The 144,179-nt window shown below is 35.3% G+C and overlaps 2 protein-coding genes, 1 non-coding gene and 1 pseudogene across 3 annotated transcripts; 2 read left to right on the top strand and 2 right to left on the bottom strand.

Annotated features, from left to right (window-relative positions):
* Positions 1-25,996: 25,996 nt before the first annotated feature.
* PTEN (phosphatase and tensin homolog) lies at positions 25,997-114,138 on the bottom strand. The gene is made up of 8 exons (XM_063102686.1): positions 114,071-114,138; positions 62,877-62,921; positions 56,596-56,639; positions 54,559-54,797; positions 39,836-39,977; positions 34,768-34,934; positions 32,192-32,416; positions 25,997-29,482 (listed from the first exon to the last, which is right to left on the bottom strand). The coding sequence occupies exons 4-8, from the start codon at positions 54,649-54,651 to the stop codon at positions 29,297-29,299; spliced, it is 813 nt and encodes a 270-aa protein (XP_062958756.1). The 5' UTR covers positions 54,652-54,797; positions 56,596-56,639; positions 62,877-62,921; positions 114,071-114,138; the 3' UTR covers positions 25,997-29,296.
* Positions 71,195-75,650, top strand: LOC134381725 (tigger transposable element-derived protein 1-like; annotated as a pseudogene).
* Positions 78,239-78,312, bottom strand: TRNAI-GAU (transfer RNA isoleucine (anticodon GAU)). Its single transcript has one exon. It is a non-coding gene; the product is annotated as a tRNA-Ile (tRNA).
* Positions 114,139-117,213: 3,075 nt separating the features above from the next.
* On the top strand, positions 117,214-117,718 carry KLLN (killin, p53 regulated DNA replication inhibitor). The gene is given in 3 exon segments (XM_063101575.1): positions 117,214-117,502; positions 117,505-117,567; positions 117,570-117,718. Coding segments are annotated over 3 exon segments (501 nt in total).
* Positions 117,719-144,179: the final 26,461 nt, after the last annotated feature.

Here is a 144,179-nt window from a genome sequence, read left to right as displayed (position 1 = left end):
AATATGAATTTTAACTGGGAAAAGTTATTGAAGAAAAAGAAGGGAGTTGATATGGCTTAAATGTTTGCCCTTTCCAAAGTTCATGTTGAAGTTTAATCCCCAATATAGTATTTAAAAGGTGGGGCATTTAAAAGGTGATTGGACCATTCAGGAATTAATGGGCTAATGGGTTATCATGGGGGGGGCACTCGTGACTTTATAAGGAGAGCAAGTGGGCACATTGACACACTCTTGTTCAGATTCTTGCCATGAGATACCCTGTGTCACCACAAGATTCTGTGGAGAGTCTCCACCAAGAAGAAGACTCTCACCTGATGTGTCCCCTCATCCTTGGACTTTCCATTCTCCAAAACTGTAAGAAGTAAATTTCACTTTCTTATAAATTACCCAATTTTAGGTATTCTGTTTTCAGCAAGAGAAAATGTGCTAATAAAAGAGTCCTATGAAAGAGGATACGTTGGGGAATCTGTTTTCAACTGGGTGATTCACTAGACCTCTGAGAAGTGACATTTAAGGTGAGACTTGAAGGATAAAAATGAACAATCCATGGGAAGAAATTGTGTAAGAGTGAACTAGGCAAAAAATACCAGCACATGCAAAAGCCCTGAGTCCAGAAACATGCTTGTTCATCTCTGCCCTAATCATTCTGCAGGAGATAAAGTTAAAGAGGTTGGCAAAAACCAGGTCATTCCCAGTCTCGCATGAGCTTGTATGTTTTTGGAAATGCAATGAGAAGTTACTAGGATCTTTAGGGAAAAGGGCCAACGTGGTCATATTGGTGCTTTAAATTCACTAGGACTGCTCTCTGGAGGATGCATTGGAAAGGAAAAAAGTAGGAGCAGGGGACCAATTAAGAAGCTGTTAGTAATACCAATGAGAAATTATATTAGTTTGAATTAAGACAGAAAGATCAAGTTATATTTTGGAATTAGAATCTTAGATTAAATGGATTGGATTAAATGTGGTGGGGAGGGGGTTGTTAAACAAGTGGAAGGAATTACAGATGGCCCTTCCCTTAACAATTTGGCTTATGATTTTTCAACTTCATAATGGTGCGAAACTGTTGTAATTTCAATGTACTTTGAATTTTTAATTTTGATCTTTTACCAGGTTAGCAATATGAAATATATGAGATATTCAGCACTTAACTACAAAACAGACTTAGTGTTAGATGATTTTTCCCAACTGTAGGCTAATGTTAAGTGTTCTGAGCACGTTTAAGGTGGGCTAGGCTAAGCTATGATATTTGGTAGGTTAGGTGTATTAAATGAATTATTTTCAATTTGTAACAGCTTTATTAGGATATAACCCCACTCTAAGTCAAGGAGCGACCAGAGTAGACTTTTGGCTTGAGTAACTGGGTGGATAGTGCCACTATTTATAGTAAAAGACTAGAGGAAGAACCGGTTTAGGGCTGAAACTCGAGAGTTCGGTTTTGGACATATCAAGTTTGAGATGCATGTGAAAAACAGACAAGATTGAGACTCTAAGGAGAAATAGGGGCTAGAAATGTAAATTTGGGAGTCATCAGGATACAGAGGCATTTAACCTAATCTGCATGGATTTGGAGCACCTTGGGTAAAGGTATAGAGGGAGACAAGTAGGTAGCCAAACAGCACAGCCTGAGGGACTCCAAAACTTAGACTTGTTTTGAAGAGGAAAGAGGTGAGTGGAGAACCTGAAGACAGTGGAGTCACAGAAGCCAAGAAAAGAAAGTGTTTAAGAAGTAGTGGTTGACTTCCATTTCAGATGACAAAGTCAGTAGTTGGAGGAATTAAAAGTTATTTAAAAAATCAATAACTGAATTTTGTTTTTTAAATGACATAGTCAAGATACTTCAGCGCACTTTTCAGAAGTCACCTCCAAACAGAAACACAAATTCCAACGTGGATGAATGCTGGAGACCACAGAAATATAAAGATGGAAAGAGATGGAAAAATAGTAACTACCTATCAGAACCACAGAATGTAAAACTTAAGTGTTTGCAGTGAGAAATATGGATGAGAAGAAAGTCATTTTATTCTGTCAAACCCTGAAAAGATGCAGAAAGTAGAGTTGTTTGGTATTGCAGAATGGGAAGTAAAACTGAAAGCAGAGCTTGGTGATTTGGGATCTCTTGCTCCTCAATATGAAAAGAGAGTTCCAAACAAACAAGTTGTAAAAAAAGGAACTTGAAAGAAAAAAAGGTGGAAATGCAGAAGAAACTTTGGAACTTTAAAAACTGTAATTACTGTCCTCAGAATAAGAATATATTGTCTATAAAACAACAGGACGCCACATAAAAGAAAAATTCAAAGAACAAGAATGAGATCCTGGAAATCAAAATATAATGAAAAGTGCTTTCAAAACATCAATAGCAGGATTGGAAGAAAAAATCAAGAAAATACCCCCAGAAAGGAGAACAAGTAGAGAAAAGATTATTTATCATTAAAGTATCAATCCAGAAGAGGAGTTCCAGAAAGGGTGAACAGAGAAAATGGTGAAAGAAAATTTATTTTACACACTCACACATTCTTAATTCCCAAGATTAAAGGACATAAAACTATAAATTCAAAGGGTCTACTGTTACACAAAATGAATTGTAAAAGATCCCTAGGACTCACGATCATGAAATTTTAGAACATCAAAAAGAAAAAGAAAGCACTACAAGCTTCCAGAGAGAAAAAACAGCTTCCATAAAAGTAACAGAAGTCCGAATGGTATTTGACATTACAACAGTTACATCAGCGGTGACAGCGTGGTATAAAGGTCGGGGACCTGGGTGACTAGGTTTGAATCCTGACTCCACTTCCTCTTAGCAAGGTGACCTTGACAGAAAATTCCTCCTGGGAGAATGGCGTTAATTATGGTACCTACCTTATAGTGTGATTATGGGGGTTAAGTGAGTTCACATTTTTTAAATGCTCAAAACAGTGTTCCGCAACTAAAATTTCTATTTAGGTATTTGCTAAATAAACCTTAAAAAGACAAATTGAACAAGTCTTCCAAGTTCTGAGGGTAAATGAGTTGCCACCTAGAAGTCAATACCTAACACAAACTCTTAAACAGGTATGTAAATAGAAAAACAGCTTTTCAGACACATAAAATCTAAAAGAAAATTCACTTTCTCTGTACCTTTTCTCAGGAAGCTCCAGAATTATGAGCATCACTAAAATTGGGATTAAGCCAAGAAAGAGAAAGATAGAGTAGCCAGGAAATAGGGAATCTAACATAGGAGAAAAGCAAAAGAAAGTCCCAGAATGACAGCAGGACAACCCACCTAGAGGACAACCAACGAAGATCAAAGGAATGTCTTCAAAAAAATAAATGGAATGGATAGGTCCCTACCAGATTTGACTATGAGCAACATTATACTGAAAGGAGGGAGAAAAATTAGCAAAGAGCACAAGGTACAAGAAAATAAATAAGTAAAAATAAATCAGGCAATTACTAACTATAGGAAAAACAAGAAGTTGAATAAGAAAGGAAACCATCAGTACACTACTTGGCAAAGCAGAGAGCAGGATTTATTTAGCCTAGTGGTGCAAATAATAGTGACTTAACTAAAGCAGTGATATAACTATACCTGAAGACTGGAAAGGGATAAGAATTGGGGGCTGGGGGTGTGTGGGATAAATGGCATCTACCAAAATAGGAAGTCAATATAGTCTCTAAAATTAAAAAAGAATAACGTATTATTTAGAAATATGGAGATAAATACTAAACTGAGTATTTTCTCCAAATAGTGTGGATGGATTCTCCTTGAGTCTCCTTACTGGCCCTGGGCACCACTTAAAACCTGCTCTTAATCCGACTGAAGGACTGATAATGTGCAATCTCATCACCAATCCAGAAGAAGTCTAAGCTAGGCTTGAGAGAACTGAGATCAGACCTGCCTGGGATCCAGGGCGGGGTGAGGAAATTCATCTTTGTTATTTGACTCCCCTGTTTCATCCTCTGTCATAGGAAGGCAGTTTTCTATGTCTCATTTGCTGTTTGGCTTGATAAGCACTCTCGGTACACCCATCCATCGGGGATGTTTCCCGTCCACATGTTGGGAAAGTGGACCCTGATAGTGATCCTCTTTGGGAAAGTCCTTCCCTGCCTTGATGTGAAGGCCTACGTTACTGAGAATATCGATCAAAGAAAATTTCCAACTAGCTTTTTGTTGCTATAAGCTGTGTGTCACACTGTTACTGTAGCCACATCTCCCACCCACACTCTTAACTCTTATCTCTTTAAATTAAGAGGTGCCAGTAGGGTTTCCAGGATTTCCTTCCTTCTCTGTCACTTCAGTCCGGTCCCATTGCATCAGACCTAATAGATTCTCTGAATTTGGGGGAATGTTGGTTGACACCATATCTTGGTTTCAAAACAAATTAGTTGGGGCATATTGTTTTTGGTTTGTTTTTTTTTTAATGTTTCTTGGTCATTTCCAATTCTGAAAAAATCTTCAGAAACTTAAATTTAAGCTACCATCTTTCCCAGAAGTCTATAGCAACTGGCAAGGTTTCTTGATTCTCCTCAATGTGCTTAACTCGTGTCTAAATACTCCCGTAAAATGTATTAAAGTGCAGTATACTGAAAATAGACCTTTTCAAATTAACAACCTAAAAAGGGCTTATGTTTTAATGTAGATTAGATAGTGCCAACTGGTCCTTCATTGATTCAATTATATATTATTAAGAAGGATGTTTAAAATTCTAATAAAAACAAAATGTGGTATATCCAAAAATGAAATATTATTTAGTCACAAAAAGGAATAAAGTCATACAACATTGATAACACTCGAAAAAAAAGTAAACAAGAGAAGCCAGACACAAAAGACCATAAATTGTATAATTTTATTTATACGAAATGTCCAGAGTAGACAAATGTATAAAGATATAAAGTAGATTACTGGTTTCCAGGGAATAAAGGAAAGGAAAATGAGGAATGACTGCTAATGGATATAGATGACGAAAATGTTTTTGGTGGGTTTTTTGTTTGTTTTTTTTTTGGGGGGGGGGTTTCAGCGACTGGCCAGTACAAGTATAAAAACCCTTGACCTTGGTATTATAACACTGTGCTCTAACCAACTGAGCAAACTGGCCAGCCCAAAAAGGTTTTGGAATTAGAAAGCGGTGATGATTGCTCTACTTTCTGAGTATAGTAAAAAACAGTGAAGTGTACACTCTAAAAAACTGAATTTTATGGTACGTGAATTACATCTCAATAAAAAATTCTAATGCAGCCTCCCTGGGGGCTTCAGACTTGTTGAAAAATTTTAAGCCATAGCATGGCACAATCAAATACAAAAAAGAATCCACAGAATTACGCAGAAAGTTCCAAGCCCTCATGCTTACCTAAAGATGTACATACAAATAATGAAATGAAGATATTATTTAAGTGGTAAAATAAAAAGTAGTCCTGAAATAGGTACAGTTTGCTACCATTTGAATTAAAAACAGGAAAAAAAGAGAATAAATTTTTTACATATTCATAAAATATCTTTAGGCAATACATAAACATTGGTAACAGTGGTTGTCTCCAGTGAGAACTAAGTAATGTGTAAAAAGGTAGTAAGACTTTTCACTATATATCCTTCTGATTTTAAAACATGCAAATGAAATATACATTCAAAATAAATTGAAATTAAGCTTATTTTGCCTAATTATTGTTTATAGTTACAAATCCAATCTTCAACTATAATTGTGGATTTGTCTATTTCTCCTTTCAGTTCTTTAGCTTTTATTTCATATATTTGAAGCTCTGTTATCAGATGCATGCACAATTAAAATAGTTATGGTTTATGAGTTGACCTTTTTATCATTAGGAAATGTTCCTGCTTAACCCTTTTAATATTCCTTGTTCTTAAGTTTACATTGTCTGATGTTAATATAGCCACTCTAGCTTTCTTTTGATTAGTAGTTGCATGGTATATATTTTCCTATTCTTTCATTTTTAACCTACCTGTGCCTTTATATGAAAAATCAGTCGGAGACAGCAAATAGTTGAATATTTTTTTAACCCAACCTGACAATCTCTGGCTTTTAGTTGGATCATTTAGACCATTTACACTTACTGCATTGTTAATATGATTAATTTAAATCTACATTGTTGCTATTTATTTTCTATTTGTTTAATCTGTTCTTTGTTCCCTTTTCTTCTTTCCTTGCTTTCTTTTAGATTATTTATTTTTATGATAGCATTTATCTTTACTAATGGCTTAATAACGATACCTTTTTGTTTTGGTTTTGGTGTGGTTTCTCTAGGGTTTACAATATGCATCTTTAACAAATCACAATCTACCTACAAATAATATTATACCACTTCAAGTATAGTGTAAGAATCTTATAAAACTATACCTCATTTCCTCTCTCTCATTGTTTGTACTGTTGCCGGTCATACAGTTTAATCTGACACATGTTATAAATAATATTGTACATTGTTATTATTATTATTATTTTAAATAGTCAATTATTGTGATGGTTAATTTTACATGTCAACTTGCCTGGGCCACAGTGCCCATATATTTGGTCAAGCATTATTCCACATGATTCTATGAGGGTGCTTTTTGAATGAGATTAACATTTAAATTGGTGAACTTTGAGTAAGCAGATTACCCTCCATAATGTGGGTGTGCCTCATCCAATTAGTTGAAGGCTTTAATAGAACAGAGGCTGACTTCCTCTGAGCAAGAAGAAATTCTGCTAGCAGACTGTTTGTGATGGTTAATTTTATGTGTCAGCTTACGTGTCCAAATGTTTGATTAAACTCTGAATGTGTCTGTGAGGGTGTATCTGGATGAGATTAACATCTGAATCAATAAACTGAGCAAAGAAGATGACCTCTCCAATGTGGGTGTGCTCACCCAGTTTTTTGGAAGCCTGAACAGAATGAAAGGGAGAGGAAGTTAAGGAAGAATTCATTCTTTGCCTGTTTTCAAGCTGGGATAATGGTCTTCTGCCCTTGAACTTGAACTTATGCCATCAGCTCTCCTGGATCTCAAGCCTTCAGACTTGGACTGGAACTATACCACTGGCTCTCCTGGGACTCCAGCTTCTACCTTTAGACTCAAATTGCAACTCTCTGTGGTTCTCAAGCCTGCCAGCCTACCCTCCAGATTTTGGACTTACCAAACCTCCACAATTGTTTGAGCCAATTCCTTAAAATATATATGTCTGTCTGTCTGTCTGTCTGTCTGTCTATCTATCTATCTATCTATCCATCTATCTGTCATATGATATCTATCTATCTTGTGACAGAGAGATACATACACAAATAGACACACATCACATTGGGTTTGCTTCTCTCAAAACCTTGGCTAATACAATTATGTTTATAGAAGGCTAAAAAATGGGAGAAAACGTCTTTTATATTTACCTGTAGTCTTACTATTTCTGATGCTCTTTATTCCTTTGTGTAGATTCAAATATATCATTTTCTTTCTGCAGGTTTGCTGCAATAGATTCTTTCAATTTTCTTTGTTCTGAAATAGTCTTCATTCTTCTTCATTCTTGAAAGATATTTTCACTGGATTTAGATTGTTAGGTTGACCTTTTCTTTCTTTTTCATCTCTTTAATGATATCATACCATTGTCTTCCAACCTATATGGTTTATGACAAAAAACCTGCTGTCATTCTTTTCTTTGTTTCTCTCTAAGGTGTCTGCTATGGTTTGAATGTTTGTTCCCTCCAAAAATCATGTTGATATATAATTACCAATGTAATGGCATCAGGAAGTGGGGCCTTAAAGACGTGATAAGGCCATGAGAGCTCCACCCTCATGGGTGGGTTTAATGCCTAACAAAAGGGCTTCCAGGAGTGTATTCTCACTCTAAGTGCTTCTACTTCTCTGCCATGTGAGGAAAAGTGCTCCTCCCCAAGAGGACATGGCATTCAAAGCACCATCTTGGAAGTAAAGACTGGGCCTTTATCAGACACCAAAACTGCCAATGCCTTAATCTTCTATTTCCCAGCCTCTAGAACTGTAAAAAATAAATTTCTGTTCTTTATGAATTACCCAGTCTCAAGTATTCTGTTACAGCAGCATAAAACAGACTAAGGCATTTGTTTACCCCACTCCCCCACCTCTGGCTTCTTTCTAAGATTTTTCTGTTTGTTGCTTGTCTTCAGCAACTGAATTGTGATGTAAATAGATGTGGCTTTTTTTTTTTTTTAACATTCTGCTTGAGGTTTATGAGCTTCCTAGATCTGTGGGCTTTTTTTTTTTCTATCAAATTCAGAAGTTTTATATCGATTATTTATTTTAATATTTTTTCAACTCTCTTTTCTCTTTTTGTGTCACCAACCGTACATATTAGATTACTTGCTGTTGTCCCACAACTCACTGAAGCTCCAGTTAGTTTTGTGTTCAGTATTTTTCCACTGTGCTTTATTTTAGATAACATCTACTGCTATGCTCTCAAGTTACCTCTTTCATCTACAGTGTCTGATTTGCTGTTAATCTTATCCAGTACACTTTTATTTTAGATATTGTATTTTGGGGCTCTATAAATTCTATTTATTTCTTTTTTTATATATTTTCCATTTCTTTCTTCATAAATATTCATGTTTTCTTTTACATTCTTTATAAGATTTATAATAACTATTTAATATTCTTTATTAATAATCTGTTCTTAGCGGTTGATTGTTTAATAAACTTTATTTTATAGAATAGTTTTGGGTTCACAGCAATACCGAGTGGAAAGCAGTCATGTAGTCCTGCTACCACCAACACGTAGTCTCCACGACTATCAACATTTCACACCAGGGTCATAAATTTGTCACACCCAATAAACTAGGATTGACACATTGTTGTCACCCAAAAGTTCATGCTTTACATTAGGGTTTACTCTTGTTGTATATTCTATGGGTTTAGACAATTGTATAATGACATGTATCTACCATTGTAGTATGATACAGAATAGTTTTACTGCCCTAAACATTCTCTATGCTCCACATATTCATTCCTCTCCCCCTCTTCCTGGCAACCACTGATCTTGTAACTGTCTCCATAGTTTTGCCTTTTCCAGGATGTCATATAGTTGGAATCATACAGTATGTAGCCTTTTCAGATTGGCTTCTTTCAGTTAGTAATAGGCATTTAAAATTTTTCCATGTTTTCTCATGACTTGATCATTCTTTTTTAGCACTGAATACTATTTTACTTTCAGGATGCACCACAGTTTATTTATCCATTCACCTACTGAAGGATATTTTGGTTGCTTTTTTTTGGCAATTATAAATAAAACTTTATAAACACTAGTGTGTATGTATTTGTGTGGTAAAATACCAAGAAGCATAATTTCTGGATCATATGGTAAGAGTATGTTTAGTTTTCTAAGAAAATGCCAAACTGTCTTCCAAAGTGGCTGTACCATTTTGTATTTCCACCAGCAAATAATGAGAGTCCCTTTAGTTCCTTCTTAACCAGGATTTGGTGTTGTAAGTGTTTTGGATTTTCACCATTCTAATAGTTGTATAAAGTTATCTCACTCTTGTTTTAATTTGTGATTCCCTAATAATGTATGATATTCAGCATTTTTTCATATGCCTATTTGCTATCTGTATATATGTTTCAATGAGGTGTCTCCTTAGATCTTTTGCCCATTTTTAATTGGGTTGTTCATTTTCTTATTGTTGAGTTTCAGTAATTGTTTATATATTTTGGAAACAGTCCTTTATCAGGTATTACTTTTGCAAATATTTTCTCCCAGTCTGTAGCTTGTCTTCTTATTCTCTTGACAGTGTATTTCACATAGCAGAAGTTTTTAATTTTAATAAAGTACAGCTTATCAATTATTTCTTTCATGGACTGTCCTTTTGGCATTGTATCTAAAAACTCACTGCCATACCCAAGGTTATCTAGATTTTTTTTCTATGTTATCTTCTAGGAGTTTTATAGCTTTGCATTTTTAATTTAGGTCTATGGTTCATTCTGAGTTAATTTTTGTGAAATAAATAAGGTCTGTGTCTAGATTCATTTTTGATGTCCAGTAGTTCCAAGATCATTTGTTGAACAGACTGTCCTTTCTCCATTGTATTGCCTTTGCTCCTTTGTCAAAGTTCAGTTGACAATAGTTACATAGGTCTATTTCTGGGCTCTCTGTCCTGTCTCATTGTGTATTTGCTTATTCTTTCACCAATACCACACTGTCTTGATTACTGTACATTTACAGTAAGTCTGGAAGTCGGGTAGTGTCAGTACCTGACTTTGTTTTTTTCTTCAGTGTTGTGTTGTCTATTCTGGGTCTTTTGCCTCTCCATATAAACTGCAGAATTAGCTTGTTAGTATCCACAAAATAACTTGCTGGGATTTTTGTTGGGATTGCACTGAATCTATAGATCAAGTTGGGAAGAACTAACCTCTTAACATCAGCCTTCCTACCCATGACCATGGAATATCTCTCCATTTATGTAGTTTTTCTTTGATTTTTTTCATCAGAGTTTTGTAGTTTTTCCTCATATATATCTTGTTCCTATTTTGTTAGATTTATACCTAAGTATTTTATTGGGGGGGGGGAGGGTGCTAATATAAATGGTTTTGTGTTTTTAATTTCAAATTCCATTTTTTATTGGTGTTGTACAGGAAAGCAATTGACTTTATACATTAACTTTGTATCCTGCAACCTAACTATAATCACTTACCAGTTCCAGGAGGTTTTTGTTGTTGATTCTTTCAGATTTTCTACATAGACAATCAAGTCATCTGCAAAAAACGACAATTTTATTTCTTCCCAATCTATGTACTTTTTATTTTATTGTCTTTTCTTATTGCATTAGGTAGAACTTCCAGCATGATGTTAAAAAGGAGTTGTAAGAGGGTTCATCCATCCTTGCCTTGTTTCTGATCTTAATGAGAAAGCTTCTAGTTTCTCACCATTAAGCATGATGTTAGCTATCGGTTTTTGTAGATGCTTTTTATCAGGTTGAGGAAGTTGCTCTCAATCCCTACTATGCTGAGGGCTTATCATGAATGGGCTACTGGTTATTTTTCTCACAATGATGAATCATACTTATATTTTCCACATTTTGTGCACTGAATGTAAACAAAGGTTTAGACACATGTAACAGAAGAACCATTTGGCGAATAGCAAGTTGTCCAGGGGACTGGAAAGTAGGATAAAGGAAGATGAAGACAGAAAGATAAACAGCAGCCAAACACAAATTTTTGTATGCTATGCTAAGGATTTTGGGGGTTACTTGGTAGAGGTACCTGAGTTTGTTTTTATTGTAATGGAAATGATAGAGTATATAGAGAAGAATCACTAACGAAAGAAAGATAATTGCATAAAAAAGGTTTGAAACTACTAAAAGAGACAGAATTCAGGCAATATAAAGAGGTTGGTTTTTGAAATGAGGAAGATCTTTCATTTTATGGTAACAATAAGAAAGTCCCAGAGCATTGGCCCTGATTCTTGTACGTTAATAAATTCTGTAATAGAGGATATGGTTGTTTCCATGTGATTATTTCAATGCTGTTCATAAAATATACGTTTGAGTCACTCACCAAGATATTGGAAGTTTGATGAGTGAGAAGGCATGAAACAGTTATCTTTGAGAATGAGAAAGTAAACGTTTGAGGAAAAAATAGAAGAACTGCTGGATAGTGGTAATGTCTATTTTTGATTTGTGGGAACTAATGATGTCCAGGGAGACTAGCAAGCACAGCTGTGTATTTTACCCTAAAATGTTTAGCTGCCAAGGCGCAGGCACATAATATATGAATAACTTTGAATTTGCTGGGGAAATGACAGAGAAAGAGAGTGTCAAAGAAATTGAGAATGTGCTACAGAGAGTGATTGTAATGATGAATCAGTAAATGGGTATGAAGATATGTAAAGATATAAGGGGGGGTATGAATAATGAAAGAGAGCCATGGCCAATGGACTGGAAGTCTTAAGAGGGAGAAATATGCTGGAGCAGAAATAGTACAAGAATAAGTGAGTGAAAGTGTTGGAGGTGGTAGAGACTAGGATGCTCAAAAGAGAAGTTTGGGAGACATTTGATAACTGGAAATAGCAGTATCAAGCCTATGACAACGGGAGCTGGAGGTTGACGTGGGGAAAGAAAAGGATCAGTGGAAAGGATTGCACCAGGGAACTGTGAGTCCAAGGTGTTGAATAGATAAACTACCACGAATTGCAGCAGGATTAAGAGGTGGGTGGGGAAATAGTAAGATGGATACTAAAGTCATCTGTGAAGAAGAGCAGATGACTAAGAAATTGCAACATGAAGGAGTATTGTATTGTAAAGTTTAAAGGCATAAACTTCAAAGGAGATGTGGGTTTTTTTTTTTTTAGGACAAGAAAGTGTTGAATTATTTGGAAGAGACAATGTGGAGCAAAGTCAATGCCTTTCCTATCAACCCCACCTCAACCAAATCTTGAATTACGTGAAATGTAAAAGTAAAATCAGCTTCCACTTGAGAAGGAAAGCAGTGCCTTTTAGGGGCAGCCAGATATCAATTATAGAATGCTAGTAACAGTTAATACCATGAATCGAAGAAATCACCTAGGCAGACTGTTGGTGTGTAGGAAGAGATGGAGAATATGAGAATGCTGGAGAACACTGACATCAAAATCTCAGCTTAATTTTAAATTACCTTTTATTAAAATAACACAAGTATATAATTTTGAACCTCAAATAACACTAAAATGTCTGTAATGAAAAAAAACAGATCCTTACTTCCACCCTTCTTCGTTCTCTGGCCTTATTCTCCAAAGGCAATGTCTCAGTTCTTTCTCAGCTATTCTTGTTTTCTCTGGTATATACCTACATATTTTTAACTAAACATTATGCTTCTATCTCTTGATTCATCAAGTTTAGGTTTTAAGTATTAGCACTTGACTTTGCATTGTGGTGGATGAGGACTTAGCTCCCATACATCCAATCTAGTTTAACACTTCATTTTTTCTAGAGTTGATAATTACCCCCATATTTTCATTTCTTTGATTTCCAATGTATCTGTAACCTTTTTTTTTTTCTAAAATGTTTCAAAATTTCTGTCATCTACCAACAATAACTTTTGCATACACTCAAAGACGTTGGTTCCATGTTACTTCTCCGTGACCTTTCTCTTTGAAAAATCCACGTTCCTGCTTCTATCAGGACTGGCTTTTCTCTAGACCTGCTACACAGCTGAGGACTCCCTTTTACTCTTTTCCCTTCTTTCCCAGATCTCGTGTTTTCCTCTTTGGCACAACATATTCTGCCATATCTTTCCAAGAAAGGTTGCATGGGACATAAAATTTCTGAACCCCCAAATATTTGACAATTTGTATATTCTACCTTTACACTAGCTTGATAATTTGAGGAGCTATAGGATATTTCCAGATTGTTATATTATTTCACATATGTGATTTTGAATGTGCATTTGTAACTACATTAATATAGTAAATATTGCAGAGGAAAATGAGTAAGATGTGACGAAGTAGAGACAAGGACAGTCTACAAGGGTAGATTTTCCTTTATGAACTTGATTTTAAAAACAGAGAAGAGAATGATAACTAAATAGAATGCAAGATAAAGAAGGCTTTCTGTTTTTCTCCCTTTATTGAAAAAAGATGAAGGGATTTAAGAAGTTTTTTCACACCCAAGAAATAATCCAAAAGAGAGTAAAATGTTGAAAATAAGAAGAGAAATAGATAATCCAATAAAACATCTCCATTGTCTTGGAAAAAGGAGGAATAAGAGCACAGTAGAAAAGTTAGCCTCACACAAGAAGTTAAATATTTTTCCCTTTAAAATTAGAAGGAGGCAGGTTGAGGGAGGAAGAGGGTTAGTTGATGACAGAGACAGGAGGGACAAGAAGTTGAGGCAGTACACGCAGTATGGTGGCCTCAGTTTTCTCTCTTCAGAAGAAGGCAAGGGCAGATTCTGAGAGCGAGAATACAGGAGGTCGGAGGGATGGACCAAGAAGGGTGGGGGATGGACCAAGAAGGGTGGGGGATGGACCAAGGCGTGGGAATGGGAGAGAGCTGGCCCTGCAATAACAGAGTACAATAGGATGCCAAGCAGTGATGGGTTATGAAAGTAATCGCTACTGACCATCCAGCACCATTTTAGAATCCTGAGAGTCACATAGCAGGTGTATGGGATAAACACTTCCCTTTTTATGCTGCCAGATGGTCAGGGTCATGTTGGGTTGGGAAAGGCAGAAATAGAGAGAGAGCACCTTGGATCACTTTGCACCTAACAGGTCCTTATTGAATATGAAGTTTCCAGTTTTCCCCAAATGGCTCTTCTATCATAAGATCAAGTTGCTAAGGGTGTCCAGACAGCGTACAAATCTGCTTTAGTCACAAGCACTGTGAAATTGCTTCAATAACATGCCGCACAGGTGGTGACAGAAGGCAAGAAAGTGAGAAAATGTTTAGCAACCTGTTTACAGGCAAGATATCTTATAAAGGGTTTTTTGTTGTGTATAGTTTTGTCTTGCAAAACATGACTTATGCAATAGCATTGTCAAATACGTAATTTTAAATTTTCTGGTAGCCATATATTTTAAAAAGTAAAAGGAACCAGGAGAAATTAATCTAAAAAATATGTTAATTTAACCCAATATTTTCAAAATATTATCATTTCCACATGTAATCAATATAAAAAATTACTGATGAGATCTTTTGCCCTGTAATTTTCATACCAAGTCTTCAAAATCTGGTGTATAATTTATACTTACAGCAAATTTCACTTTGGACTGGTCACATTTCAAGCACTCCACAGCCACATGTAGCTAGTGGCTACAGTACCAGATGGCACAGAGCTAGGAAGTTACTCATTGTGAGTCAAACTTGGTCTCTCCAAAATTCTGTTCCTAAATTCTAGTTACGTTCCTCGGAGTGAGAGAGTACAACTGCAACTTTTTCTGGGGCCTTAGAGATTATCTTATCTCGCCTCTTTGACATTACAGATATAGAACATAGGTCTAGAAGTGAAGTAACTTGCTCAAGGTCATCCAGTAAGTTGGTGATAAAGCCGGGATGAGTACTCAGATGTCCTAAACTCCTATGCTCTTCCCATGATGCAATGCTACCTTCCCTCACAAGACAGAGTTCAAATATTTCACAACACTTCAAAATACCCTTGCGCTTCTGTTCTCAAGGCAAATTCTTTTAAGTTTTCCTCATATGTCGCTCTCAGCCCTGCCCTTTGCCTAACAGCATTTTGCATACAGCAGGTACTCTCTAAATGGTTTAATCAAATGAGATTTGTGCAGTTTGTGTAAGCAGAACACCATACAAATTATTATTCAACTGTCTTACATAGTTATTCAAACATTTTAGTATGCACGTCATGTAAAGCACTATGCCAGATGATCAAAGAGCAAGAATGAAATTCGAGATGACCTACCTAGTCCTCACTGACAACTGGTAATTGCTGAATTATTTTCTAGTGTTCATAAACTACTTGCAACTGAATATGTTAAAGTCTTTTTCTGGGAATCAGTGTTAAACATACTGTCCTTCATTTCCCAGAATCCATCCCTCTGGAGAGTTAAGGCAATCTTTTCTCATTTCTGTGTTTCTGAACTCTGTCCCATTTCCCTTAATTTATCAGAGATTACCACTAGTGATTCCTTTGGCACCCTGAAAATTAATTTGCTTCGGCCTTTTAGGTAAATGTTCTCTTACTTGTTTCTCCCCAAGCAAACCTCTTACACCAGTGACTCTGAAAGTATGGCCCACAGCCTCTGTGCAATACTGAGACACTTTCAGGAAATAAAATTTCAGTAATAAAATTGATGATGTTAAGCAAAAATTCGTATTTTTAAAATCTCATACCTGCCACCATGAACTTGACAGCTTCCTAATATTTCAAGACTTTTCTGGTAGGCTCAGGGGTGATGTTAACTTATGTGATTGTTTTTTTTTTTTTATTTTGTATAATGAAATATACATTGGAAAGATCTGCAAAACTCGATTTTCCAAGTAACCCTTGAATGATGTCACAAAATCACACACGGGTAAAAGAAGAAGATAAAAATGGGCTTGAATAAAAGACTACAGAAAGTTCACTGAGAGTTTCTGATTGTTCATTTCAACCTATAAGAAATTACAACTTGACCAGTTTGGTAGTACCAAATAAGAATATGTGCAGTTATCTGAAAAGGCTCTTAAAATTCCTCCATTTCTAACTACATAGCTGTGTCAGGCCATATTTTCTTCATATACTATAACCAAAACAACATATCAACAACACAAGTGCAGAAGCATGTATGAAAATCCAGCTGCTTTCTACTAAGGCAAGCATTAAAGAGATTCAAATAAAAAGGTAAAAAAAAAATTTTAAATCCACCTTTATCACTAAAATTTTTGTTTCGGAAAACATAGATATTTTCATTAAAATATGTTATTTATGTTAAAATGTAATGAGTTTATTGTTATTTTTTAATAAATATTTATCAGACAGTAAATGTCTGTTTTAATTTCTAATATGGTAAATATCAACAATTTATTGAGGTCCTCAATAAATTTTAAGAGCGTAAAGGAATCCTGAGACCAAAAAGCTTGCGATCTGCTGCTTACACTATTCTATTCATTCCAGTTTGGAGACTGTGCTCTTAAAAGAAAAAAAAAATGTCTCTAGGTTTTTATAGGAAGCAGCATATTTAATGTAGTAATTAATGGCCCAGGCTTGGCAATCAATTTAAATTCTGGCTCTGCCACTCCTATGCCTGCTATGCTCAACAAGTTATTGAACCTGCATTTCTCAACTCCTCATGTATAATATAGATATCATACTCTCTACCTGTTGAGAATTAAATAGCAGCTCTTGTTAAACTCTTGAGCCCAGAATTATCATTGTCATTCTAAGAATTGATACTACCTTTTAAGAGTAATCTGGTTGTAACACAACAATGGAAGGTATTCCAAAGTTTTGAAATTCTCTTCCTTCATCAATACGTCGTTTGTCCAAACACACTACCAGCTTAGCATTTGTCCAAACTCACCTTAATGTTTTCTTGTAACAGATTCCTAGGTACTAGTAGCATTAAACAATGCATTTTTTTCTGTTTTAACATTGAAATGCATGTATCGTTCCTACATGATAGGCCAATTTTTGTATGACATCTCTGTAATAAATCTCATTCGGAAAAAATGTCCTATTGTGAAGGCTGAATCAAAGAGTTAACATGAGCAGGTGAGCAGTGCATCCATCAGGCACTGACTTCGAGGATGAGCTTGGCGATTACCTAGTGATGACTGCTATGTTTCAAAATTGCTTTTACCACAGGTATACAACTTAAGGGACCCAACCAGAAGACTTTTCTTTGTCAATGCATATATCACCTTGGACATTGTAAGCATTTAAAACATGTTTTTATGCATTAAGCCTCTACAACACTAACAGAAAATTCTCATAATCAGAATGGTTGTACCTGTGATAATGCTAATTCCTTACTCAATGTATTAGACAAACAGCAGGAACTTCTTCATATATATCTGTGGGAACCACATAAATGCACTTGGATTAGTGTCTTAGTAAGGCTCCCTGTAGCTAATTACAATCAGATACATTTTGCCTTTCAAAGCTTCATCGACCTTTCAGACACTAAACCCATAGTTCAATATGGGTATTTATCAAGTTATCTTCACATTTGCTGACTCTTCTGTTATATCTATTTTTCTATTGCCTGCCCATCAAGTGTGATTTTATTTCAGATATTGTACTTTTTTGTTATAAAATTTCCATGAGGTCCTTTTTATAATTTGTTTCTTTGCTGAGAACTTCTATCTTTCCATTCATTTCAAGTGTGCTTATTTCACAGGGCATAATTATAATAGCTGTCTTTACATCTGATTATTCCAACATCTGGGTTGGCATCTCTTGGTTATCTTTTTTCTTGGGAATTGGTCACATTTTCCTGGTCCTTCCTAGCTAAGTAATGTTGGACACTGTGTTGTATAGACTCTGGGTCCTGTTAATATTTTCTGAAAATGTTTGATTGATTCATTGATTCAGGCAATCAACCCAGTTAGGCTGAGACTGCAAGTTCTGTCTCAGTGAGTGGTGATTCTAATTTCAGTTTCATTTTAGAAGACTTTGCTATGCTTCTGTGGGTCCATCCTGTGCATGCCAGCTCAGGGCTGAGCCCACGACTTGAGGAAGTTCAAACACAGAATTAGAGGGTCTCCTTTTCTATTTCTCTCCTCTTCAAGATTTTCCCAATCCCCCCACTCCCACTGATGCCCACTCTCTTCCTAGTTCCTCTGTCCAGAAAGCTGGATTTCTCTCAGTTTTAGCTGTTATGTCATTACCACTGTGCAGCTCCAAGGGTGGAACCCATCTTTGGGGCAAAGCTGATAGAAAAAAAAAAAAAAAAAATGGAAATATTCCTATTTGGTTGCCTTTCCAAGTTTTGACTCTCCTTCACAATCTGCCTGCTTTTGTATACTTTACAGAGAATTCCTAGGTAGTTACTTTTTGTATTTGTGCCAGAGATTTTTAGTTTTCATCAGTGGGAGAGAGAGGCTTTCGTGGCTTTATTCTGCCTTGGGAAAACAGAAGTTCCTCTGCCTACTTCTCCAGATGGTATCTTTCACCGCTCTCCCATCACCTACTCCTCTTTAGCCTTTCTCTTCTCATGGTTTCCTCAATGGCCAAGTTCGTGCCTACATCAAGCCATTGATTTGCTCCTTCCTCTGTAAAAATCTTTCTCATAGACACAAAATCTATGATCTTTTCTGACTTCTGCATGACTAATTCCAATTTGACACAATAGGCATGCAACACACTCTTGTTGGATGGCTGGTCTTTCTGCTGAGAACCAATCACTTTAAACAGTCTGTGCATTCTAGTTTAAGCAAAAATAAAGTACAAGTTTATTTAATGGATTTCACACCAAACTAGCAAATCAAAGAGCTCTCATTCTGAGTCTTAATATAAGAATGTGTCAACAGCTTACCATCTTCCTTGCCAAAAACTTTGCAAGATACGTAATGTTGTTTATTTCCTCTTTCATAGCTTTAACAATTGTTAAACATTTCTGTGTTCATTTTTGCAGGATTTATATCTTGTTTTAAAATTTGTTTTTCTTCTGTCAGTAATAAAGGACATTGGCATGACTCCATTACCCGTGAGTCATTTTACGCTTTTGACTTTTGCTTTGTAAATTTGATTCTGTTTAAGGGGTAGTATACATAGTATGATAAAAACAACAGACTGCCCTGGGTTCAAATCCAGTTTCCCACTACTGTGAGACTTGAATAATTTAAGCACCCTGCTTTCAGTTTTTGTGCATAAAATGAGATAAAATCACCTACCCTGATGGGTGGGTAAAGCATGTGACATGCCTCCTGCAGTGTTTGGCACAGACTGCAGGCTCAAAGTATTTATTATTTTCCTGTCCCTCTAACAGCCTCCAGTACTGAGAGTCAGTTTGAGTTCTCCCAGGCTTCTGTTCTTGCTTCTTTTCTTTTCAGCTCCCCTTCTCTCTGCGTTTTTTGTTGTTGTTGTTGTTTTTGGTTTTTTGTTTGTTTTTTGATGTCTAGGTATCTTTGGTGTCTATCACAGAATTCCTAAGAATTTTAAATATGTGTCCTCAGGTTTTCTGAGGTAGAACTATGTTTACATTTTTGGAGAAAAACTCAAGTTGCTTCAGGCTTTCAGGTGCTTCCTAGCCAAGATTTTACCTCAGTAAATCATGTTTGTAGTGAAATTTTTGTTTTAACTTTATTGAATTTTTATAGTAACAATGGCTTCAGACTTCTCCAAGGACAGCTAAACACGTTAAATAGTGTCTGCTGAGTCTGGCAAAGGGAAATTTACCTTATGTCTGCTCTTTTACCAAAGACTAAGAGATATTTTTCCTTTTGACCATTCATTTAATATACAGTATTAATAATCCTGAGAAGCCTATGTATTACTCATATGAAATATGATGGCTATACACAGTGAACAAAGAATTAATTAGTTACATAAAGAAACACTCATAGTTCCTCTGTAAAGATAACCATGTAAAATGTTCACCTTTCCTGCCAATCATATCTTCATGGAAATATTGGATAAAACTAGTGAGTTTGGTAATTTCCATATGCATTTGTGAAACTTAAATACTTTTTTTTTTTTTTTTTTAAAGATGATTGGTAAGGGGATCTCAACCCTTGACTTGGTGTTGTCAGCACCACGCTCTCCCAAGTGAGCCAACCAGCCATCCCTACATGGGGATCCGAACCCGTGGCCTTGGTGTTATCAGCACTGCACTCCCTCAAGTGAGCCAGGGCCGGCCCTTAAATATATTTCTTTTCCTCACATGTAATAAGGTTTGGAAATTTGGGAGATCTCATTTCAAAAACATGATTATAATCGAAAAGAGAGGTATAAACATAACTAATTTGCTAAGTGTTCTTCCACATGTCGTGATGTGCTCTGATGTCAGTTAATTGTACTAATTTAGCTAAGTTTTATTACTTAGAGAGTACTGACATACTTAAAGAGTGTTTTTACAGATTATATTTTTGCTAAGTTTCACACTTTCTACAAGTTACGTTTAACTGTGTATAATATTAAAGAGAAATACATAACTAAGTAAATTATTTCTACTCGGGTATTTCAAGAAGAGTAAACACTACAATAAAAGCATGGCTTATTTCCTTGGAAATTCGCTTGGCGGTCTACTTATCAATGTTTAAAGAAGCGACTCACAACACTATTGAAATGTACTTTCAAATTCCAATGAGGTAGTTTCACGAGATCTTCCAAGTAAACCCTTAAGCCTAGACCAAAGGATAAATACAATACTTTTTTCTAAATTTACATGGCAATTTTTCTCACACTGGGAAAACCTACTCCACTACCTAAGTCCTTTCTAAAGCAAAGTGAAATGTAAAAAAAAAAAAAAAAAAAGCACCCTAACAGTCAACATTTTCTTTCAAAATTTCATGCCCAAATTGTATATACCTCCCTGAAGGGAGGAAAAAACTAATTACTAGTAAAAAATTAATTATGTCCTGGTAAGTACTTGCAAATTTCTACTGTATCAAATTAGTTCAATCATACTATTTTCTCTTGATCATAAGGTTAAGCTTGTTGGACCTTGAAGTGGAATGAAACAGGAGGAGGTTCCCTCTTTGTGAAAAAATATTTCTTTTGCTATTTAGATATTGGTACTTTTCCAGAGATTTTTGCTTATGAGTTAAGGATTAAAACATATAGCACTTGGCCATAAATCTCACTCCTTTTGTTTCTCGTGTAACTCAGAATTTATAACTCATTTTCCATCAATAAATCACATGACATTTCCTTTCAGCTTCACAGAAATGTTTAAGGCCAAAACAGAAGTTTTAAGTTCTTCTGAAAAGTGATTTTAAGTATTTTCAAAATCCAAACACAGAGTATAAGAAAATTTTTTAAATGAACTCAACTCTGAGAACAAATAGGAATAGATTATACAGATTTTACCAAACCAACTTAGAAAACAAAATGATTTAGAACATTGTGACTACTTTGGGTAGTATTAACTCTCCCTAGATATACCAATAGCAATCTCACGAATTATTTAAAAACTCAGGAATTAATGTACAGAGTTGTATAAGGTGAGAATAAAATTTTATAGAGGATTCTGAGTCCATCTCACTGGTTGAAAGGGTGAAAGAAAATTCTAATGCCACTGTTCCAGGAATCTGTTCAACTCTCACCTTCCCACTAAGGCCTATTCCAAATACCCTATTCAACACTGCACTCTCTCCACACTGCAATCTTGATCCCCCTTACCTAACTGTTCCACATTTTCCTCCACAGCACTTAATCCCTTATATATAGTATGTTTATAGTTTATTGTCTACTTTCCCTTGCTAGAATGTAAAGTCCATGAGGGCAGGGATCTGCCATTCACCCACTTGTATCTCAACCATCTAGAGCAGTGCCTGACACATATCAAGTGTTCAATAATTACTGAATGACTTGCAGTTTAGAGCCTATTGCATCATGTTGTTTAAAGATGTCATCTTTTCATTTTACTTCATTCTCATTTCCCTCTTCCTTGCTCTAGAAACCCTTCCCTGATCTTTCTTTCCAAAGTGCTGTATTAGGATAAAATAAATTGGGCTGTGGTAACAAATTGACCCAAAATGTCAGTGTAAATTGTTTCTTGCTTGTGCTGACGTCTAACCAGTTCAGTGTGTGGAAGGGAGAATTTGAGGGAGTTCTGCTCATAGAGTTTGAACTCAACTCTGAGAACAAATAGGCCGACTGAGTTGCACCATCTAGAACATGTCAAATCTTTTGTCACTACAGTAGAGGAAGAGAGAAACCAGATGGTACAGGGTGTTTTCTTCATTGCCTTTACTCAGAAGTGTCACATCACTTTCACTGGTATTTCATTGGAATGGACTAGTTACATAGGCCCCATCTAACTCCAAGGAGGTGGAAATTTAGGAGAGCATATGGAATGTTTGGTGATCATCACTGTATCACAAGCATCTCACAGTTTACAGCATGTAGCATAGATTTTAATTATTTTAGTAAAGTCTGTTTCCTCTTCTGAAGAGTAAACTCTTCAAGGGCAAGTGTGTCCGTTTTGATCATTAATGTATTCCAAACACTTGTTATATATAGCAGGGACTTGATAAATATTTTGGATGAATAAAAAGTTTAAAACCAAATAAAAGTCAAAATAATTAACCTTTTTAATTTTTTAAAGGAAAAAAACTCTCCACAGGAAGGCATTTCTCTTTTTATGTCCATTGGTAGCCAAATGGAACTGGATATAAACATTTCCAATACGCCAACTTTGGTTTAATGCACAACTCTGAAAATACTCATTAATGCACACATCAAGATGCTAGTAACAAAGTCATTAATACCCAAGATTCATTATTGTATGTCAAAGATCAACCAGGATTAACATTTTCATTACAATTACCTAAAATTCCAGTGAGAAATGTCTGCCTGAATCAAACTATTTCATCTCTGAAGTTGGAGCCTAGCACTCTTCCAAATCTAATTCACCCCCACATGTACCACATATACACACACACAAATACACACATGCACACATTTATAAACTGCCCATTAGGGCATGAGGGCAACATAGTGAAAAAAGAAAATAGAAACTGAAAGGGCATTTGTAAACCTAGGATATCATTTGAACTATAGAGAGTAAGCAGAAAAATCTCAAAGGCAGACATACATAATAGCCAGTAAGTGATATGCTACAGAAAACCACACTTGAACATCTTAAGAATTTCAGTGTTCTAAACAGATTTGGCATGACTACAAAGCCTTGCTCCATTCTACACAAACAAAATCATAATGACAGATGAGAATCCACATACAACACAGATGTTATTTTTAATTTTAAAAAATGAAAAATATAAATCCTTATTAAATATTTCATTTGAAAATATGCAGCTTTATTTTAAAATGTGGTAACGCTTAAAGATGGCAGTTAACTTTACTCATATATGTAAAAATGTTTTTGAAATATCAACATATTGGTTTTAAGTTATACACTGCCCTCAGCTAAAATTTTGGTGAAATTCTTCACCAAAATTCTCAAGTAACTGTCAAAGAGTCGCATGTTCTAAGCCTACCATAATACTAGCCAAGGTAAGTCTCAGAGCGAAAGCTGAACCATTCACGAAATATTAAGTTTTTGACATGATGAAAGTCATATGACCCCCACACTGGCCAGGTGCAAAAAAAGGGAAAAAAAAGAGTAATGTGAGCACTTAAGATTTAAAGACAACTGAATGATAAACCAGCAGGAGCTTTTCTTTTTTTCTTTTTTTTTTTGCAGTTGTTAAACTGATTTACTCTAAATCGACCAACTGTTTGGGAACTACAGACACTGAAAAGCTCTTCTTTCTTTTCCAACCTATAAGGGAGATAGAAAAGTGATGAAGTTAACTTTTAATAGTGTTTCGCATATTCATTTTAACTATTTAACACATAATCCTATATGCAAATATTTAAAATGGCTTTTGAAGAGAAATATCTACGTTAAACTTGTCTATGCTAAATAAATGTAACTATTTTATTTACTTGAACATATATCATCCTAAGGCCAACAATATTTAAACATTCATGACTAACCCAGTGAATTGGAAAGGACTCAATAACTGCACGTAATCTGCATTTGTAGCATTAGAAAGTAATCAAATTACTGCCCAATGATGCAGTGAAACATTCTACAGATCCATGATGGAAATACTATGCTAAAAGGCTGTGAGAGTATCCACAGTATAAATTTCCACTTTTTAAAGAAAATATACACATGAATATAGAGAAAAAATATGATTGTATAGTTACTAAAGTATTACTAATGGCTATGTCTCCAGGTGGTGGGATTGTGTCATTATTTTATTGTCGTTGGGATGAAAAGGTATTCTCAAAATAGCTAACTTAAGAACCAAAGAGTACTACCACCAACTATCTTGTTGTTTCCTGTCTTCACATTACAAATTTTAAAGCTGTCAACCACCATAAATTTGTCACAGTGGCTACCCACATGCTGATAACTTATAGGAAGAAAAGTCTCTTGAAAGATGGAAAAATTGGGCCGAGCCCGTGGCGCACTTGGGAGAGTGCAGCGCTGGGAGCGCGGCGACGCTCCCGCCGCGGGTTCGGATCCTATATAGGAATGGCCGGTGCACTCACTGGCTGAGTGCCAGTCACAAAAAAGGCAAAAAAAAAAAAAAAAAAAGAAAGATGGAAAAATAGCAAGATTATGGTCATAAAAGAATGATTTACTCTAAAATTAAAAACTGACAAGCAACATACTTAGGCTTTCTGTAGCTATGTAATTCTATATAAAAACCAGTCTCTAACATCTCATCTTTAAAAGTTGTTCTCCATTATCTCATTTGCTAATTTTTAGGTACTGTCCTTAAATATGGACTGAATATTTTTGTTTCCATTCACGAACATTTTTCCCTGCACTGGCAATAGCACTCCTATTTAAAAGTTATACCTAAGCCATTTAAGGCTAAGCTTTTAGATGTATGGCTAACTATCTGGCATAAATAAAAGAACAAAGAATTTCATGTTAGCAGCAAATTAACTAGATTTAAGGGTCTTGATTTTTCGAGCCTTTGGAAGCCTGCATGTTAAACACTGGTGATTTTTAAATTCTCAATGGAAATGGTGATGGCATTCACTGAACCAAGGCAAGCCAGCTCAAATTACAGTATGGTGAGGACATGATAAAAAAACAAAATTGCCAGTAAATTCCTGTTTTTCAAACATCACCGAAATATCTTCTTATAAATCAGAATAACTTTAGATTACAGTAGTTTTTAACTGTACTTATATCTGATACCTAGAAATGTGTGAACACACACACACAGTTCATACTTATTTTATCACACATTATTCACATTTACTTTTTAAAAGTCACATGGAGAAAATGTAAACTTGAAATAACATTAAATTCCACTGTTACATTAATGGTCTGCTTTATTTTCAAAACATTTGTACAACCTACACTTTCACTTACTAACTTCCTGTGCTTTGGGAAGAATATGTCTCAGTCTTTAAACTTTTAAGAATATTAGAAATAAGATTAAATTCAAGTACATAAAGTCCTCTAGACTATTCTGAAATAATTTTTATATAGCACAAGTTAGGATGAGTAGATGAAGCTTCTCATATGTTGATGGCAGAGTATAGAATTATAAAAAAAGGAAAAGCCACAAAATTGAAATCTGAAGTATCAAATCCATTCTGGGAATTCTTCAGACATATGGCTAGGTAAAACAAAAATATGCACAATTTTCCAAGAACCTTGAACTTTTTCAGGATTAGAATGCTATTTAATGTGCTTGGAACAATTTATTAAGTGGTGACTAAGACCCTAAAATAAGTTCTCCTCTTAAATACGAATAGACAGATACTCTACTCTCAAGCTGACAAAGGCCATGCTTTTATAATAGCAGGCTTTGAAGGACAGCAGGAAAAACAATAAAAAACCCTCACAGAAAACTTCTTAATCACATTTGCCTGCCCATTATTCAAATTTTCAATGGATTTCAGCAATTTAAATTATAAACTCTCATTTAATAAAACACCCACACAATGACAAGAATGAGACTTTAATCAGTTTTAAGTGGAGTTTATAACACTAAAGAGATAAAGGGTTGTTAACAAACACAATAACAAATGGATATCTGATTGGTATGAGGCATTATCCTGTACACATATTGGTTTTTTTGTGTATCCTCAGTGCATAGCATTTACACACAGAGCCACTGCTGCACAGCACAAGAGTATCTGAAGAGGCTGAATCAGAGTAAGGCTGTTTTAACAGACTGAAATTTTTTAGTATATATATGCTATATGAAAACAGATTGAACTTTTGAACTGGCAGGTAGGAGGCAACTCTGCCAAACACTACAGATAAAGTCCCCACTTTAGTGCACAGTTCCACCCCTTCCATCTGCATGCATGACACATTAACAGTATTTAAAGGTAAACGAGGCACTTTGTGGCAACCACAGCCATCGTTATGAACATATTGCACAAATTTTCTAGAACTAAACATGTAACTTGTACCCTAGTTTTATTTTTTAAAGCTGAAACATTTGTTGCTGCCGGTAAACTCCACTTAAGTTTTTAACCTGTGCCACAGCAAAGAATGGTGATGCTATTTATTCAACTACCTTTTTATAATAATGGCAAAAATGTTCAAGAGGAGCTACAGAAGACTTGGGATGGTACAGGGCCCAATTGTAAGCTTTCTTAAAAGTGATGCCTTAAAGTAATTGCAGACATGTAAGCTGCTGCACATCCAAAAAGTCTAAGAAAACATTCCAGAAACTCAGAGAGATTACCTACAGAATGAATGCATTTCAGGCTAATTATGAATACTGTCATAAATAAAGTTTTAATTAGGACTTGAAACCTTTCAGTCATAGCAATTCTTGTCAAATTCTAGGGGGATGGTAACTGAAATAAAGTAAGGAGAGTATGTATAATATATATTTATATATATAATATATATATATAATGCCATTTTTCCATTTCCAATGACTACACCATAAAATGTAAGCAAGGCTTCTCAAAAACACTGAAACATTCAAAATCAAAACCCTCATTCAGACCTTCACATTCCAAAGGAAAAATAATAACAGTGCAAAAGCCCATTATAATGTCATTATTTATGACCTGGCCCTCCCATGTTACATATTGGAACAATACAAGTTATGCTTTAATATACTGTGCCCAAAACTGTAACAAAGAACAGTATTAATAACTATCTTCAAAACATGAATAGTTGATTTTCATTTTAGTCAACAATTTTCAGCTTTTATGAAAGACAAGGTGGCATATAAATTTCAATGATGAGATCTTAGGAATAGTTGTCTCTAACTTTACCAATTTAACTTATGAGCAGTCAATCAATACTTTATATATCAATGTTTAAATATAAATGTGTAAATCCTAAGAGCTTTGTTAAAAGTTTAAAAATTTTATCTGAATGAAACTGACGAGGTATGGAAAACATGTCAACATTATTTACTAAGAATATTTTAGATGAAGTTCTGCCTAATCTATTTACCATCAAACTCTATAAATGCTGTTGTAATAGGTCCTATGCAATCTGTATTTGTAAATTAAGTAGGTCAGACCACAGCTAGTGAACAATTTCAGCACCAGTAAGTTATTGAAAATGAGATTTTACACCATTAAGAAATATAATGGCTGGATATTCAAATGTCAAGGTCAAGATATAATTTGAAAGATACCAAATTTCTGGGAAAAAAATCGTTTTAATATTATCTTCACATTAGCTTGACAATAGTAGTTGTACTCTGCTTAAAATTGTATGCAGTCTGGGCATATCAAATATAAGATGATACTTAAGAAGTAAAATTGAAGCCCTACTCCCAACTCTAGCACTATGAAGAAATAATTCAACACTGCACATTAAAAAAAAAAAATCACTCTTTCAGTAGCAAACTGGTAAAGCATATATAGGACAATTTCTACTGAAAAATTAAATGCCTTATTATTTGTGCAGTGTTGAAAATTTACTGCAACTCTAATTTCCTTTTTAACACAAATAATGTTCTTTTTAATATAAACATTATATGTATTCAGTATTCAAGTAAAATTCCCTAACAGTTAATGACATTTAAAAATGTGCAAAACTGCAAAACTCATTGTAATAGAATGTGTAAGGTCAAAAGGGTGGAACGGCTGACAGCTATTGGACTGAATAAGTGCATCATAAATCTTTAAAGAAAAAAAAAACCTCTTACTGTAGAATCTCAAATTGAAATTTCCTGTGCAGCATTACAAAATATTTTATATTTAATGAGAAAAAAGAAGCTTGCAGGCAGCACATGAAGCATCCACAGCAGGTATATGATTGAAAACTAATAAAATAAATTGTTGACTGATGTAGTTACTAATAGCATCTGACATTTAGCACTGGCCTTGATTACACAGGAGATGGAGCAGTCATTACAATTGAGAAAACATATTTAATAAATCATTGTCAATTTTTATAATGTTTCAAGCCCATTTTTTGTTGATAGCCTCCACATTTATATGGTTAAGTCATTGTTGCTGTGTTTCTTATCTATGACCACATTATTTTTACATCCCTTCATGTACGGGTTCTTAAGATGTTGCAGAAGGTTCATTCCTGTACCCCAATACAGATTCACTCCCTCTAGCTGCCTTTTCTAGCACCAATATGCTTTTTTAAAAAATGCACAAACAACAAGCAGTGACAGCGGCCAATTCCTCAAATGTCCAGATTGATAACTGTAGCATGCTAAAGAAAGGTGCATGTAAGTAGCTGGAGATGGTATATGGTCCAGAGTCCAGCATAAAATATATTCCTTTCTGAGCATTACCTCCATTCCCCTAATCCAAATACATGCATTAGAATGTAGCAAAACTCTTTAGAAACTTCCCTTAGCCAACTGCAAACTTATCTGTTGCCACAAGTGCAAAGGGGTCGGATGTGAACCTGTATATCACAAAGCTCTTTAGCCACTTCAGATGGTGACAGAACACAAAAGGAAAAATTCCTACATATACACATCAGTCTGTCTCCACTTTTTATAAAACTGGAATAAAATGGGAAAGTGCCATCTTTATTTATCCTAATTGAATTTTAAATGTCCTTTTGACACAAAAAGGTATATACATGACACAGCTACACAATCTTTTTTCAACTGGACAACAAGTGTCAAAATCCTGTGGATGTATAGGGTAAAACAAGATTGGTCAGGAAAAGTGAATTGTTCCTATAACTGGTAATCTGACACAATGTCCTATTGCCATTTAAAAAAAAAAAAAAAAAAAAAAAAAAGGTCCATTTTCAGTTTATTCAAGTTTGTATTCATGGTGTTTTATCCCTCTTCATAAAAAAAAAAATTCAGACTTTTGTAATTTGTGTATGCTGATCTTCATCAAAAGGTTCATTCTCTGGATCAGAGTCAGTGGTGTCAGAATATCTATAATGATCAGGTTCATTGTCACTAACATCTGGTGTTACAGAAGTTGAACTACTAGCCTCTGGATTGGATGGCTCCTCTACTGTTTTTGTGAAGTACAGCTTCACCTAAAGAAAGAAGAGAAAATTTTATGACTCATCACAAATATGACTAATCTTAAATTACTTAATGAAGATATATATTTTTAACAGATTCACTTTTAAGTCCTATAACAAATAAGATCTTTAATAGGCACTGCCTTCTAAAAGGGCCTCTTATTATTAAGATTTCTTACATTTTCTTTCTTGTTGCATATGAAAAAGATAAACAAGGATGTTATACTGTTTTTCCTAAACGTAATTTGCAAGCATTAATTAAATAATTCTACAAAAGAAATGCAGATTGAAGGTCATCAACAGTTCACATAATAGTTTTTCAACCATAAATTTCAATTCACAAATGGTTGAGTTCCACAAGAATGTTTCTCTTACTACCTGTGTGAAACTCAATGTATTTTCTGATACAAACAATAGTATACAAACGTACAAAATACTGATTAACAATAATGTTTAGGATCCATTAGCCCTAAAAATTTCACCTAAAGGGAGGAAAGAGAGGGAATTTATTATCATACAGCGGTCTGAACAGTGGGCCAAAGGTCTTTACATACATAGTCAAAATAATTGTCAAAGCAAACCTACACACTAGGTATTTCCATTTTAAAAGGGAGAAAGCTAGACCCAAAAAGGTTAGGGAACTCTTGCTACAGGCCACATACCTAGTAGGCAGTGGATGTGGGATTTAAATCAGATCTGACTTCAAATCCCTTGCTCTATTATATCTACAGTCCTTCCCGTTATCCAAGAGTCATTAATAATTCTTCTTCTCTTACAACCAACATCCATTTCATCAGTACATCTTTTAAGTTCTACCTTCAAAATACCATATACACCTATTCTGACAGCTGCTCATTACCCCTCAGTGCCACTATTCTAGTCCAAGCAACTACCATCTATCTCTCACCTTAATTACACCACTGCAACAGCCTCTTAACTCATCTCCCAGTTTCTATTTTACCCCCTCTTCCTACTTTCCTTGCCAGTCTGTATTTTAAAGGAATGAACACAGTGAACATTAAAAGATTAAATTCAGATTACATCTTTCTTGTGCTGAAAACACTCTGGTATCTTCACACTTGGACGGTTTTCTTGTCCACTCTGTTTTAGTCAAAATGACTTATCACTCCTCAAATACACCAAGCTCATTCTTGCCTCAAGGGCTTTGCATCTACTCTTCCCTCTCTTCCCAGGTATTAGTATAGCTCACTCATCTCATTTAGGCCTCTGCTTAAATGTCATCTGCTTGATTTTTCATATCATACCACTAACATGATATGACTTATCATGATATGACACTAAATTTTTTTACTGATAACTAAAAAAGTCTCTATTTGTAAACACAAATATAAAACCTCTTGCAATATTAAAACAGAAAACAGTAAAAGTAGAGGAAAACAGATGTTTTAAAAGCTAATGGTTGGGGAAAATGTAGATAAAAAAGAAAGAAAATGTTTCTAAAGAAAGTTTCTTTTAGAATCCATAGGTTTCTGTGGATTTCCAACCTGTGGATTCTAAAGGAAACTTTTAAACATTTAAAAGAAATTTAAGACCTAAGGCATTTAATATTAGATCTATTTTCACTTAAAACATGTCAAAGCCCCTTCCCCCTTTTTCAATATTACTAGCAATATTCTTATGTTTATAAGCTGTGGTTAGGTCTGTTACATGTTATAAAAATGGAGTGAAAAAAAAAAGAGAATATAAAAGAGAAAGTAGAAGGGTATGGTGAAAGGAAGGGGGGAAAATCAAGCAGAATAAAAAATAGGAAAGGGAAAGAAAACACTTACAGATAACCATTTGGGAAAGCTTATAAGTCAGAGTTTTTAATTGAAGAATTATCGTCTATAAATAGAAACACACACACACATTATATCACATATAGACAAAAATGAAACAAATCAAATAATTCCAAGACATAATTTGAGAAAACAGAAAGAATTTTAAAAAGGGAGTAACAGGGGAGGACAATTAGAGAAAGCCTTTCAGAGCAGATGAGATTGAAGCTAAGGCTGGAAATATATGAGAAAGACAGTCATGTGAAAGTCAGGGAAAAGGCTGGGGTGGAGAGGTACTGGGAGAAGGAAAAGAATTTGAAAGACCTGAGGCAGAAGCCTAGTATTTTGAAGAACTAAAGAGAGACCCACATGGCTATATCTCAGGGAGCAAGAAGATAATGTGACTACACTCGATGTAGGAGATAGGCCTACGCTAAATTACGTAGGTCCTTGTAGTTCATGGTTAAAAAAAAAAAACAAAAAACAAAAAACCCACAAGATCTTTAAAAAGTGTAAACAAGAGTGATACAATCAAATCTATTTTTAAGATTACTCTGAGAGGTTGAGAATACAGAATAAATTGGAGGGCAGAGAAGAGTGAAAGCAGTGAAAATATTCTCTATGAAGCACTCCCAAATGACTGAGTTCCTATCCATTTTCTTCCTACATTCCTACCTTATATCCCACTCAATTAATTCCCCTCCAGTACCTCTACCTCAAATTTCACAAAACAACAACAAAGAATAGGGTAAGGAAAAACACAGTTTTATGACTCTTGTGCATCCTGGTATTTCATTAGAAACTGTCAGGTTACATAAACGTTGCTTCTAAATAATACATAATTTAAAAATCAGTCAAGCAAGTTCTTTACCAGCTATATACCTAGAATAATGTGCACATACACACAAGTCACCGCTAACTCCCCAAAACGGTTTTAACTGACCTTAAAATTTGGAGAAAAGTATCGGTTGGCCTTGTCTTTATTTGCTTTGTCAAGATCATTTTTTGTTAAAGTAAGTACTAGATATTCCTTGTCATTATCAGCACGCTCTATACTGCAAATACTATCAATTTCTTGATCACATAGACTTCCATTTTCTACTTTTTCTGAGGTTTCCTCTGGTCCTGGTATGAAGAACGTATTTACCCAAAAGTGAAACATTTTGTCCTAAAAGAAAAAAAAAAGAAAAAGAAAACTTACATTTTAGTTTTTATAAAAAAGAAAACATATCACCTATATTCAACATTTTCCCCAAGAAGCCAAAAAAATAAACTATGAATCATTTGATATTCTGAATAAAGGTAAATAAAAAAAACTCTTACTTGCAACCTGTGGGTTAGCTGTTGCATTCTCATTTACACATGATTTTTATTCAAATTTTAGACTAAAATATAATCTCATAAGATCTAAGATAACTTATTTTTGTCTTAAAATTTTAAGTAAATATCCCCTTTCTAGTCTAATACTAGCTTTAAAAAATGCTTTGACCTTATGTGTAAATTCCTTTATGGGATTTTAATTCAGATATGGATTTCATTACCTCTATATTTCAACAAGCTATTATTCTGAGATTTGCTTTAACAAAAGTTCTTAGAAGGTTAGTGCAACTTCCCTGATGAAATGAAATCTTCTTAATCTCAAAAACCACAACAGAAGTCCAGTGCTTCAAATCTTTCTTGACCAACAAAGAAAGGCCTGTGTGGATCATTTGACAATTAAAAAGGTACAGCCTTGTGACATTTTTTCTGGTGCCTTTAAATTGCTTTAAATCTTTTATTCTAATTTTTCTCCAAGTTTTCTTTCTTTTCCAAGAAGTTAAGACCCTTAAGGAGCTCATGTCCAAAATTTCATTGTATCTTTTAACAGCACCTAGCTTATATATGACAAGTCTTAAAAAAAAAAAAAGTTTGTTAATTTCAATTATTTAGCAAAGTCATTGAGTTAGTAATTAGTCAGAAGAAAATAAGCTACATAATTTCCAAATATGTGGATTCCTTATGTAGACTGATTACACGAAAACTGTTTTTGTTTGTTTAAATCACAAGAGACATTTAATTAAGGCAGGGAAAATCACATGAAATGAAAACTTATGTAATCCAAGATACACAAATATATTATAAATATTTAATCTTCAATTTTACGTGTGTTTATATAAAGTACAAATGATAAGAACTGAAATAAGAATTAGTACACTCCAAAAGGTATAGGGAAATGGTGATGCAGGTGCCTATTTTTAAAAACAAATATAAAATTTCATGTCCACCAGAGTATTATAACAAAATAAAAAACAAAAAAACCCCCCAAAACTTACTAATTACCTTAATTTTAGAACATTTGCTAACACTTCCTGAATTATCACAAAATAATTTTTCAAAGTTATTGAAATATATTTAACTTTTATTTATACAGAAGAGGTAGGAAATGGGTTTCTGGTTAAAAAAAATAAAAAAATATCAGTTTAACATTTTGTGATTTTTTTCCAGCTACTTGGATTCTGGATAAAGGAAATTATATTTCCTCTGATAAGACAAAGTAACATTTAAAATTTCTGTAGTAAACAAAACTTTCTCTTATTTTCTTTCGAGAGAAAAAGCTAAAAGAAAAAGCTGAAAAAAATCAAGAAAACTAAATCAATCCTATTACTGAGAATGTCTAAAGATTGGCAACATATATGCTAACTATCCAGTATGTTTAACAAGGCAGCTATACTGCACAAAGCTAGTGCTTTCCTTCATTACTAAATATCTTCATTACTTAAACATTTTGCACCTTGGTCTTACTTTAAATATTTATACTTAATATTTTACAGCACAATAGTTTGTTTTAAAATGAGCTCATGCCTTCTCCAAATATAGGTCAGTAAGATGCAAACTTAACTAATATTCTAAACCTGCATTTTTAAATAATACCACATTTTCCATTCTTTATTACTTCCTCTTCATCTCTGTTTCTCTCCTAGCTAAAAAATTAAGTACTCAGGAAATCTGGAAAAGCTAAATATGAAATAACTCAGTCTCAAAAAACATAAACCAAAATGGGAAAAAACTGATTTGTGTCAACATACAAGACCACAGAACATTTTTCTTCTACCTATAGACCAAAAATGTTTTAAACTTATGGTCCAATGCTAATTTCTCAGTTAATTAAGCATCCCTTCTTTAATAGGATCATAAATGATTGAGTAGGGTATGTATGCAATCTTCAATATTTTTACAAAATTTCTTTGCATAATCCAAGTTAAGGAAAATTCACCTCATGTTAAAATGCCACATGGCCTTTCCCTTCTAACAGGATTATTTACCATTATAATGTCTCATCAATGCCACAGTAAGCAAAACATTTGTGGATCAAATAGAAAACTAATTAGTTCATTATAATGGCAGTCATAAAATATTTCTTTTAATCTCTCCTTACAGAATGATTTCTACCCAACCAAAGGCTTTAAGCAAAAGATCTGATATTACTCTTCAACATATGGGTATTTTGAATATTTTTCCCAATAAAAGTAAACTTCAAACCTTTTTTAGCATCTTGTTCTGTTTGTGGAAGAACTCTACTTTGATGTCACCACACACAGGCAACGGCTGAGGGAACTCAAAGTACATAAACTTGTCTTCCCGTCGCGTGGGTCCTGAATTGGAGGAATATATCTTCACCTTTAGCTGGCAGACCACAAACTGAGGATCTGCATGGTTAAATACATACTAGTATCATTTCACAGGAAATGTCTTTAACAGTCAAATTGTCAAAAACTATTTTAATATTAGTAATATACACAAAATGGCAATCCTGATCTAAAACAAATCAATGAAAATAAACCAAGTCAAAAATATAATCAATTCAAGACTTTCTCAAATTTGAACCTTTAAAACAAGGTTTGATTACTGGCATGAAAGTCAATTCCTATTTCATGAATAGTAAGTCCCAGGATTAGACTTCTAGCAATACAGTAACATCAAAACTTTAACATTAAAATTATGCTAAAAATCCTAATATAAATTATTTTAAGAATTAAAATGATAAAATAACTTTCTGGCATATTTGTGAACTGCATAAAAGGTAACTTTGAAAACAGACATACATTTGCTATAGTATTTTGAAGTCTCTAACACTGACAAAAATCATAAAGTAAAAACCATTACATGTTCATAAGAAGAAAATATAACCTATACCAAAGTTATAATAAACTCCATAAACACAAGCCTCAATATTTATAAAAATGTTAACCATCATTCATTTTATCTATAGCCCACATTTTACTTTTAAAGGTATATAAAGCCACCATCATGAGAAACAGGATGAGACTTGAAATGTCTGCAAAGAAATGCAACAGACCTCAAGTAGAAACTGCAGCACAACCTCTCTTCTCTCCAAAACACCCCGTTTTCATTAAGAACTATTTTGGCTTTGGCCCATGTGTCTGTTTTAAAGTAACTGGTAAAATATAGCTTTTGAAAATTCATCATGCTTTTATATTAGCAATTCAACTAAAATGTGGTAAAGGGTAGAAAGGAATGGACTAGGTTTTATTTTTTAAAATATACTCAGAAATTCATTTATAGCTAATGACATTAATGGTAGACATTAAAGACTAATGATTGTTAACATCCTGGTACTTTAAAAACTTAAAATTACCTAAATAATTTGACGAAGTATAATTAATTTGTAGTACACTGGGAGTTCAAAAGCAAAAGTCCATCACAAAGAAATTGATTAACTTTAGCATGTTAAAAGCAGGTCTCGAGGAAAACATGCCAAGACAATCAAGAAATAGGAACACAGCTTGCATAAAGTGTATGAGAAAAATATATACACACACACACAGATATATAATTATCAGCAGTGAAAGGCACCACTAAGAAAAAAGTTTCACATTTTTATCAATGTGAGCAATGACTGACAACAAGGCAAAAGCTAAACCAACCTAAGCGACATTTCCATTTTAATGAATACCTACTGGCTCTTCTATGTAATATCTAAAGCTGTATCAGCAATCACATAATAAATAGCGTGCTCGATAAAAGCAGGGTTATTCTAATATGTATTCTTAAGATATTTATCATGAGAAAAAGCCACCCCAAAAGGGGGAAATATTACACCAACAATCTGTCAATAAATTCCTCTTCCTTGACTAATAGATTCAAAGTACAATAAGGCATCTTACAAGATTTTATGTGATATTGAAAATTTCACTGGAAGTCTTAGCTTGAGGAAGCAAACTAACAAGATATGATTTCAAAGCTGTAAAAAAATTAACCAGGATGAAAACACCTTGTAAATCATATTAAACTCCACTAATTCAGAAGCTGATAATCCTGATTTTAGGATTTTAAAAAAACAAATTAACAATATAAGCCAGATTTCAATTAAACTATATCTAAAATGTATACCTTCAAGAATTTTAGAACTGCATAAACAATTCATAAGCTAATTACAAATCAGTGTGACTTAGAATTTCCCCTAAAGACTAAGCTAAAAATATTTTAATAAAAATTAGTAAAGGTTTCCTCAAATCACTAAAGAAAATAATCTTCTTTACAATATAAATTTCGCATTTTAAATAAATAAGGCCTAATTTATCAGAAGTCCAACATTAGTATGGTTCTGTTGACTTCTAAGACACAATTCTAATATACATATCCTGTGATATGATTGACTTGTGTTATAAAGAAATAAGATCCACACCTAGCTAATAAAAATCAGAACTAATTTTCTTGGTTATATATATGTTGATATAGTCTTGAGAGAAAACCATATTGATCATCTTTTACTAACATTATTAGCCCTTTTATTATATGTATAGAATATAGCAACTTTTCCTTCATTTAGAAATATTAACAATCAAATAAGGAAAAGGTTGCTAACCCCTAACAACTTTGCAGAAGATACTTTATTTTTCAATAGTTTTGTTGTCTTCACTAATTCCTCTTCTTCCTGAACCCATTCCTTTTGTCTCAGTCCTCACTCTCTACCTTCCTCCAAGCCCTCTCATCCCCAAACTTCACATATTTGCACGAAAGCCTTAATTATTGCCTCTTTCCAAATGCTTCCCAAAATACCAGATATCTCTTTCATCTAGATTCAAATTTGTATTTCCAACCACCTGCTGAGTTTCATTATGTGAACAGCTCACTTTCACCTGATTTAAAACATGTTTAAATCCAAAATATCAACATTCATGTCTCCAAGTCTCAGATTCACTTTTCTTTCTTCTTCTTTCTGTGAGTCATTCACCTGACCAGGATCAAAACTTTGACAAAATCCTTGGATATTAATGGCAAAAGAAAAACGAATCGAATCCCATTTGACTGCCCTAGCACATCTGGCTTAAGACAAGTCACATTATCGGTTTCCTTTCCACTATTATTTTCCTCTTGCAATCACAACTTTCTATAGAACTATCCTTAAAAAATGGTTTAAGCCTCTAGTATTACCATGACACCGGGGTATTTATCAACTCAAGTCTGATCCAGTTCAGGATCCTCTAATAGTCACACATTCCATTTCTAGTCTATTCTCTGTCACTACAGTTCTTGTCCTGCTCATTTCCTTCTGCTGTGCTTCGATTCAAGCTATTTCCTATTGCCTGTAATACTTCCTTCAGTCTTAATGCCAATCTAAACTGCATGCTTTCTTCAGTAAAGAGCTGGTGGACTTCCTTCATGAAACTGTTTGACGACCCCAAAACTGTCTTTTTCTGAATACAGCATTTACAATATATACATACAACCTCCCACTTAACTACATATTACGTGTATTTTAATACACCTTTACCACATAATATCAAACCACAGTGCATAAACTGCAAACTAAAGAATTAGGAAAGATTTCAATAGTCAATAATTTTAAAACTATAATGTAATACTTTGAGATCAAAAGAAAACAAAACAAAGCAACAGGGTTTAAATGTAGGCAGGCAGAGCAGACTGACAAGAGATTTTTGCTCAACATGCCAAAGTGAAAATTATACTAGATAAGATTACTAAACTGAATGTTCTCTCTCCTTTATTATCTCTGTAATACTTTGTACCTTTCTTTTGACTCTTATACTGATACTTTACAAAGATCATGTTTTTCCTTCTTTTTCCCGTTCTCTATGAATCTATTAAGTTTCTATGTCAATCACCTCCAACAGCCCCAGTGCCTTACACCTAACAGTTTTTAAAATTTTACTAAGGTGAAAAAAGTATCAGTGAGGCTCTGTAGAAGCCTTTAACATGTATGTTAATAAATCTGTGGTCTTTGATAAAGTTGCCTTGCTCTAAGAGTACAGAAAAGATCTGATGACGGTGATCACACCTATCTGACAAAGATAAACAATATCAAAAACTTAATTTTCTAGGTATAAGTTAAGGATAAAAATTTTAATTACATGAATATTTTCAAGAAGCAAAACTTGGGGCTGGCCAGTTAGCTAATGTGGTTAGAGCATGGCTCTGTAATACCAAGGTCAAGGGTTCAGTTCCTCGTACTGGCCAGCCACCAAAAAAAAGGCAGCAAAACTTAAAGCTAAAAACTAAAACCACTAACAAATTGCAAAATAATACCGAAACATTATTAGAAGTATTAAAAGAAATAGTGAATGAAGTGTTATCTTATCTAGAAACTACAAAATTGTACTCTAAATGCTAATAAAATGCATTTCTTAAAAATAAAAACATGACTGATCACTTCTAAGATGGTATTTAAGTTCCAGTATTATAAAATTCTGTAATAGAAAAAGAAGCAAGAGTCTGGTCTTTAATAGTGCTAGATAATACTTCTTTCCATGTATTTTCCCTTGATTAACTGCTTTGGGTCCAGGTATTGAGCTTCCTATCAATTTAGGTAAGAACTCTGGCCAAGAATAGCCGTGAAGTAGAATAGGATCAGGATGACTGAGGTAGGCTTATAAAGTTTAGAGTAACAGAAAGAAATAAATTAGAAGCAGACATCAGTGACATAATCTGTACTTAGTATTTATCCAGGAAGTTTCAGATTTCAAAATCTCTTCATTATATTGATGAGTAAACTCAAAGAAAGGTAGATGATGTGCACAGTACACTAGTGACAGATGAACTCAGATCTAAATCTAGGTTTTCTCTAACACTCCACACACTCTGACTCAATCCTATTCTTCATTCATTATATACTTCAGCTTGGCGCCATGTCATCATTTCTGCCCTTCCTTCTGTTTCTATTAGTTTCAGTATCTAGTGTTCCTAACATATTAAGGAATTGGTCTATGCCTCAAGATCAGTAAATTGATGAATCCCATTGCAATTTTCATGCTAACTTTTGATGGGACAGATTTTTTAGTCATCTGGTCAGAATTTAGGATGTATTAGGTTGCTGCAGCACAGACTATCTCTTTCATAAATATAATATGGCTTCAACAACATTAAGACCCATTGCTCTTGGCTTCCTTAGACCAATGAGTTCAACGACAGCTAATTAATTAGTTCGAATACTTCAGAAATGTACTCTCCTGCATAAATTTTAAATGTGGTAAATTTCTTTCCAGATTTTTATGTAAACATCTAGATATGTTAAGGAAAAAAAAAAGTATTCCAAATACATGGAAGGATGAGAATTTGGAGCACTTACTGCAAGTTCCGCCACTGAACATTGGAATAGTTTCAAACATCATCTTGTGAAACAACAGTGCCACTGGTCTATAATCCAGATGATTCTTTAACAGGTAGCTATAATAATACACATAGCGCCTCTGACTGGGAATAGTTACTCCCTGGTGGACAGAAAAAAAGAGAAGCCAAATTCAAAAGAAAAGTTCCATTATAGTTATTTCACTAAATTGATAGCATAACTGGGTTGTACCCATAGAAGGACACATACACATTAGAAATTTGACCTTAAATGATTAATACTTAAATCCAGCTTAATAACAGAGCAAGTCAGAGCAACATCAATATAAAGTATAATATCAGAATAACTTTTCTCCTTTAAAATACAATTATCATAATACCTCATTTATTCAAAGGTCACAGCAATGCTCTGACCTATGAACCTAATAAGCAAAGGTCACTGCATATCCAAAATAACTGTCAAAGGCCTCTGCACTATACCTAGGGTTCCCCACAAGGATTCATGCACTCTTATTAAACACACAATTCCTTACAAACTTAAACTTGGCTACCTACTTTCCAGGCAAAAGCATATCAGAATCAGCAAACTAGACAGAGGCATACTGCCTTTCAGAGGCAGTAACAGCAGTAGCAAAAAGTGATGCTGGCCTTAGAGCCCAACCCAGGCAACCTAAATGTATGCAACAATCTGCTAACAAAGGTACTTAAAGATGTCCCTGTGCTACATCTTTTTGTTGAAGAAACCAGGGTATTTCATGTGAATTCATGTGGTATTTAAAAGGGGAACCTGAATTACTTAGAAAATAAATATGTTTCCAAAAATGCATTCACTAATGATGCTGAATAAATGAGGTATTAGGGTGCTTGTCTAAGGTTTCTTTTCTATCACACAATATGACATAGAAAATTCAACTTAAAAATATAAGGCAAAAATAATAAACAACATTAAGAAGTTTAACAGTTAAAAGGGACCTGCAGAGAGCTGTACTTTAAATAAAAGTCTACTCAAGAAGGAAAAGGAATTTGCAATATTTCTCTTTAAGTTACTATTGGTACACAAATCTCCCTAATGTGTTAAAAACTCTGGACACAAATATTTTTCTTCCCCCTAATGAAAAGGATAAAGCAAATTTATGTGAATTTAAAAACAGATATGTTGAATAGCAGGTATGTAAGTAACTACTGTAGTATTCTCAGCCTTTTTCAAAAGGTTATCATGACTTTATTATAGACAGTAAAATATATATATAAAAATGTCAAAAATGTGTATAAGCCATTCAAGATATTGGCCATAGTGCAAAGACTATACATTTTGTAGTCAGAAGACTGAGATTTAAATGCTAACATGAAAACAGAAACTCCAATTTGCTTCCTCAGGAAAATGAGGATAATAATACATAGCCCTCCTTCTTAACAGAATTCTCATGAGGATCAAACACTACATGCAGTTACACAAAAGCTTGCTAAAACTGCAAAATGGTACACAAATACTAATTAACATTTTTAGAAATTCTATCTGTATTTAAGGTACAATTTTGGAATACCTGGAATTTTATTTCTATGTATGTTTCTTAAAGTAAAGTAGTACCACTTTGAAGAACTGTTGGAAAAATTAACATAAAATTATTATTAAAGTTTAAAAAATGTTTAAACCTAAGTTAAAATGGTATTACACCACATTATTTAATGCAACTTCAGCAAACAACTTGGCATTCATGTTTATCAGCTTAAAATATAGAAATGTTAAGCAGATTGGGGGAAACAGCAGGTGAAAGATAGGTGGAAGGGGCACTTTTTTCAACCATGTGAATTTTTGAACCATATGAATTTTTCATCTAGTCAAAAAAAATAATTTAATTAAAAGAATCTAAAAGTCAATGCAAGTCTATAAGAAGACCAGGTTGTCAAATTATTATTTATGGGGTTTACTGGAGGATAGATGATATTTTTTTATCTCTATTTTCAGTGTAAGTTTGTGTATAATAAAATGATTTTCAAAGCTTTACTTTTCTCAAGCAGTCAGTGACTGGTAATATACCTATAATATAGGTGTTTATACACTCAGTTAATCCTTAACCAAAACAGGCTAGGCAAACATGTAAAAAAAATATATGAATTTACTAGTTGTCAACACTGGGTAACTAACTTATGTGTAAATACCAGCTGAACTAAAATTACTGACACAATTCAATGAAAAACACTTTATAAAATTTAATTATTTTACTATCAAAATTAGGCATAATTAGATTTCCACTGCATAACTTTGTAATTCTTATCTACCTATTAGTTTGCCAGTAGCTCAAACTCAACATATCCAGACTAATAAAGTTAGAAGGCCTACATGTATACTTATGTGCTACAGGCTTGAATGTATTCTACTCACTCTAGTCTCATCTCTCAGAGCCATGGTGTACACTTCACAAAATTTAATTAACAATACAATCAATGACCCTATAATCTAGGATTTTAAATGAGTAAAAAATCCACACTAAATTAACAATGCAACTACAATACTTCATAATTCCTTAATGCATACACTGAAAACAATGATTTATGTGAATGGTTTACCTGTAGCATTTTGAATATAAAGATTTAATTTAAAATGTTATCTTTTTAAAAAGCCAAGAAATTAAAACTTTATTGATCTTCAAAAATTTATTTTTTACGTATGAAAAGAATTTAAAGCTCTTAGAGATTAAAAAATACTCCATATTTTTAAATTTTCCATTTTTCATTTAAATTAAGACTGAAAAGTTTTATTTTCTAACCAAGAACTTTTAAGTTAAACTAGTCTATAACTATATCCCAAAGGTAAAAGTTCTACTCTCTATCATTAGTAATTCTCCTTTCCACTCTAATTCTCAAGAAAATTATATTCTTAACACTTTTTCCTCAAAAATAACTTTCAACACATTCAAATTTTAGTTAAACTTAGCATTCTTCGGGTGAATTTAGCACCACATTCCTGGCCATCATCTCAAAAGGCAGCCACTGCTTCTTCAACTCCCTTCTGTTCACAGACCAGGAGGTGGAACTCAGGCGTCTATCTGGTATTCCTCCCACTACTCCTTCCAGCCCATTTTCCACAGCTTCACCTATTTCAAATCCTTATTACTCAATAACTCTTTCTTTTGATATGCACTTAAACTCTTGACCACAATGATTCCAGCACTTTGTTCACCCGTCCTCTCTCTCTACCCTGACCTAGACATCATCCTCAATGAGTTCAGCTCCTCCTTCCCTGGGAACCCTGAGATCATCTAACATGAACACTCTCAAAATGCCCTTCTCCCATCTTAAAACCTCTTTTTCCTGTTCAACAGAGTTCTATTTTGGGCAGGTGTTCTTTAATTATCTACTCTCTAGCATTTGCCTTTATTCTCTCTCCACCTGTCTCCTCCTAATAATAAGTTCAAGTAACTCTTACTCTTTATACAAACCTAGCAAACAATTCAAAGACCAAAACCCCACACTTTCCAGACCTTGTTTCTCTTTCAAACTATCATCCTCTATATATAACAGCAAAATCTTGAGAAGCTTGTACTCCTCAACCCAGAGAAATTGGTTATTTTTACTCATTATAATGCTTTCTTAACAATCAAATTTCCTACTGTTTTCCTAGTACTGTCCTGGCTGTTCTTTCTGCAGCCATCCTGAAACTTCCCTGCTTCTGTCATAGGACTCACTCTCTGAAGGTTTCTTCCTACCTTAATTGGTTGTCTCTTCCCTTCTTATCCCTTAACGTAGGCATACCTCAAAAATTTTTCCCCTCTCTATGTCAGTGCCATCTATTCCCAGTACTTTAATTATCAGTCTTACGCAATAACTCCAAAACCTCTCTCTTAAAGCAACTTTATTCTCAACTCCTAGTGCAGAATTTCCTACATGTGGCTGAACATTTCTACCTGGAAATCTCAGAAATATTTAATACACACATATTCAAAACTTGAAGCTTGCATGGACCAACCTCTCTTATTTCTTCTGTCAATGACATTCACTATTTTCTCTAGCACCTAAGCCCAAAACCTCTTCTAATAACTACCACCACTACTGCTTATTGAGCCCTTATCATTCTTTGCATTGTTCTAAATGCCTTTAATACTCATAATCCACATAAGGGTATTATTGGTAACACCATTTTATAGATGAGGCAAGGTCATTTATCTCATAGATGACAGAACTAGATTTCATCTTAGCACTCAAACTACACAGCTTCCACTCAACCTCTACACTATCCTGCCATCTTCCTGCTAAAGAAAGAAACCACAGCTGAGAAACATCAGTGATATATGTAGAGTTAAGGAAAAGAGAAGTGAGGGAACCCCAGTACTATGGCAAAGGTCCAGGGAGCAGAGTGGAGGCAAGAGATTGGTATACCAGTAAGCATATTAACTACCTGACACACACACACACGCACACGCGCACACACACACGGAAACAAACCAGAGATTAAGTTCATTTAGAATACTCATCTTCTTGCACATCTATTCATTTGCCAAAATCCAAATTTTAACTCTGAAATACCACTTAAAATATCAATTCTATTTTTCCATGGCCTATTTCAGTTTCTTCCTGTGATTCTGCAATAGCAAACTGATTGTCAGTCTTTTTATCTATTCTCCAATCTATCTTTTATACCACTCGAATTAACTTTATGAAATTATAAGATTAATCACATTACCAATTGATTTAAAATGTTAAATGGCATCCTGGTATCTACACAAATAACAATTTATCACACACTATAACTGAATCACAACATAAAAACATAACCTCAACCTCATCTTCCATTCTTACCTCTCTCAATTCCCTTGCATGTATTCTCACTTTTGGCCAAACTGAAGTATTTATTTTCCCCTAAATTGTACTTTCTGGTTTTCTCTCTCTTGTTTAAAACATGCTATCTTTAACAGATTAAGGTATAAAGGTTATGCAAGCAGCCACCTGTGAAGTTCTGCATATTTTCTAACACCTGGACCAATTTAGATAACCTATTTATTTGATGCTTAAGGTTTGATAAGCAGCCAACTGAAATGTAATTCAGACCAGGTACTTCTTGAGGAATCCCAGACTTTTCTTATTTTTGGAGGGTCTATTCAGATTTTGTACCTCCTCTTAAATCATTTATGGTGACATTTTCACTGAAAATTGCCCATTTCCCATTGGAATTTTTAATTAGCACAGACCTGAATATAACTTTTAATGTTGTCTTTCACTGACTTAAAGTCTCATTTTTGTTTTCCCTATCTTTTTTTCCCTTGATTGGCTTTAAAAGAGATGCATTAATTTTTCTTGTATTTTCATACAATCAGTATTTGGATTTATTAGTTTAAATAGTTTACTGTTTCCTAATTCATTAATTTATATTTTTGTCTATTAATCCCTAATTATTAATCACTCTTTTCATTTAACAACCTCTAATATAAATTTGTATTGCCTCATTAACTCAAATATTACTTAAGAAAGTGGTTTTAAATTTCCATATGGATTTGGATTAAACTTTTTTAAAAATCTCTAGTTCTACTGAATTGTAATCATGGAATGGGGCTTATATATTTCTACTTGCAAGTGTTTTTTTTTTTTGTAGTTGGCCAAATGAGTTATTAATCTTGGTAACTGTTTTATGGATGACAGAAAAAAAGAAATACATTTTATGGGCTAATTTTATTCCATTACTCAAGCCACCTATATATCTTATTTTGTACCTTCTCAAAGTATCTGAAAAACTCCTATTATCATTGCTTCTCTATCAATTTTTCCTTCATTTCTTGTGGCCTTTGCTTAACATATTTTGTATGTTTAGCACATATGAGTTCATAATTGCCAAGTTTTCATGTGGAGTGTGCCCTATGTTAATATAAAATGAGAGTTTTTATCCAGTTTTATGCTTTTTGTTTTAAATGCTACTCCTATCTGAAATCCTGTCATCTGTTATCGAAATTTAAATTTGCCTAATCTATCTTTAATCAACTATCTATTTTTATACCTGAGTTGTAAATCTATTGTGTAAGATTAAACTCTTTAAAACAGACTTAAAAGTATAGGTTAGGGCCGGCCCTGTGGCCCGCTCGGGAAAGTGCAGCACTGGGAGTGCTGAGGCCGTGGGTTCGGATCCTATATAGGAATGGCCGGTGCGCTCACTGGCTAAGCATGGTGAGGACCACACCGTGCCGAGGGTTGCAATCCCCTTACCGGTCAAAAAAAAAAAAAGTATAGGTTATACACATCTTTCACACCTAGAACACTGCCAAAATACTGCCAGATCAGAATACCACCTTAATACCACAATACAAGATAGGTAATGTTTTGTTCATATGCTGTGATCTTCTCTCAGATAAATTCACAATTTAGATTCCTCAGTTAAAAAATCAATTCTCTACTTCAGTAATCTTTTCACTAGCACTCTAAACTCAGAAATAATGTAGACATTTCAACATAATAATGTTTGCTTGAAGCTTGTAAATCTACATCTCATAATGATCACAATAAGACTATAACAGGAACATAATTCAACAAAAGAGGAAATATGGCCTTAGGAACGATTATTACAATGACAACATGTAAAAATAGTTACTGTATATTAAGCTATTTGCTAACATGTTATATATATGCCCAACACCACCACAACTTTACAAGACAGATATTATCAACTTTACTTTAAAAATAAGAAAACAATCCCACTGCAAATAATTATCTGGACCAAATGTGAATCTGAGGCTAAAACTTTTAATCAGGTGTCCTGAGTTTTACTGACAGTATGCATACTAACTATGTGATTTGAAGTCAAACCTCTTTGAGCTCTTTGTTTCTCCTCTCTTCAAAGAATCTCCAAAGTTTAAAGTAGTACAGGGATTCTGTTCTGTGAAACTAATTTTAAGTTATATATTAAATAGTGGTGCATAATTCACAGAATCCTTCAGAATAAATGTGAAGTTGACAACTGATATTTTTCTCTCTGCCCAGCTTCCTTTCTCCTACTTGATTTTTCTTTGGGACACTATTGTTCCACCTGTAGTTTGGGGGGCTTGGGCCCTATTCTTCAGCATCAAGATATATGTCCCAATCAGAGAATTCCATTCCTTGGCCAGAAGATTTGATTCAGGAATGGGCACATGCCCCAATCTAGGAAAATCAGAACCCAACCTAAGAATTTTTTACTCAAGTTGTAGCTCTCTTCCCATTGTAGTTGCTAAAGTAAGTAGAACATAAACCTGAAGCTACTAGAAACCGTACCTTGCCATTACTTGTGAAGAGCCTGTCTGAAAATTAACATACATACAAAAGCAAGAAAAGAACAGAAGAGGAGGGAAAGGAGGGAAGGGAGGGAAGGGAGAGAGGGAGAGAGAGAGATTCCTGACAACTGCTGAGCATCTAGATCCAGGCCAGAGGTTTTAGGTTATAAGTTGGTTTTCTCTAACTTGAAATTGAAAAAGTCCTCATACACTATAAAGTAACTTTTATTTGTCTTTTTTCTTTTTTTCTTTTTAAAGTTTCTATTTCTATGTTGGGGATCAAAATAACAAAGAAAAATAATTTGGACAGCAGAACATAGTATAGTACAAAGAACACTAGATTTGAGGTTAGGAGAGACTTGAATTATTACACAAAGAGATTATATGACTTAGGACAGGCTGACCTTTGCAGATCTGTTTTAACATTTATATTATGATGGGTTTGAATTAAATAATTCCTAAGGTCTTTCCAAGTATAAAAATTCTACAATTCTATGAATCTATGGAATGAGTAACAGGCTTAAATAATGTGCAGAGGAACATAGTTAAGCCCAGGAGAATTAATGTGTTAGAAAAAATAAGAACGTTACATCAAGAGGTTTTTTTAAAAAGACAGTAATTATAGCTTGTTTTGTTTTAAATGAAGAAATTTTCATTAGTTTACAATGAGAAAATTCAGTAAATAGACTAGAAAAAAATAATCTGATTACAAAAATTCATTCCCCAGATAAACAAAAAAATTTCCATTTCTTGAGATCACTTAAAGTTAACATTTATTATTTCTAAAAGATTTAAGTCTTCATTAAAGATAAGTTCAATAAGGGGCTGGCCTGTGGCTGACTTGGGAGAGTGTGGTGCTGATAACACCAAGGACACAGGTTCAGATCCCAATATAGGGATGGCCGGTTAGCTCACTTGGAAGAGCGTGGTGCTGACAGCACCAAGTCAAGGGTTAAGATCCCCTTACCAGTCATCTTTAAAAAAAAAAAAAAAAAAAAAGATAAGCTCAATAAACTCATGTATAGAGTTCATAATACATAGGAACTTTAATAACTGATTGGAAAGCATAGAAAAATAAAATTAAAAGCTACTCAAATTTTTTTTCATCATGTTTAATCAGAGAAAATAAATATTAATTCTTATTTTATCTGCCAACATTCTGGAAGTAGGAGAGGCAAGGGAAAGAGAGGGGATCAGCAGTGATTCTAGGTAATTTGTTATATAATAGAAGTTTATCTCTTTAAACTCAAAAATTGGGGAATCATTCAAAATACATACTTACCAATATTCTTAGGATGTTTTAACTGTTTCTTCACAGTTTACAAAAAATGTGTGAGTTATCTACTATAATGCTGTAACATAAATGTAGATGTAGACTGTGGGGCACAGAACTACACAGGAAGCAACTCTAGTAGTTGTCCTACAGCATGCTTTCTTAGATGGGGGAAAAAAAACCCACCCACTGACAACTTGCTTTTGAATAATTTGCCACTGTTAATAAAGCAAAAGTATCAAAGAATGACTCCTAGGGAAGTATAACATAGTTGCCTTCTTGTAAATTACTGAATAAAAAGATAAAAGGAGTCTTCCTTCCTTCCAATAGTTATTCAACCTCAGAACATTTTTCCTTATAGGAGGTATGAGTTTGATTTCTCTGCAACATTCAAAACCTAAAGTATTATTTGGGCATTACTAACACAATGCCACATTTTATAGTCAGCTTGTACCCACAACTCTGTCATCTAATTTGCACCACATCTGCTGAGGATATGTGTCAAGACTCTGAGGACAGCCCCTGCAAAGTCTACAAATTCTTCACCAAAACATGATGACGGCCTCCTCTCTCCTCAAAATAAGAAAAGAAAGATTCTGCTCCTACATAAATGTCACCACAACACAATTTTCTTCAGCCTCTTAATATTTCCCTATAATTAAAATTAAGGATACAGGCAAAATAATATTAAAGGACAGTTCTAATAAAGTTAATCCTATATACATTACAAAATGGATAAAATGTGTGTATCTACTGTAATTGTGGTTCACAACTATGAAAATGCAAATCCACAGGCTCAACATAAAAGGAAATATTGGCAAGAAGAGAATAAACCTATTACCAGATATTCAAGAATAAAACTACTTTGGATTATCAATTATATTTATTGTAAGATACTTCACAGGAAGAATTCCGCAGGTGTATAACAACAGCTTTATTAGGCTCAGCTAAGTTTTCTTATGATAAACTTGGTTATTCATAAAAGGTTAAGCACTCCATTCATTAGTAAACAGGTGATATCTTTAAAAGTTTTAAGACCATTAAATTTTAAAGATTTTAAGTGAGCCTGCAGCATTATATTTACAAGATCAACAGCTTCAATCTGTCCTCATTCTCCCTAAATCTATGGTCATTAAATGCTCCAGCATCTGTAAACAAGGGTATAAACTGAGGAGCCTTTCAAAATGGACCAATTTCACCAGCATTACATAACCTTTCAGGAGAGCTTGACCCTGTACAGAAATTAATTATCCTGAACAGTCTCAAAATTCGTTTACAGTTCCAGGATTTGTGGACTCAACGATTGTGTAGAAAGGACCTTAACAGTTTATCAGGGGACTCAAATTTTACTCTGAATGCTGTCAGTAACTGTTTGGATAATCTTGATCACAACAATTCATCTTTCTAGGCCTGTTTTATCATCTATAAAATAAGAATCATTCCTTTAAAAAAATAGCCCTCCATAATCTTATGACTTTTATACACTATATCTAGCTTTCTAAAGCTGTTTCAACCTAAAATACCATCATTCAGTAAAACGTAGCTTAGTCAACAGCATCTGCTCATAAATTTCTTTTTGTCTTTTTAAACAAACACAGAGATAAAGGTAGGAGCACATTAGGATATTGCTTTAGATACTGTGAATAATTAATCCAAAACATGGTCTAGGTAGTATAGTATGTTTAATTAAACATAAGCTAAGTACAGTAGATCTCAGTGGTTTATTTTGACTCCAAGGTGCCAAAAGTGATCCATTTCAGTTAAATTACTTAAGTCTGAGTCTTAATATTATGTAAAACTAAACATAACAATTTTACCAAGTACATCCTTAAAAGTAGGTACACATTTCTATTTTCTATCTACTATTAGCCCATCACCTCTTGGTTTGGGGAGATTCCAACCTATGCAGAAGATGGAATACATAGTGCCTAGAGAAGTTCTACTGATGATATAGGTACTACTACATTTTACCACATGACACTATAGGTTTTATATTTTATTTTCATATATACTTCTCTTGCTATCTTTTCACTCTGGCCTGACTTCACAATAACATCCCACGGGGCTTGCCATTTCATCAAATACTCCTCTCCCCACTCTTAGAGAAAAATAGAATTGACAATATTACCAGACTGTGATGACTAGAATATCTTCCCAATGACAAACTAAAATATGTCCTGACTTTTTGATTATGGAGACTTTTCTCAGCTCTAACTTGAACTGGAAACAGATAAAATAAAATACAGTAAAAGCTTAGGTATCTTGGGTTTTACTTTTATCCCTGAACATGATGAGATGGAATATCCCAAGTGCTTCTTATATGGTAAGTTCTCACCATCAGCAGCACATAGCCAACTATTCTGATGTACCTACATCAGACAGGGTATGTATGCATATGTGTGTGGGTAAGTGTGTATAAGAGGGAGAGAAAAGGGGGGAAAAGGGAGCACATGTGAGAGCACAGTTTAATTAGAAAAGCCTGGACCATTACAAAAACCTTTATTTGCCCCAATTCAAAATCCTTGATTAAAGCACTCTGCCAAGCTATTGATTGTCATGCAAAACAAACAAGTCACACAACTGAACATGCTGAAAGCAAGAATCTTAGAAACAGTCAAACATATTTGTAGCTTGGAGCAGAAAAGCAAGACTGTTGCATTATCTCTATCAAATAATTTTATTCATCCCAAAGAAACTGACATTTTTTCTAAAACTTTGAACCTGGTCATGAAAGGATTGGAACTATCATTTCCCTTCAGCATATGACTTCTCAGTATAGCCAGCTACTAGTTTTCATCAAATGCATGCATGATGACACAATCAAATAATTCCCATTTTGGAGTCCCCTATGGAAATTTCAAGAAATATTAACATTTTCAAAATGGCAAAGTTTCTTTGCCAAAAACATCCCTGAAGAAATCTCAGTATTCCATAGACGTATAATACACCTTGGTGGCTGGCACATCACTAGTGCAGCAACACATCTGGTAAAGACAGAGGCTCTCCACATCATCGTCACCCAATCATCAGTATGCACTAGAGTGCAACACTCTTTAAATCCTGAAAGAAATTTTACCTATTGTTGTGAAAGTATTCTACTGTTTCATGAGTCCCAAGCCTTGAATCATAGCCCGTGCAAGAGAATTTGTCAAGGAAAATCTACTGTTATGAAAGTTGCCAAATTCATGAAAGCCAAGACTTTCAATCAAGAGCTTCTCGAGGTTTTGTCAAGAAATGGGAGCAACTATGAAGTTCTTTGCTACCTGTAAGTTTACTGGCCATCAGAAGACAAATTCTACAGCCAGACACTGCTGTTCACTGGATAAAATAAAAACTCTTTCAAAGAGTTTAATTCTTTAGACTGGCCAGTTAACTCACTTGGGAGAATGTGGTGGTGACAACACCAAGGTCAAGGGTTCAGATCCCTGTACTAAAAAAAGAGTTTAACTCTTCAACCTTAAAACTGAAGTGTGGAGTCATAATCCTTTTCTTCCTAACAGCATTACTGATACAGACCTTGCCAAAAATGATCTCACTAACTTGAAGAAAATGATTCAACATGAATTTATCTGAAGAGTCTTACAGAATTCTTATTTCCTAACACAAGCCTACTTTCATAGGGCAAAAGAATCTACAGAATTCATTTACTCTTTTATTCTTTTGTGAGATAAAGTTTTTGGCACTTGTTTTTACCAAAGACAAAGTCAAGACTGAATACCAAAGATCATATAAAAGTTGCAAAGTCAAAGAAAGTGGCTTAATTTCTAATTGTTTTATTTGTTTTTATGTAAAAGGCTTTTTTATAGAAGTTTGTGGTTTACAGAAAAATTGAGCAGAAAGTTATCAACCTGTTGTTTTACAAGTTAAATAATAGCAGTCTTTTTATTAAAATTGACTATTGAGCAGAACTTTTGAACTTTTCACTATTGAGCTTAATTTTGGTTAATTTGTACCACTTAGACTTATTCATTGCTCAAGTAGTGGCCACTGATTTTTGTATTACAAAAAAAAAAATAAACCAGACATAACTCTTAAGAAGGTTCCTTTTATATTCCATGTTTAAAAATAGGTTTCAGTGCAATTAAACATTATAAACAAAATTTTATGTTTATGTATACCATGTACATTCTTTTGATTACAGAACATTTATAGCTTCCATCAGATTTTTAAAAGGTATATAACACAAAGAGCTTAAGAGTGCTTAGCTTAGGGCCGGCCCGTGGCTCACTCGGTAGAGTGCGGTGCTGAGAACACCAAGGCCCCGGGTTCGGATCCCATATACGGATGGCCGGTTTGCTCACTGGCTGAGCGTGGTGCTCACAACACCAAGTCAAGGGTTAAGATCCCCTTACCGGTCATCTTTTAAAAAAAAAAAAAAAAAAAAAAGAGTGCTTAGCTTAAATCTAGTTTTCTGGCACCACATTACCCAATTTTTCTATGTTATTAATGTTTTTACCTGATTTCTTTTCTACTACCAAAATGCTGCTCATCAATCCAGTTTTAAGTTTCTACCACTGCTTCTGCTACTGTATTTTAATTTTACCCATTTCTCCCCATTCATTCTCTTTTCTGCATGCTACCCTGCATTTATTCATTTTCATGTAAACAATTTACTTCTATACTTTTAATCAGTAAAAGCAATTGTTTCCCTCTATATGATGATAGTATGAACCAAAGTAAACATCTTCAGGTTCTCAGCTCTATAATTCATTCCAGAGCTATCATCCCAGAATATGTAGAAATCTAAGGTAATCTTCCATAATCTTCAACATTCACCAAAATCATGAACTAATTAATAATGAATTTTATTAATTATCACCAGTATTTTGTAAACTATCACCAGTACTTTGGCATCCTTATATATAACTCAAGAAATTCACAAAGACAAACAAAGGGTTAGAAAATAAGAGATGAGAAGTAAAGGAACTACAAATCAATGCAACTACATGGCTTAAAAAGATGGATATGATCAGCTGTATTTCTGTTTTGAACTTGAATTAAGAAGAAATTAGCTTAATCTGGAGGAGAACCTTACTGATTATAAAAATTATTAAAACTAAAATAAATTTTTCTCATGAAGTTGGGATGGCTCCCTCCCTACAACTCTGTAAATGAGGTTTTCCATCTACCTGGAGTGGTTTTGGTTTTGCCTTTCTTGGTGATGAAAAAATGTACAAAAGCTCTTTGTATTAAATGTCAACATGTTTTGCCATACTTACCCTCCAAAGAAATGGATCCCTTGAAAATCACTGTAAAAGTTCTCCCCAGATATTGCTGTTTGCTTTCAAATGTTCTACACAAATTAAATGTCACTGATTTTCAACAGTCTTTAGCTTTCTGAACAATCGAAGAATCTTTGTCTATGGCCATACCACCCTGAATATGCCTGATCTCGTCTGAATAATCGAAGAACCTTTGATTAACTTAACTATAACTTCCTTTATGAATATTCATATCAAGAAATAATTTTTATGCATTATAAAAGTAAAGATCACACTTTACTAGGTAATGACATACAAGCTATTATCCAAAGGCATTCTATTCTCAAGCAAGCTTCAGAAATATCAAACTTACTTTTGATTAATATGCCGCTTTTTAAAAATGCTATTTTATAAGGATTTTACAAGATTAAATCTGAAATACAGTTAATGGGTAATATCTGCTAGCATGATATGAAGATGGTAGCATGAACAGAAAAACTGAATGAATCAGTGTTGCTAATATGGAAATTGAGGCACTGAGTAGAAAATTTAGAAGAAAGAAATAAGGGTGGGCAACTATCTTTTTAAAAACTGTTTTCCAGGGACTGGGACGGAAGGGAGGAGAAATGGGGAGATATATCACAAAGGGTACAAAGTTTCAGTTAGATAAGATGAATAAGATCTGGAGATCTATCAGACAACATGGAGACTATAGTTAATAACAGTGCATGACATACTTGAAAATTGCTAAGAGAGTAGATCATAAATGTTCTCACCACAGGGGGAAAAAAGGATAACTCTGTGAGGTGATGGATATGTTAAGCAGCTTGATTGTGGTAATCAGTACACAATGCATACATATATCAAAACACCACATTACACACTGTAAACATATATAATTTTTGTCAATTATATGTCAGTAAAGCTGAAGAAAAAACTAAACAAAAAAATTTAAAAATCTATTTTCCAATAAATTCTTGGATCTAGCAAGAGAAAAAAACCATCAAATATAACTTACCTTTTTGTCTCTGGTCCTTACTTCCCCATAGAAATCTAGGGCCTCTTGTGCCTTTAAAAATTTGCCCCGATGTAATAAATATGCACAAATCATTACACCAGTTCGTCCCTTTCCAGCTTTACAGTGAATTGCTGCAACATGATTGTCATCTTCACTTAGCCATTGGTCAAGATCTTCACAAAAGGGTTTGATAAGTTCTAGTTGTGGTGGGTTATGGTCTTCAAAAGGATACTGTGCAACTGTGGTAAAAAGATAACCTCAGAATAAGAAAAAAAATCTCTCCTGAATTTTTAATTAAAAGTAGGTTAACTTTAAAATGTTGCATATGAACTTCACAGGTTTTTAAAAGAAAAACTAAATTCCAGAAAAAAATAATTTATTACTTGTTAACTATTTAGTTTTAAAACAGAAAATAGTCTCTCACCAATTCTTAAATGTACCCATTAGACAGGGAAGCCAAGTATTATTTTCCCCACGTTATTCAAAACATATCAGAGAGAGAGAGCTGAACCCAAAATAAAATGTCACATGGACCTCTTGTTAGAGATCTCAATGCATTTTCTAACAAAAGGAATAAAACATTTACAATATTGTATCATCACAAAACATACTCCAAAGAAAGTATAGATAACTAATAGAATCGACTATGGAAAGGATTGCATTTTACAGTCCATAAAATAAAAATGCTAAGTGTGCTATTTAAAGATGATCTTGCAAATGATAGTGTTGTATATGTATATCTTTAAAGGCATTTACAAAAGTAACTGAAATAAATTACTTACAAAAGGTATACAATAGTAGTAGAGTTTACCAAATGAAGTTTCAGTCTTTCCACACGGATTATGAAGAATCTAAGACTTCTCTGCTCCCTACAATCTGTAGTAAGGTTTTTCTAAAAGTTGTCTAGAAACAAGACTTCAGACATATCAATACTAAATTTTATCTTATTAGTATCTGCCTTGCTTCCATCCTACAAAGATCCTTAAAAATCATGACTGATATCTAATGTGCTAATTATCCTCTGTGTCATCTAAATATGTGAAAAGCATGTCTCATATCTTCAACCAAGTCATTCATAATGTGATACAGGATAAAATTAATTAAGTCTTTTGGTGTGACAAGAGAGCTCTTCTGGTATACAACGACTACCATTATGGGGAATCTGTGGCACAGATTTCACTTAGTCATCTGCCTAACTGTTCTATCGTTCCATCTTCATTTCCCTAGTGGCACACAAAAACATCCAGGAAAATCTGATAAACGTATACTGAAAGCTAGATAAACTTCAACTTAAGCATGCTTTGCCTAGTAAGCAATAGCCTAAATCCACCAAAAAAGAAACTTTTAGTGAATTTATACTGACTCTCAATCATTAGAGTTTCAGAATTCCCAAACCATCTGTTTGAAAGTCCATTCTAGATTTTGAGGAGGAATCAATGGCAGATACATCAATCTGTAGTCTATGGCACCCACTTTCTCTTTTTTACTATCACAGCAGCATCTGCCAAGCACCTCAACTCTCCAGTTCTCTCACAGTTTAAGGGGTTCCATAAACACAAGTGGAAGTTTTTGTGGACTCAGAGAATTTACTTATGCATGGAGTAGAACTCATTTAATGCTGTTCCCTGCCCTCATCTCTCAGATCCTTCCTATCCATATTTGTTATACCCTTTCCCACCTTTTAAATCATTCCTAACACAGAAGAGTTAAGTAATTCTGCCTTTTCCCTATAATTATTTACTATTACACCAACTGCCTCAACTGCCTCTCCTTATTCTATTACTAGTTTAGGAATTTCTTCTAATTCTTAGTCTATTCTGCACTTTAATTTTCCTGACAATATTGATAGGTTTATGTGATATTTGTTTCCAAAAGGAGAACAGCAAAATTAAATTTATTTTTTCAAAATTTCTAAGACCATCTTTAAGATAATATTTATCTTAATTAATAATCTAGATGATTCATTATCACTATGACAGTAAGATATAATCTACAGGTTTTAAGTTGTAGAACATACTACAGTACATGTATACCTACCTCTGCAGTTAAATTTGGCGGTGTCATAATGTCTTTCAGCACATCTAAAAGAAAAGTTTAAATGTGATATAAAGTTATCTTTGGCATTTGGGGAGAAAAAAATATTAACAAACATTTCCTGAATCTTTATAATGGGCCAGGCATTGTGCTAAGTGTTCTGTATATATTCACTATCTAATTTAATCCCAGGAATTCGATAAAGTAGCTGTTATTATCCTCATTTTGTAATTAAGGAATATGAGACTTAAAAGGTTAAGTGTATGCAACGAGAGCATATACATTTGCTTATAAAACTTGTGATGCCATTATTACATGACACTGCAAATTCAGTTGTATCCATACCTTCAAATTTCTTCTATGGGAATTTTGCATGCAACTGAAATATACTTTTGATTTCACAAGTATGTGTAAACAACTGACTAGTTTCAATATTATCTTTACCTCACAACTGAGTTACACAATTCTCAAACTATTATTTAAAACGATATATGTTAAAAACAGTAAAAGCATGAAGGCAAAGGAGAAGTAATGAAAATCTGAACGAAGCTAATCTACTTGGACACAATGCCTACTAAATTTTTTTAAACCAGACCTTTCTCCCTTTTGATAAGCCAAAGATCATCTTTTTCAATAACCTCTCAAGTTACAAGTTTTAAAGTCTGAAACTAATGAAAGAATAAGTAAAATCCCAATACAGAATAGTAAAATGCTGACTTAGTATTACTACAGCATGCTAACACTTGTGTCCTTTTAATAGTGGTAATATGTTTGTCATTGTGCAATGGTTTATTCATAATTACTTGGCCATGTTTATAAACATTAATAGGCTCAGAAAGGGATCTTATACATCAGATGTGGTCAGCAGCATCCTGGTAACTCCAACTACTAACCAAACCAGATTTTTTAAAAAATTATTTAAAATAAAAACTTAGCATTTAATGGGCCGACCCATGGCTCACTTGGGAGAGTGCGGTGCTGATAGCACCGGAGCCGCGGATTTGGGTCCCTATATAAGGATGGCCAGTTAGCTCACTTGGGAGTGCATGGTGCTGACAACACCAAGTCAGAGGTTGGGATCCCCTTACTGGTCATCTTTAAATTAAAAAAATAAAATAAAATAAAAACTTGGCATTTAAAAACAAATAAAGGTCCACAGCCCCTTAACCTGCAATTCCAAAATCCCAAAAGTTCAAAACATCTAACATTTTCTCTTAAGTTCATGGCAAATTCAACTGCAGCACAACCTGATCTGAGGTTATAAGACTGTATATAGTAGTCCTTAATTAGTACACTTAAAGTGAAGGGTCAAACATTTCATTCTAGGTACTGTCCCAAACACCACTGGGGTATTTATGTAATATAAAGTATATACTTCTGTGTTATCTTTTTGAAAACTGAAAAATTCTGAATATTGAAACGTAACTGGCCTCAACAGTTTCAAGTAAGTGACTGTGGATCTGCATTATACATTTAGAAATCCTTAAAATATCTATATAGTTCCTGTACTTACAAGAGTTATGAGTTTCAAAACCAAAATCACATGAAGGTTGAACTGATTATAAACAAACTGCAATACATGAGTTTCTAAATGTTTAGACCTGAAATAAATCAACTTTCACACTCAAAACAAAACAAGCCCTTCCTTTTTTAGTATAATTTAGTATATTGAAATTTATTAGAAAATTTATTTAGAAATGATATATGCACATATAGGCATCCTTGCAAAATACTTTTCTACTTAGATATAAAAAACCTGACAGAAAGAAGATGACTGACCAAGAAATGGTCACATTTTACACTTTCTTTGGTACAGATTAAAGATGAGACACAGTCAATAGTAAAGAATCCATAATGGAGTATTTTATAAGGAATTATATAAAGGCTTAGGGGGTGGGAGAATGCAGGGCCAGGAAACAATTCTGAGAAGCTGGTCTCATGACAGCTAACAGAAAATAAACATTGTTAGTTGTGTGCAGCTTCAAGTTCACCAAACTTCTCATACTTTTTTTCAGGATCTTAAAACATTTGGTTTGATGAACACTGCTTAAGATCACCTTCATAAAATGGTTCTCAAATATTACTGTTAAGAAGAACATATGCAGGGAAAGCAGAAATGATTACTAAATGTTTTCTGTTTCATCCTTACAACCATGTGATAATAGTTAATATTATCCACATATTACGTATTAGAAAGCTAAGATTTAGAACATTAAAAAACTTGCCCTAAATCACAATATGTGAATAGAAGAGCCAGAACTCAAGCTCAAGATCTCTGATTACAAAAGTCAAACTATGTCTACTATTTCTCAGTATTTTTACTTATAAAAAATACAAAAGTTTTCAATACAAAAGCAATAACAAATTTTAGTCAAAGCCAGCCTTCCTACAAGAACAATATCTGTCACAAAAGATAGAACCAACCAACAGTGATAAGAAAAAAGTCATGAAAATCTTTACAGGTAAGCACAGGAAGTATGGGAGAGTATAGGCCAGGACTAGTAGTGATGAAAATGCTCAAGAATGGAACTGGTAGAATAAGAATGAAGACTTCCTTCTTAATTAAAAATCTTCTCTGATAAATGCCCTCCCTTCTCGCGCGCGCGCGCGCACACACACACACACACACACACACACGTCTTTAAAATTTATGTTATGTTAGTAATAAGTCTCTCAAACTAAAATTAAAGATATACAAACGGCAAATGGAATTCTAACCATTTAAATTTAACCGTTTATATTTTCTTATAACTAAAACTCAACTTAATCATTACTTTTTTATCATTACCTCATATTGGCTTATATAAGACAAGAGAAATAAAGCAGCATTGAAAGAGAGAGTTTTTATGAAGCGGTAGACCGAAAGCATAAGAAACAGATAAAATTAATAGAAAAAGTGAAGTGCAAAGTGAGACTTGCCAAAAATCAACTAGGTAAGTAGGGTTCTTCTTCACTCTCTTCAATGAAGCTATCTCCATCGTACAAAAGAAAACTTAATAAAAATTAATAACAGCTAAAGGTTTACCACAAAATGATGGAGTATATCAAATAGAATATGTAGTAAAATACAATACACCTTCTAAAAATTAGTATCCAGTGAAAACTTAAGTTCCTCGAAGGCAAGAACTATAGAGCTGACACTCCATGTCTATGGGTTCTGCACCTGTGGATTCAACCAATTATGCATGGAAAATACTTGGCGGAAAAATTGTGTCTGTGCTCCACATGTACAGACTTTTTCCCTTATCATTATTCTCTAAACAAGACAGTACAACAACTATTCACATAGCATTTACATTGTATTAGGTATTATAAGTAATCTAGAGATGATTTAAAGTATACTGGAAGATGTGCATAAGTAATATGCAAATACTACACCATTTTATATCAGGGACTCTAGCATCCTCAGATTTTGGTATCCATAGGAGGTTGGGAAATCAATTTCCCACAGTTACCTAGATGACTGCGTATGCCTTTATTACTTATCACTCCTCCTTTCCATATCCCTACCACAGTGCAGATTATACAGAGGAACAAACAAAAATGAAATGTTCTTCACAAAGCAAACTAATGTAAGTATCAGTATACCTTAATTAGGTTCATGTTATGAGCCTAATTTCCCCCTTTCTTAAGGTAACTTATTGAATGCCTGTAGAAAATGCAGAGATATTAACAGATACAGTTAATTATTAGAAAGCCCACATTAGGAATTCTTCTTCATCTACATATATCATAATTGCTATAAAAGGTTTAACATATTATTAAATGAGTATGCTAAGTGCAAATATCTTTAAATCATCAAACTTATATGTGTTTGCAAAGATATACATGACATTTAATTACAATCTTAAAAATAAAATAAACAAAAAAGAAACATCTGCTGCTTGCCAGACTCACCCAGAACCAGAAATACAAACAAGGGTACAAAGGTTAAAAAAAAAAAAAAAAAAAAAAAGACTGAAAAGTGACATCAGAAATCAAAACATGCTACAACTTTGTAGTTCTAAAAACTTCTGAAGTGAGTAAAATTTGGGGAGGTTAAAATAAACAAACAAAACAAAACATAAAGGGAATATTGGCATAAACAGTGTATGGTCTGCTACCATATGTACCTGTGTGACCTTATTCAACTCACTTAACTTTCTAGGCCTCAGATTCCCCATCTGTTAAGTGAGAAGGTCGATCTCTTTCAGGTACTTTCTCTTTCTGAAAGTCTATGATTCCATGTGGGGAAGGGAAGTTAAAATATACGTATTACAAGCTACTCTCAACTAATAAAGAGTTAGTCCATTAACCTGGGAGTCCAGTGTCTGGAAATACAAAAATAAGAATGCAGTCAAGTTCCTAGGCTATCCCTCAATGCCAACTTTAACCATAATAAGTGATCTACAATACTGACAGTACAAGCCAAAGTCCTAAATTCTGGAAGCAGGAAGCCACTACATACAGGAATGAAAAGAATTTCCTTCCCTTTCTATAGATATGTTAAACTGGAATAAAATTCTGAAAAAGGCAGAATTTGTCTTTAGTGTCTTTTGACCTTTCTGGGACTCTCTAAATCCCCAATCCTGAGAGTCTAAGCCTGAAGTAACGCATTTAATGGATTCCATCTTTTGACAGTTCTTGTCCTTTCTTAACTTCTGAATCCAATTGTTCAAAAGTACAGTTTTTGTCCTCTAAAGAGACACTACAGCATCTGCAACAACTTATCTGCAACAGGGCTCATTGTAGGAGAGATTAATCAGGAAAAGAGGAAGACCACTAAGTATATAGATCATTTGTAAGCTGGGCCTACCTAAACTTACATTCCTACAGCACCTTTTGCTTTCTTTTTTTTACATTGTTACCTATTACCACCACACCTCCCCCCACACACTATACACACACTACAATCTGATCATAATGAATTATCTGCCATATTCTAAACACTATTATATCAACCAGCTTCTTACTTGCCATTCCTTTGGCCTGCAATGTCATTTCCTCTCCTGCTAGGCCTAAGGGTCAATCCCTATTGATTTTTTTCACCACAGCTCAAACATGTCTTCCTTTATGAAACCTTCCCTGTGGGGTACAATTACTGTCTCCACTGATGTCTTCACTGCTCTCGTTACCTCTTCTATAATACTTCACCTGCCTTTCACATTAGACTATAAGCTGCCTGAGGACTGGATCTACATCTTATTTACCTTTGTACCTCCCAGCATGTTTTATATTATCACTCAACAAATATGTGCTTCTTTGTGAATATGAGGAAATCAGTGAAAACTCATTAGGAGTAATAATATTGATGTCTACTCCACTCCCAGTACTTCTGAGGTCTTACCAGAATAGAAAGATCACTAAATTAAAGATAAAAAAGCAACCTCCCACAAGCCAACAAGGTACAGAGAGTCTTTCATCCTTTTTGATAAAGAGTTAAATGCCTGGTGGAGGCAGAAGGGAATCTTGGTCTTACATTTGATAAATAAACTCTACAGAAATATCATGAGTGAATTAGTATATCTAACTTTACATAAAAAAATCTTTCCTATTGCATAATTTATAGATATCACATGGGAAAAATAAAAGCAAAGTAGAAAAATAACACATTTTATGTGCCATTTTTTAAAAATTAGAAAATGGTCAATATTTGGGGAATTAAAAATAATCTTCAAGGGCAAAAATGGTAAAGTATTTGCTCACTCCCCTCCTTTCTTCCTTTTTATCATTCACATCTCTACTCCCAAAGTCAAAAGAAAAAATTAAAAGTTAAAGATAATAAGGTCAACCAGCTCTATACAATGGGCAATCCTTAAAACCCTACTCCAGGCAAGAAACCACTCAATTCAACAATTTTAGATAACTTATTTGGGTTATGTACAGTTAGGGAATACCCTAAGAGCTGTTTTAATCGATTGACTTGGAGACACAGAATAAACAAAATTATATCCACTCTAAAGCATACCTCCATGGAAGATGTCATTAATGCTTTAACAGAAGCTCTGCTGTGAATTACACTTCAAATTACCACATGGTTGTGGGCTCAAAGACGGGATTGATGCCAAGTCATTTAAAGCAGATCAAGTAACATCAATCTGTGCCAACATTGTTTTACTTCATCACTACACTTTCGAAATGATCTAACAATGGTCTCGATCAGACTTATTAAACTAATTGTTTTAGGAATACAATTCTGTCAAAACATATCTTTAAATCTACCTCACTCTAACAAAGAAATAACTTTCACTTAATAGTTATTTTAGAAGATATTTGCAAGCATACAAATAAGAAAACATACTTACAGATTGTATATCTTGTAATGGTTTTTATGCTTTGAATCCAAAAACCTTAAAACAAAACAAACAAACAAAAAGCCACCATTAACAAAAATGAGCTAACATTTAAAATTACATTAACACTATTGAGAAAAACCAAAAGACAAATTCTGTTTTTTCCTAATCTCAAATACCATTTAAGTAAAAATAAATAAATAATCCAAATAAATATTCCCTCCATGGGTTTAAACTAGTAATCACATCATTCTTAATTATTACATTACACAGATTTATACAATCTGAAGTAAAGCCAGAGCTTTTCATAGAATATTTTTATAATCTTCTATCTTCAGCCTAACAAATGACACTGAGTATTGAGAAATAACTTCTTTAAAAGGCATCATTAGCATTAGCTCAAATTCACCTAGTTCATACACATTTGCAAGAAAGTCACAAGCAATCAAGTACTCTTTAAAAAAAAAAAAACCCTGAAAATTCAGCCATCATTTTTCTTTCAAACTAAAAACTTTTGATATTTGAAAGATAAAAGTAGTAACTATCAACTCTGTGCAAAGTTTATTAAGCATTTTCATATACATATTCTCATTTGACCCTCACACACATCTGAAAGGTAAAGCTTATTCACATTTTACAGAGGGAAGTAGGTCTCAAAGAGATTATAGGACTTGCTCAAGGTCATACAGCTAATAAGTCAAAGATCAAGATCAAAGACCTCTCCCTCAAAACAATTAGTTATGAAAATGAACAACAATCATAGCTAACACAAGCACTTACTACATGCCAGGCACTATTCTAACCACTTTATGCATATATATTTGTTTAATCCTCAACCTTGTGAAGTAACAGAAGGGTTAGAAGAGTACAAGGCTGACAAACTACCAAAATAAATAGAATAAAAAGACAAACAGAAAAGAGAGGATTCAAGAAGAAATAAGAGTTCAGGAAGTTCAATGTATGATTAGGAGTTCCAGAGACAGAGAACACTGAGAATAAGTCAAAGATGTAACCCAAGAAAAACATCCCAAACTGAATGACGTGAGTTTTCAAACTGAAAGGGCACATGAGTACCCAGAAAAATTGATAAAAATAGACCCAAAGAGAAGCATGCATATCTTTGTGAAAGTTCTGACTACTGAAGACACAAACAGAAGACACTAAAAGCTGCCTGAGAAGAAACAGATTTCACAAAAATAATTTGGAATAAAGATGACATTACCCTTTTTTAATGGCAACACTAACAGCTTAAAAAAATATTTGGGCAAAACCTTGTTTTTTTGGTTTTTAAAAATTTTTTTTGTAAAGAAAACAAAATTTATTTGCTCACAGTTTCTGAGGTTAGGAAGTCCAAAGTCCGTCTGGTGGTGGTGACAGTGACCCAGGGGTCTCACATTGCAAGATGGGGGGGGAGGGAAAAAAGGGGGTAGAGGGGAAGAAAAGGGGTAGAGGGGGAGGGGATAGAGAGAGGGGGGAGGTAGAGAGGGGGAGGGCGGGGGAGGGGGAGAGAGAGAGAGACTGACTCTCCTCTCTTCTTTTAAAGCCCTCAGAACCACACCCCTGACCACCATTTTTAATCCATTCACTACAGCACGGTCCTACAATCCAATCACCTCATCAAGGTTCCACCTTTCAATTACCATAATAGGATTTCCCACCCTCTTAACAGTCACAGTGGGGACCAAGTTTCTAATACATAAAACTTGCGGGACACAATTGAGGCTTCAGTGAGTTTAAAACCTTCTGATTTTGAAGGACAATTATTACCAGCCTAAAATTCTATACCAAGACAGACTATAAATCAAGTGTGAGCATATAATAAATACTTTCCAACAAGTAAAATAATTTTTACTTTTTAAATAAGTAAAATCTCAAATAATTTTGCTTCCCATACACTCAGGAAATTACTAAAAGATGTGCTCCACCAAAACAAGGGTGAGAAACCATGAAAGAAGATGACACATTCCCGGAACTGAAGAATCCAACTCACAAGAAAGAAAAAGAGAATCCCCAGAATGATGATGAAGGGACATCTCAAGTAGACAGCTATACAACAAGTTTAGAGAGCAATTAATCCAGATTAGGGCAGATCAGAAAGCTCCTGGAGAAGATAAAATTGATATAACAACAAATGAGCTCAAACGTGTTGAGGGATTTATACAATTGGGGGCAAATTTGTGAATGGATTAAAGTTAAAAAGATAGCTAAACATGTGAGGAAAAAAAGAGACAATTAAAACTTCAGGGAAAACAAAAAGTACAACAAAAAGCAGTCACAAAGGGCTGGCCCGTGGCTCACTTGGGAGAATGTGGTGCTGATAACACCAAGGCCATGGGTTTGGATCCCTATATAGGGATAGCCGGTTAGCTCACTTGGGAGAGCATGATGCTGACACCACCACCTTACCAGTCATCTTAGGGAAGAAAAAAAAAAAAAAAAAAAAGTCACAATACACTATATTGCTAAACTCTGAATGGTCTTTATTTAGTTACAGTCACATAAAAACTCAATACTGATATAACCAAGATTATAACTACTGGAAGGAGGGAGGATAGGGAAGAAGTCTGAAAATATATGTGTAGTGGAGTAGAGAAAAAAAAGAGTCCATGACCTTGAATATGAAAAATTACATAGTAGTACAAGCAGTACTTATAACTTTGTCACTAACATAAATTATATTTCTTGTACATTTTTTATATCACACTACAGTTGTTGAAGATAGGTTATGATCCTTATGAAAAAAGAAATATGAGATACCCCTCATAATTTCTTTGCTTTCAGCCTGGAGGCGCTTTTCTGACACAGCAGAAGGAAATGGAACTCAAGTGGAACAAAGATTTCACTGAAGTGAACAGGCAGACATTAGAGTTCTGGATTGCTAAGGTAGCTGGAGTTTGTGCACCAAAGTACCAGAGTAGAGGAGATGCATAAGAAGAGGGCCTAGGAAGTCTGCACAGATTTCACATCAGGTTCTTAGCCGAGGGCTGGTCTGAATATGCGTAGGATGTGAAAACATAATAGAGATGACACCAGAGGTAGTACAATAACTGGGAGAAGCTGGAGTTCTGACCCAGCCAGATTGGAGAGATGTCATTGAGCAACCCAGATTTTCAGCTGAGGCCCCAGAAAGGCCATGCCTTAGGAATAAGGACTATGCCCTAGGACAAAAGACAAATCTGAAATAGGCCTACCTTAACAAAGAAAACCATGCCTGACAATACCAGGTCAACCATTAATCTGAATGCCTGCCACAATGAAACTCAGCATCCTTAAAGGAAGTAACAATCCAGATTCCCTACAACACTCAACATATGATTAAAATATACTAGACAGGCAAAGCAGAAAAAACATGACCTATAACTAAGGGGGAAAAAACAGTCAACAGAATCCGACTCCAGGATGAACCAGAATTAGCAGACAAGGACTTTAAAGCAGCTATCATAAATACATACAAGGATGTAAAGGAAAATGATTATAACAGTAAAAAGATAAAAGTCTCAGCAAAGAAACAGAAAATATCAAAGACAAATTCTAGGTCACAAAAGTATAATATCTGAGAAGAAAAATACACTGGATGGTCTCTAGAAGACTGCAGACTGCAGAAGAAAGGTGTGGCAAGTTGTATTTTCTAAAAATTCATTTAATAAATTATTTATCAAGCACCAGCTATGTGACAAGCACTACTGGAGACACACTGGTAACAAAAGTCCAAGTACTCATAACCACAATAATGAATGCATCTAACAGCTTGAGAAATCCAGTAGAGAACCAGTTTTTAAGGTATCCCATTCAGAAAAAAAACAAAGGACACTCGGACAGCTCCCACTAATTCTAAAATAGGAGACAAAAATAGCATCTGAAAAAGCAAAATAATTATTTGCTACATTTTTCTATAGCTAACTCACTATTTGGTAACCATATATATTTCTCCTGCTGTATTCATGTTTAACCATTTGTTCTTAGAACCCTAGTGTAACTACAGCTGCTACTGCTGTTACTAATACATGAAATAGGGTCTTTCAAAAAAAAAAAAAAAAAACCCACATAAATCATCCCTGCCTTAATCCCATTAACACAGGCAAGCTCCAAACACTCTAATCCTTAACTACTGTCTCCTGGTCATCTTCAGGTTGTTAGAATTGTCACATATATCCAATACAAGGAATGTATCTACCTTGTTGAAAATGCACTTGTATCTCTTATCTGCACAGTACTGCTTTCTCCTACATTATCTCAAATTAAACAGAAAAGAAAAATAACAGCTTTGTATAATTCTGCTCAAAACTAGTGACTCCCCATACTAAAGAAAATATACTCTCTCAAAGAGGTATAAAACTGAAGGGAAAATAAATTTAGTGGAGAAAGTCACCTACAACTAGCTGAAGAAATTCAAAAGGCTATCAAAGATAGTATGGATAAGAAACTGACAAACATTTCTCCAAAGAAGTTTTATCATTTTGTACTTTTACCAACATGCATGAGAGTCTAGCTGATCTATATCCCTGACACCCTTTGTTAGCCCTTTACGTTTTAGCCATTACAATAAATAAAACAGTATCTTGTGTTTTTTCATTTCCCTGATGACTAATTTTAAACATCTTTTATATGCTTATTGACCATTTATATATCTTCTTTTGTAAAGCTTCTGTTCACATCTTTTGCCATTTTCTTTATGGTGTCATACTCTCATTATGAAGTTGTAAGAGCATTTTTATATACTGCTGATTCAAGTCCTTTGTCAGATATATGTATTGCAAATATTTTCCCCAAGACTGCGCTTTCTTTTTCATTTCTTAACTGTGTCTTTCAAAGAACAGAAGTTTTTAATATTGATGAAGTCCAATTTGTCCATTTTTTTTCTATATACTTAGAAATATTTAACTAAATCAATGGTCACAAAGATTTTCTCCTGTGTTTTTATCTAGAAGTTTCATAGTTTTAGGTTTTACTTTTACATTTAGGTCTATAATCCACTTCGAGTTAATTTTCGTGTATGATGAGAGGTATCAGTCAAGGTTCACTTTGTTTTCTACATTGTTCCAGCACCACTTGTTAAAAACACTATCCTTTTCCCAGTGATTAATCTCAGTATCTTTATCAAAAATTATATATATGAAGTTTTCCGGAACCTCTATTCTGTTCCACTGATCTATATTATATGACTCAACAATTCTACTCATAGGTATTTAACCAACAGAAATGAAAATATATGTCCACAAAAGTCTTGTACATAAATGTTCATAGCATCTTTGTTATAACAGACTCAAACTGAAAACCAACCAAATGTCTACCACCGATAATGGATGAATAAATTATGTCATATTTATCCATACAACTGAATATGACTCAGCAATAAAAAGAAACAAATTACTGAAATTAGCAATAGGGATGAATTTAAAAATATTATGCTACGAGAAAAAAGGTCAGACAAAAAAAGAGTACATGCTTTATGACTGTATTTACATGAACATTTGAATACAGGCAAAACTTATCTAGTGACAGAAAGCAGATTAGAGATTGCCTGTGACCAGGTTTGGGAACTGACTGCAAATGGGCAAGAGGAAATTTTTCATAACAGTAATGTTCTCAATCTTAGTTGTGGTGGTTTTTACATGGCTATGGGAGTGTATGGGTGTGTGACAAAACTCACTGAACTATACACTTAAAATGGGTACATTTTATTGCTTATAAACTAGAACTCTATAAAGTTGACTTTTAAAATATGAATAGCTTCTGCTTTATAAACATCAATTTATAAAATGCAATCTACCTTTTAAAAATCTCAAATTTATTTTAAGCAACAGAGTATATCATCTTCAGGAATTAGAACATTTTAGAATGAGAAGCAGTATGGCACTGTTTGGAATAGCACTGTCCAATAGAACTGTCTACATTGATAAAAACATTCTTTATCTGTGCTGTCCAATACAATAACCACTAGCCACATGTAAGCTATTAAGCACTTGAAATGGAGCTAGTGCAAATGAGTAATTTTATTTTAAACCAATTAAAAATTAAACATAAATATCTACACATGGCTAGTAGCTACTGTATCAGATAGCAGAGATCTAAAACATATATATCTATAAAAAAAATCCACTGAAACACAATATACATGCCTCCTAGTCAGGTAGTCAAAATGTGTATATTCTTGGAATAGAGCACACAATTGGAATAGAGGAAAGACACAGTAAAAATGAGGAACTTCGCAACTGTCAAAATATTTACTGAAAGTATTTTCAACTATACTTGGTTTTCTAACAAATTCTCTATATGCTTAACTTTCTTTTATCATTAGATTAATAAAAACAAAGAAGGAAACTATAACACTGGACATAGTTCTGACTAAGAATCAGAAACAAGTTTGAGTGGAAAAGACAGGAAACAGGGAGAAAGTGTTCATATAATTTTAGAGTTCACGTCAGACAAGGAAGGAAATACTGGCATAGTTAGATATGATACAGATCAGTAAAACATTTCAAAACCTTCATTTAAATAACAGGCTATGAATTCATAACTCAATCTAAAAGGAAAAACTGTAGAGAGGCTTTAAAAACTAAAATTCTGTATAAACAATTCTAGTTTTAAAAAGACAACGGAGGAAAAACAGAAATTATATAAAAGACCAACCTACATAGCTGCAGAGAATTTACCCACAAAGCTGATTTAAAAGGTACATATATAATAGCCAAATGGGGGGGGGGGTGAGGGGGTAATCATAAACAGCATATATAAAGAAACATAAAAATGGTAAAAACAAAAGAAGGCTTGGAGGAGAGGAGACTGTTTAGAACAAAAAGGACAATAAAGAAATTAGAATTCTACATGCTAGACAGCAGTATAATGCTATAGACAGGAAAAAAGCAGGATCTCCTAATTCCCTTTTCACTTCCATCTTCTCTGTCCAAAAGGATATTTCTTTGACTCAATAAGTCAGGAATAGTGGGTACATGACACTTCTCTGGATTAAGAGCGCTTTCTACTTGCTAATTTAAACAAGACTATTTCTTTCTTTCTTTTTTTTTTTTTTTAAAGATGACCAGTAAGGGGATCTTAACCCTTGACTTGGTGTTGTCAGCACCATGCTCTCCGAAGTGAGTGATCTGGCCATCCCTATATAGGGATCCAAACCCTTGGCCTTGGTGTTATCAGCACCACACTCTCCCAAGTGAGCCACAGGCTGGCCCAACAAGACTATTTCTTAAAGAATATTTCTTAATAACCAGCTATTGACAGAAAAATGTTTGATGATCTGTGATTATATATATTTGTAAAGCAGACAGTTATCAATAATTCAAAACAAAAGATAGCCTACCAAGTCATTTACTTTATCAATGATTTATCTGAATCTTGTAGCCACAAAATTCAAATAGCAAGAGAAGCAGAGCATTAAAAAACTGTCTGATAAAAGAGTAAAATTAGTTTCCTTATTTTTCAGAAAATTCATAAAAGTCATCAAGGAAAAACAACTAACCTAAAAGAAACAATCTAAAAGAAAAATAAGTTTAAAATAGGGTCAGTACACTCATACACACATGCCCCCAAAATACGTAAGGCCATACAACAAAAAGTTGCTTAACTTCACAATCACAGAAATGTAATCAAATCAAAAGATACTGCTTTTTTGCCAACAAATTACAAAAAGTTAAAGTCTGATAATATTCAGTTTGCCTTGGGTGGGCAGGAAGCACTCAAACATATTAGTGGGAATATAAAATACTATTTTTGAAGGCAAAATTTAAGCATGGACCCAATGGACCTAGCAGTTCCACTGCTAAGAATCTACCTTAACGATACACTTGCAAAAAAACACCAAGATACATGTGTGAAGATATTTATTAGAGCACTATTTTTCAATAGCAAAAAAACTGTGGACAAATACTATGGCATAATCATAAAATGGAATAAAAAACAATAAAAGAATCAGGCAGATGTTGATTCCAATAAGGAAGATTCTTAAGACATACTTGGGAAAAAAAAAAAAACAACGTGCAGAGAACAGTGTGCAGTATGGTTCAATTTGCTTTTTTTTTTTTTTTAAAAAAAAAAGAAGAAGGTAAACAATAAAAACAATTTTTAAAAGAATATATGAAACTTTTAATTGCAGCTATCTTTGGGAAGAGGGTGTGATGACATGTAAAACAGGAGAAATTTACAGGGGATATCTGTCATCCTTAGGCTGTTTAGCAACCAAATATCACTACAATTTGGAGAATTTCAAGAGATTAGAAACAGATACTTCTTTTTCCATCTTTCTCTCATCACATCTATAGGCCTGATACCAATTAGGTCATTTTGCTATGTACATTGAATCTTAGTGAATGAGGGCAATGTGCAGGAGAGTTACAGATTATTCACAGAGATCACCAGAGGAGCTGCAAGTTCATAAGCAGTCACCAGTATCCAGTCACAGCAGCAGTACCCGGTACAGCAAGTGTCCAAGCAGCAATGTCCTCAGCACGTCGAAGGAGCAATGTCCTCTGCTCTTGTTGCAACCTCCTGGCCATGCCTTGTTTCCTTTAGCTTCTACCCACCTTCGAAGCCTGGTTCTCAAGCTATGAGCTACCTAATACTTTTCAAAAAATTCCTTTCTAACTTAATTAGAGGTCACTTTCTGCCATTTGCAACCAAGAACCCCGACTTCTTTCTTTTACAGTATTTTCCTATAGCTTTGTTTTGAGTGAGGGTTGGTGAAATCATATTTTTTTGTGTGCTCCCTTTAATATTTGAGCATTATCATTTCTTAGCTAGCATAGTGGGCAACAGTGAGACTGGTATGAGAATAAACAATTTATTTAAAAAAAAATATTACAGCATTTTTAAAAGGAGAAAAGTTTATTTTCTCTCAAAGAACTTGAATATTACTTAGGGAAACATTCACCCATGGCTGCCTCTCCCACTTCCTCCTCTCTCTTCCCAAGGATTTCATACTCACAGTTGGCTCACTGACTTATGACACAATTGAAAGGTGGAAAAAAGCACGTTTTCTTGCTTTTCCAAAGGGAAATAGGAAAATATACCTATAGATACTTCAGAAGTAGAGACTAAAAAATTAGTCTCTAATTTTTTAAAAGCAGAGTCAATACTCCCAAAACTTGAAGAATCTAAATATAAATCTTTCAATATAACTATACCTTACTTCAAATAATTCCAATATATAAAAACCTGAATTCATTAATGGCTCTTAGCTTTGAGAACACTGTATTTATTTTTTAAAATTTTTTACTTCCTTCAAAGAGTTCCTATGAAATAGATCTAAATAAGTTGCAAGAGTGCATTTTAAAATTATTTTTCTCAAAACAATATGTAAACATACATATTTCAAATAATATAAAACAAATTTATAATAAAAAATTAGTTAAAGAAAGATGACAGAGTAAGGAACACCAGGAATAAATCTTCCTACCTATACAACATTTGTACTGTCATATTCTGTCTGTTTTACCTACAGGCATACCTCATTTTACTGTGCTTTACTTTGTTGCACTTTGCAGATATTGCATTTTTTACAAATTGGAGGTTTGTGGCAACCCTGCACTGAGCAAGTCTATTGGTGCCATTTTTCCACAGTATGCACTCACTTTGCCTCTCTATATCATATTTTGGTAATTCTCACAATATTTCAAACTTTTTCATAATTATTGTATCTGTTATAGTGATCTGTGATCTTTGATGTTACTATTATAATTGTTTTGGGGCATGAGAAACCTTATCCACATAAGACAACAACTTAACCAATAAATGTTGCATGTGTTCTGACTGCTCCAAGCCGCTGTTCCCCTTTCCTCCCCTTGGGCCTCCCTATTCCGAGACCCAACAATATTGAAATTAGGTCAGTTAATAACTTACAATTGGGTTCTAAGCATTCAAGTGAAACAAAGAGTTGCGTGTCTCTCACTTTAAATCAGAAGTTAGAAATGACTGAGCTCGAAAGAATGTCAAAAGCTGAGACACGCCAAAAGCTAGGCCTAATGTACCAAATAATTAGCCAAGTTGTGAATGCAAAAATAAATAAATAAATAAAATTACTGAAGGAAAATAAAATTGCTACTCCAGTGAACACACAAATGATAAGAAAGCCAAAGGGTTATAACACCAAGGTCACAGGTTTGGATTCCTACATTGGCCAGCCACCAAAACCAAAACAAAACAAAACAAAAAAACCCAACAGATTTACTGCTGATAACGGACAAAGTTTATGTGATCTAGACAGAAGAACAAACCAGCTACAACATTCCCTTAAGCCAAAGCCTAATCCAGAGCAAGGCCCTAACTCTCTTCAATTCTAAGAAAGCAGAGAAGTGAGAAAGCTGTAGAAGAAAAGTTTGAAGCTAGCAGAGGTTGGTTCATGAGGCTTAAGGAAAGAAGCCATCTCTATAACCAAAAAGTGCAACGTGAAAGCAGCAAGAGCTGATGTAGAAGCTGCAGCAAATTATCCAGAAGATCTAGCTTATGTCACTGATGAAGGTGGCTACACTAAACAACAGATTTTTAGTGTAGATGAAACAGCCCTGTATTGGAAGAAGATATCATCTAGGACTTTGTTAGAAAAGTCAATGCCTGGCTTCAAAGCCTTAAAAGACAGGCTGACTCAACTGTTAGGGGCTAATGTAGCTGGTGACTTGAAGTGGAAGCCAATGCTCATTTACCATCCTGAAAATCCTAGAGTATTAGTCTATTTCTGTCACTTCTAACAAATACCCGAAACTGGGTGATTTATAAAGAAAACAAAATTTATTGCTTATACAGTTAAAGAGGTTGGGAAGTCCAAAGTCCAGGGAACATAGCTGGTGAAGGCCTTGGTTGTGGCAACAGTGACCCAGGGGTCTCACATGGCAGAAAATGGTGGAGCACAGAGAGACTAACCTCTCATGTGCTCTTCTTTTAAAGCCTTTAGAACCATGCCCCTAACCACCATTATTAATCCATTCAGTACAGCATGGTCCAACAATCTAATCACCATTCAAAGCTCCAACTTTCAACTACCATAATAAGATTTCTCACCCTCAACAGTTGCAGCAGGGATTAGTTTCGGGGGGACATTCAACCCAAGGTAGGTAGGGTCCTTAAGAATTATTTAAATCTATTCTCCTGTGGAGGATACTAACATTTATAAAACAAATTTATTTCACAGGGCCTAGCTTCCAAAGCCCTGTAGCTTCAGGTATAACCTAACTTTTTAGAATTACATATGTAAGTGTTAAGCTTGCAAAAGACAGGAAACTTTCCCCAGGCTGTCTCTGTTGTAGATAAAGAATTGTAACACAGCAAAATTGCTGGCTCAAGGACAGATGTGCTTGGTGCAGGTTAACCTACTGATTGATATGTTAAGGAAGTTGTTGATTGTTGTGTAAAAATACTAAGGAAATTGCTATAGGAAAGACAGTGTTTGCTAAGAACAAGCTTTTGTTGGTGGATGGACTTAACCTTTTACAAATTGCATTATGGAATGTCACTTTATTTCACTGTTACTAGTTTCCAATTGTTAAAACTATACTTGGCCATAATTCTGCCCATATCCTTGTGTTCTCTGTAATGATTAAATCAACTGAATTTTCTTGTGAAACTTCCTTGTCTTTACAATAAAAGGGAGAGGCTAACTTTGAATAGGGGCCGTCACATTCAGCTTTCTCCTCCTAATGGGGAAATTACTGAAGTGCAGTTCTTCTGGGCCTCTCAATGCATACATAGTGCTTTGAGTAATCGAGTAATTCTTTTTTTCATCTCTGTTACACAGAGGGAACTGTAACACTCTCCCTGGACTCTATAAATGGAATAATAAAGACTGAATGCACATCTCTATACAGCATGGATTATTGAATATTTTCAGCCCACTGTTGAGACCCACTGCTCAGAAGAAAAAATTCCTTTCAAAATATTACTGTTTACTGACAATGCACCTGATCACCCAAGAGCTCTGACAGAGATGTACAACGACATTAATGGTTTTATGCCTGCGAGCACAACATCCATTCTGCAGCCCATGGATCAAGGAGTCATTACGATTTTCAAGGCTTATTATTTAAGAAATACATTTTGTAAGGCTATAGCTAAAATAGATAGTGATTCCTCTGATGGATCTGGGCAAAGGCAACTGAAAACCTTCTGGAAAGGACTCACCATTCTAGATGCCATTAAGAACATTCGTGATTCATGGAAGGAGGTCAAAATATCAACATGAACAGGAGTTTAGAAGACGTTGATTCCAACCCTCATGGATGACTTTTGAGGGTGTCAAGACTTCAGCGGAGGAAGTAACTGAAGATGTGATGGAAATAGCAAGAGAACTAAAATTAGATGTGGAGCCTGAAGATGTGACTGAATTGCTGAAATCTCATAATAAAACTTTAACAAATGAAGAGTTACTTCTTATGGATGAGGAAAGAAAGTGGTTTCTTCTGATGAAATCTACTCCTGGTGAAGATGCTGTGAATACTGCTGAAATAATAACAAAGGATTTAGAATACTACATACGCTTAGTTGACAAACCAGCAGCAGGGCTGGAGAGGACTAACTCCAATTTTGAAAGAATTGCAACAGTGTGTACAATGCTATTGAACAGCATAGCAAACTATAGAGAAATCTTTTGTGAAAGAATAAGTCAATCCATGTGGCAAACATCACTGTTATCATATTTTAAGAAATTGCCACAGCCACAGCAACCTTCAGCAACTACTACCCTGATCAGATAGCAGCCATCAACAGTAAAGCAAGACCCCCCACCAGCAAAAATACTAACTCACAGAAGGCTCAGATGATCATTACAATTTTTCAGCAACAATGTAGTTTTTAGTTATGGTATCTACGTTTTTTTTTAGACATAATGCCATTGCACACTTAATAGACCACAGTGTAAACATAACTTTTATATGCACTGTGAAACCAAAAAACCCATGTGACTCACTTTATTGTGGTAATCTGGAACCAAACCTGCAATATCTCCAAGGCATGCCTGTATTTTGGAAGTCTGGAGTCTACTGAAAGACTTCTACTTTCCAAGGTAAGGCTTAGACAGTAAATTGTGGTTAGTTTGGGTCAATTTCAGCTCTCAGTGCAATAGTGGCTACCTATCTCCCATGCCTAGCCCCACAGCAGGCAGGTATGCACATATTCCTGGAGTGGCCTGCACCCAGTATGCCACAGCCAAGGTTGGCAAAAAGAACCTTATCCTCCAAATATCAGGAATCTGTGTTCTGACTGCTTATAGCTGTTTTTGATCATGAAAATACAGACATGGAGGCAGGCTGCAATTGTTGCACCCACTGTCGGCTGAAAGAGTTTCCAGGGAATTTAAAGATCCATAACTTATTTTGCTCCTTTCATTTTTTTTTCCTTTTTCCACCTTTTAGGAACCAGACATTTAACAATAATGAGACTGGAAAGGGACAGCATATACAAGGGTTTAGAAAGTCGGGACGGCCCCGTGGCGCACTTGGGAGAGTGCAGCGCTTGGGAGCGCAGCGGCGCTCCCGCCACGGGTTCGGATCCTATATATGGATGGCCAGTGAGCTCACTGGCTGAGCGCGGTGCGGACGACACCACGCCAAGGGTTGCGATCCCCTTACCGGTCACAAAAAGACAAAAAAAAAAAAAAAAAAAAAAAGATACAATAATTGAAGACAAACAAAAAGCCTGTGGAGAAGGGGGAGAATCCAATTTCCAGAGTCGTCACCCTAAAGATTCAAATTCTAGTTTTCAACAAAGAAAATCACAAGGCATACAAAATAAAATAAATAAAAGAAAGCATGGGCCATTCAAAAATAAATCAACAGAAACTGTCCCTTAGAAAAATCCGGCAGACTTATCAAAGACTTTAGGACATCTATCTTAAAGTTGCTCAAAAAGTTAAGGCAGGACATAGAATATGATGTATGAACAAAATGAAAATATCAATAAAGAGATAGAAAACAAAAAAAAGAACCAAAAAATAAATTCTAGAGTTGAAAAATACAATAACTTAAATAAAAATTTACTAAGAGGGATTCAAAAGCAGATTTAAGCATGAAGAAGAAGAAATCAGTGAACTGGGATGATAGGACAACTGAAAACAATAAGTCTGGGGAACAGAAAAAAAATTATTGAAGAAAACCTAGTGGACTGTGGGACACCATCAAGAAAAACCAACACATACACTCTACAAATTCCAGAAGGAGAAGAGAAATAAATAAAGCAGAGGAATTATTTGAACAAATAGTAATGAAAAACTTCACAAATTTGATGAAAAACATAAATATAAATATTCAAGAAGCTCGATGAACTCCCAATAGGAAAAACTGAGAGACCCACATCAGGACAGATTACTGTCAAAAGACAAAGACAAAGAAATTCTTGAACATAGGATGAGAGAAGCAACTTGTCACATACAAGGGATCCTCAATATCAGCAGATTTCTCATCAGAAACCTTGAAGGACAAAAGGCAGTGGAATGATTATTTAAAATCCTGAAAGAAAAAAACTGTCAACTGAGAGTACAATACCTCAAAAGTGAGGAAGAAATGAAGATATTCCCAGATAAAGAAAAGCTGAGAGAGAACATCACCACTAGACATGCTCTGCAAATGCTGAAGGGAGTCCTTAAGGTTGAAATGAAAGGACATTAAATGGTAACTTGAAGCGGTATTAATAAATAAAGATTTCTGGGAAACGGTAAATATACGAGCAATTATCAAAGCAAGTATTACTGAGGGGCTAGCCAGTTAGATCAGTTAGTTACAGCGTGGTACTGATAAATCCAAGCTCCAGGGTTTGATCCCTGTACTTGCCAGCTGCAAAAAAACCAAAAACAAGACAAAACAAAAAACAAAAGACACAACAATAAAAAAAGGTAATATTACTGTAACTTTGGTTTGTAACTCCACTTTTTGTTTGCTACATTATTTAAGACACCAACACATTTAAGAAAACAATTATTAGTCTATGTTTCTGGACACACAATGCATAAAGATGTAATTTTGTGATATTAATAACTGAAAAGAAGCAGGGACAAAGTTGTATAGGAACTTAGTTTTTGTATGCAATCAATGGTAAGGTGGTATAAATTAAAATTAGAGTGTTAAACTTTATTGCAAACACAATGAAAACAGCTATAGAATATAAACAAAAAGAAATGACAACAGAATTAAAAAGTTTAGTTACAAAATAGCAATTAAACACAAAGGACAGTAAGGCAGGAATTGAGAGACAAAAAGGCTGCAAGGCATATAGAAAACAGCAAAATGGCAGAAGTAAAGTCCCTCCTTATCAGTACTTTAAATGTAAATGAATTAAACTCTCCAATCAAAAGACAGAGGTTGGTAGAACGTATAAGAAAAACATAATCCAACTATATGCTATCTACAAAGAACTCAATTTTATTTACTTATTTTTTTGATGGCTGGCCAATACAGGGATCGAACCTAGGACGTTGGTGTTATCAGCACCACACTCTAACCAACTGAGCTAACCAGCCAGCCAAGAGACTCATTTTAGATCTAAAGACTCAAATAAGATGAAAGAGACATGATGGATAAAGATATTCTATGCAAGTAATAACCAAGAGAGAATGAGGTGGCTACACTAATATTAGACAAAATAAACTAAATTTTAAAGGTTGTGAAACAAAAAGACATTATATATTAATAAAAGTATCAATACAACAAGAAGATATAACAATTACAAGCATTTACACTTCTAAAAGACCATCCAAATATATAAAGCAAAAATGAACAGAATTGAAGGGAAAATAGATAGCTCTAAAATCATAGTTGGACACTTTAATATGCTACACTCAATAATGAACAGAACCAAGCATAAGATAGGTAAGGAAATAGTGGATTTGAACAACACAGTAAACCAACTAGATCTACGAGGCTTATTCAGAACACTCTAACTAACATCAATAGAATACACAATCTTTTCAAGTGCACGAGACATTTTCCATAATAGACTATACGTTAGGCAACAAACCAGTTCTCAATAGATTTTTAAAAATAGGCACCAAATAAAGATGATCAAAACAAGATGATGTTAGAAATCATTAACAGAAGATAAAGTAAAAAATTCAGAAATTTTTAGAAATTAAAAACATGCTCTTAAAGAAGAGTCACAAGGGAACTTAGAAAATATTTAGAAACAAATAAAAATGAAAAGGCAACATACTGAGAAAGCAGTCTATAAAAGGAAAATTTAGTTGTGAACATTTACGTTTAAAAAGATCTAAAATCGACAAAGCTAGCAGAAGTAAGTAAATATGAAGATTATAGTATAGCAGAACCGAAAAACAATAGAGAAAATCAATGAAACCAAACATTGGTTCTTTGAAAAGATTAACAAAATTGACCAACTTTTAGCTAGATTAAGAAAAAAAAGAAGACTCAAATTACTAAAATCCGAAATGAAAGTGAGGACATTATTAGCAATTCTATCAAAAGAAAAAACAAACAACATATATATATGAAAGTATCATGAACAACTGTATGCCAACAAATTGGATAATATAGATTAAATGGACAAATACCTAGAAACACGAAACCTATACCAAGACTGAACAGCAAAAAAAATAGAAAATTTGAATAGACCTATAATGAACAAGGAGACTGTATCAGTAATAAAAAATCTCCAGATAAAGAAAAGCCCTAGATCTCATGACTTCACTGTTGAATTTTGTCAAACATTGTTTTTTTTTTTTTTTTTTTGGCAGCTTGCCAGTACGGGGATCCAAACCCTTGCCCTTGGTGTTATCAACACCACGCTCTAACCTGAGCTAATTAGCCAATATCAAATATTTAAAGAAAACCAATCCTTCTCAAACTTTTCCCAAAAACTGAAGAGGTGGGCTCTTCCTAACACATTATATGAGGCCAGCATTGGCCTGATACCAAAGTCAGACAAACACACAAGAAAAAAATACTACAGACAAATTTCCTTTATGAACACTGATGCAAAAATCCTCAAAATACCAACAAACTGAATTCTGCAGCATATTAAAAGGATTATACGCCAAGATCAAGTAGAATTTATTCCTGGAATGTAAGGGTAGTGCAATATACAAAAAACAATGTAATATGCCATGTTAATAGAAAGAAGGAAAAAAACCACATGGTAATCTCAATTGGTACAGAAAAAGCATTTGAAAAATTCAACACCTTTTTATGATAAAAACACGCAACAAACTAGGAATAAAAAGAAATCACCCTAACATAATAAAGGCCATATATGAAAAACCCACAGCTAACATGATACTCAATGGTGAAAGTCTGAAAGCCTTTCCTCTAAAGTCAGAAACGAAACAGGCTACCTGCTTCCACCACTTCAACATAGTATTGAATGTTCAAGAAAGTGCAGTTAAGTAAGGAAAAGAAATAAATTTATCCCAAATTGGAAAGGAGGAAGTAAATTATCTGTTTGCAGATGACACATCATCTTCTATATAAAAAGCCCCAAGGATTCCACCAAAACAAAAAAAAAAGAACCCACAAAAACCAGAACTAATAAATAAATTTAGATAAGCAGGATACAAAATTAATGCACAGAAATCAACTGCATTTCTATACCCTGACAATTAACAATCTAAAAAAGGAAAACAAGAAAACAGATTTACAAGAGCATCAAAATGAATAAAGTACTTAGGAATTAACTTAACAAAACAGGTAAATACTTATACAATGAAAACAACACAACACTGCTAGAAAAAATTTAAAAACCCTTAAATAAAATGAAAGACATACATATTCATGGATTAGAAGACTTAACATTGTTAAGGTATCGATACTGCCCAATGCAATCTACAGGTTAATGCAATCCCTATGTTAACAGAAAAATCCATTCGAAAATTCATAAAGAATCTTGAACAGACAAAACTATTTTGAAATACAACAAAGTTGAAGGACATACACTTCCTGATTTCAAAATTTACTACAAAGTTACAGTAACAAAAATAGTGTGTTACTGGCATTAAAGACATATAAAGACCAATGTAATAGAAGAGAGAGACCATGGTCAAATGATTTTCCTCAAGGGTGAAAAAGATCCTTGATAATGGAGGATAGGACAATCTTTCCAACAGTTGTACTGGGAAAACGACATAGTCATATGAAAAAATGTAAAGCTGGGCTCTTACCTAATACCATATATAAAAACAACTCAAAATGAATCAAATACCTAAATATAATAGCTAAAACTATAAAACTCTTAGAAGAAAACATAGAGGGAAAGTTTCATGACATGGATTTGGCAATGATTTCTTGGATGTGACACCAAAGGCACAGGCAACAAAAGAAAACAGACAAGTTTGACTTCATCAAGCCAAAAAGCTTCTGCACATCAAAGGAAACAATCAACACAGTAAAAAAAGCAACCCCAAGAATGGGAGAAAATATTTGCAAATCATATATCTGACAAGGGATTAATATCCAGAATATATACAGAACTCCTAAAACACAAAACAAACCACCCAATTCATAAATGGGCAAAGAAATTGGATACTTCTCTAAAGATAATATACCAATTCCCAATAAACACAAGAAAAACCTAAACAAAGAAACCCAATTAAAATAAATGGACAAAAGAGCTAAGTAGGCATTTCTCTAAGGAAGATATACAAATGGCCAACAGACATATGAAAAAATGCTCAACATCACTCAGCATCCGGGAAATGCAAATCAAAACTACACTGAGATACCATCTCACCCCAGTTAGGATGGCTAAAACCCAAAAGACTCTGAACGATAAATGCTGGCGAGGTTGTGGAGAAAAAGGAACTCTCATACATTGTTGGTGGGACTGCAAAATGGTGCAGCCTCTGTGGAAAATGGTATGGAGGTTCCTCAAACAATTGCAGATAGATCTGCCATATGACCCAGCTATCCCACTGCTGGGAATATACCCAGAGGAATGGAAATCATCAAGTCGAAGGTATACCTGTTCCCCGATGTTCATCGCAGCACTCTTTACAATAGCCAAGAGTTGGAACCAGCCCAAATGTCCATCAACGGATGAGTGGATACGGAAAATGTGGTATATCTACACAATGGAATACTACTCTGCTATAAAAACGAATGAAATACTGCCATTTGCAACAACATGGATGGACCTTGAGAGAATTATATTAAGTGAAACAAGTCAGGCACAGAAAGAGAAATACCACATGTTCTCACTTATTGGTGGGAGCTAAAAGTAAATAAATAGATTCACACACACACACACACAAAACCCGGGGGGGGGGGGGGGGGGGGAGAAGACATAACAACTACAATTCCTTGAAGTTGATACGACAAGCAAACAGAAAGGACATTGTTGGGTGGGAGGGGGGAGAGGGAGGAGAGAAGGGGGTTTCAGTAATGGGCCACAATAATCAACCACATTGTATATCGACAAAATAAAATTAAGAATAAATCAATAAATATATAAATAAATAAATAAAATTTTAAAAAAGAAAGTCCTCAATATCATTATATAACTAATTATTAGAGAAATGCAAATCAAAACCACAGTGATACCACTTTATACCCACTAGGATGGCTATTATTATTAAAAAAACAACAAAAAATTAAGAAGTATTGGTGAGAATTTGGAAAAATCAGAACCCTTGCACTGTTGGTGAAACTAAAATGGTACAGCCACTGTAGGAAACAGTATAGTGATTCCTCAAAAATTTAAAAATAGGATTACATTTGATCCAGCAATTTCACTTCTGGGTATATACCCCCAAAAACTGAAAGCAAACATTCACACAAATATTTTTGCATTCATGTTTATAGCAGCATTATTCACAATAGCTAAAATGTAGAACCCAAGTGTACACTGATAGATGAATAGATAAACAAAATGTGGTAATATATGAGGGCACTTTGAAAAGTTCATGGAAAGATCAAATTGAAAGATAATATTAATCTTTCAAAGAACTTTCTGAAGTACTTCCATATATACAACGGAATATTATTCCGGCTTTAGAAGGAAGTAAATTCTAACACATTTTACAACACTGATGAACCTTGAAGACATCATGCTAAGTGAAATAGGCCAGTCACGAAAAGACAAATATTGCATGATTCTACTTATTTGAGGCACCTAGGATAGTCAAATACATAGACACACAAAGTAAAACAGTGGTTACCAGGGACTGGGAGGAGAGAGAATGGGGAGTTATTTAATGGGTTTGGCATTTCAGTAAGGAATAATGAACTGAAACGCATTCTTAAAAATGGTTAAATGGTACATTTTATGGTATACATATATATATATATACACACACTCAAAAAAAAACATATTACCACAATTAAAAAATTTACTCATCTCTAGCCCTATTCATCCTCAAACTCTTAATCCTGCTTCTCCCCAGAGGCAACCACTCTCAACAACTCTGATTCTTTTTGCTGGTATTTAATTTGGTATTTCTACATATTATTCTTAATACTGCTACTTGTAGATTTATCACTTGCACATTTCCTACCATGGTAGAGGCAGCTTATAAAACTAGCAGTACCCCACACGTTTGACTTCTCTTAATACCCCTAATATAGCAATCTCACAATTTTGGGTTAAACCAATCAACCATTGTTCTAATTTGTTCAGTTTACTAAGAATCTACTGCATTTCCCACCCCCGCACCTGTCTCATTATTTCAACATGCATCTATCAGTTCAATTTTTTTTTTTCCTGAAGCCCTCTGTGCTCCTGTTCCAATCAGAACCGGTAGCTTTTCAATTTGTGGCACAGTTGTTATCCTGGGCCTTTCCTTTTTTGTGTCTTAGGTGGATTCTCTGTTTACTGAAGCCCTTTTCCTTCCTTTCTTGTTTTATTCCTTTGTTTTGCTGGAGCACATTTTCTAGTAATTTCCTAAGAAATGTTTTTCATGAATACATTTTTTTGAGTCCTTAAGTGTTTTTTTTTTTTTTTTTCTACTTTCACACTTGATTGATGCTTTGGCTGAATACAAAATTCTAGGCTGATCACTGAACTTTTGAGGTGGTGTCCCATCAGCTTCTACCTTTAATTCCACTATCAAGAAGTTAGATGCCATTCACATTCCTAATCCCTCCTAAATGATCCTGAAAGCTTTTGAGATACTCTCTTTATTTCTGGTGTTCTAAAAGAAGTTTCATAATTTGCCTCATACAGGCCTTTCTTCATTTACTATGCTTAGCACTATGTAAGTCTTTTCAATCTGGAGACTCAAATCCTAAAGAAATTTTCTAGTATTATTTCCTTGGTGATCTCCTCCCCTTTGTTTTCTCTTTACGGATCTGTTAATGGAGACTACATTTTAAATGATACAATTTCCATACAACATTCTACAATACTCTACTGTCTAAAGCAGTCTGTACATGTACTAATAAAGCAATAACTTATGCACACAGATTTATTCATTGATTCTATGAATTATATAAGATCAAAGTTACATTCTCAAATGCATAGTAGTCGTTCAGATAATTTAAGTAAAGGAAGCAGAATAAAAGATGAGAAATGGCAACAAATAATCTGTTTAATGACAGACAGGTCAGGCATTAAAATATAACTCCAGCTGATTTTTGTCACATAGGAAATGTAAGCCCAGAGTTGGCAGATCCCCCAACTTTTCAGAAGAAGCCAGAAATACAGCTTTTTAAGATGTGAGGTGTCCAGATTTTTAAACAGAGGCAAGAAATTCCAATTTTAAACAGTGTGCGGACTGACACTGTTCTTGGCCAAACAAAAGATATCAACAGGCTAGATAACCCAAGAGTTTCCAGTTTTTGTCCTCTGACATACAAGATAATATGGTTACTAAGGAAATCAGCTTTGAAATCTGACAGACCTGGATTCAACAACATTCAGCCTCACTAGTTACCAGCTATGACATTTTTAAACCATTTATAAAATAGGGATAGACTTCTAGTAGAGATTTAATAACACATGTAAACTACTTATACAACAGCTACACATGTAAATAATATGTAAGTAAATGCACAATAAATGTTACCTATTCTTAAAATGCCAACAAATGAATTGGTACAGATAATATAAACATTGTCTAATCCATCAAGGCTCCCTACTTGCAAGGAAATAAGACTAACGAAAGAAGTGGGAGGCAGGAAACGGCTTTCTTTTGAGGTGATAAAAATGTTTTGAAACTTGATAGAACTGGTGGTTGCACAACATTGAGAAGGTATTAAATATCACTGTATTGTACACTTTAAAGTGGTTAATTTTGTGTTATGTAAAGTTCACTGCAACAAAGAAAAAAGTGGAAAACACAGAAGGAGTTAGAAAGGGAGAATGGAATTTACATTCCTTCTTCTAAATTATTTTTAAGCTTGCCTCTAAATAATCTCTTTTAAATTCCTCTTTTTAATCGAACAGCCAATAATGATAATGTTAGGGCAACAAACATTTCCTTTTTATCAAAAACTAACATACAATTACAGCTGATTGAGAGATCAACATATAATGAAAAAAAGAATATTTTAAAAGTTTCTTCAGATTTGCTTCCATGTTTCTACACCAAAAAAAAAAAGTTTCTTCAGGAAGAAAATGTATATAACAGCACAAAAGAAGATGGGCCCTTGAATCTGTAATACAGCTGCTTATAGGAAGCTCACAATAAACGAGACAATGCATAAGTCTTTTTTAAAAATCCCTATATATTGGAAGACTGAGCTCTAAGCATTTCCTTATAATAAATATAAGAATATTCCCACCAAAAACGTTCCAATGAAAGAAGAGGAAGTGAATTATTTCCTATAGATACAGAGGGGAAAATATTTTTACACACACCTTTTTTTCATTTTCAACATTTCCCATTTATGTTCCATGAAACACTGTTTAGGGAAATGTTATTTAATGTACTATGAAAGAAAAGAAAGAAGAGGTAGCAGGAAAAGGAAAGAAAAGTAAAAAAAAAAAAAAATGAAAAGGAAAAGAAAAGTGGCCTACTAGAATCTCATTCTTGAGAGATTTACAATGCACAGTGGTATATGAAAGGTTCTGGAGTAAGAAAGCCAGTTCAGCTCTATTATACCTACATTTTCCTGATTTATTAGGGACAGAAAAGTTCTCAAGTATGCCTCTTAAACACATGAAGCACAAGTCTGTGAAAGACTGCTTAGATTTATATCAGATAACACATAAATTAGATAACTTCAACATTAGCCTGTGAGACAAGATTAACATACATATCAAAGAACAATCAATTATCTGAATAAAACACTGTTTCATATTACCAACAGGTCAGGGCAAAAGACTAGTGGCAAGAAAGAAGGTAATAGTAAGAGGAAAAGAAGCAACAACAATTTGAGAAGATTTAACCTTAACTTCTCTTCTCTGAGATGTCCCTGTTCTGCCCTGTCAATTCTGATTGCTTATTAAGCAAAACATCTTCAGTTAAGATAGTAAAAAAGTTCAGCTGGGTTTACTTTACTCCATCTCCCTTTTTATTTTTTTACATTAATTCCTGATCCTAGGAGGTAAACTCAAAAGGAGAAGTTAAATATGTTTCAAAGGTACTTCAAGCACCTCAAGTATAAAATTTCACACTGCCATAACAAAGGATATCCCCAAAACAATCACAAATACCAAACAATTTAAGCATGAAGGTATTTGCAATTTGAGTTTATTTTTCTCAAAGCAATGAGGTAGTACAACAACAGCAAAGTTTGAACTCTGTACAATATTTCCTGTTTTTGAGGGGAAAAAAAATCACGGGAAAAAATATGGAGTTAGAGAAAAAAATGATAATGTTATATATTCTTTGGACATCTCAATAAGAAAAGCCCAACTAAAAACAGTTCTGTTAAAGAAAAGTAAAGGTATAAGAAAATAAACATTTTTTCACTGAGATGTTTTCACCTTCAAACTAAAAAAGGAATCACTACTGATTATTACTACTGTCCCCAATATAGTGTGAACCAATCAAGGAAATCAATCATTTAGGAACTGGACATTCCCTTAGAGAAGTTAATCGTAACAGTCAAATTACTTAGGAATTATTTATTTTCATTTTAGTTTATAAGAAAAACATCATCTTCCTTCCCAGTCATTGTTCATGCTTTCTCTTACAAAAGAAGGGGAGGGGGCAGAACAACAGAAGCTACCAAAGCCTTACTGGCCATTCATCTCCCAGTCAAAAAAAAAAAAAAAAAAAAAAAAAAAAACTAGACAAAACCAACCAAAATAGCAAGTGGCTAAAAATTAACCACTTAGAAAACAACTTATGGCCAGCTCATAAAAGGGTGTAGTAGTCTTATATACTTACACAACTATTATAAAAGGATTCTACAATTGCAAGGAAATAAGACTAACAAAGGAAGTGGGAGCAGCCAGTGGGAACAGGGTTTTCTTTTGGGATGACAATAATGTTTTGGATGTTGACAGAGGTGGTGATTGTACAGGTCCAGAAACTGGACTTTAGTAACCTAAAAGATAATCAATCAGCCTCAGTGACTAATTCATACTCAGAAGAGACCAATGTAAAAACCACATGCCAGATTCATTTACCACAAGGATATCCTTACAGTGATCAGCAAACTTGCCCTCATTCAGAGCACTCACACTCTTTTTCTGTATAAATACCTATCTGGCTTGGCTGAATTAGTACTTGGATGAATACAGCATTACAGTGATATGAAGTAGAACATCTTGTGAGATATTTCATCCAGGTCATAAAGATGCCTGATAAAACACTTATGCACCACAGTAGAGAATGTTATGTCTGGTGACTACAGTGCTCATCAGATTCTCCATTTCTCTTGATTCAAAATTTACCTCTCTCATTATTTTTTCTATGGCCCATTACATTTTCTTTACATATGTTATCACTACGCACGGCCTGCAATGTTAAGCATTCTTCAACTGTGTCCTGGCTAACTGAGAAGGCAAATTCATTTCCCTCTTTTCAAGTTCTGAAACAGTACTTTCCGATTCCCTCATGTACCACCTATAAAATTAATAGAAATAACAAAGAAGTAGGGATTTTAGTGGGTAGTTTTTGTGGATATGGAAATTTAATTCTGAACACAATATAAATATTACAAAAATCAAACTGAACATAACTAAAGACTGCAAAAATGTAAATATACTGTAATTCAAAGCAAGTTACTAAAAATTAACCACTTAGAAAACAACTTATGGCTAGCTCATAAAAGGATGTAGGTAGTCTTATATATTTAAACAACTATTATAAGAGGATTCTACATCTGCATAATTCTTTATAAGTTACAAAGTGCTTTCCCACCCATTATACCATTTAATTCTCAAAACCATCAAATATTTAAATTAAAAGTCTCCAGGAAAGATACTTATGAAAGAATGAAATACATTATTCTACAATAATGTAGAATTTTAACTTTTGGAGCCATTAAATTTCCTACTGACAATTTACAGTTTATTCATACAAATATATTTTTGCTCTGAAATAAAAAAAAAATATTAAGATTATTTGCATAGCAGACATAAATTTCTTTTTTCATAATACATATCATGTATTCTTAGGACATAAACGTACTTAGAAGGTAATATTTAAGTGAGCCTTGAGAAATACATTGTTCTGAACCGAATGATAATTACACTTAGGAAATTATGCAAAATTACACAAAACTGATTAATTAGGCTTCAGTACACCCAGTAGTCCCCTGTAACAAATACTTCTTCAGGTGCTTGATGCACTTATGCTCCATTACAAATTGCTCTACATAAAAATACATGGTATTAGTCATCAATACCTTAGTATGAATAAGTTTATTGGAACAAATCCACTCAAGGATTTTAAGCCTAATCCCCAATTGTGGAATCAAAAGAAAAAAATCATATTGTAATGGAATCCAGGCATTAACCTGATAAGAGGCATTTTTTTAGAGTCAAAAAAATCACATCACATAAGTACCTGATTATGTACAAGGTCAGTTCTTATCAAATGAGTTGTATCTTATTGAAGTCCATTAGCTACATTAGGCAAAAAAAGAAGTCATACAGTGCCACCACAATAAAATAAAGTTTATCAGAAAAAGTGTATCTTTTTCTGTGGTTTAGAAGTCTTTTCTAAATGAAAATACAACATGAATATAATACATCAGTATTTGAAACAGAAAATCAAAAGAGTTCTTACCTTACTACATCATCAATATTGTTCCTGTATACGCCTTCAAGTCTTTCTGCAGGAAATCCCATAGCAATAATGTTTGGATAAATATCTGAGTACTAAAGTTAAGGAAATATATGAAATACACAACAATGCAAACTAAATGCACACATTTTAAAACATTATTTTTTTAAAAAAAGCTTTCCCCACTACAGCCATACTAATAAAATGTTGTCAATGTATTTATCTATAACCTATCATGCGTCATTAAGGAATACTGGTAAATACATTAACTCCAAAAAAGACCCTCAAACCCCTCTACTTAGTGCATTAAAAATGGACCTGGGCTGGCCAGTTAGCTCATTTGCTTAGAGCGTAGTGCCGATAACACCAAGGTAAGAGGGTCTGGACCTTCTTACCAGCCAGCTGCCAAAAAATTAAAAAGAATAAAAGACATGGACGGCTTGCTTTCCTAACTTCTTAAATGATAAATCACACTTAACCTTTTCTTGATGTATCAGGAATTATGCCTCTGGGTATTAATCAATACTTTGTGTTATATCACAGACACACCCACAGCAGCTACATTATAAACTATCTGCCTGTAAGCAAAAAAAAAAAAAAAAAAACCTGACAACACAAGGTCAAAGGCTGGGATCCCCAAATCAGCAAGATGCCAAAAAAAAAAGTGAACCCAAGGTAAAGGTAACTTCCATATTTACAGTTTTTAGGTATATAAGAAAAACAAAAACTTCAGACTTGGTAAATCACAGGACTAAAGTATTTTGGGACAAAAACCAAAAATCAAAATACAAACAAAAAACCTGCACCTGCCTCCTAAGAGAACTTAACAGTACAAATTCTAAGTTTTCATGGCTAAAAAAGGCACCATAGTATAGAAAAAAGAAGATACAATGAGACCCAGAAAGTCAGATTAAAGGGCTGGCTATGCCTCTAACTAGTTATATAATTTGAACAAGTCGCTTAATCTTTCTAGACTTCAATTTCCTATTCTATAGGATAATTAGGTTCAAAGAGATAATCACCAAGGTCTCTTCCAACCCTTACTATCTATAACTTGTGAGGTAGAAAGTTTATTGATTATTCTCACTTCCAATTAATATAATCAATATTTAGTATGCTCATTATATTCAATTATGTTACACTCTATAGTTGGCATAAAAACAAACCTCTACACTCAAGAAGAATTTATATCCAACTATAAAAATTAACCATCTATGATTCTTGCCCATCACAAAGCCACCTTTTAAGACCATCTGTTAAGATTTCTGCTGACCCACTTCTGGACCTATTTATCTTTCAAATACAATTCAAAATACACCTAATCCAGGGTCCTTTCCTAGATCTTTTCCTTTTACTTTCTGCAGCCTTCACATTACTGAGTTTACTTCAATATTATTTTCAATCCAAACATAAATATAAAATTACTGAAAGCTTTTATTTTGATATTTTAAGAAAAGGTTATATATGCACTATATGTTCTGTCAATAACTATGTGCTAACCAGAAAGAGCTGCAGAATATTTTAAGAAAAAACATGTGTAACAGGGTATATGGAGTATATCATTTGTACAGTGATGGGAGAAAGAATATTTACACATATATTTGCTTGGATTTGAACACCCTCAACACACATACACATAGGAACTTAGCTGAAAAATAAGAAACTAATAAACATGATTGCTTCACAGAGGAAGAGAAGGGAAGGGAAGAAGCACAGTGGTAACAGACTTCTGTGTAAAGTATACATCTTTTGACCTCTGAATTATGTTATTGTACAGTTTTGACCTTTGAATTATGTAAGAATGAAAATAAGACTAATTTTTTTTTAAATTCCCTACATGGAAAACATCTAGAAACAAATAAACCTAATTAAATATCAAAGGGTGGTTCCTCCTGCCAGCCAGCTGCCAAAATAAATAAATAAATAAATATCAAATGGACAACCAGGAGAAAGGATTTATTTCAAGGGCTATTTGGACACTGCACTTTTACTGTACATCTTGGTAGGAAGTATTCTAAGAACAAAAAGAACTACAAATTTTAAACTTCTTTTGATAGTACTGTTTTTAGTAATACCATTATTGATATCCTCAAACTATTTTCTTTATACTATAGGAATAAGCAATTAAGTAATGCTAACGATTTTAAGACTCATGAGTATAAAGGGTAAGAAAAAAGAGAACATCATAAAATTAAATCAAGTAAAAAACATTAACTTAAAATATCAATATGAATTCATGTTTGTAAATATCTATATTTTCTAGGTCTTTTCATTGAAATGGCCTATAGGCAACATAACCCTAGCAGCAATAAACACTAATACACTAAAAGGTACCAAACTCCTTGGAAAAAGAACTGATGCCAGGTCTGGGGTAGGAGGCATACAGGTAAGCCTGGGATGCCTTGTCATGCCAGAGAGCAAGGAAGGCTTATAGTCTATATCAAACAGACGTAAGAGCTGACACAAAGGAGGTCCCAATGACTAGTTGTGATAATCTGAGCATCAAAGAAAAAATTTAAATGGTAGGAAATTAAAATATCCAGAATAAAATGAAAATCCCTGAATCTGCAGAGATACCCCAAAGAGAAAAAGTTAAAACAACAAAATACCTTTTCATTTACCACCTGTTGAAGTGACTATTGAAACAGTACTTTACTTTGAAAATCAGTAAAGAGATTCAAGTATTTATCTTGATCTTCATGTAGAAATTACATTTCAGGGCAACCAAACAGCCTCACTTTATAAGTTCTACTTTACAGAAAAACAGGAATTAATAAATGCAAAAGGAGAGAACTAGAAAAGTCTTATTTTACAAGCCCTAATTAAAGTACTGATGCAGGCAAAGATCAACAAGTAGTGCTCAACCAATAGGGGAGTGAGTGGTTGATGAGAAACTGAACTTTCTTATAGAGCAAAATCACAACCACACAAAATAGTTTCTAATGTAAGGAGACAAATATAATTGAACAATGGGCAGAAAAGACTGTCCAATTTCAGTGGCCAATCTCAGCATTATCAAGAGTCAAGTGGAGATCATATAACTTCTGATATAATGCAATATAAAGGACACAGCATCATCTGTGGATTTGAACACCCTCAAACCTGTGATAGCCAAGTAAGTATCTTCAACTTAAATCCACCAAGCCTTCAGATATAAATTTTACTTTATAGGAACTACATAGAAGAACAAGCTAATTGACATTATGAGAGAGTAAACTGGATAAACAAAAGGTCTGTAGGACATGACCCAGACTGTCTTCAACAAGTCAGTATCTTTCTTTTAAAAAGATGGGGGAAAGGATAGGTACTGCTATTCATTAAAAATACTTAAGGTTCCTACAGCCAACTGCACAGGTACGATACCGGTCTGGATAATGTTTTAGACGAACTAGCCATAAAGAATACTTTTGTGCCAATTTGAGAAATTTTAATATGATGTGAATATTGAATATTAAAATTTACTGAAATAAAAAAAGACATAACTACAAAAAAGGCAGATTCGAAACTGAATGTACAGTGTGATATCATTTTGTTAAAAGGATGCATATATATCCATATAGACATATGCAGACAAAAAGATTACAAACTGAAGTACTAAAAGCAATAATCTCTAGGTGATGGGAATCTATATTTTTTCCTCATTTTTTGCTTGTTTTGTATTTTCTACTTTTGCTACAATGCAACTGCACTGTTTCTATAACAAATCTTTTACATTACATGTTTTATAATTATTTCCAAGTCTATTTACTGTGTCATGACAAAATATTGCCTTGTCCTATATGACTTAGAATCAGCTCTTTACATAGTTTTTAAAAATGATGAAATATCTACCCAAAACAGTTATAATAATAAAAGCACCTAAGATTTAAGTAACATTTACTATGTGCCAGGAACAATTTTTGTCACTTTCAGAATATATAAATTCACCCCCAACCTCAAGGCATTCTTATTATAAAGACTCAAAAATAAAATTATTAGGATTATTCTTTAACATCACAAATATTAAGCTGTCATCTATTATCCTCACATAAGAAGGCATCCACACCTAAAAATGTAGCTCTTGTTCAATTATTGAAATGTTTTGGTATATTACGTCCATTCACAAGAAAAAACAGGAGGAGAAAAAGAGCAGATACTCAAACCTAAAACAATACAATTCTTGAAACTGAATAATCTTTACTTTTTAACTCTGTCTTGGAACACAAATATAAGAAAATGAAAAATGTCAGGAAAAAATGAGGCACCAGAAGAACAACAGGGAACCCAAAGCAGTGGCAGCAACCACTACTCTAGATCCATACAAAAAGTTATACATACATTTTGGTCAAAAACATAAATTGAAATCATGTAAGGCTTTTTAAACAATGCAACAAAAAATTATATTTTATTAAAAGAAAGAATAATTACCAATAACAAACTTATATAACCTAAACCATTAACTTCAGTGAATGCTAGTAAGATTTTCTTCTTATAGAAAGGCATAGAGGTACAAAGCCCCTTGAAATGTGTTCATTCTAATCAGGACTAAACTAAAATTTATCCTTGCATTGTGAATACTAAATAATAAAGCAAAATGTCTTAGTCCATTTTCTGCTGCTACAACAGACCACACACTGGGTAACTTATAAAGAATAGAAGTTTATTTGGCTCACAGTTCTGGAGGCTGGGAAGTCCAAAATCAAGAGGAAGTCCAATACTGAGAGGCTGCATCTTGGTTAGAGCTTCCTTGCTGTGTCTTAACATGGTGAGAGAGGATGAGAGCACGAGACAGAGAGAAATAAGGGTCTACAATAACAGCATTAATCCATTAATGAGGGCAAAGCCCTCATGACCTGATCACCTCATAAAAGTCTCACCTCTTAGTACCGTCACAATAATAATTAAATTTCCACCTGTGTTTTAAGTGGAATAACATTCAAACAACAGCATTCTGCCCTGGCCCCCACAAAACTGATGTCCTTCTCACATACAAAATACATTTATTCCATCCTAATAGCCCTAAAAGTCTTAATTCTTTCCAGCATCATCTCAAAAGCCCAAAATCTAGAGTATCTTCTAAATCAGATATGAACGAGACTCAAGGCAGCATTCACCCCAAGGCAAATTCCCTCCAGGTATAAGCCTATGAAATCAAAGCAAGTTATCTACTTCTCCTACACTATGCCTGGGGCAGGCATAGGATAGACATTCCCATTGCAAAAGAGAAATAGACAAGAAAAAAGGGGTAACTGATCTCAAGTCCAAAACCCAACAGGGTGAACAACATTAAATCTCAAGCCTCCAGAATAATCTTCCTTGACTCCATGTCCCACTTCCTGGATACACTGGGGCAGGTGTCAGACTCCAATGCCTCAGGCAGCCCCACACCTACAACCTTGCTGGGCTCAGCCCACAAACTCAGTGGTTTGAGTCTCATGCCTGCAGTTCTCCCAGACTGGCAATGCATGATGGTAGCTCTTTATTCTGGGTTCTCTGTGGTTTCCCTGCTCCCATGTCTTCACTAGGCATTGCCCTAGTGAGGACTCTCTGTGGTGGCTCCAACCACACATTTCCACTCAGCACTGCCCTAAAAGTGGCTCTTTGTGGTGGCTCCACCCCTGCAACAAGTCCCTGCCTGGGCCCTCAGGTTATCCATGACAACCTTTGAAATCTAGGTGGAGGTAGCCATGCCCCCACAGCTCTTAGAGCCTGTGAGCCTGCAGAATTAGCACCATGTGGACGCCACCAAGGCTTATAGCTTGCGCCCTCAGAGTGGTGACCTAAGCTATACCTGGGCCTGCATGAGCCACGGTTGGGGTGGCCAAGGGGTGCTGTACTGGAATGCAGGAAGCAGAAGCCCAAGGTGGCCCTGAGCACTGAGCATGGGGATGGCACCCCAGGCTCATTCCTGAAAATCATTCTGCTTCCTAGAGCCCTGGCCTATGATGGGAGGGGCAGCATGGAAGATCTCTGAAATGCCTTAGGGTCTTTCTTCTACTGTTTTGATGAACTGTCCCTTGCTCCCTTTTATCCATACTAATATCTTTGATAAACAGTTGCTTGGCTATACCCTTGGTTTACTCTCCTAAACATTTAGCCTTTTCACTTTTTACGTGGCCAGGCTGCAAATTTCCCAAATCTTTCCATTCTGCTTCCCTTTTAATTTTAAATTCCATCTTTAAGTTATTTCTTTCTTCTTGCATCTCACTATATGTGATTAAAGACAGAGTGGCCACACAGGAGCCTAAATGCTTTGCTGCTTACATATGTCTTCCAAGAGATATCCTAGATCATCACTCTTAAATTCTGTATTCCATAAAGTCCTAGGACATGAACTGTTTAACAAGGATAAATTTTACTCCAGTTTCCAATACCCTATTCCTCATTTCCATCTGAGACCTTATCAGAATGACCTCTACTGTCCGTATTTCTACCAACATTCTGATCATGAACACTTAATCTCTAATAAGCTCCAGATTTTCCCTGCAGCTCTCTTCTTCTGAGCCTTCACCAGAATTACTCTTAATGCTCCATTAATGGCAATACAAACTTTTTCTAGCCTATTCCCCCAAATTCTTCCAACTTCTCCCATTATCCAGTTCCACATTTTTAGGTATCTATTATAGCAACAACACCACTCTCAGTACCAATTTTCTTAGTCCATTCTGTGTTGCTATAACAGAATACTACAGAGTGGGTAATTCAAAATGAAGAGAAATTTATTTGGCTCATGGTTCTAGAGGCTGGGAAGTCCAAAAGCATGGTGCTAGCCTTCATGCTGTGTTACCCTATGAAGGAAGGCAAGGAAGCACGTGACAGACAAAAGGAGGGCCAAACTTACTCTCACAATACCAGCATTAATCTGACCTAATCACCTCTTAAAGGTTCCACCTCTTATACTATCCCAATGGAAATTAAATTTCAACATGAGTTTTGGAGGAAACATTCAAACCACAGCAGCAAATAAAGTTGCAAAGGATCTGGTTAACTTACTTAAGAAAACTGTGTGTCTGTAAATATACATAAATGGATGTTAAATATTCATTAAAGTAAACTCAGCTGGCCCCCTCCTTCAATCCATGTGATTACTCACATATTGAACATTTTGTACAAGTGGCACTGAAAAGATAAGGCTAAATAAGCAAGGATTACTACCCTAAAGAGTTTCAGGGAAGACAGACACAGAAACCTACAATGGTGCCAAAGCCCTCAATTACATAAAAGACCAAGATATTTAAAAAGCTAAAGAGGAAGAGACTAATTCTGTGGGGGCACAGATAAAACTTTACCAAGTAGGTACTATGTTAGATAATCCTTAAGAGATAAGTCAGACATCAGCAGACAGAGGAAGAAACAAGAACAGTTAGTATGTTTCCAAGCAGAGGCTAAAGTAGAGATACTAACACATAAAATATTCAAGAAAAAGCAAGCAGTCCGTGCAGCTCACACACAAAGCCATATGGAGAAGGTGGGACTGACAGATGATTAGGTCCGATTTTAAGGATGCTATGGCAGGGAGTTTGATTTAATCAAGGAGATAAGGGGCTGGCTCGTTAGCTCAATTGGTGATGTTAACACCAAGATCAAGGGTTCAGATCTCCTTACCAGCCACCTGCCCCCCGCCCCCAAAAACTCAGACAGATAAGGAATCAAAGGTCAAAATCAACATAGGAGCCCCTGGCATACCAACTATCTTGTTCATATCCCTGTTTCTTACTTTAAACAGTATATGAATTCAATATTTTTAAGGTTTCAATTTCCTCAGATTTTCACTTTCCTTATTCATATAATTTGAGATTTTACTCAAATTACTGAAGACTTTGGCATCCACGATAAGTTAGAAAGATGTAGACAGTTAGTATCTGTTGAGTACCATGAGAAAAACAGTATGTATGCCACACACATTTTCATTTAATCTTAATGATACTATAAAGTAACATTACCATTTCATAGATGAAGAAATTGAGGGTCAAAAAGGCTGGGTAATTTGCCCAAAGTCCCAAAGTCGATGAGTAGTAAGTTATGATTCAAACCCAAGTTATAACGTAACTCCGAAGCCCAAGCTTTTTATACCATACTGCCTCAGAAGAGAAGATTAAGATTTTTATGTTTCCAAATCAAAAATAAAAATAAAAAATTTTCAAAGGAAGCAGGTTCAAATAAAAGTGATTTACTAATCAAACGTTACAACTGAAAAATTTCTAAAAGACAATACAAAAATCTACCAGCATTTCCAAAACTGATGTCAGCAACTACCTAAAAATAAGTACTGAATCTTGAGGCAAATAATAATAAACAAAATCTTTCTAACATACAACACTTTTGCTTGTACATACAATTCTTATGACATAATTTATTGTATAAATGATTTAAATGACACAAAAGCTGAAAAACAAATACACACACACAGTCGTCCCTTGGGATCTGTGTGGGACTGGTTCCAGGACCCCCCCACAGATACCAAAATCCACAATGTTCAAGTCCCTTGTATAAATGATGTAGTATTTGCCTATAAGCTACCCACATCCTCCCATATATTTTAAATCATCTCTAGATTACTCATAATAACTAATACAATATAAATGATATGTAACTATACTGTATTATTTAGGGAATAATGTCAAGAAAAGAATGTTTGTGCATGCTCAGTACAAATGTAACCTTTTTTTTTTAATTTTATTTTTTTAACAAACACTTTTGATCCATGGTTGGTTGAATCCACAGCTGCGGAACCCACAGATAAGGAGGGCCAACTGTCTGTATAAATATAAATATATATATAATATATAAATATGAGAATATAAATAAAAGATTTCTAATACAAAACAGCACTAACCTACCCTTACTGGATATTCTTCTGAATAAAAAGTAAAGTGTTTAATATGAAATTTTCATCTCATGACCTATAAGTATTGAACATAATTATACTAACTAGGTCACTAACGGAAGCTGAATATTTCTGGCATCTAGAAATCTACTTGTACACAGTGCTGCCAAATGGTTGAAAACATATGCACTAGGGCCAAGTTGCCTGGACTTGAACTCCAACTTCACTTACTGTGTAACCTTGGGGAAGTCACATACTCTCTCCATGCCTGTTTCCTAAATAAAACGAAGTTAATAAAGGTACTTATCATATAGGGTTGTTATGAGGATTTAGTGACTTAACATATAAACAATGCATAGTGACAGTTGTCCATCAACTGAACAAATGGTACAGCCTTGTCCCATCAGAGCCCACCATAACTCTTTGCTTTTTTTGGTTTTTGCTTTTTTAATGACAATGATTTGTGGCATAACCTAATCTTTCTAAAGAATATTAAAGCCAAACAGAAACTAACTCTTTGAAATCTTTACTATATCAATGTGCTTAAGTATATTACATAAAACACTATTCCAAAAAAAAAAAAAAAAAAAAAATCCTCCTTTTCTAATAGTATCAGTGACTCTAATACATGCAATAAAGAGAGAAAGAGAAGAAATGCATACATGGTACTTTCATCTTGCCTAGATTGGATATCCACCACAGCTACAAGAGATCTGAGATACAGTGAACAGTCAGTCTTCTTATCCCCTCACCTTTGTGCAAATATATTTTATTTATTTTGTTTTAATTGAGGTACAGTTTATATACAACAAAATATACAGATTTTAAATGATTAGTATGATGAGTTTTGGTAATTGTATATATCATGTTTGGACCGCCTTGATTTAAGTACTACAATAATCCCTTCTCACCAAAGAATACTGTCCTCAAAAAAAAAAAAAAAAAGGTAATTAAATTCTAAAGCCTGTTCACAGAAGTCAATTTAATCCGTAATATAACTAACCTAACTATTATAAAATAATTGGGCTATTTTATCAGCTAAGTAAATTTTTATTGGCTGTTCTAGGCATCCAATCCTAACAAAACACTAGAAATACATTCCAAGTTTCATCTAATTAACAAAATAAACAACTTCTAAGTTGAGATCCAAATAAAGTGTCTGCCTTATCTCAGATTTGTATTTGCACCTACATTAATGGGGTTTATGATAGAAATCTAACTACAATTTTCAAATAGGGTATAATCACCAAAAATAGCTACCTAAGCCTTATTTTATTTTATTTTATTTTATTTTTTATTTTTATTTTTTTTTTTTATTTTATTTTGTCGATATACATTGTGGCTGATTATTGCTCCCCATCACCAAAACCTCCCTCCCTAAGCCTTATTTTATAAGAATGTGTTCCTGACATGTATACTGAGTCTTATTTTAAATATGATGGTTACTAAAGGAAACCAGTTATCAAAAAGTTTCTTTGTAGTTCTCAGTATAACATACAGGTATATTATAAATTAAACAACTTATGAAATAAAATGCAGTATTACTATACAAACCAGTAACTACTTTTTTTCCTGCCATAATTATTTACACAGATCACAGGTTTTTAAATTATAGTTAACTAAAAACTGCAGTAAAAATAAGAATGTGTACCATATAGCCGGAGCATGAATGGCAAAATACAAAGTAACATATAGATTTAGAGAGGAAATGAACAAAAGGCATTAAAGGTAAATCTGAAGTTGCCTGACTCACAAAAGGAACACTGAGCTAAACGGCAGGCAGGAGTGAAGGAATGAATAGTCAGACCAGAAGGAGAAGATGACAGGAATGGAAAGCTGGAGCTTCTTCTGGAGCTTTTCCCCTGCTTTCTGGCAGTGCTTTCAACCAACAGACAGTTAAAGCTTATGTGAGGGGGAAAAGAAATTTAACCATTATTAATAAGCTACATCAGGTTTACATTTCTTTCAACAAAATTTTAACAAATTGAAAACAAATACTTTCCAAGTATGCCAGTTAATCTATATTATCAATCTTTCTAATCAAATTATGCTTTAAATATCACTCTCACGGACTTCTATGGCTTTCTCATTTAATGAAAGATTTTATATTTCCTTCTAGATTTCATTTTCCCTATTAAGTATGTTGAATGTTGATGATGGGCTCTGGTTTCTAAATTGAAAATTCCTATTGAGAGGAAAGCAGAAGTAGCAGTTCCTTGAATTTCCCCGTTGATAAAGTGCTAATTATTCATTATTTAAGTACAATTTGTCCTAATATACAAAGCATATAATCACTCTTACACAAACCAAATTAATGCAGCCTAAAATCTTATCTTCTAAAGGAAAAGGGTACATAAGTACACAAGTCTGAACTACAAAAATGTTAAGAGGAAGAATGCTTTAAAAAATGGGGTTTTAGAATAAAGAAGGAATAGCCAGAAATAATGCAGGAACATTTCAATATTTACTAGACGCCAGGCCCTGTGCTAAGCATTTAATGAATACTGTCATTTAATACAGAAGACCAAGGTTCCATTCCCAGCTCTGCAACTTAAAGCCTATGGCTTCAGGTAAGTCACACAATCTCTGGGCCTCAAATATCTTTATTTTGTTCTTCTGTAAATATGATAATACCACTTGCTATAACTTCTTCACAGATTGTTTCAATGACCAAATGAGATATCTGAAAATATCTTTAAATCTATAAAACTGCAAAGGGCTCTATAACTGCAAATAAGAGGTTATTATTATTAGAGGTTGCATAAGTTTAAAATATTCTGTTATTTAAACTTAGTCTAAAAGTCTCATTACAATGCAACTCAATATGGTGCTTTTATAAACAAACGTAAAAGAAGGAATTCTGGTATTATTAATCAATTTAAATTCACTTCGATATAAACTTCAGGTTCCTTTTAACACTTTTTAGTTATCTGCTAGCAGTGCCAAATCAGAAAGAAAAAGTGACTGCCAAATAATCTATGAACTCTACTGAGGTTTTTCTACTTCTCCAAACAATCCCAACCTCACATCTTTCTTTCACGTTTTTATATTATATGAACTTGTCATGGCTAAAAGATTTGCTTATTACTTTTGCAATAAAATAGAAGTTTAGATAGATCTCACTTTCTAAATGGAAACATCACACTTTTCAAAGGTAACATCAAGAATTGCTAGTAATTCTACTTAGTAACAATACCATAAATTGGTTCATTTAGCAAATTTGCAACCTCTAGCAAAGAATTATAAAACTGTTATATCCTTTAATTCATCAATCCCACTCTAGCAATATATGAGGGTATGTCAAAAAGTTCATGGAAAGATTCAAAGTATCTTTTAATTCCACTTTTCTATGAACTTTTTGATGTACCCTTGTACATCAGAAAATAAATCAAGAAAAAGAGAAAAGGAAGCTATACAAAGATACTCATAAAAGTGCTGTTTCTAAAAGAAAAAAAAGTGGTCCCTTTACAACTAGCTGCCAAAAAAAAAAAAAAAAAAAAAAGTGGAACTAACCCTAACACAGTACTATAAGCAAAACAGGGTGTTTAGCCTAGCCTGATGAAATACAAGTATTACCTATAAAAATAAGGACCCATTGACAGATAAAAATTACATCTGTGAAAAATCAGATCAAAAAGCAGTACAAAAATACTGATTACAACCATGTAATAATGTGCATATATACATTAACAAACAGGAAGATAATTTCCAGAGATAAACATCTGAACCAGAATTAACTTTTATTACAACTGAACTCCTTAATTTAACAATCATTTTTAAAGCAATTCAAGCCAGATACATTAAAATCATATTCAGCTAAAAAAATTAATTTTAAAGGCACAATCATGGTACTCTGAACTTCAATTATTTACATTTAAGCAAATTAAAACCTTAGAAAAACATCTTATCAAGCCACTGATAATATTAGCAATACTCTTAACATCCAAAGTATAATTTACTTGGTGGAGCGGAGGGCTTATTAGTCCTCTCAACTAATCTAATCATTTTTTCTTCATAGCAGTTGTTAGTTATGAAATAATGTACTGACAACTGCTCCAGACTACATCTGTGAACCTCTAAATATTTAAGTTGCCCAACTAACTGGTTTTAACGAGTATACCAAACAATTACCTTCTTCCTAGGTCTCTGGATGAATACGATAAGACTGGTTTCCTGTTTCAGAACTCTGAGGCTATTAACACACACACACACACACACACACACACACACACACACACACACACACACACACACACACACACACACACACACACACACACACACACACACACACACACACACACACACACACACACACACACACACACACACACACACACACACACACACACACACACACACACACACACACACACACACACACACACACACACACACACCCCTACAGTTCTGCTCTCACTAAAAAACATCTAGGATTGACCACTAATGACAAATCAAGTAAAATACGTATATAACTTACATAACAGCTTTCAAAAGATTATCACTTCAACAATATGCATTAGACATACTTGTCAACAGATATACTTGAACTAAGCCAAATGCTAACTCTTAATTTTCCACAGTAAAATCATAATAAAGCATATGAAAGATTATAAAAGTTAAAATTATATTGTTGACCTAGCATTACCATGAAGTTCATACGACAATATCCTTAATGCTGTCATCTCTACAGTCAATGTTCATTTGTAAGTTAGTATTATGATATTATTCTGCTTATAAAAGCTTTAATCATTTTCTTTTTACCAGAAGTGATTACCCTACAACACTAGATTTTGGCTACTCCAGAATCATGCAAAAAGACATAAAAAGGCATATGGCCACTAATTTTTATACCAAAAAGATTCTCAAACAGGTAAGGTACAGAAGATGCCAAGGAAGAATCAGTACTATAGTCTGAGGGTAGCAACCTAATAATATTTACTACCAATCCATTCAATATCAGCCGCAGTCTGAGGAAATAAACGATACCCAAATTTCCATCTGTACTGATTTTGCAGATGTAACCATGAACTAACTTACCAATATTCAAAATCTACTAGACACAAGGTACTAGGAAACAAAATTCTAATACAAATGTGTCTTCCAGCAAGTGGGTTTTCTTTTCCCTATTAAGCCCAAACTGCAAAATTAATATATTTTATATTTGCTTCTAGCAATCGAAATTTACCTTTCAAAGAAAGCCCTGTTAATTTGAAACCACTTTAAAAAGAGCTCCAAACAAATGTGTGCTAGACTGCTTCATTTTATATTTGGCTTTAATATAATAAAATCCAGTCTCTTTATTCTATACTGCAAGTCAGGAAATTGTTTGGAAATGATTTACTTCTTTTCCAATTGGCAAAAATAGCTTTGCCTAAGTGCAGTATTTTACTCTGGAGAAAAACAATATAAACTAGAAATATATATGTGAACTTTCAAATATGAAGTAACACATATTGTCATTCATTATTATATTAGTAAGAATCACATTATTGATTTTATAATTGCCATGTTCTAATATTGTAAAATGATTCTTATTCCTATTGAAGGTACTTTAATCATTATAACAACTTTATAATTGCTTGAGTAGTGAATTATCCAAAAAAAAATCTGAAATTACAAATTCTAAAACATTAGGCAAAATTCAGATTTTAAAATTTAATAATAAGCAATTTAAAAATATACAGATAGATATGAGTAAGAGTAACTCTATATCGATTGGTTTGAAATAGATAACACCTTTAATTTTAGTAAGTTAATTATAAATGCTTGTTACTGAAGGGAAAACATTTTAATATGAATATAGTTATTGCAATTGGGAGAAACAGCACAATTTCTGATCATAATTATTTGCAGAACCTTCATATTTAAAAAACATACAAAAAAGCTTTAAAAATAGTTAAGTTGAAACTTAAAAGAAAAAGCTAATAGGAAAGTTAACTTTTTCAACCAATAAATAAAGTTTTAAAACATATAAAATTTAATGCACAGAAAGACAAAAATACCAATAGCTTCATGGGAGGGATAGGAATAAAAACAAGGAAGAGGAACTCAACATCTCACGCCCTTTAAACACCATTAAGTAAACAGCATAGGTATGACTTTTAAACTTTAAGTATTTGGATTAAGTCTCACCTACATATGTGCCTCACTTAATAATGTAAGAGATATGATATATGTATACATTATCTGTCTATCCAAAAAAAAATCCAAAAGAGTATCATTCTTTTTCTGGCCTACAGTGCAGTCCTGATCAAAGTCTATAAACTCATGCTAATAAAACAACCTACTTTCCTCACAGACATGTCTAAAAATTGGCCAAGATGTTCCTTTTACAAAAAATATAGACCCGGACACAAAGTTGCATCTGAGAATGTAAATTCAAAATCTTATCTAAACTTAAATATCATTTCTGATCATGTTAATCACTTGGCATAACAAACTTACCAAGAAAAGAAAAACAATGTCAATAATAAATAAAAGTAGATTAAAGTTAATGAATTCTATTAAGCCAAGTATGCAATTTTAAAGATTTCCATAAAACTTAGTAAGACCAAGTTCTCGAGGGTAAAAAGTTCTATAACGTAGCTCAAAATGCAATAACAAAATTTTAAATGAGGAGCTCATCTGCATACAGACAAGAATTAAATTGTAGGAGAAGAAAGAACCTAAAAAATATTTAAAGCAAATCTTCAAGGAATTCTTAATAAATCAGTTCTCCGCTTGAGTTCTGCAGTAATGATTTCCTATATATCTCAACTTGTTAGGAAAACAACAGTTTAAAAATCTCAAAATCTTGTACTTATCTCAAGTTAAAACATGACGCTTCCACTAAAACATCTAAGCAATCTAATAAAAGCAAATGATCCAGGCTTTCATTACATAATTTAGTTCTCAACCAGTATCTTATGTTTTAGTAAAAAGATATAAACACTAGCGTAACTGTTAAGTTTCATTTTTGCAAAAGCTTAAAATTTGGTATTAGTCTTAAAAAATTACAACTAATAGATGATCCCAAAAACAAAGGTGTCAAAACCACTTATATCACTAAATTACCTTAACTTTTTCCTCCATTTGAGGAACAGATGGTAGGCCTTTGCTCTTGGAAACTACACAATAATCACAATCTGTGTGACCTTTTCAAAAATTAAAAAGAATCCAAATAGCCTTAATAACCAGCACTATAGCATATTTTACAGTATTATACATAATCTTGACCACAGTCTAGCTATACAAAACCGTAACATACTTCCAGTGTACTAGGTTATTTATTTTCTATCAATTTCCTACAACTAGTCCATGAAAGCTATTCACATGTTAGATTGCTTCTTGAGTTGTCAAAAAACATACATGCATATGCTCACAAACAAAATATTTTTGCCATCACTACATTTTCATTAGCATCCAAGAACGTATACGCCACACCTAGATAAAAATTTCCTTAAGAGTTGAATCAATTTTATCTAATTAGGAAAAATGTAACTCTAACAAGTAATGTTTTTAAAAAGAGAAGAATTTGTTTGTACCTCAATATTTTAAATACTTTTTGTTTTAACTATATAAATTAATAAATACACTTTGTTGACAAAGAATTATCATTTAGAGAATACAGTTATTTCCCTGTTTTAGTATCTGATATTTAAAATTAAATCTGAGCTGGCCAGTTAGCTTAGTTGGTTAGAGCGCAATCTCATAACACCAAAATCATGGGTTCAGATCCCGATACTGGCAAGCCATAGAAAAAATAAATAGAATAAAAATAAGATCTGATAAAACTAACAAATGCAATTTTTTTGACCACAAAAGCTAGTGCATTGATTATAAATGAAAATGCACAGCAAACCTTGATCAATTAATATCACATCAATTACTTAGGCTACTATGCAAATATAAACCATATCATTCAAAACATGCTTCAGGAAATAATAATATCACCAAGCCAATATCTTTTCTGATTATAACACAGGAAAGCAACATAGTTATAACCACTTTGGTATAAAAATAATGTGATAGTTTATGCAAATTACTTTCATATCTACTTTAATTTCAATACAATACAATATTCCTACAATACTTAAAGAAAATTGAGAGATCAGAAGTATTTAGATAAATCTTATTTTGACTCACTTAAATAATTTATTCTTTAAGTACTAAATATGGAATAGATTTCCTGAAAGTAATTCAGGGAGAAAAAGCTTTAAGGCCACACCACCACAACTATTTTTTGTGTAACAGATTATGATTTTGTGAATCAAAATCAAGAAAATATTCCGTAATGCTTAGGTCATCTTAAATCCCCTCATTTAAAAAAAAAAAAACAACGATCAGAAAATAAGAGGAAAAAAAATTAGTGAAAAATGGAAGAAGCTTAAGTATAATTACAAGAAAATAATTCAATATTTCTGATAAATTCACCATTTAAAATAATTAAGGAAATTATAAAATGCTATGAAAGTTGTTAAAAAAAAAAAACACCCTTTAAGTTCACCATAAATTAGATTTTTACATATATGTATATGAACAAAATTGGAAGCTAATATGAAAACAAAGTTTTAGAGAAGTAGGACAATGGGTAATTTTTTAAAATTCTCAATTAGTCATGTTTTAAGAAAAAGAATTCTTAAGTATAGTAAACAAATGTAGTTTTTTATTTATATACTGAAATAAACACTTCCTGGTTTGAAAATATTTATCAATATACCTTAAATATCCCCTGTAATTTGAAAAAATCATACCACTCACTCAAAACATAAATTTCATAAGAATTTTAAAAATAAGGCCTTGACACTTTATTCTGCATGTGCAAAATGAGAGGCAAAGTAAATTGTAAAATCAAGCAAACAGAAAAAAATCATAGCAAACAATCTATTTCTAGAACACTTTCATAACTATGTCCGTCTGCCCTAAAAACAAAACAAAACAAAAAAATTTAGAATCCACCACTAAAGCTACTCCCTTGGCATCTCCCATCTCTGGACTCATCTAAAACTCCGTCCCAATTTTTTCTAAAAACTTCTCATTAATACAAATTTTTAATTTAGATAAAGCTCTTTAATTCAACAGGCTAACATAGCAAATCTAGGGCCTAGAAGAGAATATAACACATGCAACACAGAACCTTAGAGTCAGCCCTATTTTCTTTAAAAAAATTCGAGATTCTATAACTGTCAAAAATTTGCTATTTTACATCAGTATGTTTAACTTCACAATATCTGACTATACCAAAAGCAGTTTTAGAATTAAAAAGTATAAGATAAAAGAATGCACTAAACAATAACAAAATACTGGGAGCAAAGTAACTCCCAACAGCTCAAAAACATAAATAAAGGAAAAAAGGATTACTTTAAAAACTACTGGCAATATAAATTTTTTTTTTAAATTGCCTTGTAATAAAGCATATCTATCTTGTTAGCAGTTGTATGTAACATCTTTCTGAATACCACATACAGTATTATACTGACAACTGTTTATTAAAAATATCTTCAACCTTTTCTAGCAGAAGTTCAAAGCAACATTTTCACCATCAGTCAAAGAATACGAGCCCGCCTCAAATAAACCTTTTCTATTACTAGGGATAATACCTTTTGCAGACAAAGTTCTTATTACAAAGAATACAGGCCTAGCAGCAGTCAGAAAACCTAAATGTTAAGCTTAGCTCGATCACTTATTAGCAATTTGACCTTAAATACCACACCCTAAGGACAAAGGTACTAACTTTTATCGAATATTATACTTATCTTATTATGTACCAGACACTTTATACAGCTTTTTGGCATTTTATGCTAGATAAGTGTTTGGGAGTGAAGGGGTCCTGTGCATTGTAGGATGTTTAGCTGCATCTCTGGCCTCAACCCACTAGATGCCAGGAGCACGACTCCCCCAGTCGTGAACACCAAAATGTTTCCAGACATTGCCAAAAGTACCAGATGATACGGGAGGAGATCATTCTCAGTTGGCAACATATACTCTGAAAAAATCCAACGTGTACTTCTAACAAACTTGAAAAAACCACCCTTCAAGTTTACGATTTTTATCCCAACGTTAGAGTTGTGGAAACTGGGGTTCACTAAGGTTAAGCAGTGTGTCTTTTATCACACAACTGATAAGTGGCTGAGCAGGAATTTAAGCTAGACTTTAGGTATAGTCAACTCCAAATCTATGCTCTTTCCAGTCCACCATCCTGCCCTTCTAAACTTATTGCCTCATCTATAAAATCAGAATAACATTTTCCATGCTGAGCTATTTAGGGTTTACAGATCAAATGAGATAAAGCATGGATAAATTCTATTAGCCTAAAGGAGTATAACATATTAAGGGTTTGCTTGGTGGGAGATCATGTAATAAAGTGGTTCTCAAAGTGTGATTCCCCAGATCACCAGCATCAGCATCACCTGTGAACTTCTTAGAAATACAAATTCTCAGGCCCAACCCAGACCTACTAAATCAGAAACTCTGGAGGTGGAGCAAGCAAGCTGTGCTTTAACAAGCCCTACAGGTTATTCCCATAAGCTCTGAAGTTTGAGAGCCATTGATGTAACAAAATAGGAAAAATACTGCACCAGGTGCCCCCAAATCCCTGCCTTCTTTGGACTCAATCTTCTATTAGCTTTCAACAAGTTACTGATTCCATTGGAACTACGATTCCTAAACTAAGAGAAAAGTAATGCTTGCTCTATCTGCTCCTTAGGTTGCCTCTTTTTTTCTTTGCAAAATCAAATGAACTAATGATTAAGAAAGGGTTTTGTTCATCAAAAAACACTAAACAAGTAAGACACTGTCAGAGTATATGCTAGCTAATTCTATTACATTAATTAAAAAAGGAAAAAAATGTCTTTTTACTCAAGTCCTCAATTCTTCAATAGCTTTCATAAATGACTACGTCAAAATGTTGCATAAATTTTACAACATGGCTGAATTAAGACTGGCACTGTTTTCACGTTATGAAGAAAAAAATAAAACAAAAAATCTCAGGCATTCCATTTTTTCTGACAGACTCAGTAAAATAATCCATAATTACACATTAAAAAAATAAACACCTATAAACATTGATGGCTAAGACACTTGTGAAGGAGACACTGAAAATATGAGAGAGACAGAGAGAGAGACAAAGCAAGAAAGAGATTGGGGGTTAAGACCTTAAGCCATATTTTTTTAAGGGGGACAAACTACAACCCATAAAACTCTCCATTTAAATGTGTTTATGGACATGACTTAAAAATAAAGATTTTTCTAGGAAACAAAAATAAATAAATAAACACCTAAAAATCAAGCTTAATAACATCTTCATTTTAAAAGTGGAAACAAGTTTTTAATACTATTTCATTTAATCTCCAATCAATTTAGAGTAACAAGAACACTCAAAAAGTCATCTCACTAATTCAAGAGAGTGATAAAATTTTAAATGGAAAAAAAACCTACATTTCAAAGCAAAAAGTTGTTTGCAGCTTTAAACATGTATACTATATTTATGAATTAGTTTAAGAATGTATCTCATTTAAAGAATACCTGGTTCAAATCAAAATGTATTTTATAATCCCTTCTTCAAAAGATCAAAAATATTAAACATATAAAATTAGCAGAATGCACTTTTTGCAATTACTACTAAAGAAGAGAGAACCTTATCGTACTTCAGCCTGAAAATCTACATAAACATTAGAGAATAAAAATCATTTATTCTGAAGGGCTCTAATAATACTAAAGCAATGGTAAGTTTTAGGTAGTGATATAAAGCAAAAAATAGGTGCAGGGAGAGGGAGAGAGAAATTGTTTCAGATATCAAAATGTACAATTCTATTCTACAACCTAGACTTGGACCAAAAAAAAAAAAACTACAGCTAGTTTGCAAAACATGTAACATAATTCGTAAAAGATAGTCACATATATAATTAAACAGAGTACAATTCACTCTGCAATATGAAACAAACAAGCCAAAAAACCACACTGGAAATCAAGTGTTTCACTACTGAGGGTACTGTGATACAGCTGGGAATCCAGTGCAGGCAAAGGGGAAAAAAAAGTTCCCTATGCACACTTAATAGCCTTTACTCGGGAATCTCAAGTTTATTCCACCCTTCCCCATACTTAATAAGAAAACATGAAGAAAAAATACTTTAGCTCTTTATTCCCGTATCTGGGGCCTAAATTATATTGAGAATCTTGGCCAACTGTGAACACAACAATACAGAGGTCTAACCTACTAAAAGTCAACCAGCTACTAAGTGGCAGAGCAAGGATTACAACACAGTCAGTCAGGCCAAGAGCCCACAATGCCTCCCTAAAATCTAAAATGAAACAATGTACACACTTAAAGCGTAATTAAAAGTAATACTCAATATTTTAATGTAACTTAAAATAGATTTAACATATTTAAAAACTATAAAACAATATCCTCCAAGGTAATCTCTTATTTAAAGAGAATAAAATTCATATTAAGATAGAGGTTTAATAACTTTGTATTTATTTACATATATACACACAGAGAATTCAAAAATAAGTTAGTCACTGTTCATATTTAAAATAATGACTACTGATAATTTTCTGTATAATTTCTTAAAATACAATGCATAAACAGTCTTCTTTTCCACTATGTAATATTGTTTGCTGGCATGTGCAGCTACAATATCCATCTCTCAGTATTCTCAACACTGCCAACAAATGTATGTACACCAAATGCTTAGAAGATGTCTACCCATGTCCTAAAGTCAAATGTTGCAAATCCAAGAGTCCATCTTAACTATACTGAACTAAGTTAAAATTTCCCATCCAAGAAAAATTCACCCCTAAATTATGTTTACTCTTCTATTAATATTTGCCAAACGTCTTTTTTATTCTAGTGAAAACTATTTTAAAAGAATGAAATTACTAATCTTCTTTTGCAACCATGAAGAAAATTCAGAAAATTAGGGAAAAAGTCAATAATAAAATCCAATATATTAATTTCACCTTTCCTGACAAATAAAAGTATTTTACTTTAGTGAATGCATATATTCAATACTTACAAACAGAACCATTATTCAGACCAAAACACTTTTAACCATCTAGCAAAGAATGTATGTGGCAATAATAGGGACTATATGAAAGAATTAAGGATATCAGTGTGCTCAGCAAATTCTTACCAACTTAAAGTTTAGTCTAATTTCAATGTTATTGATATCTCTGATAGCAACTGTATTAATTTCAAAGCTATCAGATAGAAAGCCATTGTAAAACAGAACTGAATATTTACTAAATCATTACTGACCCCAACTCACAAGTTGATACAAATGTCCTAACGTTTTAGAACAAATCCTAACACTTTTTCTTAATGAATCTGGGCCACAAAATGAATTCTCCAATGCTGAAAATCAATTTTATCTTAAAAAAAAAAAAAAAAGAGGGAATAGAAAAAGGGAACGAAGGTGAAGAGTAATAGGTTCTATGTAATAAAATTTCAGAACTGTCTTTTTAACCCTATGATTTCTACAGAAAAAAAAATATGGTACCAAATAAATTTTTAAGCTACATTAATAACATATGTTCTGGAAGCTAAATCCTTATAGTGTGGCACAGGCCTAACATTTCATATGCATGTACACTTCTAAATTTCTCCTTACAGACTCCGAATTCACATAGCATATCAATATAAACACATTTTATTGAGTTAAAAATTTAAAAATAGAATGTTTACTGAAAGCGAATTAATGTTGAAAAGTTGTGAACTGATTTTCCCATAATGAATACTTCTCCACCAAAAGTCACTTTAGTGATTACTTTAGAAGTGGCTTAAAAATTCTTAAGAAGTACTAAGCTATCATCAAATGAACATATAGCAAATGGGAGTATATTTCAAAATGAGAATATCTGAAAATAAAAACTGGGGGGTTGCCAGTTAGCTCAGTTGGTTAGAGTGTGGTGTTACAACACCAAGGTCAAGGGTTCGGATCCCTGTACCCATCTACCCGGCCCTACTGCAAAAAAAGAAAAAGAAAATAAGAATTAAAGATTTCTTCACTTCCAAAAAGTAAACAATTTCATAACACTAAGAAGTTTATATATGTTATGTGGTTATTATGAGAAAGCAGAAATACTGTTCCATACAAAAATCAGAAATCACCAGCTGCCTTTCCCATTAATTAAAATAAAATTTTAAAAGGTAATACAAACGAATGCATCTTTCTCTACTCTCTCTCTCAAACTAAGTTTAAAATTAAGGTGGTTATATCTCACCATATCTCATTATCTTTAACCACTTAGTATTTATTTAGTATATCATAAGCAACATAAATCAGCATTGATGACTATACTGTTGTGCAAACTTTTACAGTGGACAGCAATAAAATTCCTTTTTCCTTATATTAAGAGTAATATAAACTGTAAATTACTCTTTTCAGATATATTTTACTCCTGAATAAGCTTTATGGAAAATATAGTTTGTAAATTATCATAGAACAATTAGGTGGTCCAATCATGTTTTTCAGAAAAGAAATACAACTTAGCAGATACAAAACAATGTAAAAAAAGATTGTGAATAGAATCTTTCTTAAAAACCTCAAAATTAATTTCAAAGATCACTTACCTTAAGAGATGATATAGCTAACTTCAACACTGTACTCTTTACAAGTTAAAAATATTCACTATGAAGATTGGAATTTGAAAAGATGCAAATCTACCACACAATAAAAATACAACAGAAGCCTAAAGTTTCCTCACACTTCAAGTAAAGCCACTAAATTTTTTATAGTCTCACATTCAGCACTGCTTTCCAGACTAACATTAAGAATAAAACCCTAACAAATTTTCAGAATTCAATTTTTCAAAAATATTTTAAAACTGAATTATCATTCTCAATTTTCCTCTGAGACATCACTTCATTACTAATCTTCCTTTATCACATAAAAATACTCCAATCACTACTTTCACAAAGGAATTGAACTTTTACAGGCTAGCTGCTGAAATAGATACTCAATAGGTACTCACAACCTGCCAGAGACAGTCATCAATGACCATTTAAATTTCTGCCCTACCCCCACCCCCAATAAACAGAAAACACTAAAGTGAAACCAAGCAAACCAAAGTGCTCTGGTATATCAAAATTATTCTAAGTGCAATTATCAAAAACAAACACTTCACTGACTTTTTCCTTACTGACTTTTTTCATATCAACATTTGGCTTAATAAAACCACAACTCTAGAAATCAAGTGGAATTAGTCATTTGTTGCAATATTTGATACTGCTTTCTATGCATACCATAACTAAAAGCAGTTCTACAGAAAAGTTTTAAGTCACATAAATTTCATGTGGAGAGGCCCATATACTGTAAAATAAAAGGAGAAACTGCCAATCACCTCACTGCTCACATATCAGAATCACGTAAAATAATTTTTAGAACTTATAATCCTGATGATAATTTTAAAATCAAGCGGGGAAAGTAAAAATAGGGTAAATGTACTTTGGATGCTGAAAGAAATCTGTCTACCAGACAGCACTGTAGTAACTTCTTTGAATAGCAGCTTTTTTAAAAAAAGTTAAACATTTAATTAATCTGTTCCTAAATATCTAGACGGCTGTCATTAATTCATACGGATAGTAGACCACTTTTGAAGTCAGAAATCAGAAGAATTTTTCCATAATTATCTTCTGGGCGAGTGGGTCAAGTTCAGCCTTAATAATGTTTTTCAATTAACGCAGACACCAAAATATTCAAATATTATTTTTAACTTAAAAGAAAACTAAGTTATGTGAAGCTACCTCTTCAATAAGTTTTATCTTCATAGCAAAACAAAAATATTGGACAAAATTCGCTGTGCACATTTGTATGCAGTTAACATAATTCAAAGGAATAAAACTTTCAGATAGAAAATATTTTCTTAAAAAAATATATTCCCCATAATTTTCAGTGGAACATATACTTGACTGTCATTCTACCTTTAAACAAAATGTTTACTAATATTTTCTGAGAAATTATTTTTATTAAGAATACCCTATTAACACTTAAGCAATTACGTAATTTTAACTAAATATTGTCCACTGCCATAATTCACATCACCAAATTCTTGGTCTTAACAGAGTCCTTGATAGAGCTTAAATGCTTCAGTCACCTCAGACCAATAATTTAATTCTGTTTTCACACACCTGATACACTGGCCTACCAACAGCTCTCAATTCCTGTCAATACTTTCCATTCTGCAAAAAAGGAGGACTCTATTCCCATTCTTGAGCAAAACCAGTTTGTTGTACCTGAAAATGCAAAAATTAATGCTTTTCGATAACCACTAACTTTTAGACAACCAAAACTACACACCATTAAAATTCTTGGGTTTAAAAGATGACTCAGAAAACTTAATACACTATGAAAAAAGCTAACATACCTACAATCTGAAGCTGGAGCAATCCACTCTTGCCAGCCTTTCTGGATATTAGCTGGTAAAATGTACCTGACGTTCTACAAGTCAGAGTAAAATTAACGGATACCCAGGAGGTGTCAGAGAACCTGAAACCTAAAAACGATGAGTAGCAATTCTGGTGTCAACAATAACACTTAAATTTCATGTGAGAACTGAAGTTTCATCTCTACAATCATCAAGTGCTACACATAATACCCAGGAACCTGCACGACTTTATCATCTGGGACCAAAAACTACTCAATCTCTATTCTATTAAGTATGACAAGAGCACTGAACATAAAACGCTACAGAACTGCATATGTCGTGCCCTATCCTATATAAATCACCCCACCGGGAGAGAAAAAGCAAACACAACGAAGATCTAATAAGAGTGCCTTATAAGGTATATTATGGCACTACTAATTTCAAACTACAAACTTCTAAATGGAGTTCAAAGTTATAATTAACTTACTTTAAACATACAAACCTAGTTTTGCCCTCAAAGGCGAATCATACATGCTGAAAATGATCCTGCTTCTATTCTGCTTCTAAAGTTACGCAAATCAGACCACAACTCACATTTTAAAAGAATCTATCAATGCAACCTAGGAAACTAAAAACAATCACTGCAAGATTCTGATGCAATATGCGTACGTGCAACACTAATTTTCATTTTAATCTGATCTATACTCTTGATATAGGGCCTAAGCCAAAATTTAATTGAAATATTCTCAATCTCAAAGCGTCTACTTTTTTGTTCTTTTAGTACACCGAATTACTGAGCGCACTAATCCACTAACAGTGTACTGTATTCTGTATTAACGGACAATAGCCCTAGGAAGAGACCACAGGGAAAGACTAAGAAACCAATCGGTGCCTTGACACTTGCAACCAGGCAAGAGTTCCGTCTAGCCGAACACACCCTAGGTTAAATACAGTGAAAACAAACACAAAATAAATGACCTAGAAATCTGACCAGGGTTAAATGTTATAGTCACCCAAACTACGGAACATTTTCGTATCCGTCTACTCCCACGTTAGAAGATAAGAGTGGACAGAAAGGCAAAGAGGAGCAGCCGCAGAAATGGATACAGGTCAAGTCTAAGTCGAATCCATCCTCTTGATATCTCCTTTTGTTTCTGCTAACGATCTCTTTGATGATGGCTGTCATGTCTGGGAGCCTGTGGCTGAAGAAAAAGGAGGAGAGAGATGGCAGAAGCTGCTGGTGGCGGGGCTTCTTCTGCAGGATGGAAATGGCTCTGGACTTGGCGGTAGCTGATGCCCCTCGCTCTGCTGCCGCTTGGCTCTGGACCGCAGCCGGGTAATGGCTGCTGCGGCGGCTGCTGGATGGTTGCAGCGACGGGGCCTGCTTCTCCTCAGTAGCCAGAGGCCTGGCAGCGGCGGCAGCGGAATGGGGAGAAGACGAATAATCCTCGGAACGGCTGCCTCCTCCGGCGGCCTCCGGAGCCCGGGCCGGGGGGGGTGCGGCGGCGGCGGAGGGGAGGTTTAAAACCGGCCCGGGTCCCTGAATGTGCCGCCGCCGCCGCCGCCGTGTTGGAGGCAGTAGAAGGGGAGAGACCAACTCTCCGGCGTTCCCAGCCCTGGAAATGGTGACAGGCGACTCCGATCCCCTCCCTGGAGCTGCAGCCCCTGCAGCCGCCGCCGCCGCCGCTTTTCCCCCCCGCTCCAGGAGCGGGAGGTGCCGCCGCCGCGCCTCAGCCGGCTCCCGCCCGAGCCCACGGCTTCCACCTTCCCTTTCAGGAGAAGCCGGGGAAGAGGCTGCACGGTTAGAAAAGACGAAGGGGAGGCGAAAAACGCCGCCGCTGCCGCCGCCGCAGGCCGGCCGGCTCCCCGAGGGCGCTGCCCCCGCGGCTGCTCACTGGCGCTGAGAGGGGCTCGGGGCCGCGGCCGCCGCCGTCTCTCATCTCCCTCGCCTGAGCCCGGCCTCGCCTCACAGCGGCTCAACTCTCAAACTTCCATCATGGCTGCAGCTTCCGAGAGGAGAGAACTGAGCCCGCCGCGTCCCGGCTCCCCCAACGCGTATCCTGCCGCAGTGCACAAAGAGTCCCGCCACATCACCGTCCGCCGGCCTGCCCGCCCCCTCCGCCGCCGCGCCGGGAGCCCGGGTGCCTCGGGAGCCCGAGGGGGAGGCGGGAGGTATACGAGAGGCGGACGGGACCGCGCCGGGGAAGGGGAGGGGAGGGCAGGGGCGGTAGAAGGGGGCGAGAGCGGCAGTTCGCGGTGCGAGCGGAGAGCCCCTAACCTGCAGGCGCTGCTGAGCATGCCCAATGTGACTGCCGGGGGTTCGCTCGGGCTGGTTCCGAGGCGCCCGCCTGTAGCGGCACTTGCCGCGACTGCTTTTGCAGCAACGCGGGGCGCGGGTGACGAGCTGAGTCTCAGGAACCAAGCCGGAGGCAGGGTTGGCTGTTGCGGGATGGGGGTGGGGTATCGATGATGAAAGCTGAGACGCGTGCGTTGAGCAGTGTCACTAACTAGTCTGAGGTAACCTGTGCACAGGTGGAAAGGACCAGGTGACCGCGCGGGTCAGTGTATAGGGAAATGCAGGGACGGTCCCTGCAGCGAGGAAGCCCCTCCCCCTGCCTCCGCCCCTGATTTCCCCGGTGTGGCCTGTATTCTCACTCTTTCCTTTTGCATCGCCGTCGGATCACATTCGTTTGCAGGGATTTAACTGTAGCTGCCTTTACTTACACACCCTCCCCCTTCTCTCCCCCTCCCCCACCATGTCCTCAAGGTGTCAGTCTTAAGCACAAAGAACAACCTCCTATTGTGTCTCCAGCGTGTATCACCTCATCCGGCTGCCTTTTACCGCCCCACGTCTCGCTTGCCGGCGACTCGGCTCATTTGCCCTAAAAATGAAAGCTCCCTGCCGAGCGCGTTGAGTTTGAACACGTCGCCCCTGAATTTCCAGGGCCCAAAGGACACCTGTCTAGGTGGACTAAAACCGGATCCGCGTGAGTGGGACGCATCCCATAGCCCTCTCCATTGCACCCTGGAGAGGGGAGCATCTCTGCCCCTCGGGCTCCAAGTCGGTTCAACGCGTCGAGCTCAAGCTCGGTCCAGAGACTACCTCGCCCCGCCCCTTTGTGGCGCTGCGAAAACCCGGAAGGATGGATTGCCGGGGCCAGGTTACACGCTCCCCGGCCGGACAGTGCACGCTCAAGGCCGGGGTTACTGGGCCCGAGCGTAAAGTACAGAACGGTAGGAAGCTGCAGCCCTGCGGATGGGCGGGGCGAGGAGCTCTAGGAGGGTTCAAAAGGAAGTGGAAGGATACACGGGCCACAGTCGGAACTACTTTCAGGAGGAGGTCACGTGTGTTCCTAGTTGGGGAACTTTCCAAATTCCCACTCCCCTGTGCCCGCTCCAGAGTCAAGTGCTTCTCTTCCTTGGCTCGAGGTGCTCCTGCCAACTGAGGAGGGCGGGAAAAGGGGTTCAGACGAGCCTCCTGCAAGAGCGCTGTAGGGGTAGCGGCTGGGGAACTGGTTACACAAGCACCCACATTCAAGCACGTGCCCCGGTCTCCCCGCCCCGCTGGTGCAGACCACGGAGAAAGTCCCCAAGCTGGTCCCACCCCTCGACTGTTACCCACAGAGTAAACCAAAGGGCCAAGACTGAGACTCCTTGCTCTGCATCGACCAGCACGGCGCATTCCCAACCGTGGGAGACGGCGCTGGGCGCTAGAGGTCTGGCGCGTCTTCTTCGCTGGTGCCCTGCCCCTTAAGATGAGCCCGTCCGGTTCTGCGTTCGCGGGGCACAAGGGTATCTCCTGCTGCAGCCCGCTGCTTGGATTCGCAAATGGTGCAACAAACTTCCAGTCACTACCTCTGAGCTGGTGAGCGCGCCCCACCTACAGTAGACTCAGCCAAGTGACTTAACTGGTCGGAAAACCTAGTCAATGGCCGTCAGCCAGAATAAACCTGTCAAGTCTGCTTACAGCTCCGATTGGTTGACCTATCCCCGTGAGAGAGCTGATTCAGAAATACTGAGAACTGGAGTGCATTTTCGCCCTCCCGACATTAATCAGCTACAAAGCAAGTAGTCCACCTTCTGCTTGGAGAAAATGGGCATTAATTAACGCCAATGTAGGAATTTCTTCCTTTTTATTTTTTCCCTGGGGAAGAATTCAAGGTGACTGAGTCCAAAAGTATCTGACTTGAGACCAAAGCTGAGGCACTGGGTCCTTTTTCCAAAGTTGGGAGAATGGGAATCAATTTGCATGTGTATTGTAATAATTGTGAGAAGATGACTAAAAAGATCTAAAAGAGGATTTATGCAGTGTATGAGAAAAAAGATTGTATATGTGCACATCATAGTCGCAAACAGCCCCTGAAGACTAGAAACCCCAAGAGGCCTGGCTCAGAAAGTCTCAGGCCATTACCTAACTCCAGGACTACTAATTAAACCAGAGATATTTACAGTGTTCTTAGGGATCTCTGAGGCTCCATAAAACTTTGCATTTATATATAACATCCTTTTAAGATAGCCCTGCAGGAGTTAGCAACCTGCTGAAGCTTCCATATTAATACTTATTAAAGGCTGATTTTGTGCATGGTTCTGGTCAGCTTGGGGGAAGCAGGGACCACAAGTGGAAAAGGAGATGGAGAGCAACCTGAAAACAATAGGAGAAAGGCATCCATTTGGTTTCCAAAGATGCAAATCCTGTCCACACAGCCTAGTGTGAACTAGAGATTTTTTTTTTCCCCCCGTGGAGCCTGGCAGATTCAGGGATTGGAACCCTTGACCTTGGCTGGTGTTATACACCGGCCACCCTGAAATTTCTTTATTTTACAAATAACCAAGAATGAATCCCTGATGTCTAGGTGTTCTACTAGATTGCATATTAAAAAATCCTGAGCTGTGCTCAATTGAGTATCCGCTTCTGCTTGGTGGGGAAAGGGGAAATGAAGATGAAGTTAATGAAGGGTAATACATTGGGGAGGGGTAAAATGTCCCCTTTGTTTCTCATTTGTTTCTCAGTTTGCTGATCTTGTCCCCAGAGTCCCTGTTATTACCACTGCCCTACTCTGCTGCTCCTCTGGAGCCTACCTTCTGTGACAATTAGTCTCATAGCATCTAAGAAGCTCTGAAATACACTTCTTTGGAAGAAAATGAAATGGTTCATTCCTGTTCCTGTTGGTGTTAGCCGTGAGGAGAGAGGATCCTCTTTGATTCCCATGACACAGAGTTACTCTGGAGCAGGGAGGATGTGCATCACCAGCACCAAAGTGCTGGAAAATGAGACCAGTCATAAGCACTTCCATCTGGCTGAAAGAAGAAAAACAGAAAATGGGTTTTGCTGCTTCTCTAAACATCAGGTCCCTCTACTTCTCTCTAGTGATGAATGAAAGAATAACCGACCTTGGCAGATATTTGGCCAGCCTGACAGCAACATCAGGTGGTTATTAGGAGTTGTTGAATAAAAACCTCCTCCCCTTCCCACTGTTAAGTATGTTCCTGAAAGAAATACTGATGTATCCTTTTTCAATTTTTGTTTTTCTTCACTTTTTCCTTCTACCCAAGGGATCTCTTTACCTAGGAGGTAGGACTGAAACCTCTAAATAGCTGGCCCTATCAAATGTACAGAAAGTTTTTTAAAAATAAATTTTTTATAGTTCACTTGAAAAGACCTGCTTGGATGTACAGATATACAATACACTGGTTTCCAACCACTTCAGTTTCTTACCTGTCTGGATTCAGAACACCCTAGCCAACAGAAGCTTATGTATAACAAAGGGGAGAATTATATAAAGCTTCAGGGAGGCTAGCTATATAGAATGATTAGTGAACATGATAAAATGGCTTTAATTATGGGTTTTAACAGCTGATTCCAAAACTATATTGTTACTACACCCAAAGAATATCTAAAGAAAATTCCTTTCTTACTTTCTTTGATAAGTAAATGACCAACAACTTGATGTGGGTTCTATAAATAGTTGATGTGCTCTTTTAGGGCCTGCTGCTAAAATGTCTTTTGTGTGAACACTGATCGCTATAGTGACTTTCTCATCTCCCACACAGTGACCTTTCAAAAAAAAGATCTAAATCAATGGCTTTAATTTTTAAGCAATCTTCTCTATTTTTATCTGTTTAAGTACTGTTTTCTAAATAATATAGAATAAAAAAAATAATTATTGGGTTGAATTTAAACTGCCCCATTATTCCAAGGGTCTGAAGGCTTTTCCCTTATTTCATTTATTCTAATAACAAATATTGTTGTTCTTTAAATAAAGATAGTTTTCCCAAGACATTCTCCAAAAGTCACTGTTATGGGTCATGCAAGTAACTATATCCTGAAAGAGAATTTTCCATTATTGTCTATATGCTTTCCATCTCCTAAATCTGCCCTGAAGCTATTTTAGAGTCACCTTTCACATCTCAATAGAGAGGTGTACTGTATGAAATCTTCACTCTCAGAGCAATAAGAGTTTGTTTGGGTGCTCCTGGTGGAACCACAGAGCAGACCAGGCACCCACTGTGTCCAAGTGGCATTTAGAAATTGTGACTTGGACCCAAGGAGTGATAAAAAAAAAGACCTAACATAACAAGACAGCTTTGACTGTGTTAGTCTCCAAGTTACATTGGCTATTGGGCATTCTACTTTGACCCCCTTAATACTAACTCTAACTTTGGCCCTATAGAACACACATTTTTCTTTTTAGCAATTCCAATAGTAGAAAAACGTTATTTTGATGGACGAGTGGGTATTGGGGCTTCACAGAGTAGCCTGCATTTGTCTAAGTACAGGTGGGACATTGAGAAGGAGTCACGGTTGATCACTGCCTCACTCCTACAATTCTTTCCCTTTAGAACATCCTTCTGGCCTCTGAGGCATCACTTCTTCTATAAACAAAGAGCACCTTTTTGAAAGAGAAAATGCATGGGGCAAAGTCTGTTCAGAGTATCTTTTTTGTCTGTCTTCTTGATGATAGAAAGGTCTTACCAACATTCTTTCATTTAATGATTCAATCAGTTAATGCTTGGGAGTCTGGTATGTGCCAGTACCATGCTGAGCTCTGTGGACAGAGTAATGACTATGGCATATACAGTCCATTTTTATGAAATTTAGTCTGCCTTGAAAACTTCAAGACTTTGGTTGACACTATTGCAACATCTTCACAGCCCACAGGGTAAAATTAAAGTGATAAAAAAAATACCCTGACGTCTAGGGCTGGCCTGTGGCTCACTTGGGAGAGTGTGGTGCTGATAACACTAAGGCCACAGGTTTGGATCCCTATATAGGGATGGCCAGTTGGCTCACTTGGGAGAGCATGGTGCTGACAACTGACAATATCAAGTCAAGTTAGGATCCCCTTACCAGTCATCTTTTTATAAAAAAAAAAAAAAAAAATACCCTGACATCTGGTAACTATTTCAATTATCTATTGCTTCATAATAAATCATCTTAAAACTTAGAGACATAAAACAACAGCCACCTTTTATTTTCTAACAATTCTGCAATTTGGAAAAGGCATAGCTGATCACTTCTGCTCCCCCATGTTGTCAGCTAGGATCAGACATGTGCTTTATTAAGCTGTGAGTTCGACTGGGTCTGGAATTCCAAGATGGCTTCAATCACATGTCTGGCACCTCAGCTGGAGTAGGTGGAATGGTTAGGGGCCTCCCACTCTTTCTGTGGTTGCTCATCATTCAGTGGTCCAAACTAAGCTTCTTTACACAGTGGCCGGATCCCAAGAGGGAGAAAGCAGAGCTCCACGGCCTCTTAAAGCCTGGGGTTCAAAAGCCCCAGAATGTCACTTCTGTTGCATTGCTGAAGCAAGTCACAAGACCAGCCTAGATTCAAAGGGAGGGGAAAGATACTCCACTTCCTGATGACAATAGTGGCTGAGATAGGAGGAATTGTTGGCAGCCATATTTGGAAACACTTTTCCATGATCCATCCTGTGGCTACAATAATATACGCATGTGCATGTGCACACGCACACATACACACATGCGCACACACAGACATAAAAAATATAATCACTCCCCTCCCCCCAAATTATCATTCTGTACAGCATTGGTTCTAAAGTACAGGATCTAGTAATATGAACTAGGCCTAGATGTGGCTGAGGCATTTCTGATGCTGCACCTCTTCACATGGAGACCTGTGAACTAAAAAGGAGAGTTACATATATAACATATATTGCTGAAACAGGGATAGGATGACTACAATAGACACTCCTGTCCAAAAGAGGGAAATGGAAGGCACATAGCAGTTGTTAGTCTGTAGCAGTTCTGAAATCAGCTATGCACTGTCACCTTGCCTCTGAGGAACGAGTTCTCCATTAAGGCCTGGTTCTTTTTCCTGGGAGTAGTTTCCTAATCCATATTGTTCTCAGTAGCTCTTGGCTCCATCCTCTGGGGTCCAGGTTAGGACCTCTGAATCAATCTTCCTTTTCCAAAGAAACTGCCTTCCCTCTATAGTTGAATAGCTCTCTCAGCCTGCTTCCTGCCCTTGTTTTGTTTTTGTTTGTTGTTTGTTTGTTTGGAAGCTGGCCAGTAAGGGAATCTGGGATCCGAACCCTTGACCTTGGTGTTATAACACTGTGCTCTTACCAACTAAGCTAACTGGCCAGCCTTTTTTTCATTTTGAACTGTCTCTTTCTTCTTTAGTTCAGCCTAGTGGCAGTTTTGTCTACAGAATTCTCTTTAAAATTTTGTGAGTTTTCTATGATTCTTATTGGGGTACACTCCTTGCCCACAAAGTAACATCTATAATTCTTTCAAAAACAAAGCTCTCTCTACTTAGGGCTTGTCAAGGTGGCTGCTGTGGGACAGTCCTGAAGATTCTTAGAAGCCCTGTTTTTTAGAGGAGAAGCAATATCTTAAATCTTTTTGAGGTCTTATCACAGAGTCTTGGTTGGATCTTTATCTTGAGGCCACATTTTACAGGCAAGCCCTGGGGCCGTTTCTTACATTGTGACACTTGCTGACTAAAGAAACTCTCCCAGGCCCTTTATATTTCTTCTACATTCTGCTTGAAAACTGAATAGTTCCTTTTTTAGCACATCTCTCTCTTGTGATACGACCATACATCACTAAAAGAAGCCAACTGACACTGAACATTCAGCCTGAAAATCTCCTTTGCCAGATCCACAAGTTCATTAGGTACATTTTCTATCTTCTATGTATTACTGCACACAAGTTTTACCAAATATTTTGCCACTACATAACTCCATTTCTCCAACCTCCAATAGTGATTTCCTCAGTACTCTTATAGCCTCCATTAAGAGTCTGCCCTCCAGACTAAGGAGATATATCAACTAAGTGCAAATGTGGAATCTTGAACAGAAAAAGAACACTACTGGAAAAACTGGTGAATTTCACATAAGGTCTGTACCTTATGTTAATTTCCTGATTTTGATAATTGTTCTATGGCTATTAATAAGTTATTAAAATTAGCCCTGCTGAATAAAGGATATGCCTGAACTCTGTACCATTTTTGCAACTTTTCTGTAAGTCTAAAATTGTTTTGAGATAAAATTTTTTTTTTTTTTTTTTTTTTTGTCTTTTTCTTGACCGGCACTCAGCCAGTGAGTGCACCGGCCATTCCTATATAGGATTCGAACCTGCGGAGAGAGCGTCGCTGCGCTCCCAGCGCCGCACTCTCCTGAGTGCACCACGGGCTCGGCCCTGAAATAAAATTTTTTAAACCATATTAAACTTTTTTTTTTTTCAAATGACTGGTAAGGGGATCTTAACCCTTGACTTGGTGTTGTGAGCACCACCCTCTCCCAAGTGAGCAAACCGGCCATCCCTATATAAGGATCCAAACCCTTGGCCTTGGTGTTATCAGCACCACACTCTCCCAAGTGAGCCATGGGCTGGCCCTTAAACTTTTTTTTTTCTTTTATAAGATGACTGGTAAGGTAATCTTAACCCTTGACTTGGTGTTGTCAGCACCACACTCTCCCAAGTGAGCCACAGGCTGGCCCAAACTTTTTTTTTTTTTATAGTTCCCTCATCACCTTTACAACATCTACCCAATGCCTGGTCTCAAAGCCAATGCCACAAGATTTTTATTATGCCAGCACCCAACTTTCTGACACCAATTTCTGTTATGTATTCTGCATAGCATGCTGCCCCAAAATATAGTAGCTTAAAACAGTGACAACTATTTACTTGCTCACCCTCTGCAATATGAACAGGGCAAGTGGTGACTTGGGCTAGAGGATCCAAGACAGCTTCTATCACATGTCTAGTGCCCAGCTAAAGTGGCTGGAATAGCTAGGGGCTGGCTAGACCTATCTATGTCCATAGCCCCCTTACCCTCCAGAGGCACACTCCCTCCATAAGGCCTCTCTCTTCAGCAAGGTAGTCAGACTTCTTTACATTGTGGTTATCTTCCCACAGAACAAAAACTAAAGTTGCCAGGCCTAGCTCCAGAACTGTAATAGCATCATTTTCCCCTCATTCTGTTAGCCAAAGCAAGTAAAAGGGTCAAGATTCAAAGGAGACGAAATAGACTACAGCTTTTGGTGGGAGGGTGACATGCATATAGAGGCATAGAGTAATTGTTGGTGGTCATCTACACAATGACTCTAGCCCTCTCCCCTATAAATGACTCCCCAAAGCAAACAATTTTCCATGGCCCTTCTCTTAGGTAAGTTTTGCCTAAAATATCCTCACTATCAGTTGACAATTTGGTTAGCAACTGAATGTTTTACGTTGTTTTCTATTTTGCTCCTTAATCTTGTAATTTCTTAATTTGCTTATTCATCCATTTTACATGCATAATTCTACTCTAGGACTAATATATTTTCCCAAAAGTTTTATTAAAATTTAATAAAATAAAACAAGTGATTATATATGCATGTGCATATATATATATATAGATAGATACATGTGTTTGCATAAATACATAGCAAATATCTGGAAGAATAAACAAGAAGATAACACTGGTTATCTCTGAGAGCAGGATGGGGACAGAATGCTTCAAAGAGAAAGGAATTTCTCTTTTCATTTATTGCTTTCTGTATGGTTTAAAGGTTTTATTTGTTTGTTTGTTTGCTTTTGGTGGCTAGCTGGTACAGGAACCCTGGACCTTGGTGTTATCAACACCTTACTTTAACCAACTGAATTAACCAGCCAGCCCAGCTTTAAAGTTTCTTTACAATGATCATTTATTATTGTTATAAGGTAAAAAAGTGATTTCATCCAATATAATTAATACTAAAAATAGATGTCTATTATCAAAAGAATATCAAATAATCAGGAAGGGAGCTTAACTCTAATTTCATTTTTAAATAAAAGAGCACACTAAAGAATTTCCATCATTTAAGACTAAACAGGTGTTTGGTGTCTGCTGCACCATAGAAGTACATGGCAACATCTGCCACGTCTAGTAGAGATGCTGTGTAGTAGACAGCCTGTATCTTATCCTGAGTACCCGCCCTTCCCTAGATCAACTGTCTCGACTAGATTCAGTCTTTATACTATTTAATGACTTTTGCTGCTCAAAGAAAATTTCCTCCAGAATTAATCATATGATACCACAGTACCACCACCTTCTTCCATTCAAGGCAGTGACAGACTACTTTATAATCCAAGAGTATAAGAGCTAGAAGAAACCTCAAAGATCCCCTAGTTTACCAATACCATTTTACAAATGAAGAAACTGAGACCCAAAGGGTTTACAGGCCCAGATTACATAGCTCTTCAGTGAGGGATATTTAACTGGAGCTTGGGAAATTTCCCAATATCTGATCAGTAAATAAAGATGGAAAGAACGTCTAGCTTTTATAGAACCTAAACAAGTTAATTAGAAAGAAATTTAACTAGAGATGGCTTTAAATGACATTTTCAAGCCTTGGACAGGAGCGAATGAAGGGAACAAAGAGACTGCCTAAGATAAAAATAGAGTTTGGAATAGGGTAAGACAAGGATAAGTGAACAATATGATTACGACGCTCACTCTCTGCCCTTAAGTATCCTGAAATTAGCCCATGAGAATTAGCGCCTTAAGGATCAAGCATGAAAACATGAATTGCCTCATGCTGAAAATTATTCCTCCTTCTTAGTTCCTAATATCATTGGGAGAGTGTCTTTCAAACAAGGATATAAAGGAGGCAGCCATCATATGTGTGTTGAAAAAGGAAAAGAGACTGAGGACTGTGTTCACTGAAAGGAAGGAAACGCTAAAACCCACCAGGAACAAGGGAAACACTGCCACCTGCTGAAGAGTTGGAGTCAATGAAAATTCTGCCAGGCAGCGTTAAAGGTAGCCCATTCATAAATCACTTAACGGGCCTGCTTGTACTCTGAGGCAGGTCAGTGCAGAGAGAAAGTTTAATTCTGGATTTCATCAGGCCAGTTTGTGCTGGAGGAAGGTTAGCTTGTGGCTGGTATAAAGTGGTAGAAGACTGCATCCTTGCTTCCCTTTCTTCCACAAATATTTATACCTATTAGATTTTAATTTTCTCCTAAAACCTAAACCTCAAAATACTAGAATATACTTCGTTGAGACTAGATAAAAGTGATATGAGAAGAAAAAGCAATACAAAGAAGTTTATTCAAGCAATACATGCACATGCTTAAAAATTCCTGGTAGCTCACCACTAAGGTTCCTCAGATAAATGTCTTTGTTCCTCCTTTACTCTTCCCATTTCTTCCTCTTCTATTCATACACAAATATTCATGCACACACAAAGGACAATTGCAAAAGGGTGCTAGGAAAAAGTTACTAATCCTTCATATAAGGACTCAGTCTTTCCCCTCTTTCATCCATCCTTACATTCTTATCTCCTGCCCTCTTTTTGCCATTCTCTTTCCTCCTATCCCCATCTTCATCCTCCTCACCTTTATATTTCAAGATTCCCTTATTAATATATAAGAAACTGATAAGGCTGAAAAACAGGTGGGAAGGTGAAATATACAGGACTGCCAAGTTACACAACTCCAAGGGTCACAATTCATATCATATGTGATGCTATTATTTTGTTTTTTGATTTTTCTACCACATGAATGTAGTATGTTTAATTTATATCTAAGTTTTTTGACCCTAACCTTGGTACCCAATGATAGACCACTGTTTAATTCCATGATTACACTAAATAATAAAATAAAGCATTTCTAGATCCTGCCAGTTATAAGTTTATTATTCAAACATGTTTTAGGATTAACAGAATAAGTTTAAGAGTACTCCTATTATGATTTAGGTTTTTCTGTCTTATAGGAACGTTAGAAAGAATACTGTAGAAAAACCCAGTGTTGGTTAGAGTGCAGCCTTATAACACCAAGGTCAAGGGTTCGGATCCTCAAATGGTACCAGCCAGCCGCCCACCCCCCACCAAAAAAAGAAGACCTAATGTTGTCAAAACTAGCCTAGAAGGGAAATTTTATCTTTTCTAAACACAATAGAAGAACAGATCTCTTTTCTGGATTTTGGCTACTTAATTGTACTAAATATGTTGCATTTTCTAAATGATGTACAGGTTTTACACTGCAAAAAACCCTAGAGGAAAAGGAAGTCTCCAAACAAAGGTCATGGTACTTGAAAATTAATTTGGGAATATTTCTAAACCTTAACATAAATTTCATGAAATAGGAAGAATGGGAGAAAGCTAGTGAATAGAAACAGTTCATGTTCAGAGGAAAAAACCCGCTTCATTTATGTAGTTCTGAGCCATAAGTCTTACCTGAAATTTCTTTTCTGGACACAATACCTTTGTCTCGACTGTCTCTCAGAGTGCAGACCCAGGCCATTGGCGTCTAGAGCTCATGGGACCACCTTCTTCCTATATCACCTGTTGAAGCAAGTAGGAGGGAGACCTTAATTAAGATGTGCCTTATTATTAATGTGCTCTTGTGGACTTGCTAATTGTGAAATAGGATTGTCTGCATTTCAGATCTTGTTTATTTTACAATGTTGAGGAATCTGTCCTATTAACTAGTCAACTTCTCCTTATGAATGGAATTTGGCACATTAAATCTTCTCAGTCTTTAAAGTAAAATTAAACTGGGCCCTGTTTGAGAATGGCCATTTTTCTGTTTTTGAAATATACTGTCCTTTTCAACTACATCCAGAAACCTGCAAACCACGGTAGCTTACTTTGCTTAGGTTTGTTATCATAAGCTAAGTCAAGCAATTCTGACCCCCAGTTCTCCCAAACTGAACAAAACATTTCTAATATGCTTCTCCACTAGACATCTGTTTATTTTGCAATTTACAGAGGGTAAAGAAGGTCTTGAAGGCATTTGTGCTTCAGGGCACAGAATATAAACAAATTATAGTGCTGTCTTTGTACCATATTGGTTGATGTAAACTAAGAACGCCCTTTAAGAAAGAAATGTAGAAGTCATGACTGAAAATACTTCTAGAGGTTGTCATATGCCAAATTATAGAAAGAAATTAAACATTTCATAGAACTCTGGTGGGTTATTATTCATTGGTCACCAGATATTGAAATAAAGTGATCATGAGATTTTCCCCAAGTTAGAAGTCTCCTATGACTCACATATAAAGACCTTAAGAGGCACTGTTCCTGGGTCCTTCAGAGGCATGGCAATGTCCTCAGTGATGTGGCTTTAGTGAAACACTCACACAGCTTATTAGACTCCAACACCAGTAATTCCCCTTCTGAGTATAAGTATCAGACTAGTGGTCTTTGAATTGGAGAACTGAGGCACTTCATTTTAAGGGAATCAATTCCAGATCTTTTAACTTCCACTTACACTCTCTCCTAAATCTGATCTACCTGAGAACCAGTATAGTCAACTGGCAGTAGTAGTCCTTGTCCCCATTTCCCTTTTCACAGTGGCCCTTTCTCCACTTTATTTTTTTTTAATTTTATTTTGTCGATATACATTGTGGCTGATTATTGCTCCCCATCACCAAAACCTCCCTCCCTTCTCCCTCCCCCCCTCCCCCCCAACAATGTCCTTTCTGTTGCTTGTCGTATCAACTTCAAATAATTGTGGTTGTTATATCTTCTCCCCCCCCCCCCGGTTTTTTTTTTTTTTTGTGTGTGTGTGTGTGTGTGTGTGTGTGTGTGTGTGTGTGTGTGAATTTATATATTAATTTTTAGCTCCCACCAATAAGGGAGAACATGTGGTATTTCTCTTTCTGTGCCTGACTTGTTTCACTTAATATAATTCTCTCAAGGTCCATCCATGTTGTTGCAAATGGCAGTATTTCATTCGTTTTTATAGCTGAGTAGTATTCCATTGTGTAGATGTACCACATTTTCCGTATCCACTCATCCGATGATGGGCATTTGGGCTGGTTCCAACTCTTGGCTATTGTAAAGAGTGCTGCGATAAACATTGGGAAACAGGTATACCTTCGACTTGATGATTTCCATTCCTCTGGGTATATTCCCAACAGTGGGATAGCTGGGTTGTATGGTAGATCTATCTGCAATTGTTTGAGGAACCTCCATACCATTTTCCATAGAGGCTGCACCATTTTGCAGTCCCACCAACAACGTATGAGAGTTCCTTTTTCTCCACAGCCTCGCCAGCATTTATCGTTCAGAGTCTTTTGGATTTTAGCCATCCTAACTGGGGTTAGATGGTATCTAAATGTGGTTTTGATTTGCATTTCCCGGATGCTGAGTGATGCTGAGCATTTTTTCATATGTCTGTTGGCCATTTGGATATCTTCCTTAGAGAAATGCCTACTTAGCTCTTTTGCCCATTTTTTAATTGGGTTGCTTGTTTTCTTCTTGTACAGTTGTTTGAGTTCCTTATATATTCTGGATATTAATCCTTTGTCAGATATATATTTTGCAAATATTTTCTCCCACTCTGTTGGTTGTCTTTTAACTCTTTTAATTGTTTCTTTTGCTGTGCAGAAGCTTTTTAGTTTGATATAATCCCATTTGTTTATTTTTCCTTTGGTTGCCCGTGCTTTTGGGGTCGTATTCATGAAGTCTGTGCCCAGTCCTATTTCCTGAAGTGTTTCTCCTATGTTTTCTTTAAGAAGTTTTATTGTTTCAGGGTGTATATTTAAATCCTTAATCCATTTTGAGTTGATTTTAGTATACGGCGAGAGGTATGGATCTAGTTTCATTCTCCTGCATATGGATATCCAGTTGTCCCAGCACCATTTGCTGAAGAGGCAGTCCCTTCGCCACTGAATAGGCTTGGTGCCTTTGTCAAAGATCAGCTGACAGTAAGTGTGTGGGTTGATTTCTGGATTCTCTATTCTATTCCATTGGTCAGTGTGTCTGTTTTTATGCCAGTACCATACTGTTTTGGTTATTATAGCTTTGTAGTATAGCTTAAAGTCAGGTAGTGTTATGCCTCCAGCTTTATTTATTTTGCTCAGCATTGCTTTGGCTATGCGTAGTCTTTTATTGTTCCATATAAATGTCTGGATAGTTTTTTCCATTTCTGAGAAAAATGTCTTTGGAATTTTGATGGGGATTGCATTGAATTTGTATATCACTTTGGGTAGTACGGACATTTTCACTATGTTGATTCTTCCAATCCAAGAGCATGGGATATCTTTCCATCTTCTTGTATGCTCTCTAATTTCTCTCAGCAGTGGTTTGTAGTTCTCATTATAGAGATTTTTCACCTCCTTGGTTAACTCAATTCCTAAGTATTTTATTTTTTTGGTGGCTATTGTAAATGGGCAGGCTTTCTTGATTTCTCTTTCTGCATGTTCACTATTGGAGAAAAGAAATGCTACTGATTTTTGTGTGTTGATTTTGTATCCTGCTACTGTGCTGAAATCATTTATCAATTCCAGCAGTTTTTTTGTAGAGGTTTTAGGCTGTTCGATATATAGGATCATGTCATCTGCAAACAGGGACAGTTTGACTTCATCTTTTCCAATCTGAATGCCCTTTATTGCCTTCTCTTCTCTGATTGCTCTGGCTAGTACTTCCAACACTATGTTGAATAGGAGTGGTGAGAGTGGGCATCCTTGTCTAGTTCCTGTTCTTAAAGGAAAAGCTTTCAGCTTTTCCCCATTCAGGATGATATTGGCTGTGGGTTTGGCATATATGGCTTTGATTATGTTGAGATACTTTCCCTCTATACCTAACTTATAGAGGGTCTTTTTCATGAATGAGTGCTGAACTTTATCAAATGCTTTTTCAGCATCTATAGAGATGATCATATGGTCCTTGTGTTTGAGTTTATTAATATGGTGTATCACATTTATTGATTTGCGTATGTTGAACCAACCTTGCATCCCTGGGATGAATCCCACTTGATCGTGATGAATAATTTTTCGTATGTGCTGCTGTATTCTGTTTGCTAGTATTTTAGTGAGGATTTTTGCATCTATATTCATCAAGGATATCGGCCTGTAGTTTTCCTTTTTGGTTATATCTTTACCTGGTTTTGGTATCAGGATGATGTTTGCTTCATAGAATGAGTTTGGGAGATTTGTGTCTGTTTCAATCTTTTGGAATAGTTTGTAAAGAATTGGTGTCAATTCCTCTTTGAATGTTTGGTAAAATTCTGCTGTGAATCCATCTGGTCCTGGGCTTTTCTTTGTTGGGAGCCTTCTGATAACAGCTTCAATCTCCTTTATTGTTATTGGTCTGTTCAAATTTTCTACGTCTTCATGGTTCAGTTTTGGGAGCTTGTGTATGTGTCCAGGAATTTATCCATTTCCTCCAGATTTTCAAATTTGTTGGTGTCTAGTTGTTTATAGTAGTCTCGAATGATTCCTTGTATTTTAGATGAATCAGTTGTAATATCGCCTTTTTCATTTCTAATTTTGGTTATTTGAGTCTTCTCTCTTTTTTTTGTTAGCCATGCTAATGGTTTGTCAATTTTATTTATCTTTTCAAAAAACCAACTTTTTGATTCATTGATCTTTTGAATTGTTTTTTGGTTTTCAATTTCATTTAGTTCTGCTCTGATCTTAATGATTTCTTTCCGTCTGCTAACTTTAGGTTTGGATTGTTCTTGTTTTTCTAGTTCTTTAAGGTGAAGTGTTAGGTTGTTCACTTGCCATCTTTCCATTCTTCTGAAGTGAGCGTTTAATGCAATGAATTTTCCCCTCAATACTGCTTTTGCAGTATCCCACAGGTTTTGGTATGATGTATCATTGTTTTCATTGGTTTCAATAAATTTTTTGATTTCCTGCTTGATTTCTTCTTGGACCCATATGTCATTGAGTAGAATGCTGTTTAATTTCCATGTGTTTGTATAGTTTCCAGAGTTTCGTTTGTTATTAATTTCTAGTTTTAATCCATTGTGGTCTGAGAAGATACATGGGATAATTCCAATTTTTTTGAATTTATTGAGACTTGATTTGTGACCTAATATGTGATCTTTCCTGGAGAATGATCCATGTGCTGATGAGAAGAATGAATATTCTGAGGTTGTTGGATGGAATGTTCTGTAGATATCTGCCAAGTCCAATTGGTCTAGAGTCTTGTTTAGATCTTGTGTTTCTCTACTGATTCTTTGCCTAGATGATCTGTCTAATATTGACAGTGGGGTGTTCAGGTCCCCTGCTATTATGGTATTAGTGTCTATTTCCTTCTTTAGGTCTAATAGAGTTTGTTTTATAAATCTGGCTGCTCCAACATTGGGTGCGTACATATTTATGATTGTTATGTCTTCTTGATGGATCAGTCCTTTTATCATTAAGTAGTGTCCCTCGTTGTCTCTTTTTATGGTTTTTAGTTTAAAGTCTATTTTGTAAGATATAAGAATAGCTACTCCAGCTCGTTTTTCTTTTCTGTTTGCATGGTAAATCTTTTTCCATCCTTTCACTCTTAGTCTATGTGAATCTTTATGGGTGAGGTGGGTCTCTTGTAGGCAGCATATAGTTGGGTCCTGCTTTTTGATCCAGTCAGCCAGTCTGTGTCTTTTAATTGGGGAATTTAAGCCTTTTACATTAAGAGTTGTTATTGAAAGGTGTTGATTTATTCCTAGCATTTTATTGGTTGTTTGGTTGTCTTAGGTGTCTTTTGTTCCTTGCTTTCTGATTTACTGTTTGTTTTCTGTGTTTGTTGGTTCCTTAGGTTGTAGATAGTGTTTTTGTTAGCTTGTTTTCTCTTCATGAATGCCATTTTTATTATACTAGCAGGTTTAGATTTTTCTTGGGTTTTTATGGCAGTGGTAGTTATTTTTCAGCAACCAAACCCAGTACTCCCTGGAGGATTTCTTGTAAGGGTGGTCTTGTGGTAGTGAACTCCCGCAGTTTTTGTTTGTCTGAGAAATATACTATTTGCCTCTCATTTTGGAAGGATAGCCTTGCAGGGTAGAGTATTCTTGGCTGGCAATCTTTGTCTTTTAGTATTTTGAAAATATCATCCCATTCCTTTCTAGCTTTTAGGGTTTGTGATGAGAAGTCTGATGTTAACCTGATTGGGGCTCCCTTATAGGTGATTTGACGCTTCTCTCTTGCAGCTTTTAAGATTCTCTCTTTATCTCTGAGTTTTGCCAATTTGACTATGACATGTCTTGGAGAAGGTCTTTTTGGGTTGAATACATTTGGAGATCGTTGAGCTTCCTGGATCTGAAGATCTGTGATTTTTCCTATACCTGGGAAGTTTTCTGCCACTATTTTGTTGAATATGTTTTCAATGGAATCTCCATTTTCCTCCCCTTCTGGAATACCCATGACTCGGATATTTGATCGCTTATGGTTGTCTGATATCTCTCTCAGATTTTCTTCAATGTCCTTGATTCTTTTTTCTTTCTTTTTGTCTGCTTGTATTATTTCAAACAGCCCATCTTCAAGTTCAGAGGTTCTCTCTTCAACTTCGACAAGCCTGCTGGTTAAACTCTCCGTTGTGTTTTTTATTTCGTTGAATAACTTCTTCAGTTCAGCAAGTTCTGCTACATTTTTTTTCAGGACATTGATTTCCTTGTACATTTCCTCTTTCAGATCCTGTATACTTTTCCTCATTTCATCATGATGTCTAGCTGAGTTTTCTTGTATCTCATTCAGTTTCCTTAGAATTATCCCTCGAAATTCCTTGTCAGTCATTTCAAGGGCTTCTTGTTCTATAGGATCTAGAGTTTGAGATTTATTAACTTTTGGTGGTGTACTTTCTTGATTTTTTGTATTTCTGGTATCTTTTTTTTGGTGTTTATTCATTGTGGCCGGGGGTTTCACAGTCCACCGGTTTGAGACTAATGACTAACTAGGATGTTGCTGTGGTTGCCAATTTCGTATGGCTCCCTCCGTGACTGCTCAGTTGGCCTCTAGTGCCTTGTGTGTGTGGTTGCCTTGGGTCTTGGGCTTCTCTGGGGAGCCACCTTTCTGGTCAGCTTGGACTCTGCTGGGCTGGTGGATCACGTACCACAGGGTGTGTGATCTCTTTTTTTTTTTTTTTTTGTCGTGACCAGCACTCAGCCAGTGAGTGCACCGGTCAGTCCTATATAGGATCCGAACCCGCGGCGGGAGCATTGCCGCGCTGCCAGCGCAGCACTCTACCAAGTGCGCCACGGGCTCGGCCCGGGTGTGTGATCTCTGTTGAGCTTTCACTTCCTGTGCAGGACTTCTCCCTGTTCCGTGTGCTCTGGCCCAGGCTGTTAGATCGTGCAGTGGCGACCCCACCGGGTGTGTGGTTTTTGTCGAGTCTCCGCCTCCCTGGCCGCACGTCTCCCCACTCTGTGCGCACTGTGCTGGGCTGGGGCGTGTTTTCTGCACCCCTCGTCTATCAGCTGGGCCTTCAAGACCCTGCTCGGCACCGCCTCGCCCAGGAAGTCTACCAGGTTTCTGCTGGGCACAGACGACCGGTCTCTCTGGGTGCCTTTGTAGCACCATGTAGATCTTTCTCGGGTCTTGTTCACCTTTGTATCCCCCCAGTATAAACCGAGTCTAGCGCCTACCTGCAGCCTGGTCTCCGGCAGGTTCAAGCGGACCTGGGAACTCTCCTACCACACTATTCCCAACCAGAAATTCGTTAGGCTTTTTTCTAAACTGGTGGCCGCAGAGATGGTATCTGCCTCCCAGTAACAGGGAGTTTACCTGGGGCCAGAGTCCAGGGTATGGTGGAGTGACAGTCGGCCCGCCCGTACTTCCTTGCCCTCCCGACACTGGCCCAGGACGCCCCCCGCCACCAGCCCTGCCAGAGAACCGCGGAGGGAGTGGGAGCGGAGGCCGGTCCGCAGGCTCCGGAAAGCCCTGCGCCAGGCCAGCAAGTGGGAGGGCTCAGTGATGGCCGAGCAGGGCGGAGCTGCCCGCACCTGGGAAGATGGAGGCAGCACTGGGCGGTGAGTGGCCTGGTGGTGCAGGCGGGAGCCGCGTGGGCATCCACCCCCCGAACAGAGCTGTGCCAGGGGTCACTCACAGTGCTGTGCCAGGTCGGGTGCTCGCTCTCTGTCTCTGGTTTGCCGCCTTTCCCAGTTCTCGGCCGCTGCCGCCTCGGGCTGTTCAGTCGGGTGCTCCCAGGAATCTTCTTTAATGCCGGCCTGAAACCTTGAATCCTGAATAGGGCAGCTGGCCGCCTTCAGCGCGGCCCCGGCCTCCGGGCTCCTGGCTGCATCCACAGCAGCCCTGGCGCCGTGTTCCCTGTTTCGAGACTCGCTTTTGCAGCTAAGAAACAGTTCTTTTCCTGCTCCACACTTCAAAGCTGTTGCCTGTAAATGAGGCAGCCTCTCCTGCCGGGGGCAAAGTGGCGGTCACCCCCCACGACCGGTCAGCAGCAGCAGTCCTCCCTTAAGAGATGGCGAGAGGAAGGTCCACAAGTTTCCTGGCTGCCTGAGGCCCAGTGGCCACCTTTTCCACCTCAGCTACTCCGCGCCAGCCGCTGCAGCCGCCGCCATCTTGAAAAGCCCCCTTTCTCCACTTTAAACAAGAAAGTCATACTCCTGTCCATCTGAATGCTAAAATGATCTACTGCCCCAGTGTAAAAAGTTACAAGGAGCTAAAGATATAATTTAAAATAATGAGATTGGGAGGGAGGTTTTGGTAATGGGCCACAATAATCAACCACATTGTATATTGAAAAAATTAAATTAAATTAAAAAATTAAAAAGTTTTAAAAATTTTAAAAATTAAAAAATAAAAAAGCATTGTTTATTTAAAAAAATAAAAAATAAAAATAAAAATAAAAAAATAATGACATTGGTACTGAGAAGTTGAATAATTTTACTAACAAACTCTTTTGAAAATTAGAATATTTAACAATAATTTTGTTGTTATTAAATTGAAGGAAGACCTATTCTAACTGCCCATTGATAAATCATTAAAAATAAGATCACTAAGTATGGCACGTAATTTGGAAAGCTATCAAATAAATAAATGACATCACTAAAACAATCCTTTCCAATCACTGTCTACTTATTTTGTGAATAATATTACTCTGTTTACAATATAAAAACAAAAACTAGAAAAAAGTTATTTATGTTGAACCTGTCTCCTTCTGGAAATAGGTAAAATGCATTTATGATATATAAACCAATTTTCAAGAAGCCCCACTGATTTCTTTTTTATGTTTAATTATTAGCAACATTTAAAAGTATTTATTTGGTAATTATAAACTAAAAGTAATTAATGATAACTCAACTCAGAAGAATTTTTAACACTTTGGAACATTATGGTCAAGGGAATTTGACACAATTTAATTAAATGTTTATATAAAATTTGTTGCAGAGAAATATGATAAAGTCATTATAAATAAAAAATATTCATGCATAATGTACATTACATTCAAAGAAAAATCTGTGGCAGAATTAGAAAGAAAATTCATGTTTAAAGGAAAAAAAATGACATAAAATTTCCCACTGTAAGAGAAGAGCTTGTTTATGTTATTAATGTTTTGGTGGATAATGGCGATTATCAAATTACCATGGTATTTATATTCCACTGGATACATTATTCTACTTTTAAATGTTAATATTTACATTATAAGGAAATCACTTCCTTTGCAACTCCTTAAACCTATAATGAAAAGGTTTTATTCCAACTCTAAAATGTGTAGTTTTTACAAATTATTTGTGGGTTAAGCTAACAAAAAAGTTTAAAGATCCCCCACTCTAGCAAAACTTTCATACATGTGCACAAGAAAACATATATAGGAATGTTCATGGAAATATTACTTGAAGTAGTAAAAAATTAGAAAGAACCTAGATGTCCATCAATATGAATAAATAATTCATATGATAGAACGTAATACAGCAGGTTTAAAGGAATAAATTAGATCAACTTATTAACATGGAACTATCTCAAGCTTTACCAGATACTAGTTAAATCTGATCCTCAGAATTACAGTGCACTCCTCCTTCTGTCTTTTCCTATCCTTCCCACCACAGAGAAACCAGTCCAGGAAGCAGGAAGTCTATAGGTTGTGTGACGTCACTGAAACCTTCACCCCGAAGCAGAGAACTTTGATTGGGTGTGTAACATGATCTTATTGCAGTGATGAACATGAAGGCTCCACAGTTATCTGAGGCATTATAATGACAACCCTGCTGGGAAGAGACCGGGAGATCAAAAGGGGCAAAGAGAGCTGGCTGTTTAGCTCACTTGGGAGAACGTGGTGGTGGTAACACCAAGGTCATGGGTCAGATCCCCTTACCAGTCAGCTGCCAAAAAAAAGGGGAGGTGGGGAGGAGAAGAACCAATTAGGAGCAAAAGGATTTCCTCATCATCTATTTGGAATCTCTACTTGTCTGGAAAGAGGAATTAAGGTACTTATTTACTTATATAAGAAAGATAGATAGAAGGAATATTAATGATTCAGAAAGTATCCTAAAATAAGCAAAAAATGACTCAACAAAAAATGAATTCTATAATAATAAAATCAGTTCAGGAGTTTATTTCTAAACTCCTTTAAGCAAAATCCACAATGCCTAGTGAAAACAGTTAGGTTCCTTGCCTATTCATATGAATTTCACTCCTTTCTGTTTAGAGAAATCTACTTAAATGTTTGAATATTTTGAAAATTAAGTCCCATTTTCTCACTGATCCCATTAAAAAATTAGTAATAATGTAAAACGGGAATGTAATAAGAGCAATAATGATAATAACTACCAACATTTATCATTACTAACATTTGTCAATAACACTTAGAAATGTATGGGGTCATTAAAGAGCATGTGCAGTCTTATGAAAACCCTTGGCATGTTTACATTTTCTCTCCTAGGTTTCTGCAAACATGTTTCTATAAGGACAACATGGGGTGAGCACTATCATACCAGTAACAACAAATATTTATTAACTGTGTACTACTACTAAATAACCTACAAGCATGATCTGCTTAAATATCTCTCATGTATTTCTTACAATTTGACACTATACTGCTTCTCTACCACAAGTACTAAAATCATTCCTCACTTACAACAGCCAAGGCTTTATTATAATTTCTGCAATTTTGCACCTTCAGGAGAGATTTTCTCCCTAAGATTAGTACTCTCCCCGCAGACCCATCCCATCCATTCACCAGACATGCCCAAACAGGTCCAAACCTCATTAGTGAATACAGCCTTCATGCAAGTACCTCAACCAGAGGAGGGAGACAGGGAGAAAGGAAATGTTATGGGACTGTTGCTTTTATTAACCCTCATAATGTACGTGTGAAAAGATGATGCAGTAGAATAAGGGTTGTAGCCCTGGACGTAAAATTAAAGTGGAGTGCCACCAGTTGGTAAATTTTCCAATTTCTTGCTGTATTTAATACTTCCTCATTATTCCATTTTTCTCTTTGGAGCAGACTGAAGCATTTCTTCAGTCAGATACTCTTGGAGTTGGTTTACAGGAAACACCTAACCTGAGTCATTTTCTGCTTCTCTATTCACCATTCCCCACTACCTTCCCCTGGTAGGGGAGATTCTTAATATTTATACTCAGATCTTAAATTCCTGCGAGGCTAGTTAGCATAGAAGTTAAAAGCACAGTTTCTGGAGCCGGATCGTTCGCTTTTGAATTTTGCTCTGCCAAAGTTGTGAAATCTTTGACAAGTTACTTAATCTTTCTGTACCCCAGTGTCCTCATCTATAAAATGGGGTAATACTATTATTAGTGAATACCCACCTCATAAGGCTGTTGTGAGGATTGAGTGAGCGTGTGTGCATGTGTATGTGTGCATGTGTACAAAATCACTTAGAACAAGCCTGGCACATAGTAAGCACTATCGAAGTGTTAGCTGTTATTATTATCGAGTGCAGGTACTGTACCTTACTCAGTTGTACACTCTTTGCTGCCATCTCTTACACCTTGAATATTGTTTGACATACAATAAGCTTTTAATAAATGCTGAATGAATGATGAATAACTATCAGTAAGTACAATATGGGAGATAAGAAAATAAGGATTCCCCCAGTACTTTAAGATGACCCAATAATACAGCAGTTTTAAAATAGTTTTACATCTTTTATTAATATAATCTTATGCCATACCAATGTTTCAGTTAAGAGTTTAAATAAGCTGCATTTGCCTTTCAGTCACTCTTCAGTCAAGTCTTGGTATTGTGAGAACAGCCCAATCACATTGATCTGCCACATGCTTCTCTTAAGTCACATGTCCAACATTGTGACATGAGCAAGAATGCATAAAACCTCTTTTTTCTACCCATTCAAAATTCTCTGAGGGCCACGTTCAGGAGATGTTACCTCCCCCATAAACTAGAGAGCTTTCTGGAGAATGTCTCCTACAAACTAGAAGAATGCTAATCCCAGATGAACTATGCAAAGAGCAAACCAGCACAGGCTCCCCAAGAAGCAGCCTCATTCTCAGCTGTCAGAAGGTATAGTAACATTTACAATAAAAACTTCATATGGACTCTCTAGCATAAGTCTTGACAACTAACTATGTCTTAGTTTTCACTTCTGTGTAGCTGCTCCCACTTCCACTGAAGTTCTGTAAAAGTTAAAGGAAATTATTATGTAAATTTTTGTACCTTTATATTTCTTGCAATGCCTAGCCATTTTTAACACATCAGATAGACAATCAGTTAAGTAATTTATAAACTCAGTGATCAAAAGACTATACACTTTTTCAAATACAAACTTGAACATACAAATATAATTTACCAGCTGGATATAATATAGTCTTGACATAGTAATACCGTCCATATGCCACTTTACATTATCATGTCACGTTATATAAGGTTTTTTTCCTACAGTTTGGTATGGGACATTATGTGGAAAGTCCTTAATCACTATTTCCATCTTTTGTTTCCCAAAGGGAACATCAACAGAGGAAGTGTCAGGCTTAGTTAATATTCTGTACCCTGAAGGGCTACGAAGGCTTTTTAATTACATAATATAACTTTTCTCTCACTTGCAATACATAGAAATAACCAAAATTCCCCAGAATGTGGACTGTTAATTTTATTCAAGAGACTAGCTTTTCTCTTTCAAACAAGTTCTGATGCAATTATCGTTTTCTAATATTTCTCTTTTAATTTTTTTCTTATTATGGAAGTAGGCAAATCACAACTGAGGTTTTAGATTATTTTGATTAACTCTGGAACAATGGAGTGCTTTAGTAAAACTCTAGTATGAGAGAGAAAAACTACAGAAAACTATTCTTATTCTAAAACTGGGGTCATTAATAACATTTTTATTCCCAAGTAAGTCAGAGTTAATTCACAGTGGCAGGGGTACAGTATGGCCCTGAGGAGAAGGGCAATACAGAGAGGAGGAATAGGAACAGGAATGCAGCACACCCAGAAAAGAGGAGAGATGTAGAAAGATAAAAGAAAGGCTTTACCTTCAAGGAACAGCAGCTTCTTTAAACCCACTCTACTGATTAACCCAAGTTCACAGATGTAAGAACTGTGAGGAAGGGAAAAAGAAAAGGGAATGGATGAAATGGAAAAGATTACTGGAGGGGAAGTAAATAAAAGAAAGAAGTCCATCAGGTGGAGAGCAATAGAGCATAACATGGAATTGCCTTAGGTACCAAAGCTCACTGATCTATTCTAGAGTCTTCATTCCACTTGAGACAATAGCCTAGTTCTAGTGCAGTTCCACTCCAATTACAAAGGTTTGTCCTTTTTGATGGTCAAGAATTACTCATTTCATTTATTATCAGATACGAATTTATTTAAAACTATTATCTGCAGAAGACAAGCAAATTCCTTTATCCTTCTTCTACTCGATTATATTTATTCAACACTACCCTCGTCTCTTTTATTTTAACAGGCTATATGTGAAAGAAATGAACTGTGGGCTCCTAACCATGTGTTCTCTTTGAAGCAACCTTCTCAGAGACATAAGAAAATAAAAAGAATTGGTCCAAACTGGACCTAGGTCACTCAGTCTTGAGATTATTTATGGCAAAACATTAAGCAAATTTAGTCAAGGGGACCAAGGACCAAATAATCAAGCAGTAAATTAATTCAAAATAGACATATCAAAATATATATACGAAGTATGATAATGAAACAATACAAAATTATTTGGATCTCTAAAGCTACCGGTCTAGTTTCTAAGGACCGTTTCTTTTTCTGTCTGGAAATACAAATAAGTATAATTTGTTAATAAATCTCGCACAAAGTATTTCAGGTAGAATTATGGGGGAAAGTAGTGATTGAATTGGGAAGAGTGACACAATATGTAGTGCTGTGAATTTTTTTAATGAATATTTTGGTAATTGACTTACTCTGCTCAGGATGCCATAACAAAATACCATAGATTGGATAGTTAAACAGCAGAAATTTAAGGGACTAATCCTATCATGAGGACCCCACCCTCATGACTTCATCTAACCCAATTACCTTCCAAAGGCCATATCTCCAAATACCATTAATTGGGGGTTAGGGCTTCAGCTTATGAATTTTGAGGGGACACAAACTTTCAGTCCATAACAGCCATGTAAACATGATGTACTATTCCAGTTTTGGGTAAAATGGAATAAGCACACTCCACCCTGTCTTTTTCACTTAATATAAATAAAACCTAGATAGAACACGTGGAAGAGCTACTTGAGGACTGTGGAAGATAAAAAGTAGCAGGTGGACTGGGGAAGAAAACCAGAATTCAAAGTACTACTGAACCAGCAGTGAGTTTTCTGTTTTTGTTTTTTTCCTTACCAGAATCCCCTGGTCTAAACGTAGGCAATCTGAAACTCAGAATGGGCATCAGAGCACGGACAGTGAGAGCTCCACAAGATGCCCTCCAGTCTGGCTCAAGGAGCAGGAAAAGCATCTCCTAATACTCAAAGAGTATGGGGGAAATCTGCCTTTTTTTTTTTTTTTTTTTTTTTTGGTCTTCCTAGTTCTCTAATGCCCCAGGCCCCAGAAAATCCTGCCAACCCAGCGATGGCAATGATAGCAGGGGGCCCATAAGTTCTAACATCTCTGAGAGAGCGAATCCTTCTTCTGTGGAGAAGCTGGGATCTCAGAAGGGTGAGCCAAACACCAATTGCATTTTTCCCCTCTGTCCTTACACTGCTTGGCCCTAGACATGGTGCAGTTCCAGAAAGCATACAGCAGAGCAGAGTAACTAAAGAACTTGCTTTATGACTGTGGGACTGAAAGTCCTAGGAACCAGAAAGTACCAGATATTGTGGAGAGGGAAGAACTCCAAGAAAGTAACAACTGAAGTTGATTATAAACTTCTTGGCTCATCCTCAAACTGCACAAGGATGGATCTGATCATAAACAGCATACCAAAGACTTTAAGAGTGAACTAAAGGATAATCACCACACAGGTTCTAGACTGGACACTGAGTAGTGGTACACACAGAGGATAGATCCAAATAGCACAGCAAAGTCTTAAAAAACAGAATTGACATTGAAACTATAACCTGCAGAGGGTTGGTTGGAACTTGTGGCCTGAACCCAAACAGGTCTATTAGCCTGCTAAAACAAAAATAATAATACTCTTCATAGGATTTAAAGAAAATCCAGAGTCTTCTAATGTAATGTTTTAAATGTCTGGGATACAATTCAAAATTACTCAACATACAAAGAACCAAGAAAATCTCAGCTCACACGGGAAAAGATAATTAACAGAAGCCAAGGCCAAGACAATGTAGATGCTGATATTAACTAACCAAGGCTTTAAAGCAGTTATTATAAAAGTGTACCAGGACCTAAGGGAAAATATTCTTAGAAGGAATGCAAACAAATAAAAAATATAAAGAAGAACTAACTGAAATTCAGAAGTAAAAAATACAATGAACAACTCATTGGGTGGGCTCAATCATAGAATGGAGGTGACAGAATAAAGAGTCAGTGAATTTGAAGATAAGGCAACAAAAATCATCCAATCTGAAAAACAGAGAGAAAAAATATGGGGAAAAAATGAACAGCATCTCAGGGACTAGTGGGATAATACAAAAAGATATGACATTCATGTGATTGGAGGTCCAGAAAGAAGAGGAGGAAAAAATACAATGCAGTAAAAAAATCTGAAAAAAAAAAAAAAAACCCAAACTGTCCCATATTTAGTGAAAATATAAACTTACAGGTATAAGAAGCTCAGTGAATTCCAAACAGGAAAAACCCAAATAAATCCATTCCATAAAACATCATAATTGAACTACTGAAACCTGAAGACAAAAATGAAGTTTTTTGAAAGCAGGTAGGAAAAAAATGACACATTACTTACAGGGGAAAAATAATTCAAATGACTGCAGGTTTCTTATCAGAAACCATGGAGGGTAGAATAAGGTAGAACAACTTAAACAGCTGTGAAAAATAAACAAACTTGTCAATCCTGAATTCTGTATCTATCAAAAATATCCTTCATGAGTGAAGTTGAAATATACACATTCTCAAAGAAAGAAAACAAAAAGAATTCATTGTTATCAGACCTGCCCTGAAGAATTACTAAAGGAAACTCTGCAGATAGAATGATACCATCAGAAAACTTGAAACACCAAGAATAAAGGAGGAACAACAGAAACGGTAAATATCTAGGTAAACACAATAGACTATTCTCCTCCTGAGTTCCCTAAGGTATCTTTCATATTTGAAAGTGAAAACAGTAATGGGATCTTCCGTGTATGTAAATGCAATACATAAGACAACTACAACATAAAAGAGGAGAGGGTAAAGGTATCTAAATGATGGTAATATTTCTAAATTCCACTCGAAGTGGTAAAATATTGACTTTAAGTAAATAAAATTGGTTAAATAAGTAGACTATGGGAAATTAAATATTTATATTTTAATACCAAGAGCAGTCATTAAAAACTTTTTTTACATAGACATATAGTCAAAAATACAATAGATAGATTGAAATAGAACATTAAAAAATG

Source organism: Cynocephalus volans, chromosome 7, assembly GCF_027409185.1.
Source record: "Cynocephalus volans isolate mCynVol1 chromosome 7, mCynVol1.pri, whole genome shotgun sequence".
Lineage (NCBI taxonomy): Eukaryota > Metazoa > Chordata > Mammalia > Dermoptera > Cynocephalidae > Cynocephalus > Cynocephalus volans.
This window is presented reverse-complemented; position numbering and strand designations above follow the sequence as displayed.

Excerpts from the sequence above, each read along its gene's own strand:
- PTEN (XM_063102686.1), bottom strand. The coding sequence starts at position 54,651 with ATGATTTGTGCATATTTATTACATCGGGGCAAATTTTTAAAGGCACAA. Across the intron at positions 34,935-39,835 it reads GTTCAGTGGCGGAACTTGCA|ATCCTCAGTTTGTGGTCTGC; the intron begins GTAAGTGCTCCA and ends TTAACCATGCAG. Across the intron at positions 29,483-32,191 it reads ACTTTTCTCCAAATTTTAAG|GTGAAGCTGTACTTCACAAA; the intron begins GTCAGTTAAAAC and ends TTCTTTCTTTAG.